This window comes from Squalius cephalus (genome assembly GCF_949319135.1).
Source record: "Squalius cephalus genome assembly, chromosome: 8".
NCBI classification, from domain to species: domain Eukaryota; kingdom Metazoa; phylum Chordata; class Actinopteri; order Cypriniformes; family Leuciscidae; genus Squalius; species Squalius cephalus.
In genome coordinates, this window is record NC_137129.1 from 29901300 (window position 1) to 30045478 (window position 144179).

General features: G+C 37.4%; 6 protein-coding genes across 12 annotated transcripts; 5 read left to right on the forward strand and 1 right to left on the reverse strand.

Moving 5' to 3' along the window:
- The first annotated feature begins 5354 nt into the window (after nucleotides 1-5354).
- LOC307162541 (MARVEL domain-containing protein 1-like) lies at nucleotides 5355-8323 on the forward strand. Its single transcript, XM_079877930.1, has 4 exons — nucleotides 5355-5709; nucleotides 7300-7467; nucleotides 7692-7811; nucleotides 8050-8323. Exons 1-4 carry the CDS (start codon nucleotides 5566-5568, stop codon nucleotides 8128-8130), a joined length of 513 nt encoding a protein of 170 aa, XP_079734056.1. The 5' UTR covers nucleotides 5355-5565; the 3' UTR covers nucleotides 8131-8323.
- Nucleotides 8324-10180: 1857 nt separating this feature from the next.
- LOC307162542 (CKLF-like MARVEL transmembrane domain-containing protein 7) lies at nucleotides 10181-11869 on the forward strand. Its single transcript, XM_079877931.1, has 5 exons — nucleotides 10181-10324; nucleotides 10485-10658; nucleotides 11275-11373; nucleotides 11550-11631; nucleotides 11773-11869. Exons 1-5 carry the CDS (start codon nucleotides 10259-10261, stop codon nucleotides 11784-11786), a joined length of 435 nt encoding a protein of 144 aa, XP_079734057.1. The 5' UTR covers nucleotides 10181-10258; the 3' UTR covers nucleotides 11787-11869.
- Nucleotides 11870-15012: 3143 nt separating this feature from the next.
- Nucleotides 15013-32559, reverse strand: dync1li1 (dynein, cytoplasmic 1, light intermediate chain 1). Of its 6 annotated transcripts, none has more exons than XM_079877924.1 (14): nucleotides 32366-32559; nucleotides 32074-32147; nucleotides 30374-30490; nucleotides 29689-29919; nucleotides 29319-29479; nucleotides 28261-28354; nucleotides 26457-26592; nucleotides 26091-26202; nucleotides 25935-25994; nucleotides 25146-25190; nucleotides 24789-24879; nucleotides 23983-24114; nucleotides 20385-20403; nucleotides 15013-15347 (listed from the first exon to the last, which is right to left on the reverse strand). In XM_079877924.1, the coding sequence occupies exons 1-13, from the start codon at nucleotides 32467-32469 to the stop codon at nucleotides 20396-20398; spliced, it is 1365 nt and encodes a 454-aa protein (XP_079734050.1). In that variant the 5' UTR covers nucleotides 32470-32559; the 3' UTR covers nucleotides 15013-15347; nucleotides 20385-20395. The 6 variants fall into 6 exon arrangements, with proteins under 6 accessions (XP_079734050.1, XP_079734049.1, XP_079734048.1 ...); XM_079877923.1 differs by having other exon boundaries at nucleotides 24759-24879; XM_079877922.1 differs by lacking the exon at nucleotides 20385-20403.
- A 4683-nt stretch (nucleotides 32560-37242) lies between these two features.
- Nucleotides 37243-93852, forward strand: cpne4b (copine IVb). Its single transcript, XM_079877920.1, has 17 exons — nucleotides 37243-37456; nucleotides 40404-40594; nucleotides 48860-49039; nucleotides 50107-50178; nucleotides 50266-50340; nucleotides 50831-50914; nucleotides 51023-51112; nucleotides 71163-71261; nucleotides 75397-75438; nucleotides 75750-75836; nucleotides 77146-77205; nucleotides 78459-78592; nucleotides 79039-79093; nucleotides 80236-80287; nucleotides 87834-87967; nucleotides 88844-89080; nucleotides 90819-93852. The coding sequence occupies exons 2-17, from the start codon at nucleotides 40424-40426 to the stop codon at nucleotides 90948-90950; spliced, it is 1704 nt and encodes a 567-aa protein (XP_079734046.1). The 5' UTR covers nucleotides 37243-37456; nucleotides 40404-40423; the 3' UTR covers nucleotides 90951-93852.
- Nucleotides 93853-97703: 3851 nt separating this feature from the next.
- mrpl3 (mitochondrial ribosomal protein L3) lies at nucleotides 97704-118364 on the forward strand. 2 transcript variants are annotated; one of them, XM_079877928.1, is made up of 10 exons: nucleotides 97704-97946; nucleotides 98256-98437; nucleotides 98826-98917; nucleotides 105389-105487; nucleotides 106118-106217; nucleotides 108242-108302; nucleotides 114974-115085; nucleotides 117012-117089; nucleotides 117268-117345; nucleotides 117827-118263. In XM_079877928.1, exons 1-10 carry the CDS (start codon nucleotides 97852-97854, stop codon nucleotides 117968-117970), a joined length of 1041 nt encoding a protein of 346 aa, XP_079734054.1. In that variant the 5' UTR covers nucleotides 97704-97851; the 3' UTR covers nucleotides 117971-118263. The 2 variants fall into 2 exon arrangements, with proteins under 2 accessions (XP_079734054.1, XP_079734055.1); XM_079877929.1 differs by having other exon boundaries at nucleotides 97716-97946; nucleotides 98259-98437; nucleotides 117827-118364.
- A 17012-nt stretch (nucleotides 118365-135376) lies between these two features.
- On the forward strand, nucleotides 135377-143803 carry ptpn23b (protein tyrosine phosphatase, non-receptor type 23, b). The gene is made up of 20 exons (XM_079877907.1): nucleotides 135377-135631; nucleotides 136371-136445; nucleotides 136553-136680; nucleotides 136792-136868; nucleotides 136967-137016; nucleotides 137127-137258; nucleotides 137364-137444; nucleotides 137540-137665; nucleotides 138385-138432; nucleotides 138651-138707; nucleotides 138786-138844; nucleotides 138994-139073; nucleotides 139163-139277; nucleotides 139370-139435; nucleotides 139649-139788; nucleotides 140086-140391; nucleotides 140493-140647; nucleotides 140758-140909; nucleotides 141013-141192; nucleotides 141492-143803. Exons 1-20 carry the CDS (start codon nucleotides 135548-135550, stop codon nucleotides 143074-143076), a joined length of 3696 nt encoding a protein of 1231 aa, XP_079734033.1. The 5' UTR covers nucleotides 135377-135547; the 3' UTR covers nucleotides 143077-143803.
- The last annotated feature ends 376 nt before the right edge of the window (nucleotides 143804-144179 follow it).

Below are 144179 nucleotides of genomic sequence, written 5' to 3' on the forward strand. Positions count from 1 at the left end.
TGTGCTTTATATTAGTGACACATTTGGGGAGAAGATTTTGTTTTTTTAATAACCACGCATAAACATTATTCTCTCAAAAATACAAACATGTACATACATGTTGCTCACATATTATGGTAGCCCTGTTTTGTGCTATATAGTGCATTTACACCTTTGCCATTAATATGTGTATAAGCAACTGAAAAAAGCACAAATGTCAGGGCATTTCAAAACATCCCAAGGGCCCAAAAAACACCTCAGACCCCAGAGGGTTAACATTGTTTAGAAAGGTAAGTGTGTTATTAAATTATTATTTTAAAGAGGCAAGTTTTTTTATTATTATGCTTGCATAAAAAAGTGAAAGATAGGATGGTCAATTTACCCCCAGATGGCTCAATTTACCCACTGACTGGGATCAACTTACACCTAGCCTGGGGTAAGTTGAGTCACATGAACACTTTTTTTTCTGAGGTCATATTTTCAAGGCTCTTTGTCATAGGTGCATTTTTTAATTTTCAGTTTATAGGCAACATCCCAAATTAACAGTGGATGTCTTCATTGTACTTCTGTCTCAATTTCCCTTGCCTTGAGATCCACATAAGTAAAAACTGGCTCATCTTACCCCACTCTCCCCTATATTCAAAATATAAAAATACGCAATGAAGGAGACACGACAACTATCTACGTCTCTATCGACTCGAGGCTAATGCTTACCGGTGTTCATACACATCATTTGTGATATGACAAAGAACAAGGAAACAAGTGTTTAAAAAGCATTGAAAGACACTCACTGTTGTGTTTTTGTGTGAAAGAAAAAACTGTCTCTGAAAATAAAAGTGCTGTCAGCAATAATTTCTTATGTGTGTTTTTTCGCATAACACTATGACTACCGCTGCAAAACACATGAGTTAACGTTATATTCTCGATGCTGTAGTTTATTTTATCAGTCACAGTATATCATTAATCAAGCTTAATTTGACTTTTCAACTACAATCAGGCAGGGTGAACTGAAAGCTTTTACAATCTTTTAGCTATATCATTGACAAAAGTATGTGGTGCATTTTCTTCCAAAAAGGATTTTCTTTCTCAAATTCATGCTTCAAGTTGACAAAGCACAATAAACGAAAATCACACAACTGTTTAACCAGACATAGCCTTAATTTGCATCTAAATAACTTTCATTGATTGTCTTTCATAATGCACTTACCATAATATTTATTAGGGGGGTAACGGATCACAAAAATCGCGGTTCAGAACATAGCCTAATATTTATTAGTGGGGCAACGGATCATAAAACTCGCGGTTCAGACAATATTATGTTTTTTGAGTTACAGATAGGATAGTTTTTCAGATCAGAAAAAAAAAAAAACTTTAAGTAGCCATCGATACCACAGCCAGCAGACGTATTTATGCTTCGTAATGTTCGACACATTTAACTGGGAGTGGGGCCGTCCACACTGTCTTTGTAGGCACCGCTCACGTTGTGTTTTCGGCTTTGGGAATGGAAAGAACACAACTCCTCCAGACAATCTCTAGTGTCCGATTTACAAACAACGTGGGCGCACAGCTTCACTATCTTGCTTGGAGTCAATGCTTGTCGGACCTGCTCACATAGTAACGGTTGCTATGATGTGTGATTGGACAATGGCCGTTTTGGGGGAGGGGGGATAACACTACGACCAATCACAACAATAAACCCCATACGCTTAGCTACCAGCGGCATATCCGGTCGGCAAACAAACAGCAAAAATGCCCTTCTTGCAAAGGAACTCTAAAGGAATCACTCACTCACATGGCTGGGCACTTGTAATGACACATCAAGGATGTTAAGAGGCTAAAAGCAGGTTTAAAACTTGCCCCATTGAAGTCAACAGGGTGCAAATTTTAAAAAGAGGATAACACGGTGTAGGCAACACCGATTTTTGTCGTTGTTCTCTGTACTGACAACACTCCAAATTTACAAAAAAATTAGCTCAATGTTAAAATTGACCGGAGTTCTCCTTTAATGTTTTACAGAAAGAGTGATTTATTCGACAGATTGGTTTAGGCTATTGAGAATTTGGTTCAGAGAATGGGGTTTAGTGTTTTAGCAATTCAGAAATGGAACTGTAAATGGAATGCACTAAGCCCTTGATTACTTGGAATACACAATGGATAGGGATAGCTGGAGGATGAAATTTTTTTTTTGTTGTGTTCACTGCATACACTATATTGTATATATTGTATATATTGTATATTGGGAGGAGAGGAATTATAAGTTAGAGCGGGTATGCTGTCTAGGGGTAGGGTGGAGGTGCACCGTCCTTCACCCAGGATGTGCACATAGCCATATTAATCATAAAGTCATAAACTTGATTATTATTGTTATTGTTTGGAGGATTGGGAGGAGAGAGAGAGCGGGGGATGAGAGAAAGGGTAAAAGATGTTAAATTATTGAATACCTTAAAACACTCAACACCCCCAAAGGATATATATTTTAAATGATAAGTTCTTTCTTTTCTTTTCTTTTCTTTTCTTTTCTTTTCTTTTCTTTCTTTATCCTTATTTTTTTCCCGCGTCTGTTCTTATATTGTTGTTTATCTGTATTTTGTTTTTGTTTGTTTTTTGGTCGATGTGTGTATTTTGTAGAGTTTCTGTATGTATTTCTGCAATGATGATAATTTTAAAAAAGGAATACGCAATGAAGCAGATTTATTATATACAATTATTTTCCTTATGAATTTGTTACATACCATTTTATAGGCCTGTATGTGTGGGCTGTTGGGAGAAAATATAAAAACTTGCACAAACAAAAATAAAAACAATACAATAAACTATAACAGTCAGCTTAGCATTATGCGGATAAATGTCAAAATAACTCCAATATCATACACTAGAGTTGTGCAGCTCTCCCTGTTCAGTTCCTTCACTTGTAGGTTCTCTTATGTTGCTTTGGTTGTTTATCAATAATTATTAATCCTACGATCTCCTGCATGTTAGTCTGTTCTTAAATAAAGTATGTTTTGTTTAGGACTCTCCTTCATTGTGCGCTCACTATAGCATAACAATTGACTTGTTATGGCTAAATCAGTTTTTGAGGCAACTTAAGAATTCATTATTGAGCTTGCTTACGTCAAGTATGACCTTAATGCAGTAATGAGTAATAATCAGACCAGCTTTTCATTCTTTCTTCAGCTTTGAATGTCAAGACCAGTTCTGATGTGTTTATTCTTTCACTGAGGGCCTTCTGTGCAATATGTTTCACATGGGAGTGTGTTTAGACATGTTTGTGTTAGACCCTCTCTCTCTCTCTCTCTATTTTATATCATAGAGAAAGACAAATTTTCTTACTCTCAGATCCACTCAAAGACGCTAAATCTTTTTCTTTAAATCTTTTCTTCTTTGTTGTCTGAGCACAGGTGGGAGAGGGGCCTGTAAGGACATGACTCTCTGTTTTATGTGGGTAACCTCACACAAACACAGGCTTACTGCACACGGCACATGATTTTTAGTTGTTCTAAACTATTCCTTTGGTGTTCTTTAAACATATAGAGCTTTTCATGCTCGTTGGAGTGAAAAATATCAATGCAGTCTTTGTTAACGTCATCCATGCGCCCACTTGCTTTGTATAAATTGGTTTCATCTGTGAATGTTTCGGTACAGAAGCCTCCAAACCAGATAGGCGGCTTCAAAAACTGAATCTCCTATAACTTTTTCTCTTTCCTCTGTACTCCTCTTTCTCTCTCCATGTCTTCCATACTCATTCCCCCTGTTAAACGCGCATTCAGCAGCAGCTCCATCACACACATCCACTTAAAGAAAAAAAAAACAGATTAAAATTTCCTCTATGCAAATTTGCGACAGCCACTTATCAATCCAATTTCAGCCAATTAGACTTCTTCTCATTAATCTGCCTTCAAGGCAGCGAAGAGCGCGCAAAAAGGAATATTAAATTTGATACAACAAACACGCACAGAGTATTTGACTGAGTAATGAGTGTGTGTCAGAATAATATGGCTTATGAATCTGAACATTAATGGATTAATACTTTATCTGTGACAGAAGAGAAAAGATATTTTCTGAAAACGATGTCAATCATTAAAACTGCAGATATGCACATGCAGAGAAACTATGTTTGAATGGAGATGTTAAGATCGTTCATAGAACCGTGTGCATTTATTGGGTCCATATTTAAAGTAAAATAACAACACAAAAGGATCTCATTTTGCTAGATTTGGATTTTCCTCTCATTGTTTAGACACCAACCTAAGAGGAACCTTAACACAGCTCTAAACATTAAAAATTATCAAATTTTCAATTGCATCAAAAACATCAAAGCCATGTAAGCAATAGTATATTATTATTATCTCTCATAATACATTATACAGACCATCATTTAAATGTTTAAAGTAAGATTTTTTTCTTGTTTTCTTATATTTCTCTTTTTTCTCTTAAGTCTCATACTCACCAAGGCTGCATTTACTTGATCAAAATACAGTAACAGTAATATTGTGAGAAATAACTGTTTTCTATTAAATATCATTCCAAATGTAATTTATTTCTGTGATGGCAAAGCTGAATTTTCAGCATTCTTACTCCAGTCTTCGGTGTCACATTCTTCAGAAATCATTATAATATGCTCAATATTTCTAATAATTATCAATGTTGAAAACAGTTGAGCTGCTTAATATTTTTGTGGAAACTGTGATACCTTTTTTCAGACTACAATATAGTTTTTTAACACTATAAATGTCTTTACGTTCACTTTCGATCAATTAAATGCATCCTTGCTGAATAAAACTATTAATTTCTTTAAAATAATCTGATCCTCAACTCTTGAAAGGTAGTGTATGCATTATATTTTATATTATGTATATATTGTCTTTTAAAAATATTGTTTTAAAAATTGCACCAGAGCTTTTAGACTCTTTAAAATCCTCTCTTTTTTATTTATTTATTTATTTATTTATGATTTTGTGTCTGTTTCTGTTGGATAGCCTAGCTATTCATTTTGCAGTAGAGCTGTGTCTAAAAAGGTTTCATTTGACCGTGGCTCCATCTAGTGAAAACCCTTATATTGCCCTTATAATTTTCTGCATTAATTATTATGCGAGTCATTATTAATGAATGCACGCGTGCCATTCATTATGACTCACATCAAATATTTTATTTCTAATGGCAGCGGAAAATGATAACTCTGCGCCCCTTTCTCTTTCTTTTAATAATTTATAATTTCATCAAAATATTGACTTTATTCTTTTGCTGCATCGAACGGTCTGGTTTTTCCTTCAGGAAATGCAATATCTAACCTGGTCAGGTGTATTTCTGGAGGAAGTCAACTGTGGTTGTTAAAGATTGGGGTGGTCGGTGGGAGGAGTCTTTTCTGCTGCAACCTCAGAATGCAAATAAACATTTTTGATGGTTTTAAGTGGAGCTACTATTTATGAAAAGTATATGGACTCGTCATCCTCTGTACCTGGTACTGGCATTAAAAAAACAGACTACAAATTTATCGGATGTTCCGCGACTTTGGCTCGTATACACCTGTACGCAGAAGAATAAAAATACTTTTTTTGTAGTGGAGCAGAAAGATTTTGGGTCGCATTCATGGCGGAGGATCCAAACTCTCGACCTGTAATAACCACCGCGAGCAGTCCTTACCTGGAATGCGGGAATTCAAGCACAGAGACCCCGTGGTACGACAAAGAGTCAATGCTGCGCGTGCCTAAGTACCTCATCCTTGTTGAAGTTGTGAGTAAACTTTACTATCATGGCTTTAAAACTCGACTCGAACTTTATTAAAACGACTAAAATGGGCAATTGATGAACAAATCCAACAGACTTGTCGGAAAGAATTTGTGCCAGTTTTGAGAGAAACTTATACGGGTTGTCTGTTCTGTTCTCTTACCTTTTTGCTTTTTCACTGGAATCTGCGTGAGCAGAATAGAGCCATTAATTACGTGCGCTGGACGGCGTGGTTGCTAAGCAACCGAATGTAGGCTATTCTCCTATCCAAAACGAAGTTATGCCGCAGTTATCATAGCCGTTCATTCAAAGTCGTTCGTGATTTTAGAAATTTTAATATGTTAAACTTTATTATTTTCACGGTGTAATTCACTCACCTTAAAGTGATAGTTCACCCAAAAATGACAATTTTGTCATCATTGACTCATGTTGTTCCACACCTGTATGAGTTTCTTTCTTCCGTTGAACACAAAATAAGATATTTTGAAGAATGTTGGTAACCAGACGTATTTTTTTCCTACAATGGAAATCAATGGGTGCCGTCATATGTCTGGTTAACAACATTCTTTAAAATATCTTCTTTTGTGTTCAACAAAAGAGGTTTGGAACAACATGAGGGTGAGTAAATGATTTTTGGGTGAACAACCTAAGGTTCAGGTTGTCAACAATTGGTTGCGTGTTGATTTTAGATTATCACATTAAAGGCAAATGTGCACTGTAAAACGCCTGCCTTTGTATTCAGGAGGAAATAGTAATGACTGAAGGGCTTCTAGCCTACACTGCATGGCTGGCTGTGTAATCTTGTTTAGTTTTTAAAGATATGGACAGCTACTTTGTATGTAGGCCTATAGCCTTGCATATGTGAGCTGCAAAATCCCCATAACAACTTATATGGAGAAATTTTGGGATTTATGTACGTGATCTTTAAGGAGAAGAAGCCTAACCTACATCTTAATTACAGCCTTCTCTCATTGTGTGTGTGTGTGTGTGTGCGTGTGTGTCGCGGTCGGTGTGAATGTTCCTCTTTCTGTCTCAATGTAGGTAAGATAAGGCCGTTGCTGAGGAAGTGAGATTGTGATAGAGCTATGTATTTAAATGGAATGTGCTAATGGCTGGTTGATTTAAATGACCCAATAACTCAGTTTTGAAAAAGAAGTGGCTTCTGCTTTTAAAGTTTAAATTTAATATAGGTTTGCCACAGCTCATCGAAATATAGGCTTTCTCGTTAGCATACACATTTTTGTTTTAAATATGTGAAGAGATATATTTAATGACATAATGACATTTTTTTTCTGTCTATTTATTTACTTGTTTGTGTTTCTGTTCATCTGAACAGAAACTACGACAAATTGAGATATTTGACAACAATTAAAATCAAGATATGTCTTATTTTAATTCACACCCTAAACAACAAGGACAACAACAAAAAACTTAATCCTTATCCAGTAAATCACAAATTACTGGAAAATCATGGGGCATTCAAATACAGTTATGGACACTGGGGGTTTAAAAAGGTTGAGAACCACTGTCCCACAACCTTTTGTTTTTCCAGAGGATTAAGTAATTCAAAGCAACAGGAATTCTTCTGTTCTTCAGATTTTGGGCCTGCTGGTATGGGCACTGATTGCAAGCACAGAGTATTTCCACTTTTCCCCATTTGGATGGGTGATGTTTGTGACTGTCTTCTATTGGCTTCTCACCCTCTTCCTCTTCATCATCAACCTGGCCAATGGAAAAATACATCACATTCCTTGGACTAGAGTGGTGGGTGCACTTCTATACAGTTAGTTGATTCATCTCTACAAAGTTGTGATTAAAAAGGATGCCATGGTGGTATGTGAAAATAGTTCTACATTTAGATTTAGAAAAAAACAAGTCTAAATTTATTATTTTAATGGCTTCCAAAAACAACATGGTTTAATGGTTTTGAAGGAACAAAATTGTGCTAATTGTCTCAAATAATTGTAGTTCCGTCCCTGCTCTCTTAGGTTCTCATTTTTAACTGCAGTGCGGCTTTATTGTACACTTCGGCTGCTATTGTTGAGGCAGCTCTGGTCAATCGGGGGGTCAAAGGTCATCATGATTTTAACTGCTGGGCAGCATCAACGGTAATAATCATTTTATTGTTAGATGTGTGCGAGGCTGTAACCAACATAACATTGAGGGGAATATATCAGTGTTCGGCTGGTTTTCAGTAGTTTTAAATTCTTAAGCGATTACACTTGGTCTCCACAGCCCAGAATATGTGGTTACATTCTTGATCGTGTGAAATACATGTTTTTCATTTACTTTGCATAAAATTGTTACAAGTTTTAATGCTTGCCTCTCTTTTTTTCTCTGTTCTAGTTTTTTGCATTCCTAGTATCTCTGAGTTACGCTGGTAGTGCGTTCTTCAGTTACAAATCCTGGCACAGAGGAGATGAATAAAATGTGATGGGTAGATTGTAGTTTTTAATCACACTTTTAAAAACATGGCTCATCCTTATATTGTTCAGGAATTGAATAAACTTGGAAAAAAAATAATATTGATGATTGTCTTTTTTATTAAAAATTAAGAAATTAACCTTTTGCTCTGTATGTATTTGCAATCAAAATCTAAATACACAGATTTGTCTAATGCACAATAGATGTTTTGATATCTTTTTTTAATAACTTATATGGATATTACTTTATATTTTATTAACTTTATTGAATATTGACTGGTTGTGAATGAATAGACATTTAGGCCTGGTTTCACAAACAGGGCTTAGATTAAACCAGGATTAGGCCTCACGCCTTGGTTCAATTTGGACATTTAAGTAGCTTATACAAATGTGCGTCAGAAAGAAAAAAAAGATTACTGATAGGCAGCTTGAGACAAAAAAATGACATTTTAAGATATGTCAGTGCAAGTTGCTTTCAGGTAAAACAGCTCAAACATGCATTTTAGTCTGAGACTAGGTTTAAGCCTTGTCTGTGAAACCGGGGGTAGATGTTTTACCTATGTGAATGTTGATTCTTATTTGCATGATCTGAAAGTATGTTGAAAAACCTCATGTTTGGACTTACCTGACTGACTTTTTATGAGAGCCTCATTGTATTTTAAGAAGCATAATGCCTACAACTCTATTTTCACAACATTTTCCTTTTCCGTTTTTCAAACCAAGCTGTTGTCATTACATTTGTCCTTTGAAACAGGATCTAAGTCATTTACTTAACTTTTATATTTTCAAATGTCAAACTATAGGCTATTACGGTTACACACAATAAAGCAGCTCATATTTGGCAAAGCAGAAAAGGAAGTTCACAAAAGTGAATCCATACAGCCCCCACCACACAGATATGTATTATTCACTATAACAGAAATGTGATGAGATAGGCTAGACTGTGTACAGTTGAGACATGTGTACAGTTGAGACACCTTAAATAACTTGCGCGCGCAGCATGCACAAGTTGTGATTTTTGCTGTGCACATGCGTATTAGTGTCCTCTTTTATCCTGCAAAATCTGAAGACTGGACGCGTCTCCGATCAGAAGATATCTGCAAAAGTTTTTTTTCTAAGGTTAGGCTTGCATCGTTTTTTGCGCACTCAACTATGAATAACTTATTATCCTTATGTGACTGTTAAACGTAACTGGTACCATTACAAACGTTATTCTGTGCCCTAAAAATTGGCATATTTCATGGTATTGAGTCATGCAAGCTCAATGCAAAATCTAGAGAAATGTGCGAAGTGGCCAGCGGGGGATAGTTGAGACACAAGTGTCTCAACCGTACCCCAATAGAGTTATATTGCAAAACACGCTGTTTATTTGTTCAGTGTTATGATAACAGGTTAAACGTCATAATTGGCCAGCATAGGATGCAATTAAAAATACAATTTCATATTTATTATATTTAAACTGTAGCCTATATTATTAATGAATATTGTTAAATATCTTGTTCATGTTTTATACATTTTAACGGTGCTAATTTACATCAAATTAATGAATTTAGAAAGGATGAATAAACAGACATGTTGCCCAATTGTTATTTTCTTCATTTGTCTTTATTTATTATATTTGCAATGAACATTTAGTTACATTTCCCTCATTAAAAATGGGTGTCTCAACTGTACCATAGTACTGTCTCAACTGTCCCGTACATAGGTACAGTTGAGACAGAGTTGACACAAAAAGCACCTTATTTTTATTCGCTAATTGTGGAAAATATAAACTACTTATGGGTATTATTGATTGATAATATATTAGTCTACAAGCTAATGTAATGTCATGTGGCATTTCATGTGAAAATTCAATTCTTTTCAGTATGTATTTTTGTGTGAAAAATCAAAACTCAAAAAGTGTCTCAACTGTACACAGTCTACCCTACTTATTGAGCTCATATATTATGTCATTACTGTGTTCCAATGAATTGTGTTTCATGTTCTCAGATATTACGAGCATGTATGACTTGTGAATCATGATGTGAAATTGAGCAACGCGAGTTAACCGCGTCAGATGCGGTTTCCTGGCCACTTGACTACACGCGCGCTTTGTTCGTTTAAAGTGTAAGTGATACATCAACCACCGAACGATGATGGAGTTTTTATTTTTGGACTACTTGCTATCAAAACAAGGAATTCTGAAGATAGCTCAGCTCGTAAGTATTTCAAACCGACACCCATGTAACATGACAGCATAAAACTTTGTCGCGTTTCATTTTTGTGAATTATAAAATCTGTCAACAATTATAATGTCCATTTAATCGTGACTGTGAATCTTTATAGTGTGAGAGGAAACAGTATTGCTTGTGTGTGCAGGTGATTCTCCTGGTAGCGTTCGCGTGCGTTCGCTCGACGTGGTACAACCGCTTTTACGCGTACGGTTTCTATGAAGGGGTCACGCTGGGTTACTCCGTCACAATTGTCCTTTACCTGTTCCTGACTGTCTTTGGGCTTCAAAAAAAGGCATCATGTGTAAACTGGCTCATAGCCGTGAGTATTGCTCCACATAATATGTGCTGCTACTCTATTTCATATCACTATTCTTACCTAAAGCTCACATTTACCTTATAGTGAATTGTCTATATATGTTCACGTATAACGTCCATCGGCTAAATTATGTTAGATTAGGCTGGTGTAATTTTTTAACGCGTTCCAACAAACAAGCAAAGTTGACTAGATGGTTTTTTTTTTGTGTGTGTGTGAAAAGGTTAGCTGTTACTAGCTACCTTTATTTGATTTCCCTGTATTTCCCAACCAGGGAAATCAAGATTTTAGTTGAGCATGTATATAAATGTGTATATAAAAGAAAAAGTAAAAAATGTTAAGACCTTTTTGTCATAACCTGTTATATTATGTGCGACCAATTAATGTCAGATCATAAAACTTTGATGTGTAATAATTATACTAGAAGATAATCATCAAAGGTGCAGTTTAAAATTATTAATATGGAGTATATCATGTCAAACTATGTTATACATGTCAACTTTCCATAGTTCTCCCCACATTTTCATGTCAAGTGCTACCCACATTATAATCATATTAGTATAGTATATGTATATGATTATGGATGTTCTGTTGAAGAATGTTTCTCCATTTGTTCTTCAAGGAGTTTGTGCTCGATACACTGGGATTCATCTTCATCTCCACTGGATCCATTATAGCTGCTTTGAAGTCTTTTGAAGTCCCCGTTCTGGTTGCCGCCTCAGTAAGGGCTTCATCACAATGAATGTTCATCAGTTTTATTACATCTAATCAATCAAACTTGTGATGAAGGAAAAGTCCTTCTTTTGTGAAATAAAAATGTATGTAAAAGACAGTTGTCTGGATGTTTGCAGGATTGGACTGATAATATTATAAGCTTTTCTGATGTTTGTTTTTCAGGTATGTGGTCTTCTGGCCTCATATCTCTTAGTTGGTAGTGTGATACTGTCGTTTGTTGCCACTCAACGCCCACAACCTGCGGGTAAGTTAAGAGCTGTGTGCATTTTCTGTTCTTTCTGTATTACAGCATATTAAGATAAACTGAACATAGCTGGATCTGTAAACTGTTCATGTGCTTCTGGATCCTGAACTGTTTATCTAAAATAATGTATTTCTATTCCAGATCCACCAGTATAAAAACAGTGTTTTGATATTTGTAGTGCTCCTTCTGAAATATCTAACTGCTCTCAACACTTGACAGCACGGATGGGGAATTGAAAAAGGGTATGGTTGTTTCAGTAAATTTACATGGAATATAAAAGACTATCAAAATATCACTTATTGCACTCATTTTTTATTAGCCAGATAATTAGGGGCCAAGCACCGAAGGTAATCGGTGGCGTTAGTTCTTCCACTCTGGTAGTCAATAGTAGCCCATAGAACCGCTTGCGGGAAAGTTATGAAATTTGCCACACATATAGAGGACAGTTGGATCTATCACCATAGCAAATTTGGAGTCTCTAACTCAATCCCTCTAGTGCCACCAACTGTCCAAAATTTCACTTAGTTTATGGGCTAGAAACAAAATTATCAAGCCGATACGATTTTCTGTCATGTAAACTTTTCCGCCATTTTGAATTTTCAGAAAAAAACAAAAAAAATTCGAACTCCTAGGCCGTTGCTCCGATTTTCACGAAAATTGAACCAGATCATCTTCAGACCATGTCAACAAAAAGTTATGGAATTCAAGCTGATTAGTTCTCGAATAACGCGCAAACGAATTTGACGAAGAGCATGCCTAAATGAGCGTGAGGCTATATCTCTGCAACGCTTTAATGTATTCTGACCAAACTTGGTGTAGCCTATATTATGACAACCATGACTTGAGGGTACCTGCACAGTTTCAGTGCAGTTCCGCCTGGTCAGGAGCTTTTTTGCTTAAAACTTCTGAGCGGTTTGGCCAAAAATCACAAAACTGGTCTCTTTAGATTCGGTGCAGCATGCTTAATCGAACAATATCCAATTTTCCCATATCAACCATATTAGCCGTCGGGCCATCGGCCATTTAGAATTTTGTCATAAAATGCTTTATTTTACGAATGCCTTGGCATATCAATACTAATCTTGGTATGTGTCTTCAGCACCATGCTCTGACAGTACTCAAAAAGTTTTGGGGCAGCGCCATCTTGTGGTTAAAAGTTATAATGAAAATTCCAAAAATGCTAATGACTTTTGATTAAATGAACCTATTGTAATGAAACTGGTGTTAATACATTCCTTGGGGAATGCGAGAACATAGATACCAATCTTTTCATAGTCGTCCGTACTTCCTGTCTGCCATTTAGATTTTCTTTAAAAAACTACTTTTTCTGGCTCCTCCTAGACCGCTTGTCCGATTTTCCCCAAAATCGAATCATCTCACTGCAGGTAAAAAGTTATGGATTTCGTGTCAATAGATGAAACCGTTTTTGTATACCGCATCAACAAATTTGATGGGATGATGCCAAAACGACTCTGAGGCTATATCTCTGCAATGCTTTGGCACATTGACACCAAACTTTGCAGGTGTCATTGTCACCTTACTCTGACCACACCACATCAGTTTTGTAACAGCACCACCTATTAGTCAAAAGTGATAAATCATTAAATCACATTACCAGTCACATTACTTTCAGGCATTTTGCCTAAAAACATCTTAATATGCTTTTAATTGTTCATTGTTGCAGTTGGTGTAATGCTCTTTATATGATGCATTTAATATTATAAAAAGCTATTATATAATACCCTGCTAATAATTTACATTAATTTAATAAAGATTTATAATTTTAATCTTAAATAGGGCCTTTATTTTGATCAAATTAAGTCTCAACATTGTTTTGTTAATCACTTCTTTACTAATTTATTTTTAGTATTTCTTTGACCACTTTTGTTTATTTTTGTTGGTTTGGGGCCAAATCTAGAGTTTGTCCAATGCTTTTTTTTTTGGAAAAAAACAACAAACTTGTAAATATGTTAATCTCATTTCAGCATTGAATAAACTGTTCCAAATAAGAACTTCTTTTTTTTTTTGTGCTGAGATCACAGACTTCCTGTGTCGAAATGCAGGTTCCTATCTCTCTCCACCCACACAAAAGAACAAAGACAGCAACCATTCCCAATAAATACAACTTTAATTGAATGATTACAGACCTGATCCAGAGAAACATCACTACATCTTGTGAAATTACAGGACCATAATAGCGTATGTTTATCCACCCCGCCCCCCCTCCCTCTCGTAAGAAGTTCGGCTGATGACTGTACATGCAGGTGAGCGTGTTCTGAGATCTCACCTGCCCTGCCACCTCTGCCTCGCCCTTCCCTTCCCACTACTAATTTCTAGCTGTTAAAGTCTCTAAACAGACAAATCCGGCTGAATTTTGCTCAACTCCCGCACACACACTCAGACACACACCAATGTAAAGACAGTAATACTGATCTTGTTTGCATGATCTCTAGTGCATCCAGTAATAAACAGTGCCATAACTGGCTGTAGTTGAGAGATGAAAACAGACATACACAGAAACATCCAATTTTCAGGCTCTTAAGAACATAGAAAACAACAAACAAATTTTTTTTTTTTACAAATGGACATAGTTGTCAGTCCCATCAACAGTCTTGCTCAGCAGTTACACAGACGACTTCATAAACCATGTCTAAGCTAAAAACTCTCTCGCTCTCCAGTTAAGTCTACTATTTTGCTACAATCAGCATTGTAAGTGATTATTTTCAGTGTCATAGCCTAATATTGTGTAGTAGTGCAATATTTAGAAACTTTTTGTATGCAACAGATCACAGGTGACGAATCAGACTTGGTGACTCTGTTGACAGTTTCTCAGCAGCAAAAAAAGGGGTTATGAATATTCTAAAGCATTGAAATCATGTCAGTATGTTTGTTCTGGTCCTGTGATCGATACACTTTAGATTAGGGCAGATATTAAGAGTGCTAAAGATGACCATTTAATGAAAACACCAACACAAGGTGACCATATCTAATGAATCATTTGATTGAATTGTCACTCTGACTGAAATGTGCTGCTTCCCTTTGTTTTTATTAAATTTTTTTTGTTCGGACTAGACAAGGAAAAACGTTTTTTTGCGTTTTTTTAAACAGAAGCTGACTGATTTTTACTCTAGATGAACAGGATCCTTCATATAAGTTAATTCACTACCAAAAGCCAAAGAAAAGTCTAACTTGCATACAGATACACCTAAGTTCACAAACCCCCTTCATTTTCAAATGCAGACTTGGCTCTACATCTCCATTTCATCTCTAAGCCTCTCCTTTAGTGTCCAACGCTGATCTAGTGTCCTTCTTTTTATGACAACCCTGCCTCTGTGTTTATTTACGGACCTGTCCGCTGTACATGTGTGCGTGTGTGTGGAGACAGACATAGCAATCGCAATTTGTCCGACATGCAGCTTCAAGTCACTGGCCTTACAAGTAATAAACAGGAATAAATCCCCCTTCTGAACAAGATCAAGAGAAAGAGTGAGGGAGAAGAAGGGAGGAGAGGTGGCAGAAGGGAGGCAGGTTCAGGGGGGGCAGAGATAGCAGTGTAAAGGGGGAGGGGCTTGCCCGTGAGTAATCCCCGCCTCTCGTTCAGGATTCGTCATTTTCGGCAGGGGGTGTGGTGGCGTTAGGGGCTGAGGAGTCCAGGTCTGATTTATTGGAGATCCGGTCTAGCTCAGCCTGGACATCTGTCAACCCCAACTTGGAGCCTGCGAACAAACAAGATAAAATCAGATGGAATTAATACGAGTACGCTGACCACATTTCATATCACGTTATTTGGAAACAGTATTAACCAAAGCTTTAAAAGAAGATTCTGGGTTCAATACAAGTTAAGCTCAATCTGCAGCATCTGTAGCATAATGCTAATTACAACAAAAAATAAACACACACAAATATATATATATTTTGTAATTGAATCCCTTTTTTTAAAAATTTTTTTAACATTTTTGGTAACAATCATGGTTACGGTGATGATCTTATAATGGAAGTAAATGGGGCCAATTCTTGGAGAATTTAAAGGCAGAAATGATGTTTATAAATATAATGATGATTATAAAAAACATTTATTCTTCTGTTAAACTTTTTATTTTAGCCATAAAGCTGTTTAAATAAATTGTATGGTTTTAGGCATTACATTGTTATGGCAAAAAAAAAGTTGTAAAATTGGACATAGTTTAGCAAGATCAGAAAAGCTTAGTAAGATTTTTTTTTCCCCCATGTTTTTATGTTAATATACATATTGTTTACGTCTTTTGATTATACTACACATCGCCCCCATTAACTTCCATTGTGAGTGCCTCAGTGTATCCCAGATTTTGGCTTGAAGAGGGGACAATTTTTTGTGGAAATAAACATTATGCCACAAGTGCTGCCAATTGAGATTAACTTGTATTGTACCCAGAATATTCCTAAATCAGTGACAAGGGATGGCAATACACTTAAAACCTATTGCGTGTCAGTGTTTATGAGTCTGTGAGCCATTGCTTTCCAATTGATCAATGTTAATCAGAAAGATCAGAAATAAGATTTTGGAATTAAAAAGTTTTTTGGAGCTTGAAAGAGAAAAGTAAATACATAAAGATGGAATGAATGGAGATGAAAGACTGTCAATGAACCTTCACACAGACTCACACACGCATTCAGCCTGAAAGCTGAAATGAAAAAAAAAAATTAAGGAACATTCAGCCAACACAATAACATTAAGCATGCAATGAAAACATTTACAAACAGACTTATTTTGAATAGAAATTGATCTGTGAATGAGAACCATCTGTGTATCTAAGGCTTTAAAAGGTACAATTCACAATGCTGAGATCTTCAGTTGTTATCACTCTTTGAAGGCTTATTGTATCTTAAGCCTAAAGTATACATCGGCCTTTATATGTACACGAGGGTCTGCATACAGAGTGCGTGACGCATATTTTGTCACCATAATAGTACGCACGAAACCCAATTTTTGTAACTGTGCATACTTCTGCACATGCGAATTGAATTTGTTTTGCACTATCAGTTGTTCCACAAGGTGGCAAAACTGATCCGGGCCGCAGTGTTGCCCAATTGGCCAATTAGTTCCTGCCCAACTGGGCTTCTTTCGATCGGGTTGGACCAGAGAAAAAGACATTGGGCGGGTGGACAAAATTTGGGCTGCTTTTTTAAATAAAAACCAGCCTGAGCAGCTGCGTTTTTTGATTTTTTTATTCATTATTGTGTCTTATGTGTAGTCATTTTATTTTAATACGTTTGAACACGTGAATAATAAAGTATCACTGAAAAATAATGCATAGTGCAGTCATCAACTCATTTTCCTTGTTGGTTCAGTTTAAACAATCAGGGCCAGGTAAGGGAGACCTGTCAATCAATTTACTGTCTTATGTTGGTGAGATGTGATGACAGGGTTTTGGCGCAACAAGTAACCAGATTTTTAACGTGTAGCTGTATATTCAAGCAATCGCAAAGCAAAAGTGGCCTAAATATAAGTTGCACGGTAGAGTGGGAAAGTGACTTGACTCAAAATGTGAATTGCACTTATGGTGCGAGAAGACTCGAAGGCTCGTTGTAAATAATTGAATGATTTAATCAAAATCTGTCCAGCATCAGGATATCTTTTAAACCATCCAGGCTGTACTCGTATACTCAGTTTTGATTGTGCAAAGTTCTCCATTATGCTCTCCATTATGTACTTCACGTACTTCAGACGTACTGTAGTTCTGTCTGAACACAAAGGTAAGCGCATTCTTGTTGTTGTTAATTTTTTGTTGTTGCATTTTCTTGGAGTGGGCGGGTTTTGGTAATCTTTTGGGCTGGAAATCGTCGACTCAATATGGCAACACTGCTAGGCCATTGTTTCAAGTACAAATCGAGACTAAAGAGACGGAACAACAACAGATGCCTGCATTGACAGGCGCTTGTGTGAGGGGGTTATGAGATAGCCACCACTTTAGTTTAAAAGAATTAAAAAACATTTTTAGCAGTCATAACTTCTGGAGAAAAATAGCGCAGTCACTGGACAAAGATGAAACTTTCTAGAGCACGTGTCGACGGCCTGCGTTCTCGCACAATATCAAACATGAAAGGCTATGTGTTTGACTATACGCATACACTAGCGTGCACGTAAAAAAACAAAGTATACTTTGTGCTTGAAGTTTGCTAATTATGTGCTAGCAATTAGCCCTGCAGCAATTGTGGATGGTACCTTACAGGATTTAATTTGCTTGATCTTAGTTTTGACATAATTCTTCACCTTTACAGTGCCGGAACGCAACATTTACTTATTGTCATCTACATTTACACATTTGGCAAAGTCCAAAGTGACTTGCATTGCATTCCATTTTTATCAGTTTATGCATTCTCTGGGAATCAAACCCATGACTGATTCCCTGGGAATCAAAGTGCCATGCTCTACTGTTTGAGCAACAGTTTTCTGCTTCAATATATAGTGCAACTAAGAAAAAGTGTGGTCACACTAGTCTTTGTGTCATTCACTATTCATATGCATGTGAATGCAAGCAACCAGAAATGCAAGAATATACAAATACGTTTGAATTTTTTAACCTTTCTGAACCAAACTGATGTCTGAAGCATAACTAAAGACATTTGACCAACAGACCATCTTAATGTCACAGACTGACCGGTTGGATGAACACAAACTTAAAAGCTGCATGGTTTGCAGTGTTGCGGGTCAGAAGTAATTTTGCATGCACAAAGCCTAGTGTGACCTCGTCTAAAGACAAACTTAACCGCGGGTAAAATTAGCTAACGAAAATATACACTACCATTCAAAAGTGTGGGCCAGTAAGATTTTTTTTTTTTTTTTACAGAAATGAATACTTTAATTCCACAAGAATGCAATATATTGATCAAAAGTGACAAAGTACATTTATAATATTATTTCAACTAAATGCTGTTCTTTTAAACTTTAAACTATTAATCAAAGGATCCTTAAAAAAATATCATGGTTTCCACAAAAATATTAAGTAGCACAACTGTTTTCAATATTGATAATAATAAGACTTGTTTCTTTAGCAGCAAATCAGCAAATGATTTCTGAAGGACCATCTGACACTGAAAACTCAGCTTTTGTTTCACAATATTACTGTATTTTTTGATCAAATAAATGCAGCCTTGGTAAGCGTAAGAGATTTCTTTTAAAAACTATTATTATTTTTGCATATAATTTACATGGTAACACTACAATAAGGTTTAATTTGTTAACATTAGTTAATGTATTAACTAACAAACTAACCATAAGCAATACATTTGTTACTGTATTTGTTAATCTTTGTTAATGTTAGTACAATAGTTGGTCATTGTTTGTTCATGTTAGTTCACAGTGCATTAACTAATGTTAACAAAAGTTGAATTTGAAATTGTGTTGAAATTAACATTGCACTTATACAGCATTTATTCATTTTAGTTAGTTCATGTTAACTAATGTAGTTAACTAACGTTAACAAATAAAACCTTATTGTAAAGTGTTACCATTTACTTTTCAATTAGATACACTGAGTAGTAGTAGCAGAAAATGCCAGGACCTTGTAATCAGAAAAACATGCCAAATTTAAAGATAACCTATGGACTTAATGAAGCTTCATGCAGTGACAATTAGGAGGCCTTACATTGTGCAATTTGAAACTAAGTGTTAATAAGTGTTGACGGACAGTGTTAATAACAAAGGAGCAAGCCGAGGGGCCCGAAACAAGAAGGACAGTGATGTATAACATGCCAAAGTTAAACATGCTCAAGTGTGTAAAAGTGCTAAAAGAAATTCATAGCTGTCATAAAAAGGGAGATGCAGCAATAGTTAAAGCAAAAGGAAGTGAGGGAAAGTAGCCTAACACACACCTTAGCGTGGCCAACATCCCCTGGCTAACACACATGATGAAAGACAGTTTGAAGGGGTTAAATTTCATGACTGGTGAACATAGTGCACACGAATGTTGGTGCTCACTCATTCATACATACGTACGAAAGGGAAAAAAGGGTCAAAAAACTATAACAGATAGACTTACACATAGTAACAGAAAGAAAATCAGGGCAGAGATGATGATGGGGTCACTGTCACCAAAGACGTACTTTACCTTTAATACACTCCCATAAAACCAAGCTGCATTATGGGTTCAAAGACAAACCAAGATGCAGAAGCATAATATGAAAGAACACAATAGCGTGTGCCGTAAAATGACTGTGTTAGCTGTGTTCGTTTTAAAGCCTGAAAGTTGAATGCTAAATCTGTACAAACCCTTAGTGAGCATGTTAAACATATGCGTTTACTGTCAATAATTCAGCCCAAACTATTGTCATTTAATTGTTTTACTCGTATTATTAAGCTCTTGTTCCATTTTAACGTTCAAAAGTAATGTCCTTCTTCCTTGGGACACTAAATAAGATATTTTTGAAGAGTGTTTTAACTGTTTTTGTCCATATAATGAAAGCCCTAAACAACAATGAACCCTCTTAACTTTAATTGTATGGACAAAAAAAGTCATTTTCAAAGTATCTTCTGTATGTTCCACAAAAGAAAGTATATCATACAGGTTTGGAACAACATGAGGGTGAGTAAGAGATGACAATTTCATCCATTTAAGGAGGTTGCATGTACGCTAATTTGCTCTGTTGCATTTTGGGATAGATTACTGGGTTATTAGTAATCTGATGAACAAAGAGGTTAACATTTTAGCTTGAATGATTAGCTGGGTTTTTAGCTGCACATGCAGAGGAGATTTTATCAAATATATTTATTTTACCGTCGCTGATGTCAGAGATCTGGGATGGGAGGATAAAGGTACAGGAGAGGAGGGTGATGAGGACAATATAATGACAAACAAACAAAAAGGGAGAACGGGACAAACTTAAGTGACCTCACACGTGTACAACATGAACAAGACAAGATTTGAAGTGATTTGAAGATAATCTGACAGACCTGTTCCTTCATTTGCAATTTCAAGATTCTATCATCTACTGTGTCAACATAACTCTTTCTGAGGGCTGTGTTTCATATGAGGTGGGTCTTTAGGGAGATATTTCTCATTTTGAAGCCATGACTCGCAATCTTTAAAGACTAAAACACTCCAAGGCTCTTAGTCCACAGAAACAGTAAATCTGTAAGTTGACATGGTCATAATACTGCTTTTATAAAATGAATGTTGAAAAATGGCAGAGATTCTCAAAAACAGGCCGAAGTACAATTTGTAATTTTGTATCATCTTTTTGAGTGAAATTCATCAAATTAAGTAGTTGTAAAGGTCATTTTACAAGGTATGTGATTAGATTGTCTGTGAGGGATTGTTGAATGTCTCAACGCCTGCACAACGATGCACACTATTGCTTCAGCTGAATCCTTGAATTAGGTGATTTCTGTATATACCGTATTCTGTGTTGCATGTAAGTTAAAGTCAATAAGAAAAATAGGACTAACGAAAAAAAAACACAATTTTATTCTCCATATAATATATTCTTTATGTTCCCCTCCCTGTTCCAATGTTCATGACCATATTCAGTCTTATGGTACAGTCACATTTTCAGTTGTTCTGTGATTTTTTTGTAAACAAAATCCAGTCATTTCCATAAAATAAAAAAATCATGCAATCTGGAATTGTGAGAGCACGAAAGACTTCCCCATGCAGATTTAACAACAGTTTCATCCCTTGATTTGCCGCATTGACCAACAGAAAACTGGTTGGTTTGAAAGTGACTTCTGTGTGAGCTGTGCTTCATACATCGCTACAATATTGGAAACAGACATTGGGCCTTTTTTCCCTGCAAAATTTAACCAAAATGTGACCTCACCTTTACACTCGTCAACAAAATTACTTACAATAAAGTTCATTATGGATTCTGATTTTGCAAACAATAAAGAAGACAAGAAAAAAAAAAAGTGCATCATGGCGATAATTATAATTTTAAAATGTCATTTGATTTGTAGTACATAAGAAGTAGTTCAAAAGTTTGGGGTCAGCAAGATTTTTTTGGAAAGAAATTAACAAGGTCATTCAGTGTCATGTTAACCAGAGGACCCTGACTTATATATATATATTAGGGCTGAACGATATTCTGTTTTAACATCGACATCGCGATGTGCGAATGAGCGATAGTCACATCGCCGGAACATGCGATGTGAAGGGTAACGTTAGTAGTACCCATAAGAGAACGGTAGCACACAGTAAACACGAGTTTGTTGTATGGCTTTTTGCTGGGGTGACATATGCGTTCTGCGTGCCTGCACAGTGATTGGTTCGCTGTGCCGCAGCTCACCGCGCTCACAGCCTGAGCCAACATTCAAAAATGCGCGACGAAGAGGATCCGCCGCAAAAAAAAGTCAAAATCAGCTATTACTAGCCTATTTCGTCTACAAAAAGGAGGATGTTGACCAAAAAGAGGTAGGCTACTTTGCTGGAGTGTTATAAAGTTGTGGATGGTTGTCTTTTTTAAACATTCGTTTATTTTTCGTGTTCGCATTTATGAGGAAAAAACAATGTTACGTGATATTACGGACGCGACCGTTATGAAAGCGACACTAAAAGACTGCTTTAAAACTTTCACAGAGACCTCAAACAGAAAGCACAAAGCCTTTCTTTAAAACGAATTTCGTTTTGTATTAATTGTATCTTAATTTTAATCAGTATTTCATTATCCAATTTCCTGGATTTAATAATGATTAGCCTAATAATAATTAAATATAGCAGCCAGCGCCTGAACCCGAGATTAAGCTATGATCCATGAACCGAAACTCAGCGTAAAAGGTAGCCTACTCGCCTCACACACCTAAAAAAAAAGAAAAAAAAAAAAGAAAGAAATATATCTATTATCTACAGAAATCTCTACTTTTAAACAGAACCATTAAAAAAAATATAGCTATATTTAATCTGTATGAAAAGTGCATTTCTCCCGATCACTGCTGCGAAGATCGCGAGTCAGTATATTGTCAACTTCATCTTTACAGAAAACACTTGTTTATTAATAAACAATTAAATGTCTCATTGTAATATTTTACATATTATTAATCATTACTTTTGCTGGGTCTAGGTGCCGTTTACATGAACACGTCACTGAATCAGCACAGAAAACATAATTTTTCAGGTCCTAGAACCCGAAGAAGGTTAGGTCCTGCGTAGAACGTTCACCGAATTCTGAGAGAAATATGTTTCTGGAATAAAATATTAAGTGGCCTTTTTGTTACTTGTAATGAAGCTTGCTTATTAGTGAAATTATTAATAACATGGAATGGTAATTATTGACTTTAGCCTGGATTGATGGCTCGCAATATCGCGATATATATCGTTGGGAAAAAAATATCGCAATGTAATTTTTTTTCCAGTATCGTGCAGCCCTAATATATATATATATATATTTTATCATTTCTTTTCTGGTGAAAGAAATACAAAAATGAAGAAAGCCAAAATATTAAATGTCATGGATAAACATTTACCAAGTAATCCAGTATTTTGCAGAGGTTGTGAAAATGACCTTTTAAAAAATTGGAAAAGCACTTTTTGTGTTAGGCCCTATATGGTTAATTTCCAGAGAAATGGGGATTTCAATGTATCTTCAAAAACCAAAAGTGTGCCACTTTGCATATACTGTAGCTGATCATTTTTTTCTTTTAGAGGAATGTCTGAAGAAAAAAATCGTGTTCAAACTACAAATGTGTCTTGTTTCCAAAAACAATTGCATAAAACATACCAGTCTGAGTACTATAAATATTATTTTTCCAAAGTTTGTGTGCTGTAACTCAAGATATATTAAAAATATCTTAATATCCTTTTAGATTTTTGTTCCTAATAAACTTCTCTTTTGGAATCTTAATTTTTAAGGCCATACGGTTCAATCCCAGAGATATGGGGCTCCCAATATGATCATATTCAAATTGTTGAACTTTACCCATTTTCAATGGTTGAAAACCAAATATGTGTCACTTTGCATTGCATATAGCCAAAATGTATTGTATTACAAGAAGAATCTCTGAAGAACCAATAATATTGAAAGTAGAATATATTTTGTTTCCCTTTATCAAAACAATTGCATATAACATACCTGCCTGAGTGGGAATTGTTTTTTTTTTGTTTTTTTTTACAAAGTTTGCCTGCCTGTAACTAAAGAAGTATTGAAGATGTCTTAATATGATTTTAGATTCTGTTTCCTACGAAATGGTTCTTTTGGAATCTTTGGTGGTAACGCTAGGAACCATGCACGACAACACGTCCCGCTGCGTACCATGCAAAACAGGTTTTATCCACAATTTTCTGTTGTTGAAATACAAAAAGTCAAAACACTTCAAATATATACCATGATAGTGGACATTTATATGAATGTGTGAGTGATATAGTGTCAAGAAGGATCCCTCACCTGACTTGCGGACTGTTCCTGGTGTGTTGCTCCCTCCTCCTGTAGGTTGGCCGCCTGGGCCGGGTGAGCCTGCTTTCTTAGTCAACAGACTGTTGAAGAAGTTAGCCAGCACGCCCTCACTTGTCTGACCTCCTGTCATGAAAAATGACAATAATTAGCACAATCATACAAGCCTAAACTAGTTTCAGATCAGTGCAAAACAGTAATATGTACCGACCCTAAGTTGGAATTAAAAATGTGTTTAAAGGAGGTGAAGTCAAAATGAAAGTCTTAGAGAAATTCAGCAAGGAAACAAGCTTTAATCCCAACAAGCTTTTCTAATCCTCTCCAAACATGGCAGCAATGTTCCTATGATCTAAAACCATGAGAGTAGAGTCCTCCTTATCTGCATACAGGAAGAGATCCTGAAACACAATCTCTGGAGACACTGAAAGTGTATTCATGATCACTGCGGACCAAAACAAACTAACGTTTTTCCCATAAAGCTAAATAAATAAGCTTTGCCACAAAAAAAAGAGAATGGGATCTCGTTGAAGGTCAAATGTTACTTTTTTTCCCAAGATGAGAGGGTGATGAAAACCAGGAAACCAGATCCAAGGACTTGAAAAAATAAATGCCCAGGAAGTAGAAAGGTGTGACTCCAAAAGCTCTTGCTCCCAAAGTTGGAAAGATGCAGCCGAGGAGAGAAAATAGAGAGCGGGATACAGAAGGAAAGAGAGAGAAAGGTGGAGAGAAGACGGAGGCATGCATCCTGAATACAGTGTTCTTATACACACCTTTCATGTTGGGATCAATCTTCTTGGTACCTGATTGCATGGGCATGACGTTTGCCACATTAGCCGCCGCTGAACGGTTGGTCGTCCTTGGTGAGCCGGTGGGAGCTCTGTTTGTTGGGTCCTATTACACACACACATACAGAAATCTTTTAGGATTATAAAACTTTATAATAAGAAAAATTAACTAAAGGAGTAATTCTGTAGTCACATGCAAACATTGTGCAATAATTAGTATGGATCTTAACTTAAATTGCTTTGGATAAAAGTGTCTGCGAAATTAATACATGTAAATGTCTTGCAGCAGAAAAGGTCTCCACCCAAAGCATGATTCAACATTGAGTAACACTGTGGGCTGAAATGTAAATGAAGCACATGTAAAACACTCACCACTGGTCTTCCGGCACTGACTGGAGGCTGTTTAGATAACAGAGACTGAGAACAGAACAAAGACAGGAAAATCATTCAGAGAATATTTCTGTCCTGTTTGGTAATGATTTGTTTGACAAACAAGTTTCATGCATCACTAACAAAACTTCTCAGTTTACTAGACTTATAAATAGTGAGCTACAGTCTCACTGAATCTCACTTTATGCCACATTTCATCTAAATTAAATTTGGGTAATGTTTCTGTCTGTGTGTGTTCCTACTTAACTATATTTTGAGGACAAATTTGTACCCAGAAGTGACCAAAACCTGACAAAATCTCCAAAAACCTCCCTTTAGGGACGTCCTCATTTGTAAATCTGGGATAAAAATAGTAATTAAAAATATAAAATGTTATTAAAGGTTTTTTAAAAATGTAAAAATGCAGAAAGTTTTGTGTGATGAGAACAATTAAGTCTATGGAATGTCCCCATTTATATAGCTAAGTAAACATGCTTGTGTGTGTGTGTGAGAGAGAGAGAGAGTATATATATATTTTACTTTCTATTCATTTTGTATACATTCAGCTTTGCCATCACAGGAGTAAATTAATATATATTTTTAAATTATTTTAAATTTAATGTTATTTTAAATTGAAATAATAATTCACAATATTACTATTAAAAAAAAAAATACAATTGCAAGTTTAAGAATAAAACATCACACCACCCAGGCACTTTGGAGAATAAATCAAGATTTCTTTTATGATGATGATGATGATGATGATGATATTATAAAATATTTAGCAATTACCTGCAACTTTAGTAGAAAAACTTGGTCATCTTCAGCTTGAACTTCCTTCTCATGTACAAACTAGAAAGACATGTCAGAAATGAGCAGTCGGAAAGAGAGACTCTATAGCTAATTGCTCAAACACTGGCAAAGATCTAATTAGGGCCGAGCCTTTACCTTTCTAATTGGAGGTTTCACTATTACATCTTCAAAGTTGTCGTCAGCTTTTACTGACTGGAAGTTTTCATGCAGAATGGCGATCTTTTTTTCATTGTCCCATCCTGACGGACTGAAAGTGAGACACAGATAATAATACATTTACCATTTAAAGAAACATTTGAATGACAGCCAATTTTACACTAATAATCTGATATATTCCAGGTGAACGAAAATATATATTAATAAAAAAATTAATAAAACACTTATTACATTGTTTTTTACATAACAAAGATTATAAAACAATTTGCAATTGATTTTGATTCCATGTGCAGACTTTAGTAGTAAAATAAAAATCTACATGTTTCTTGACATCCAACTACTTACATAAACACAGAGTCTTTCTCTACCACCTGAGCTGGGATGTTGAAGGGAAAGCCGTATAACCTGTGAACAAGGTATTTGTATAACAAATCTAGATTTTTGTTCTCCTTCATAGATGTGTAGAGTAGTGCTGCCCCATCTGAAAGGTCACTTGTGAAGGAGAAAAACAAGATGAGGTTACATTTAAGCAGAAACAAGACTCTCCCTATTTGTACAGATTTTTTGGAAAGCAGCCATTATGGCAGGTCAGCTGATCATGTTACCATCCTCTACTGTTAAAAAAAGACATTAAAGTCGACATGAAACGGAAGTTGTCATACTCTGTTCTTCCCTATTGTGACGTATATCTGAGTGAAACGACTTCTGGAATGAGAAAAATGTAGGGCGCGATTTGATTTCGTCCTTCGAGAATTGATTGGATCGTAGGAAGTTGGGTGTTGCTAACTAAATTGAGGCAGATCTGAATGTCAGTTTGCAGTCAGTTGTGGAGGATATATAGACGTTTTTATTTGGCATTTCTTTTCTTTTTTGTGTTTAAATGATATAGATGTTTTTGATTAAAGATTACAAAGGCATATGAATTTTTAAAAAATAATGATGTGCATGGATAAATCATTTATAATAAGCACAAAAAAATAAGAATTGTAAATGTTGATTTTATGGCGAATTTAAGAAGCAGAACATCTAAATGTGCAGCCCCTGTTGTTGTATTTAGATGCACACAAATGTACACTTCTGACGAGGAATGGTTAATTATGGCAAAAATCATAACAAAAAGTAGTTTTGGTCAATATTGAAATCACGATTATTTAACACGATTATTGGTGGGCGATATGATCCAAGTCTTATTTCACGATATCAGTCATTTTAAATATCAGTGAAATTTCAAATTGATCGATACTTCAGCAAAAAATAATACTAGGTTAACTAATGCAAGTAAAAGGTCCTCAAAATAATTACATAAGACAAGTAAACAGTCAGCAATACAATAAGAACAAAAACTAATTCCAAACAAAACAGACAAATAAACACAATAGAACAAAAATACAAATTAAATAAACAGTGTTTTTCAGGAAAATTTACTAACAGTATTCAGATAATAGACTACGACAAAAAAACACTGTATAGTCTTACTGTACACATTAAATACAGATTAATCCTTATACTTAAGTTATTCAGTCAAGATTAGTGAGTGATTTTCCTTTGGCGATTATTAATGACATACTGCAGTAGGTATTTTAGGCTGCTGTCACTTTAAGAGCTAATGCACGGATCCAATATACTGTTACACATGCGTTTTCTTTCTCAACTGTGTACGTTTACTAGTAAAGACGTGAATACTCTCCAAAAAGGCATTTTGACATTTTTGTGTACACATTTAGGCTCATATCCAAAGCCCTTTTACTTATCAGTGTTCGGCAGAAAGCCGTCTGTGGGCCAGCGTCTCTTTTTGCTTTTAATAACACTGTTTAATATCAAACACATCCAGTAGTTTAGCAACAGTAGACTGCATTTTACAACGCTAACTTATTTGGCTGATTTGGATGTCATGTTTGAGGTTTTAGGGAGGAACGAAAGCGCACCACTGTGAAGGAAAGGAAGGTGCGTTGGATAGAATGTGGCACAAAATAGTTTTAATTATTTAATTATAGTTTGATTAATACGATTAATCACACTGCCCTACTCCTGACATTTAAAGATAAAACTGAACATGGAAATAGCCTGGCCATCAGATGACTAAGATGTGCAGAGTGAAATATAATTGTCATTACATCTTTGGTTTAGATGTGCTGATGTGTAAGGATACACTGCAAGCAGAAACGTCGAATGTGAGACTGGATGAAGTCTAAGTGCTCGTCTTTATAATCGTGCTCCTTCTCCAAAGTGCTGATCGCATCACACTACAGAGAAAGAAAGAGAGAGAGAGAAAGAATTATGAAAGGGATTCTCCATTAATATTTTAGTCCATCCTTGTTTTGTAACTTGATATATTTGGGGCTTATAGTGAAGGTAAAAGCAAAATCATCTTGGTAAACAACGGACAGTAATGGCAAGATGATCAAATTCTTTGAAATACGTGGGGTCCAATAGTCTGAGAGCACATTGGCAAAATCCAAAGTAATAAACTAAAGGCTTTAAGATTCCGGAAATATTTAAAATAATGAAAAAGCAAAAGAATTAGAAATATACAGAATTCTGCACCCTTTCTAGTTTACCAATGGCATTTGTGACATTGAACATGTACAAAAGGTCAAATGTTAACTTTTCACTCAAACTGTTATGCTAATAATATAAATACAATAGTGTTCAAAAGTCTGGGGTCAGTTTTTTTTTTTTTTTTTTTTTGTAAGAAATTCATATTTTTATTCAGCAAGGATGCATTAAATTCACAAAAAGTGACATTAAAGACATTTATAAGGATGTTATAAATGCTGTTCTTTTAACATTTATATTAATTAAATCCTGAAAAAAATATATATCAAGATCCACAAAAGTATTAAGCAGCACAACTGTTTTAAACATCAATATTAATAAAAAATGTTTCTTGAGCACCAAATCAAATCAGCATATTAGAATGATTTCCGATGACAATGAAGACTAGAGTAATGCTTGCTGAAAATTCAGCTAGTTTAAAATATATTTTCAAATATATAACATTTTAAATTCTAATAATATTTCACAATATTACGTTTTTTACTGTATTTTAATCAAATAAGCATAAGAGGCTTCTTTTAAAGCCATTTTTAAAAATGTTACTGCCCCCAAACTTTTGAATGATAGTGTATGAATGCATCCGGTGTTGTAGCTGCTCTTTTAAATACAATCTAATTACATGTCAGGAGTAGTTTGAGGCAGCAGGTGTACCTTAGTGCAGACCACCACTATAGGCAGGCCCAGGTTGTGTGTGAGTGTGTTATCTCCCAGCGGTAGAAGGACGCTCTCTTCCTCTGACTCAGGATTCCTTCTCTGGGGCACAGCCTCCATGTCACTTCCTGGTTCCACATACTCCTGGAACTGCTTTGTCACTGCATGCACACACAGTCACATTCTAACTGCATTTACTATAGGTTATTTACTAACTGGAAACTCAGTCATGCAAGTATAAGAAATGCCTGCAGCGATCTATAAGGACCATCACAGATCAAAATGCATCACCACACTAGATCATTCTTACAGGGTACTTGGCATGCGAACACGCTCACAATCTCAACGCACACACAAAGAAGCTACTCACATCTGAGCTCCAGCTCTCTCATGGTTTCAGGGGGAACTCTGAGCTTGTCCACAAAATCCCTCACCACGCTGCCCCATTTCTGCAGCGAATCGATGGCCAGCCAGGGCCGGGACAGATCCACCACAAACACAACCAGCGAGTTCTCCAGGTTCTCCGTCGATACGGCGAACTTCTGCAGGCCTTTGTGGTACAGGTCCCCATCCAGCACCCATGCATTACACCGTGCATGATCTGCCAAAAAGAGTTTCGTTAGCTTTAGCATGCCTGTTTTGAATGTCCTAATGTTGGTCATTAGGGTGCCTCTATACTCACAGATTACAGATAATGTCTAAGTTGGCAAAACAGTAACAGTATTTATACTTTAGATTGACTTAAACAAACCATGCATAATGGTGCATCAAAATTAATAAATAAAAAATTACACAATAAATTTGGGATCTCAGAGCTCAATTAGGGCATTTATTATTGTTTACAACCAACACTTTCCCATTTCAATAGAGGACATGACTAAATACTTACTAACTAACTGCTAAAACATTTGCCTCAAAATACTGCAGTGTTAGAAGCTATTGATTGTTTGTAGTGGATCACAACCAGCTTTCTTTAATTCAGTGTCATTTAAGATTACACATCAAAAACTGTCTATATACTGGCAATATCAAACTGTAGACTGTCTAATCCTTACCATCAATATCATCATCGTGTACATTGAAATACAGGTACTCTAAACCCCGGCCCTTCATATACTCTTCTACACCTTGTAGTTTGGCCACCAGGGTGGTCTTACCGGACCCCACTTCACCTGTAAAACAAGTCAGATTAACACGCAGGCAATTATATCAAACATTTAGGAGCTTAGATACTTTTGGATTCTGAAAAACATATGTAAGCATGCTGCATTAATCTTAACTGTTGTTATAATAACATGCAGAGAAATGCAAATGAAAAAAACAAGTGAATTGAAAATTGTACATATGGCTGCAGTGCTTTTATAATGGCTGATTTAATTTTACAGCTTTTGTTACAAAGTCAAAACAGAGACATATAACTCTGGATTGCTAATAAAATATTTAACAGATTAACTCCTTAAGTAAATCATAAAAAAACATACAACAAGGGTCTGAAATTAACCAGAAATTTAGGCAAACATTATGATTTCCTGTTTTTTTATCATTTGAACAGCTGGTACTATATTACTTAAATACATGTCTTAGTATATTTTTTATTATATTTAGATGGAGAATTTATGGAATAATGCTAAAATTTTCTATATGTCATAATCATTTGTTAGCAAACATATATTCATTACTTCAATGAGCATTATTTCTGCCTTAAATTATTACATTGCTTAAATTAATAAATTTAGCTAACTGTGTGATTTGTATGTACATTTCTGTTAAATTGTACTGTGAACTCATGCATTTTCTGTAAAGCTGCTATGAAACAATGTGTATTGTGAAAAGCGCTATACAAATAAATGTGAATTAAATTTAATAAAATCTGAATTCAGGTATTTATCAAAGACAACAAAGTGTGATTATATATGGTAAGAAAAACAAAAAAGGAAGATTGCTCTCCGCACACTGGAATTACAACAACAAAAGTTCACAAATAAAACATTATTATTATCTTAAGATGGTAAGAAAAAAAAAACATGCCCAGAGCATAGTTAAAACAGTCCTTAAAATAATAATTAATTATACTAACAAAAATATATATTTAAGAAGATATTCAACAGAGATGACAGTATCATGTCTGGCGCCCTATGAGTAAAGAGCACCCACTGAGGCAGCAAATATGAGCCATTCACTAGCTGCGTCTCAAAAACTAGTGAGCTGCCTACCTAGACATCATTTTTAGCCATCATAGATGCCTAGACAGCACTTTATGTGCATCATTTACACCCATACAGCCTTTTTAGTATCTCATACGGTTCGAGTGCAGCATTTTGTTCATCGGAACACACCTATGATTCTGTCTAGGTAGGCTGCACGATAGGGTTTGAGACACAGCCCGTGTCTGAGAGTGCGGATTATCTCTATTCACCAAAACCGACAGTCTGTAACGCATGTAACCCGTTGAGACGGAATAAATGTCTGTTTATTTATATAAAATTCACGCGACAGACACTATTGTCTTTTGTGCGTGCGGTGTCTGACAGCGATGAGTGGAGTGGAGACAATGCCGTGCGCTCATTAACAATAACAGCACACTGACTTACAATAACATCAGTGCCATTAGAGCGAGCGAGCGAGCGGCAGCGTCAATTCAGTCAGCATTGTATGTTTTTTAATAATAATGAATGAACCATTGGATGCAGGTCAATAGGATACACAGCAGACATGAAACAGCATTTATGTGTGACAAGAAGAAAAAAACACCCACCCATAACCACCACATTCTTTCCTGACGGCAATTTTGATCGAGATCGCGTCGACACCTCACTCAATATCGATGACCTGAACGTAAAGGAACACAGAGTTTAAATCACGTTGCTTTATTAATTTTGCATCCCTGCGATCATTGATTCAGACTGGCCTGTGTGTACCTGCCCGGCTGGGGCAATTTGCAAGTTAGCGGCTAACAACTGTCACATGCGGCTCTGGGCCACCTAAAGCCGCGTTCTGCACATAACATCCGAGATTGAATGGGGGATAAAAGAACTAGCTAGGCCTACCATAAATTCTGTCCGTCATCCTCCTCAGGGTTTTGGCTTTCGGATATGCTGTTATTTACATTTGAGCTAACCGATAGGAGTGTATTTCTGCCTGTCGTCGCCATCTTCGCAGGCTTGAGTGACACCCCTGAATGAGCCCCGGATGTGTCGCGCAGAGCCGAGCTTTGCTTTTCTGCTGGGCGTGGACCACTGCGAGCCGCAATCACAGACCCAAAGCTCCTCAGATTCATAGAATACAATCAAATCATTTCAAAAACGGTACCTTATTAGCAGCCATGGCTACATTAAGAACATTTAACATCCGTGGATCATTTCAATTGCACAAAAGGTGGAATTAACCCTTTCATGCATGAATTATGATAACCTCAGTCAGGATTTTTTTTCCTATGTGTTTTTATTGCTCTTAGGGCATGAAAAACAAGAATTGATTTTTATTTTTTATTTTTTTACAAATTTTTCAAAGAGATCTTCAGATGTCCACTTGAGTGGACAGCATGCGGTTATGGTTTAAACTTAATATATACTATATTAAATATAAGACAATAATCAAACAGATAAAGTATGTGAATTTAACAAACTAATCAATACAATTATATCAAATCATGTGAAAACTATAAAATATATACAAAAAATATAAATGCAAAATATTGCAAAGGCTTCATACAACTTCATACAAGTTGCACTTCGTGTATCTTTGATATCAGAACATGAGGACGTGATTCCATCTGAATTTTCTACAGCCTGTCAAGGTACAACTGTGGAAACCACTCAGATGCTCCCTCCAGTGCACCAGAGTATGGAGATTTACCCTTATTAGCTGATAATTCTGATTATGTTCAAGATGGACATGCACATTTCTGTCATAGCCCTCCTCTGAGAAAACCTAGCGATACGTTTTTTCAATCTCATCTGAAATGATCAGTGTTGGGTGTAACGCATTACAAGTAACATGCATAACGCATTTAGATTACTTTTTTGATGTTACAAGTAAAGTAATGTGTTACAAGTAAAACATGCATTACCTAATCAGATTACTTTTTGATCTAACAAGTAATTAACTACAAGTAACATGCATTACCTAATCAGATTACTTTTTGATGTTATGAGTAAAGAAACGCATTAAAAGTAGCATGCATTACGTAATCAGATTACTTTTTGATGTTATGAGTAAGGAAACGCATTACAATAATGTGCATTATGAAATCAGATTACTTTTTGATCTAACAAGTAAAGTAATGCATTACAAGTGTCATACATTATGTAATCACATGACTTTTTTTGATGTCAATGAAAATTAAATTCTAATAATACAAATACATTTATTTACAGTAAAAAAAATCACTGCAGATTAAGTTTTTAAGTTTTAAGTTTCAAAAACAATATTCACATTATAATTATGAATTGTAGCTGAAATATAGCAATTGATGCATGACGTCCACTACAGTGGACATGTGATTAATCAGAGTTTTCTCTCAATCTAAAATCAAAACTTGGAAAATTTTACTGTGATATGACTCATTAGATATTGCTTGATGCTGCAATATTTTTTTTACCTACAAGAGTCTCCTAGGATAGAAGGAATGGGTGGATATTCCGGAGCAACTTGGCATGTCTGACTGACCCTTGGCCATCTTGGTTTGGAGGGGGAACACAACGGCTTGCCACTTGGTTGCAATTTATAGGATGATGCACCAGGGTCCAATGAAGTGCAAAGATGTGCAACTTTGCCATAAAAACCCATGCAAATTCAAGAAAATGCTTTTTTAATAGCTGTCCACTGTAGTGACCACTATGCGTGAAAGGGTTAAAATAGTGGAAAAAAAGGTTGCTAGAAAAATAAAGAAAAATATTCTTCATACTAAGAAATAAATGGGTCTTTTATAAACTTTACACAGAAAGGTTCTTTGGGGAACCCAAAAGGATTCTTCTATGGCATGCTTTGGAATCGTTATTTTGAAGAGTGTTGAATAGAATAGAATAGAATAGAATAGAATAGAATAGAATAGAATAGAATAGAATAGAATAGAATGATTATAGGCCTACTATTATTATAGGCTATATAGCTACTTAAGAATGTAATTGAATGTGGTTATTAAATAGAACAGAAATGAAAATAATGAAATACAATAAAGTTTTTGAGAAATTATTATATAAGCCTCTCAATTAATTTAATTTCAAACAACGCATGGGATAAATAGAACAACAAACTCAGAATAGTTTTGTGTGCAAGGAAATGAGAGGACATTAGATAGCCTGTATCAAATCATCAAAGGTAATATTTTACAATAAGGTCTCATTTTTTAGTTAATGCAATACAACTAACAATTAACAATATAGTCTTACAGCATTTATTAGCATTTGTTAATGCTATAGTTATTAAAAATGTTCATGTTAGTTCACAGTGCATTAACTAATATTAACAAATACAACTTTTGATCTTACAGTTTTTCTCGATTGCTTAAACACTATAACCAGGCTTTTGAACTAAAATTTCAAAACCATAATGCCATTTATCAAAAAGCACACCCATTTCACTAAACTATAAACACTATTCCCTGTTTTGACACATGAGTCAGATTTGTTGAACTGTCACTGCAAAACTCTACACACAAATCCCTTCATTTCTCATTGCTTAGACCATGTTGTCATTTAGAAAGCACTAGCATTCAAAATTGTTCACTCAAGTCAGCACAGCTTCAGCTCAGTTAGCACACAATTACCCAAGTGGAAACACTAAGAGTCAAAATTTAACACACATCAATCAGAACCTTCAATAGATATATAAAAGGGCCCAAATCAGTTTATTGCGTTTTGGAACAATGGATCCAGAAAGATATGAAGGAAGAGGGATAAGAATGAGGAGGAGGAAGGGCAAGGACAAGAAGACAAGCAGTCTCAGATGAAATTCAAGCCACTCTAGTTGACCATGTCTTTATCAATGGTATGACTATGAGGGAGGCTCGGCTACGAGTAAGGCCAAATTTGAGTCGCTTTACCGTCGCCTCGAGAACCTTCAGGGAGGAGTGGTGGCAAACAAAATTCTATCACTGAATAAGAGACAAACATTTCCAATAGTCTTTGATGAGGTTTATTTTCTTGCAAGAAAATGCCAGCAGTCATACAGTCACACAGAGCGGCACAGAGTGTGACAGTGAAGGCATCCTTTCTCCTTTATAGTCTTGACTCCCAGAATGTTATCTTTCTAGGCAAATGATGGTATTTCAACCATATGTGGAACATTCTTAGACGTGTCCATCATATTGTATCCTTGAGTGGAGGCTCTCCTGTCACGTCCAAACACTCTTTACCATTCCAATACAATTCCATATTAGAATAAGGTTTGTGTGTGCTCTTTTACTGTCATATGATGGTCACACACATCTTACTGTAAGTAAATATTTAAAAAAAATTAGAGGAGAGAGTAAAAAAAAAAAGTAAAAAAAAAAGAGTAAAACAGGAAAAAAAAAAAAGTGTGTGTGTGTTTTCTGTGTATGAATAAAAATGTGCCAGTGTATCCATTGTCTTTTGTGTTCACCATGTGAAAAGGTTTGTGATGGGGGAACCACAAGCAACATAACTTACCAGTTTGGGAAATGTTGTTTTGAATTTATTGCACCAGTGTGTTAGACTATGTTGTAGTGTGTGTGATTTTGAGGGCTTGTGTGTCCTGTTTGAGGGCAAAGTTTGGTTTTTCAGCAAGAGTGAATGGTTTTGAGTGTAGAGCTTCATTTTGACCTGAAAATAGGATGTTTGGGGAATTGGGTGAGACGTTATGGATTTGTGTTTATAGTTTTGAGAATACGAGGCATAGTTTCAAGAAATGTGTTTAAGCAATCGAGAAAAACTGTAATAGTGTATAAGTAAACGTTAAAATGAACATTTACTAAGATTAATAAATGCTTTACATGCATTTAGTTAGTTGATGTTAACTAATGTAGTTATCTAATATTAACAAATTAAACCTTATTTTAAAGTGAAACCAAGAAAGAAATGAGTGTGGACCACTATGAGCCTCAATTGCCTGAATCAAAGCTCAAATTCAATCACCTGAATCAAAGACTAGAACATAATTTTTTTTTAAATAAAGCCATTGAAAAGAATGTGTTTATAATTAAAATTAATTTTAAATAACTCAGAATAAAGAAATAAACTCAGAATAGAACTATTATATTGAATGGATGAACAGAGGACACATAGACATGTCAAAACATCACAACAAGAAAGAAAGAAAGAAAGAAAGAAAGAAAGAAAGAAAGAAAGAAAGAAAGAAAGAAAGAAAGAAAGAAAGAAAGAAAGAAAGAAAGAAAGAAAAAGACAGAGTGCCGAGTAACCTCAATCACAGCCTCGATTCAAGCTTAGACATGATATTGAATAGAATAGAATAGAATAGAATAGAATAGAATAGAATAGAATAGAATAGAATAGAATAGAATAGAATAGAATGTCATTGATGACTATTTTTATGTTCATCTCATCCTGGGCCGTATCTGAGCCCCTTCACTCTGGATCCCTTATCTTTTATTTAAATATATTTAACACAGGAAAACAGACTGATGTGTTGGCAATTGTTTTGTTTCATTAAAAAAAGTTGAAAAAGAAACGAATCATGTAGGCCTACTCGTGCTCATGTGGGCAGACATGTTTAAGACATAAGACATGGGACTTGGGCCCCGAATCATTCCAACATTTCACAGCATTGATTAGCTAAGGCCCTGCTTGTATTCATCAAGATACTGTACTTTTCGCAAGATCTCACACCAATTGTAATTTACTGAACTAACCGCCAGAGTGCAGGATTTCACTGTTCGCACCCTGCACTTCCTCTCCACCTCTCACAGTGTGGAGGCTTAAACAGTGAGTGCGTGCGCCTGCCCTGCTCTTATGTTGAGAGAGGAGACTGCGGGTCGGACTATCCATCACCTTTTTTAACGCTCAACCCGATGGAAATGCTTTTATTTTTCTCCGTAGACAATCTGGACATGGAATCGGATGGAAAATGAGTCCAGTGCGCTAACTGCACTCAGACCGATCTTAATACTGAGGAACTTTTTCTGGCATCCCTTGGAATTTGTTCTTATACTTAAACAGTGGGTAAGTTTTATCCATTTTATATCAAAACGCGCAAGAATTTGGTGATGTTTTACACATTGATGGAATTTACCTCACAGTTTAAATCATATGGCCAAATATATTGATGTATGGACACATTTTGCATTTTATGTATAGCCTACATAAGAAATATTAGTCTGTCAGTAGTGATTTTGTAAAAAAAACAAAAAAAACAAGTGCAGTTCAGACTTGTACTGTTCAAATCCCATTGAGGTTGAAAGAAGGCGCACTGAAAGGCTGAAATTCTTGAAAAAAAGAAATGATGGCATAAGTAGTTCGGAATACCATTTTATTATTATTTAAAAAAAATTAAAAAAAAAAAAGATAATGAGGGAATCAGTTTTTTATATTGCACTAATATATGGGAAACTTTTGCCTGCCAAATCAAAAGTTTGGCGTAATACTCTATGCTACACTATATGCTACTGTATTTATTTAGATATTTATGTGTATATATATATATATATATATATATATATATATATATATATATATAGTGCTGTCAAATCGATTGATATCGATTGAATCGATGTTATGTATATTATATACACATACATATACACACATTTATATTTTATAAACACAAACTTTTATGTTAGATGCGATTAATCATTTTGACAGCCCTAACACACAAACACACACACACACACACACACACACACACACACACACACACACACACACACACACACACACACACACACACACACACACACACACACACATCATTTATTCCTAATCCAAATAAAAACAGAGCACTTGGAGGCTTTGTCTGTTTATTTTGATCTCTACATTTTAGTAGTTGCGCAAGTTTTCCTGTCACTGCAGACAGAGATGAATCAATTCTTGTATTCCTCATTTGTAAGTCGCTTTGAATAAAATCATCTGCTAAATGAATAAATGTAAATATTTACATACTATATAGCAAATCTGCAGCTGTTGTCCATTCACCTTTATAGCACAAATTAACAATATGAAAACTAGACCACTGGTGCACGTAAGGCTGTCCAGCAGCACAGCTCATATGAGTGCTTGATTATTCATCATATTTCAGGAAACCCCATGCTTTCCAGGATTATTTCAATATATGCAATGCAAACAGGCTACACGGGAGCATAACAGTGCCCGAACACCTGCACGGGGGCTATTCACACGCAGTCACCTCAATTCATCTGGCCAGGTGCATTCAAATACTGCATCAAAGTGGGACACGCTTAGGATTGCTTACTGTAAGAACTGCTAGAGGTTGCTAGCAATGGTTTTGTCCATCTTGCAGGGCTAGAAGGCTCAGGAGGGTTTCAGCAGCCCGTGAAGGCACGTCGGCCTCTTTTATCTAAAAATAACAATAATGATAACAAAAATGTTGCTCTCAAAGGAAGCAGAGGGCATGAATAATTAAGTAACACACAGAGATACACGTTCTCTGTGGTGTGGTCTCAGAGTATTGGGGTCAGCTCCTCACTCTGTGTTCCAGGGAATCTCTCCCACGGGGACGACGCTGAGCTCATTCCACACGATGCCTGACTTAAGAACAATTTTCTTATAAAGCAGCATTATCGGAGTCTCTGACTTAACAAGTCACCCGTTTTCTGTTTTAATCAAAACACTTATCATGCTCGAACTTGTCCATTGTGTAGAACTTGTCCAAGTGTAACATGATTAATTCAAATTATTTCAAGGACTGCCTTCCTCTAGAGACTACAGTGTAGCTAAAAATGTTTTGTCAGCTAACCTATAAAACATGCTTCATCTTAACATGACTGTATTTATCTGAGTTCAAAACTTTTATTTCATGTGATTGAATCAACCTGACTACATGAGGTTACACCGATGAAAGTATTTTTTAAGTGTCAGGTCAGATAGATATGGCTTCTTAAGTTAAGTGTATGGTGAGTGAACGAAAAGTGGGGCAGTTTTGGTAGATTCAAAATGGTGCACTGATAAACAAGAAAAGAAGAAAAAAAACACTCTCTTGCTCTCAGTTTTTTGTGATTCAACCATCGAAATAAATGTAAATATATTAAAAGTTTAATAATAATATTAAAATAATATTTCATGTAATTCCTGTTTGGTAATTATAGACCTTTGAACACTGCATTAAGCATTAAAATGCTTAAAATGCAAAAAAAAAAAAAAACAGCATTAATTATTATTTTTTTTCATTTATGAAGTATGTTTGCTGCAATTTAAGAACTACAGAAAATATTCTGCTGGAAAAGCATGTCACCTTCTCTTAATGTGGTCAAGGTGGCTTTTCGAAATTTGTAGCTGGTTCATTTTGATCAAAGTGCCAGATCAGTCTTTGCATCACTGAGATGATTCATTATCTTGGTCTAGCTAGAAACTGTGTAAACCAGCTACTACCAGAAGGATGACACACACTGTAGGCTACAATATGTACACTATAAAGTTTGGGGTCGGTAAATTAAAATTAAATTGAAAGATGTCTCATGCTCATCAAAACTGCATTTGATAAAAAAAAAATACAATAAAATCTATAGTATTGTGAACAATTATCATGATTTTGAAATAACAGTTTCATTTTTATTATGCTAAGTTTTAATTTATTTCTGTGATGGAAAAGCTGAATTACTCCAGTCTTCAGTGTCACAACACTGAACACTTCATTTTAATATGCCGATTTGCTGTGTTGCTTAATATTTGTATTAAAACCATGAGAGATTTTTTTTTTTGATTATTTGATGAATAGAAAGTAAAAAAAAACAGCTTCATTTAAAAAATTTTTTTTTGTTTTTATTAGTTTAATGCATCCTTGCTGAATAAACAAATAATAATGAATAAAAAATGTATAAAATGTATTTAAAAACACTATAAACACACAGGTGATTATTATTATTATTATTATTATTTAAAGAGATTTATATGTATCCACTAACGTTTTAGCTGAAAATGATATTTTCTTTCACAGCTTGAAAACAGGAACGGAAAATGAGTAACATCTATGAGTCCGCTGCCACCACGCTGGGCCTCTTCAACAGCCCATGTCTGACAAAAGTGGAGCTCCGTGTGGCCTGTAAAGGAATATCTGACCGGGATGCTCTGTCCAAGCCTGACCCCTGCGTCGTCCTCAAGATGCAGTCCCACGGACAGTGGTTTGAGGTGTGTTATTTTTTTTAGGTTTTGTATGCTCTAGCACAAACAGTATGATGTTTTTCATGAAGGAACATCTCATTTTCACCTACACAAAAACACAATCTAGAGTGTGATTGTCATATGTCTGTTTGAATACCTTTTTTAACAGTTTACAATGACTTTTTTCATATATCATTGAACTGTTTGTGTGTCAGGCAATCACACACTCCCTGTCTTCACATTGAAACCGTGTAGTGAAATATTTCAAAAAACTTCTGGTGTTATTGTAAAAGTTGCATACTTCAGTAACAGTCATTTCACAAACACTAATCTGGACTGAACAGAAGCTACTTTATACAGTGCATGAGAACCAGCTCTTTATGGAACCGTATGCATGTGTGTATGACTGTTAAAGGCTGATTAGTGTTCTGAGGCTGTAGTCTATGCTGTGATGTGAAAGTAATATTAAACAGCGCCGTTAGAGCACAGAGAGTGTTCTAACTGTCACGCTGTCTTGTGCCTTGCTAACAAAAAGCAAAGGCGAGGTTGTGCACTTCTGCAGTAACTCAAGTGAATTGGCATGTTATTTTTTTGCTAGGTGTCTGCTAAAGGTTTCAGTTGCAGCACAAAACAGGTGTTTCTGGCACATGGGGGTTTTGCTTGGTACAGTTAAGGGTATGATCCATAATTAATAAGGCAAAGCCATTTTATCTCCAGCTGTGAGCACTGAAGTTAAAAACAAAGTGATGTGTTTGAAAATATTTGAAGGCACAGTGGTCTCATGTAGAATGAGAATCTCATGTAACCTGTCAATAAAATGTTTGGCTCATTCATAATCAAGTTTTTAGGACCATTACGGTTGTTTTCATTGTGACGTTACTTTTCGGGACAATTGAGCATTCCCCTGCATTCATTCCCACTACTGTGAAGCTGTCAGAGATATATTCTGTTTTGGTCATGTTTCTTTGTGTTTTTGGTTCTGTCAATGTTTCCCTGCGTGCCTGTTAATTTGACACAGTTTCCTAGAGTGTCTGATTATTGTATTCAATTCATCTGTTGTCTAGTTAATTATCTCATTAGTTCCTATGTATTTATACTCCTTGCATTCCTGCAGTCTTTGTCCTGTCTATGTCAATGTCGAGGTCTTTTTTGAAGTCCTTTTCTCTGAGTGATTCAATTAAAGACTGTTTCCTGATATATTCATCTTCATGCGCTACTTGTGTACAATAACCCGTGACAGAAGCAACATTGAATCTTGTTTTCATATTCTCATTGCCATAATGTGACTAAAAATATATATTATTTAAAGAGATTCACAAAAATGAAAATTCTGTCATTTACTCACCCTCATGTTGATCCAAACATGTATATGGCTCTTTCTTCTGTAGAACAAAAAGAGGATATTTTGAAGAATGTCTTTGTGTAATTTTTTTGTCCATAAAATAAAAGTCAATAGTAACCAAAACTGTTTGGTTACAAACATTCTTCAAAATATCTTCTTTTGTGTTCCGAAGAAGAAAGAAAGTCTTACAGGACATATAGAACAACATGAAGGTGAGTAATTGAAATTATACTATCCCTTAAATTGAAAAATGCATATATCATGGTAGTGGGACACGTATCCAAAGACGCAAAGATTTTGAAAAAAAAAAAAAAAAAAAAATCACTTCCATTTATTAAATGTTCTTTATTAGTTCATAGGTGCAAGTAAATGCGAAACTTAGCATGGTACAATAAGTCCCCACAGACCTTCTTCAGTGTTAATCTTGCATCATTTAGTCTAATACAAGTAATATTTGTAGGCTTTACTAAAAACCAACACATGTGTAATCAATTGGTCTAATACAAACAGGTTAATCAGTTAATTTGGAAAGCAGTCTACACATTAGCAGTTCCGTATAATCCATTTTATGTTTTTTTTTATGTTCTGAAAAGCAAAGCAAAGACCAGTTACAAGAAACAGTAAGTTGGAAAGTGGTAATAATAAGTTAAAGGGGACATATTATGCCCCTTTTAACAAGATGTAAAAGAAGTCTCTGATGTCCCAGAGTCAGATTGTGTATGTGAAGTTTTAGCTCAAAATACCCCACAGATCATTTTTCATAGCATGTTAAAATTGCCAGTTTTTACGGGTTAGCAAAAATGCGCAGATTTTGTATATGTCCCTTTAAATACAAATGAGCTGGTGCTCCCGGCCCCCTTTCAAGAAGTGTGCTGATCTTCAAAAGCTCATGCAACAACATAAAAGGAGAATTTCACACACTGAAAAAATGTCAGAAACTGTCAGTAGTGGTGTTCAGCCTTATATGTTTGAACTGGAGTCGGACAATGATGCTTACAGAGCCAGAGAAAATATGCTGCATGGAGATTGAACAGGTATAGTTTAGTTTAATTATGGTTATCATCTTGCTTTTATCCACTATTAGTAAAAGCCTGTTGTAGCAGACCCCATCCGAATGATGGCCAAAACTTTGCTGATGAGTTTTATGAAGTTTATTGCACATAACACAAAAGATGAAGAGTCTGTTTTCACTCCAGAAAACCACTGAAGAGCTGAATAAAACACTGTACAAGAAGTGCGCATTAAAGTCTTATCCATAAACTCTCTTTCTCCCTTGTATTATCATCAACATACAAAGGGAATTACACAAAACACTCGTTACAACTAACAGTAAACAAATATATACAGTCCGTGTGCCTTTTCGGGGGGTGCTTAATAAACTGGTAAACTTTATATCCGCAAAACAACTCCGATGAACTGTAATAAAGTGTGTGCGTGCTCTCCCTTTCATTACTGCTGTAACCATTATCGCTCCGGATTCTGTAAGCTGGATCACGAACAGTTGCTACTGATCCATCCTCGAGTAACCACTTTTAGCAAGTGAGTCCGTCAGCAGTCGTGGGCGGGCCCTGTTGTACAAAGTGACGTCGCTTTGCCCAGAATCTACGAACGGCTTGTTCTGAGACACTGCTTATGATTTATGGGGATTAAAAAAAAGAATGGGTGGATTTTTATCATTATAGGGTGGTGGTGTACACACACTGGCAACACACATTTATGTTCAAAAACACCATGTAAAAGTGAATTTTGTTAGAAGAACACTAAATAATCACTGAGACCGAAACATCTTTTTTGCACCATTCATAAAGTGCTTTATTTCCATATATTTGCCCCTGTGAACTAAGGAAGAATGTTTGGAAATCTTTGTTTATAATTCTCTTTTTTATACAGATAAATGTAAGTAAGTTGCAATTTGAGTATTTGTTATACTGCCTTCAATTTATGCTTATTTTAATTTAAGAAAGCTGTACAATACAATGAAAAAAATAATGAATATAATGGGAGTAGTCAAAGAGAAATGGACGGATGCATTACAGTAATGAGAACTGATTGAAAGATACATGTGCTTAATTGTCCAGGAAATAGTATCACAATGCATCAGCAAAAAAATCTTAATGTAGGTTTTTGTCATATTCTGAGTTTGTTTTATTCATGTTTGTATTCTGTTTGATTTCCTGTTCAGTTCTTGTTTTGTTGTCATTGCTAATTGGTTCTGTTTGTTCTCTTCCCTTCTGATCTGTTGCGCTATGGTTACTCATTGATTGTAGTACTCTATTTAGGTATTTATACCCTCTGTCTTAGTTTACCCCTTGTCTGGTGTTAGTCAGATTTAGTTGTTGTGTGTTAGTATTTCTTGTACAATTTCAGTTTTTGGGTCTAATAAAGACATTTGGGTTGTTACTCCTTTGTCCTCGTGTCGTGAGTATTCCACACAGCATCCTGACAGTTTTATTGTCTTTATGTAAAATGTATTTATTTATATTTTAGAATTAAATATCATTAGGGCAAATCCTACTATTCAAAAGTTTAGTTGGGGGAAAGAAAGAAGTCAGAAATGCTGCATTTATTTGATCAGAAATACAGCAAAACAGTATTGTGTACTGTAGTAATATTGTGAAATAGTATTATAATCTACAATAACCATTTTCTTTTGGCAAAAGAACCATCTTCACCATCTTAATGGCAAAGCTGAATTTTTAGCCTCATTACTCCAGTCTTTAGTGTCAAATTATCCTTCAGAAATCAATATAATGTGTCGATTTGTTTTGCAAGAAACAATTCTTATTATTATCAATGTTGAAAACAGTTGTGCTACTTAATATTTTTGTGAAAAGGAAGATTTTTTCAGGATTATTAGACGAATAGAATGTTCAAAAGATCAGCACTTTTAAAAAATATTTTTTAACAAAATAAAAGTCTATATTGTCACTTTTGATCAATGTGTCCTTGAATAAATGTATTAATGTCTTTCAAAAATGTATTGACCCCAAACTTTTGATGTCACGGGTGCTGTGTATATAATCCAGGATTAAGAGGATGTTTGACTCTAAATGAAGTCACTGGGCCCTATTTTAATGATCTGAAACGCAAGTATCAAGCGCAAAACGCAAGTAACTTTGTGGGCGGGTCTTGGGCGCTGTTGCTATTATACCGGCGGGATAAATGAATCTTGCGCCTGACGCAAATCTAAAATGGGTTGGTCTGAAGTAGCTTCATTATTCATAAGTGTGGTTTGGGCGTAACATGAAATAAACCAATCAGAGCGACATCTCACATTCCCTTTAAGAGCAGACGCGCTTTTTCCATGGCGGATTGGTATTGTAACGGCGGATTTGCCAGGTGCGCGCCAGGAGCGGTTCACAGCCGAGGAGAGCAACATTCTCGTCAGGGCCGTAAAACACAGAGAAGTGACATTGGGGATGGAGAAACACACCCAAATTAACTTCGGTTAAACAGGCGTATGATAATTTGGGTAAATGTGTAAGCTAGATGTATGCTTTTATAATACATTGTCTGTCTATCTATCTATCTATCTATCTATCTATCTATCTATCTATTGTAATAATGTATGATTTGCAAAAATGAAAACTGCTGCTTCTGTGTAGATTAGAGAATCAAAGTGTATGCGCGTTGTGCACACGCTACATTGATTATGGGCAAGCATGCGCTCTTAAAATAGCATATGAATAACATGCGCAACGCGCCATTGACTTTAAAGGGGACATATCATGCTAAATCCACTTTTTTAGCCCTTAAATGCATTTTGTTGTATATTTGGAGTGTTTATAAGTACAGAAAAGTTGAAATTATTCTCTTCAGGTGCTTCGTTGATATCTTTATATTCTGTTTTGGCCTTATTTTTCAACCTGTTCAGATTTTTCTGTTATCTATGATGTTTTGTGAACTATTACGTCACAGTATTTGCAGCGGAACTGCCAAATAAGGACATTGACTTCCAGCCCAACACTTCGAGCAATCCGCCATTTTTATTTCTCGCTGCAATTTTGTAGTCCAAGCTAAAAGATGCAGAAGTTACGAGAGGGTAAGTTAAAATGTTCGGTTGTTGGATGTAGTAACCCACACGCTTCATTACACCATCTAATGTAGATGAACTGCCGCGCTTGTGACAGGGCCATAGACTGTGGACAGGGCGCATGTTTAACTGAAAGAACGAGCAGAGAGAGAGAGACCCGGTTGCGCGCACGCACTCTCTCTCTCTTCGGAGCCAGGCGAAAGTGTAAACAAGACACCGTCTCCAAACTAGACGCTGTCTTGCTCTCTCTCCCTCGCACATATTAATCAAAATAAATCGACACGGTGGTAAAAGGTCGGAAGACCAAAGTTTCATGTGTAAATACAGTAACACACCATTGCGATACATCCATATGAAGACGTTGTTCTGCAGGTTCGTCGTCTTCATTTTCATCTCGCTCCGGCTCCGACTCTGGCTCGAACATGTAAGGCTGGCTGGACAAGTCTTCCGTTGTTGACATTTTGTTAATAACGTGTGAATAAAAAGTTTCTGTGCCGCTATAATCGTATCTCTGCCATCAAACTACAAAAATGGCCGAACGGGGTGGAGTTGAACCTCTGCAAACTGGAGAGGGGGCGGGGTATGAAGTGTCTCAATTGTATTTAAAGAGACCGCACCAAAACGAGTTGCTCTCAGACGCACATCAGAAAAGGGGTAGAAAAGGGGCCTGTGGAGCTATAATAATGAGGAATTCAGACCCAAGCATTGCAGTTCCGCTTTATATATGATTTATATGTTAAAAGGAACGATTTAAAAGCATGATATGTCTCCTTTAAACTAGTTTTTTCCGGTCAGTGGCGGAATTGTTTTCTAAACCTGCAAAATAGCATGAGGGAACGTTTGCGCCGGAACACGCCTCCTCTTTGCACTGAACCGCCCCGGGGAGCGCAAGTTCATTCCCTAGTTTACCGACGTGCATCTGTGGAGGGAAAAGTCTGCTGTGCGTCGGGTGCAAAATAGGAATGATACATGCGTCGGTGTACAAAGTCAATTGCGCTGGGTGCAAGATAGGGCCCACTAAGTCTAAATGACCATGGTGGAGCCAGAGGGACAAGGGAGCACGGCGGAGCCTGAGAGATGACAGACCATTGTGGAGCTGAGGGAGAGTTGTTTCAAGGTGGAGCCGATGGGTCAAAAGCCCCTGGTAGATCCGTGCAGCTGGGCGGAATCCGCCACAGAGTCTTGGAGCTGGACAGAGCCAGTGGCGAAAAATGAGACTTGGTGCTGGATGACAAAGAAGACTTGGTGCTTGATGACGAAAAGAGACTTAACCAGTGGCGCAAAGATGACTTGGGACTGGACTGAACCAGCAGAGACAAAAATAACTTGGGACTGGGTTGAACCAGCAGAGATGAAGACGTCTTGGAACTGGACTGAACCAGCGGCGTGAAAGACAACTTGAAACTGGATTGAACCAGCAGAGACGAAGACGACTTGGGACTAGACAGAACCAGCAGAGACAAAGATGACTTGGGACTGGACTGAACCACCAGAGATGAAGACGACTTGGAACTGGCCTGAACCAGAGGAAACAAAGATGACTTGGAACTGGAGCGGAGAAGGTAGACCAGGATACACTATCTCCTTAAATAATTTTTATCATCTGATCACTATATCATCCATCTCCTTAAATATAAGCAACAGGAGTGTGGACAGGGCTCCAATCCATTCCGACGATATATGCCCTCGACGACAGATGCTGATGCCGGCTCATACCCCTGGACAGACTCTGCATTGGGCTCTGACTCCGGGATATCACTCTGGCTCTTGCTTTGTGGTGGGCTCGGGCTCTGAGTCTGCAGTGCGCTCTGGCTTATGCTCCGTCCTGGGCCTTGCTGAAGGCTGGCTGGGCTCTGGGTCTGAAGTGGGGCTGGTGTTGTCCTCATCCGCAATGCAAACAGTGTACAGAGAACCACACTTTACCAGCTCCGACTCCACAAATTGCAAAACTTCCTTGAGGACCTTCCATGGGCAGGTGTGACTTTAAATGCTTGTTGAGACCAGTCTTATAGAATACGTACAGCGAGCAGTCAGGATAGTGGATGAGGTGTGCCAGATCTAGAAAATCCCATGTCTGATCCTTGAGGGAGCGATCCCCCTGCTCCAGCAGGAGGAGGAGAACAGCAGTTATATCCATAGTTTTAAATACTTTTGCTGTTATAATCCAGTATGTGATCTTGGATTCTGTCAGTGGTGCTGTGCATACAGTATAATCCACAAAGAGAATGCATGATGCAGAATTAATGACAAAAGGTAGCCTACTTTTAATGAACACCAAGAACTAGAATACAACACAGCAAACCATTAACATTAACGCAATACAATGAACAGAAGAAACAGAGGGCTTAAATACACAGAGGAAGATCATTAACGAAATAGGTGAGCACTAATTAGAAACCATGACAACAAATGAATAAACGAAAACAGTGACAAGGAAAAGACTAAAGGACTAGAATGTAAACAGAACAAGATAATGAAACTATACACACAAAAAAAAAACACTTCATTATTGATGGCACATACATAGGATTAAGTATAATACTATTTTAAGCAGTTTGTTATAGTCGTAATGCCACCTGTCATAATACCCTGTAACAAATTCAATTAGGACTTTAAGTACAATAAGCTATTTTGCACTTTAAGTACAAAAAGTCGTTCTGTGGCCCTGTTCAGCTAACATCCATTGACATTGACTTTAGATATGAATGAATGCGGACTGAATCAATTAAGGATATGAACCAGATTAAGTAAAATCCTTTTCATCATTCAAACATCCAAACAATCAGCCTGTAGGACTTCATTGATCCCAGAGCAGAATATTTTTTGTAAAAAGCTTTGAACTAAATTCCTGAAATCTGTATTAAATCAAAACACCAGAGCTGGAATATGACATTTGCCATGTTCTGATTGGTTCCAGGTGGATCGGACAGAGGTTATTCGCAGCAGCATCAGTCCGGTTTTCTCCAAAGTCTTCACAGTGGACTACTATTTTGAGGAAGTGCAGCGCCTCCGTTTTGAGCTCCATGACATCAGTAGCAACCATAATGGACTCAAAGAGGCTGACTTCCTGGGTGCCATGGAGTGTACGCTTGGACAGGTGAATGCATGAAGGAGCGTCAGAGTGCACACTTAACTGAAGCACAGTAGGGAAGATGAAAGCTTGTGAATGGAACGAGTGCGTGAGAGAGAGGATGAGTACATGAGAGGGATTGTGTGTATTCAAAAGGATAGCAGAGAGCTGACGAGCGCATGAAGGTGCCTGGTGGGCAGATGGATTATTACTCCAAACTCTTTTTATCTAGTCTATTATAAAACAAGACTACAACCAGTGGTATATAAAGGAACATAAGAGGGTAAAGAGGACTTGAGTAAAGAAGAGTTCATGTGAGGACAAGAAACTACTGGATTTGGATGGTAATAACAGACGCTTCTTTCGTTTCTCGCTGTTAAAAGTGATATGCTATATATTGTAAAATAATTTTCAGTTGAAATCACTTACAGTTGACAAATAGTATATATTAAATGGTTTGAAAATACTTTTTTGTGAGTTTAACATGCTAAACAGGTACATTTTAGGAGAATTTTTGGTCCCACTTTATATTAAGTGGCTTTAAGTACTATGTACTTACATTGAAATTAATAATTTGATACAGTGTACTTATTGTGTAACTACATGTTTTTACATTGTACTTACATTTTAAAAATTCCTGCATGTAATTACAGCTGTAATTAATTTATGTAATTACATTTGTAATTACACAGTTGACCCTTCCCTTACACCTTAACTCACCCTTAAACCTACCCAATCCACCACACCTGTCCCTAACCTTACCCGTATCACACCTCAATAGCAGCAAAAGTGTTTTACAATACAACATGAACACAATAAGTACATTGTACTTATTTTTTTGATGTAAGTACATAGTACTTAACGCCACTTAATATAAAGTGGGACCGGATAAATAGCCTTGTTGGTGATTGTGGTGTAAATGTGTAATTCAAAATACAGTTAAAGCACCTGTGAATGGAAAATTACCTCAGGTTTTTGGCCCTTATTTTTTACAGACGTTTCTTAGAGTAAGTTCATAATTTGTTCGAGTTTACGGTCTGGTTTTCTGTATAAGTGTATCTGCTTGCTTCATGACCTCTCCTTTTCCTTCATAGATTGTATCACAGAGAAAACTATCCAAAGCTTTACTGAAGCAAGGAAATACATCTGGCAAATCATCTATTACAGTAAGATAGACATTTCACCCCCAATTATTTCACACTGCAAATTTTTGCTCTTTCGTAATCTGAACTATGACTTCTTTGAAATCACAGGTCACAGCTGAAGAGCTGTCTGGGAATGATGACTACGTGGAGCTCGCCTTCAGTGCCAAGAAACTGGATGACAAGGTGTGATCTCTGTAATAGCTCAACAGGCACTTTACAACAATATTGAGAAACAATCAGATAATGTTGGTCTTCATACTGTCCTTTACGGTTTTATCCCAATGGTTTATGAAAAGCCAAAATTCAAATGGAGCAATGCATTTGCTAATTTATTAAAATATACTGCTCTTTTTAATGTGCCTTTACAAAATGGCGAAAAGTCTAAATACACAGTGGACCATTCAAAAACAAGAAAGTTTGTGCAATCTAATATAAACTCTGAATAGGAGAAAGTTATTACACAATAAATGTGCCTGGGATTGATGTATGAATCAATCAAAAATTCATTAAAGCTCAAGTGTCATTTCTGTGCTACTTGTGGCACCGAATAAAATTGCAAAAATAATGATTATAATTTAGATTTTCAGAAAGGCTTCTAGAACATGTATTTAATATTTGCAGATGTTACATTAACCTTAAAAATAGGAATGAGTTTGATTCTTTGTTTGTTTAGGACTTTTTTAGCAAGTCGGATCCATTTCTGGAAATCTTCAGAGTGAATGATGATGGAACAGAATCACTGGTGCACAGAACAGAAGTGAGATTGATAGAAAGACACATGCATCTGCAAACATGCATATTAAATAATTATTTAAGATATATAGTGTACATGTATTAACTGATCTCGTTTTTTTTCTATTCGCAGACAATTATGAACAATCTAAGTCCTGTCTGGAAATCCTTCAAAGTTTCTTTAAACACACTCTGCAGTGGAGACCAAGAGCGGGAGTTAAAGGTAGGACAGCTATTTCGACTAGATCCACTAATAATTTATTACATTATTATACATACTGTTATGATAACTAGTCATGCTATTTGAGATATTTCTGACATAAAGCAGTGAATCATCTAATCGAAAGACAAAAACACACTCTATACAAGGCTTTTATGTCAGTGTAGCTTTTAATTTTTTTTTTTTTTTTTTGCTCTTTATTCTGGTCTCAGCGTGACCATTTGGTCACGTTAGATTAGAATCATCTTGGCAGATTTATGTAATGGCAGTCCTATCCATTCTTCCTCACCATTGCAGCTGACATCTTTCATAGTGAGCTAATTATTGAGCGGGTAAATGGAGCCCGGCTGTTCGGAGGGTCCTGACAGTTGGCTGAGAGGAGCAGACATAGTGGAACCAGTGACAGAAATTGATGTTAATGCCCTTTAGTCCATTCAAGCCCATACTGTCCTTCTGGGTTTGAGAACTTTCTGTCCCTGGGTCCAGTTGTATAAAAGAACATAGGGCTCTATGGAGAGCAAGAAGCTGTGTTATTCACCAGACAAGATTGATTTGGGATCAGAAAGTGAGATTAGACTCAAAGTCAGCCATGGCTCATCTGTAAGGGCAGGTGGTGCAGTGCCCTGCCAAAATACTCATCCAAAACATAGACCTCAATATGAATTGAATCAATAATAAATTGTAAATGTGTTCAGCATTCTGTAACATATATTTTTGGATTTTCTAGACTAATTTAAGTCATAAAGTGAGCAGGATATATTAAAATTAGGCACATGTATTATGATACTTAGCGTGGCAGAGGGTTCCTATCCACCCCAGCTCTACAGTGCCCCACAATTTTCCAATGTAAATCTGTGGTGAAAAATGAGAGCCATGGGGCAGATTTTAGACATTTTACACTTTACCTTAAGTAAACCTTGCTCCAGACCAAGATGATATTAATCTGCTTCAGAAGTGTATATTAGTCTGCATCAAGTCAGTAACTAGTTGGTATGTCTGTTCTTCTTATCAAATTAATTAAAATTTAAACATGCTAATGTCGGTTGTGTTTGTTTTATGTTTGTTCTGAGCATGTCTAAATTAATGGTAATATTTCTGTTAATAAGTATATTTATTGTTCAAAAGTTTGGAGTAATTTTTTTTTTTTAACTGAACGATCATGTGACCCAAAGACTGGATTATAGCTACTGAAAATCCAGCTTTGCCATCACAGGAATAGATTACATTTTAAAATATATTAAAATAGAAAACATTTATTTTAAATTGTATCATTAGTTCACAATATTAATTTAAAGTGTTTTTTAGATGGCAGCTATCACCCTGGATAGGAGACCTCCTGGGAAAACTAGGTTGCAGCTGGAAGAGGTGTTAGTGAGCAGCAGGGGATGCTCTCCTTGTGGTCTGTGTGGGTCCTAATCCCCCAGTTTAGTGATGGGGACACTATACTGTCAAAAAGCACAGTCCTTCGGATGAGATGTTAAACCGAGGTCCTTACTGTGGTCATTAAAAATCCCAGAATGTCCTTTCGAAAAAGAATAGGGGTTTAACCCCGGCATCCTGGCCAAATTTGCCTCCTGATCATCCCCATATATACTGATTGGCTTCATGACGTCTCCTTTCCACCAATAAGCCAGTGTGTGTTGGGCGTTCTGGCACAATATGGCTACCGTCGTATGATCTGTTGGATGCCGCAGATTGGTGGTGGTTGAGGAGATTCCCTCTTCCATATGTAAAGTGCTTTGAGTACCCTGAAAAGCACCATATAAATGTAACAAATTATTATTATAATTAATTATTATTATTATCAAATAAATGCAGCCGTGGTGAGCATAAAAGACTTTAAAAAACATTTATTAAAAAACGTACCTACCCCATACTTTTAAACAGTAGTGTAATTGTGAGATTAAATATTAAAAAAAAATATATATATATATATATATAAAAAAATATATATATATTTTTTTATGTTCATATATACATACATTTATATATCAAATATTTATTAAATATTTATTACAATTAAAACACAACTTCTGTACTGAAAGCACACTTTTATTAGCCTGTGTGGGAATCCAGATTTATTAAAATGTTTAATTTAGGTTTACATTGAATTTAGCATGTTAAGGTTAGGTATAAATTATGATTATCAGAGTTTTCTAGCAAAAGACTCTGGTCAGTCCTGTTTTACTGAAACTCTTGGAGTTTGTGTTTTAGCAAGAAAGTCCAGCCAGTCCTGTACTCGGGTCTCAGTGTTCGAATAGATATGCTGAGTGGATTAGGGTGGGCAATGCTCTGTCTAAAACCGGTTCCTAAACCTGTCTTTTTCGGTTCCTGCCCCTAAATGTATATAAACTGTAAGAGAACATTTCACGTCAGACTTGGTGACTGCAGCTACCGACAGCTCGTGTTCTCAATAAAGAATCCTGCTGAAGAAACAACCAAGTCTCCTGGTCTTTCGATTCTAAGTTCACAACACCTGGTAATACCAAACTCTGCTACTTCGCTTTGCTTCGTAGACAGAGTCTGGCATGGCATAATTGAAAAGCGTTTTCTTTCTCGCGGGGGGCGCTTGTCTGAATTTTAAAATCACTGGTTACCCCTAAGCCAATCACATAACGTTTGGTTATGGCGTGTGTTATGGGCATGCTCAGCCGCATCTAACTACATTCCACTGTAAACACATGTATGATGAGAAAACAAAACCATCGAGCGAAATACCGGAGTGAACATGGCTGTGAGCGACTTTTGCAGATTATGTGAAGTAAATCTGCGCATCCACGGTACAATCAGCGTCTACGTCACAGCTCTCAGCCCGCCCTCTGTTCGTTGCTTGGCCGGCTGTTTTTAGGCCGGAGGAAAACGGGGAAAACGGTCGCTATCTCAGACTGAGTACAGAAGCGAAATGAAATTGAGCGGAAGTACGAAGTCTGACGTAGTCAGGCTACACTTTTATAGTAATACTGCAAAATTTTATTGAACAAACCTAACGTGTCAAGCTCTAGGTTTTTATAATGTATGAAAAGGGGATTGAAAGGTTCAAACCACAGCATTACAGTTTTTCTGAATTGCTAAAACACATTTCTTGGAACCATCACCCACTTTCTCAAAACCTTAAACACAAAACAAAATCTTGAAGCTACATTCAGAGAACCTCTGACTCTTCTGGCAAAATCAAACAATTGACTCAAAGTCATTTTATCTGTGCTCAAAATCAAACAATGCTTTCAGATCATACACACATCAGTCAATATATAAACACTACAGATCATTCATTAGAAACTACATAAAAAAAGGAGAACACAGAATCCAAAGCATGCAGTTACAGAAAAAAAGGTAGGCCTATATTGGAACAAAGTAAACAAATCCTGCAATTACTTAAAAAAGTATAGTAATGACCAACTTACAGTATAAGGTGAATATATCGTATACTGTATGCACTGCAAATATAGTATTGTACTGAATTTTTTATATTGAATGTCTGTATATTCAGCTCTTGCATACTGTGAAAATACAGTGACCCAACTGCAAAAGTCCAAAACGTTACAGTAAAAAACTCGAAAATGAAAAGCATGTTACAGTACACTCAGAAGAGTTGTGTAACTGCAAAATCAAGGTCAGTGAGAGAGATTCATTCTGTTTCTGCATCATGTCTTCATGTTGAGTCCGGCCTGAGGACTTTGTCCACATTACAGACAATGTCATCTCTGCAGGCAAAGGAAAAAACCCTAAAGCAGATCCAGCCTTGACAACATTCTTGCTCTTTCTCGTCCTCATCCGCTTCCTCCTCGTCCACCTCCTCTTACTCATACTCTTCCTCCTCTCCCTTTTATATTGTTTCCATCCATTGTTAGTATCAACATTCAGTGCAACAATTTGAGTCAGTTTTGGATCTCTGAACTGACTTGTATTATGTACAGTTGGATTGGTCACATCATTAGAAAATGTGAACAATTTTGAGTCGTTGCGTGTAAACGATGACAACTGTGTTGTAGTTATGTTTAACTTTTGCCTGCCTGTGTTTAGTGTTTTGAAACATAAGTGTATCACAGTGTGAAATGTGTTTTAGTGAGTGAGAATGTGTTTAGAGTTTTGCAAAAAGAGTGCATGAGATTTGCAAACAGTGTTTTAACTACCTTGAACTTGTTTAAAGGGGGGGTGAAACACTCAGTTTCAGTCAATCTCATGTTAATCTTGAGTACCTATAGAGTAGTATTGCATCCTTCATATCTCCAAAAAGTCTTTAGTTTTATTATATTTATAAAAGAAAGATAGGCTGTACCGAGTCTTTCCGGAAAAAAACGAGCGGCTGGAGGCGTGCCGTGTGGGCGGAGCTAAAGAATCACAAGCATATATGAAGAGTTCGGTTGCAAAACGCGATAAACGCCATTTTTTGACATTTGGATTTTATTATTGGAAATCACTGTTCAGATGTACCTTAATCTATGTGTGAATTGCTGCCATTAATAAGATTTAAAAATGTACATTTTAAGCCTACTACAAAATGTATTTTTTCACAAAACGCGATATCCGCCAGCCCAGTTTCTTTACAAAGTGCGATATAACGGTTAGGCTATAGAACGTTCAGGATGCTGCGCGAGCTCAGGATGTCAAGCGAGGAGAGAGTCACCGCCGGTGAAGTGCTCCGAGTTTGCTCAGTGATTTAACGATAATATCAAAACATAAAACATATGTTTTTAAAAAGAGGATTCAATAGGCTAACTAAAACACGTTTACCATTTAATTGTTTATACTGTAGGCGGCGAGCTGTCAGTCACGTCTGATCAACAGCTGTCTGTCAAGCGGGTCGCACACCGGACGCGCAGCTCAGCGCCGCGCCGCGCAGCGCCACGTCTTTTAAATTCGAACACATTATTCGAGAGTACACACACCGGCGGCGTCTGTCCGCGGCGCCCAGCAACGGCTCAGGACCGTGTTCAAAATCCTGCCGCGGCACAGCGCCATTTACATAGTTTTATATTAATTTTACATTTGTGTCTCAAATCGTAGTTAATGTAGGCCTATACGGACTTAACCCCATGCTGCAATATACATTTAGTTTTAAATTTATTTACAGAAATCAGAAAATTGCTGATGCTAACGGATTTCAGGTGAGAGTTGTCCTAGACGTGGCGCGGCGCGGCGCTGAGCTGCGCGTCCGGTGTTGCGACCCACTTCAGAGTCAAGCTAACGTTATGGATCTGATCATACAGGTTTGGTTTTCAGCAGCGGTGTGGAAGGAGCCTCCACTCTTTCTGTAACAAGCTACAAGTCGTTTATCTAACTAACTTAATCTTACTTATCTAAATTGTAACTAATCACAAATAGTCCGAAGCTGTTTAAGGATGGTTAAAACGATAAACATCCTGCAGTTTGTCTGCTCTGACAGCTCAGCTAGCCAGGCAGCGCAACGGGGTTTTATTTTTATTTTTTTATTTTTTTTTAATGCCCACTGTCCCTATGTGAAGCACAAGCACACAGACGTCCGTAGGCTACGTTGTTATCCAACTTTTTCATTCAGGGACTGCCCTGGATTACTGGCACATGCCATAGTCACATTATGTTTATTATGGCATTATGTTTTTGAATATTATTTACGATTAATTGATAAATTATTGTTACTTTTCCCACTGATGATCCAAAAGATTTCTTCAATGGTATTACAGTAGTAGAGCCTATGGTGGATATATAGCGTTTTGCAAAAAAAAAAAAAAAAAAAAAAAAGTTATGTTGTGTTGTGTATGTTCTGGCCAAAACTAACTCAGAATCTTATTATTATTAATCAATCTTTGTATATACTATTCCATATATTTATGATGTATTTTTTTAAACCAATTTAAGATGTTAAGATAAATATGTTGCATTTTGGCATGGTTTTTGACTTATTTATGAACTATTTATGGACATAAAATTAAATAGAAAATATAGTGGATTTGAAGAATATTGTGTCCCTGGCCTTCACTGAGCTCAAGAAATAGTTTAATGTACAAAAAATGTGAATGAACTTGACTGTTGATGTCTTAAATAATAATGTCAAATAACCAACATTTCTCAAAATGGATATATCTCGTTTTGCAACGAAACTCTTCATATACAGAACGTGTTTTTGCTTAGAAAAAACGTGAGATGGGCAGTGAAATGGGGGAAAAACACGAGGTCTCGAGAGTTTTTTAAAAGTAGAAATGATTTTAACTTGAGCGCAGTGTTTTTAGAACACCATGTCATGCGCGAGTTTTACAACATTTGTGTGTGTTTACTCGTGGTTTATGAGGACATGAATTGGTTTATGGATTATTGTATGTGACTTAGCAGTAGCAAGCGGAACAGTTTTGCACATCAGACTAGTATTTTCATAGAAAAACAATGGAATAGTAGCGCATTTCAATGAAGAAGCGCGCTTTGTGTGAACGGCCCCTAGGTTTATTATGAAATAATTAATTTATTTCAACATATTTTCACACTCTTTGTGTATTGTTGTTTGGAGTGGTTTTACAATAAACAAACAGACACCTACAGTGGCCAGCTAAACAAATGTATTTAAACACACACACACCATACATCGCATGCTCCATAGATACATTAACTATACGTGATCATGTTGTTTACTTGCTGTGCTTACGCGCCGATAGCTAACAACACACAGACATTTGAAGCAGTTTTACTCACCGCCTGCGGTTCCAACGCACGACCGTGAACCTTTATCGTTGGGACTGCTCCATCCTTAAGCATTAGATCTGCAAATCCGGCAAATACTTCCCTAAAGCCGAGCACAGCGCTTTGATGGGCGTACTGCTTTCGCTCTCTCGCTCTGGTCTACGGGTGCGCGCGCGCCCTTCCGGGAGAAGTGCCCTTAGGACCCGTATAAGGAAATTCTGCCCCATCTGACATCACACAGGCCCATACTCGAAAAAAACTTTCCGAAACTTGTGACAAACCGGAAGGAGAATTTTTGGCACAGAAATACTCCATCAAACGTACAACTTAATTTTTGAAACTTTGTCCATGTTTAGCATGGGAATCCAACTCTTTAACAGTGTAAAAAACTCAGTATGCATGAAATAGCATTTCCCCCCCCCCTCCTTTTATGTTTTACAGAAAGAGTGATTTATTAGGCAAATTGGTTTAGGCTATCGAGAATTTGGTTCAGAGAATGGAATTTAGAGTTTCAGCAATTCAGAAAACCTGTAAAATCAGTGTGCAGATTTTTACAGTTTTTTCCCCTTAAATATATAGTGGTATATATATCGTTACATGTATTTAGGGTTTCATTGTTGGGAACGCCTCTGCGTGATTGCTTCTGAAACGTGTGTCAACTAGTCCAACGGGGAGACGGAACGTCACGGGTGGGTGACATCACGACCAGGAAAGGATAAAAGCACATCCAGAATGACCGGCACTAGCTTCTGTGCCTCAGCAAGCGCTCTGTGTCAAACTGTGTGTTTTTTTTATTGTTGTCTGTCCCGATTTAGTGCAGTACACAAAAATCACACTTATTATAGCGAACCAAACATTCGAGCCTTGTGCTTCTCCCTGCCCGTGCTTCCTAATAGGTGGGGATTCACATAACTTGTGTGTTATGTGTTTGGAAGCGGATCATGCTCTGTTAGCCTTCGAGGGGGCTGACTGCGAACATTGTTTGTCAGAGGCTGCCACTTCGCACACTCCGCTCCCGACTGTCACTTTTCGAGGAAAGTGTTCAGGTTCATGTTCCTGATGGTTCTGGCCCCTCTGTTGCCAAGGCAGCACTAAGCTGAAATCATGGGGTTGGCAAATGGATCTATCGGAGGGGTTAGCAAACTTTGTTGCAATATTTTCCTGTTATCACTGTAAAGCTGCTTTGAAACAATCTGTATTGTAAAAAGCGCTATATAAATAAAGGTGACTTGACTTGACTTGACTATGATCAAGATCACGCGGCGGTGTCTCCGTGCCTTGGTTATATGGAGGAAGCCTTGGTTCCTGTCCCAGGGTCCTGTGTTAGGAGCTTATTGTCATCGAGTCACTTTCACGACAGACGCTTCTCTCACAGGCTTTGGAAGCAGTAATGGATGGCCGCTCAGCTCAGGGTCTCGAGTCCTTATCTTCCGTCACACATAAATTGCCTGGAGATGATGGCGGTCTTAATGGCATTGAAGCACTTCCTCCCAGACTTAAGAGGCCATCATGTGCTTGTCTGCACAGACAACACATTGGTGGTCTCTTACATAAATCACTAGGGGGGTCTGCGTTTGCATTCACTTTGCAAACTGGCGGACCAGGTCCTCCTGTGGTCCCTAGGGAAGATGCTCTCCTTGAGAGCAGTGTACATCCTGGGGTACCTAAACATAGGAGCAGACATCCTGTCGAGGCAGGGGCTGAGTCCAGGGGATGGAGACTTCACTCTGAGGTGGAGGTGAAGCATATATAGGAGTTTTACGGCCAAGCGGAAGTGGATCTGTTTGCGTCTCAGGATACGACGCCCTGTCCACTTTGTTGTAGAGACTCAACTGAGGTTGTAGAGACCATACTTCCCTCCAGAGGTTCGTCCATGAGGAAACTTTACACCCTGAAGTGGAAAGTTTTCACTTCTTGGTACAGAATGCGACAGTGGGATCCAGTTAACTGCCCGGTGGGTTCAGATCTAGAGTTTCTACAAGATCGCTTCCAAATTAAAGGTTTACGTGGTGGCCATAGCGGCTTACCATGTCCCTTTGGGTGGTGCATCTTTGGGGAGGAACCCTCTAATAACATGTTTCCTTCGTGGCACTCTGAGGCTGAGGTCTGCAATTCGTACCAGGGATCCTGCTTGGGACCTGGCTATTGTTTTAGAAGGTTTATCTGCAGCTCCCTTTGAGCCCCTTGATATGGTTTCAGAAAATTTTCTGACTTTAAAAACAGTTTTCCTTCTAGCCATTTCTTCTCTTAAAAGAGTAGGAGATCTTCAGGCCTTATTGGTATCCCCCACTTGCCTTGAGTTTGCACCGGGGATGGTCAAGGCATTCCTTTACCCTAAAACGGGCTATGTCCCTAAGGTGCCGACCAACGTACCACAGCCTATTGTTGTGCAAGCCTTCTGTCCTCCTCATTTCAGAGATCAGGACCAGGAAAACTGAACCTTCTCTGTCCAGTAAGAGCACTGGATACATATGTCCACAGAGCTGTCCTGTGGAGGAAATCTGATCAGCTGTTTGTCTGTTTTGGATTGCCTAAAGAAGGTCTTCCTGCTTCAAAGCAGACAGTCAGCAAGTCGAGGCTATCTCTCTTGCTTATGAGGTCTCTGGTTAGCCTTCACCTTTGGCTATCAGAGCTCACTCTACCAGAAAGTATGGTGGCCTACAAGGCCTTAATTTCAGGTGTATCCCTTCAAGAGTTTTGTGTTGCGGTGGGTTGGTCTTTCCCACTCACATTCATAAGGTTCTATAGCCTGGACTTGGAAGCTGCCCCAGGTGCTCAGGTCTTAGTTGTGCCACAGTTTCACACGGACAGGCGCTTGTAAGTATGGCGTTTGGGCATTATCGATCCCAAAATGCCATCAACGCAGCGCAAGTTCCCTCGAAAGGGAACATCTCAGCTCACGACTGTAACCATAGTTCCCTGAAAAGGGAACGAGAAGCTGTGTCGCCCTGCCATACTTCCTACATCCCTGTGATCGACTTGCTTCGGGTAATTGAAGGTAGCGCCGGTTGTTCCGGATGTGCTTGTCATTAGGATACGTACCAAAAACTTTTAAGCTGGCTATAATTAAACCACTTGTTAAAAAAACGCAACTTGATCCTACAGAATTAGAGGCCGATCTCGAATCTACCTTTTCTGTCAAAGATACTAGAAAAGGCAGTATCCTCACAACTATGTTCCTTTTTAGAAAGAAATGGTATCTGCAAGGATTTCCAGTCAGGATTTAGATTGTACCATAGTACTGAGACAGCTTTCATTAGAGTCACAAATGATTTGCTCTGATCATCCGATCGTGGTTGTATCTCTCTATTAGTGTTACTCGATCTTAGTGCTGCATTTGATACTATTGACCACAATATTCTTTTAAATAGACTCGAAAATTATGTTGGCATTAGTTGAATTGCATTAGCATGGTTTAAATCATACTTATCTGACCGTTATCAGTTTGTAGCAGTAAATGAAGAGATGTCTCATCGATCACAAGTTCAGTATGGAGTACCACAAGGCTCAGTACTAGACCATTGCTGTTCACTCTGTACATGCTACCTTTGGGAGATATCATTAGGAAGCATGGAATTAGTTTTCACTGTTATGCTGATGATACTCAGCTCTATATTTCTTCAAGCCCTGACAAAACTTACCAATTCACAAAATTAACAGAATGCATAGCTGATAGAAAAAACTGTATGACTAGTAATTTCCTACTACTTACAGATGTGGCCTTTAAAAATGCGCGTCTCAGAGAGAAGAATGCTGCGAGCACTTCCGAAATTCTGCGGGATCGTGCAGAAGGGGGATTAGATGTTGGACGCAGGAAATAATAAAACCTGTAGATGGCAGTCGTGTTTCATGTGGCCATACTGAGTTGACGAAGTATGACGAATACAATGTTTTCTTTTGCCAGTTACATAAACAATCACATATTCTTCATAAAAATCTGACTCAAACGCGCATCATTTGTCTTATTTTTTTTTCTGTGTACTTACAGTAGAAGAGACGTGATGTAGGCTATGATAACTGAGTCTTATAACACAATAATTTGCGAAGACCTTTGAAGAGACCGAGATCATTTGCGCATTATCATTATCTAATTTTACATTCAGTTCATTTTTGCATCTTAACGTTTTAAATAGTTTTAACATGGTTGTAATGCGCTTTTCTGCATTACACACAGTACTTTTTATATTATCATGTTTCCCTTATAGGAGTCGATTTCGGTGGGGACGGTGGGTATGCACCTACCAGATTTCGTCATGAGACATTTTGTACCCACCACTTTTAACTTCAGTCCATAATAATTTGACTTTGGGTTCTATTGACCGTTTTCAGTGGTTATGAGGAGCTTAATTAATTTAACCTGAGATGTGCGTTATATCGCCTTTTGATCATTCGTGTTGTCGATTTTTGACACAGTTTCATTATATGTTCATAATAATTTGATTCATAATTATGTCCTTTTTTTCTAAAAGTAAAAAAAAACTTTTCTAAAAGCAATATTCTAAAGAGATACAAAGACAGTGTACGCCACCAGATTTCGTCATGAGTCATTTTGTACCCACTACTTTTAACTTCCGTTGACCGTTTTCAGTGGTTATGAGGAGCAATATGAGAGAGAATTTTTTGTAATCATTGTCTGACACAACAAAAAAAATAATTATAATATTCATTTTATTTTAATTTTCGTGTTCGCATTTATGAGGGGAAAAAACAACGTGTCAGTTTACGGTTATGGACGTGAGCGCTCTAAAAGCGGCACTAAAAGACTGCTTTAAAACTTTCACAGAGACCTCAAACAGAACAGCTGCCTTTCTTTAAATTGAATTTCGTTTTGTATTAATTATATCTTAATTTTAATCAGTGTTTCGTGAACCATTTGCCTGGATTTAAGAAGTAAATATAGCAGACAATCACGACATTGGAGGCCCCGGCGATATCTCATAAATGAACCGAAACTCAGCGTGTAATGAACATTCACATTTACAGTGTATTTAGACACATTTAGACGCATTCATAATCATTACTTTTACCGGTTCTTTGTGGCAAGCTTTATGCGTGCGGTCGTGCGCAGTGCGGCTATATTACGTAAACACTCATGATCCATATAAGTAGGCTAATTAAATTAATATAAAGGGGCGATTTGTCCATGAATTACTAGCCTAGTATACTAGTCGACTAGAAAAAAAAAAAAAAAATAAAAAAACCTTTTAGTCGAAAGCAGCCCTTATTCCACATATTTTCGAACCAGGCAACATGACATCTGTGTTGAGCGAGCGACCGGAATGAATAGCGGAGCGGAATATTCAGAAATGCGCTCTCCACTCACGAGCTCTGATCGGAACAAACCCGAACCTCACTGTCTGCTGAACTTGCAGAATCATCAAAATATAATATTTTCTAATGAAGAATTTTAAAACTTTATTGGTGGTAGTTGAGAAGAATTCCTCTTTCCATATCCATATTTCCATATTTCCATAATATAAATGTACATTACTGTTATTCTTATTATATAAGAATAATACGTATTTTTTACAACATTTTTAACATAATAGAGAATATAAGTTTAGCGTGTTGTGTGTATTTCCTAATTATAAGCTTTTGGTGAAATTGCAACAAAACTAAAAGAGTAAAAGTGCATAAAAACATAAAAACATGGCGTCGTCTCAAGAAATATCTGCGTACACACGAAACCACTGAAACCGATTTTAAAACGATGTAGCCTAGTAGGCTATACATACCAGACCAGGCACTGTAATTCTGCCACAGTATACTAAAAACGGAGAAGACTTAAAGCATGCGCATAAACCTTGCGCGCTATACAACAATAATATTAGGCACAGTAGCTTCTTTTTTTCTTTTCTTTTTTTATCAAGAACTTTGTTGAACAATATGAACAACCATAAATGGTCTGGTACAAAATATGAGTCACGATATTCGATAGTTAACGGATGCATAAAGCTTGCCACAAAGAACTGGCAAAAGTAATCATGTGTCAAGTATAGCAAGGAGACATTTTAATTGTTTACTAATAATCTAGTGTTTTATGTGTCAGTCAAAGATGTTGACAATGCTGACTCGTCATCTTCGCAGATATTGTGAACGTGCCTATAGAGAGAAATGCACACTTACATAAGAGAGTTGTCTGTTTCTTTTCGTTTTGAATTGTTTTGTTTAAAAGTGGACATTTCAAGCTTTCTAGATACATTTCTGAGTTTCGGTTCATTTGTGAGACGAGCTCAGTTCACGAGCAATGCAAGTTATATCGCGCCGGTGCCTCCATTTCCTGATTAAATAGTCTTAAATGCGTTTTCGTGGACAGAAACCAATATAATCTTCCTGATTTAATCACGTAAAACATAAGTCTAAACACAAGCACCACTCTTCTGAATGATGGTAACCACAAACCTCCAAGAGTTTGTAAAACATATTTAATACTTACAAATTCAAAAAAAAAAAAAAAATTTTTTGCAGTGTATAGGCTAAATAAAACGACATTAAGAAAGTTATTTCCAAAATGTAATTAATTGCACAGTCTTTGTTTTAGCTGCTTGTTTTAGCTGCTAACAATTGCACAGATTCAAGAAAGTACAACCACCCACCCCCCAGGTCTGCCGATTCAACCCCAGATGCTAATCGATCTCCTCTCAGGGAATCAAAAGAAAACCGGTTTTTCCAGTTTTCACCAGCGTGGGGGCGGGGTTTTAATCCCTTGCAGTTCCTTTGTTTAAATGCTATTTAAGCAAATCTACTATACATACGCTTTAAGTTATTTCAAATTAATGTTTATAGCTTAATTTGTTGATATCGCTTAACTTAATTTGACATATGTTGATATAACCAACTGACATTGTAGATTCCATTGCATGCCAGGAAGAGGCTTATGCTTTGTTTTAAGTAATGAGCATTTACTATAATATAGCCGCACTCAAGCGCACGACCGCACGCATAAAGCTTGCCACAAAGAACCGGTAAAAGTAATGATTATGAATGCGTCTAAATGTGTCTAAATACACTGTAAATGTTAATGTTCATTACACGCTGAGTTTCGGTTCATTTATGAGATATCGCCGGGGCCTCCAATGTCGTGATTGTCTGCTATATTTACTTCTTAAATCCAGGCAATTGGTTCACGAAACACTGATTAAAATTAAGACATAATTAATACAAAACGAAATTCGATTTAAAGAAAGGCAGCTGTTCTGTTTGAGGTCTCTGTGAAAGTTTTAAAGCAGTCTTTTAGTGCCGCTTTAGAGCGCTCACGTCCATAACCGTAAACTGACACGTTGTTTTTTCCCTCATAAATGCGAACACGAAAACTAAAATAAAATGAATATTATATATATATATATATTTTTTTTTTGTGTGTGTCAGACAATGATTACAAAATTTTTCTCTCATATTGCTCCTCATAACCAAAACGGTCAACGGAAGTTAAAAGTAGTGGGTACAAAATGACTCATGACGAAATCTGGTGGGTACACGTACACTGTCTTTGTATCTCTTTAGAATATTGCTTTTAGAAAAACTTTTAGTTTTTTTACTTTTAGAAATAAATAATTATGAATCAAATTATTATGAACAAGTAATGAAACCGTGTCAAAATTCGACAACACAAAGAATGATCCAAAAGCGATATAACGCACATCTCAGGTTAAATTAATTATAAAAAACAGGGAACATTTTGTAAAAGCAAAACTGAACAAAATGCATAATTAAAATAATTGTATTAGGCTATGTGTTACCGAATATTTAATACCACTTCCCCATAATGTTGTAATTCTTTTTTTAAAACAACATCTGTCAAACTGTCAATCATATACCTCTTATCTGGTCATTTTTATTTTATTTTAGAAGTCATAACTGTTGATCACCCTTTATATGGATTTTGTGAATATGAATATTTAGAATATTTACAAACTGTCGGCAAGACCTCAAGCCAACCCCGGACATTCTGAGACTAACGTGGAAAAATCTTTATGCTTAATGCATTAAGACAGTTTAATTAAAATATTTATTAATAATTTAATGGCAAATCAGATGCGCCCAACGTATGCTACGCGTTGTGCTGCGACATTACCTCACAAGAAATATCTGCCCAAGAACAATCACACAAGAAATATCTGTACGAATTAAGAATCTGGGTAAGTCGCATTATTTAAGCCTTGCATTATGTTAGGATGATTTTGTGTATATATATAAAAAAAATACTGGGTTTTTACAGGCAGAGCCACGTGCATTATGCTCACACTAAATTCTCTGTTGCGCTTAGTATAAATGCGCATTGCATGCACAATCATCTTAATAGTTGTACAAAAAAGTTATGCGCTGGCAAGAACGTCACTTTGCTGTTTTAATAAAAGCAATGTTAAATATTCTGCATGCACTCATCTCCTGGAAACCACAGCAATGACAAAGCATATAAAAATTCGTAAACGTTGTCAAATACCCCTTCTTGTCTTAATGAACCTTTTGCATTTACAAATATTTTCAAATGTTTGTATAATACAGTAGCCTACTGTAAATATTTGTGTCTATTACTATTTATAATTTATATTTTATTGTGGATGTTTTCTCACAATCATGACGTAATGTGAAGTAAAATAAAAAATCTAATGTAAAGTTGTTTTTTATGCGCCACCTGGTGGATATTCTGTGAAGCGAAACACATTGAGGGATTTTTTTAAGTAGGCCCCCCCGAAGCACTTGCAGAATTCTGCGAGACTCTACGAGACGAATTGCCGAATGCCGCGGGAGAAAACGCGCGTTTTTAAAGGCCAGATCTGTAACTGAAAAAACAGAGATTCTAATTATTGGACAAAAAACTTCCTCACGTAATAACTTAGAATACTGTCTAACACTTGATGGCTGCTCTGTCAAACCTTTGTCGTCAGTTAGGAACCTGGGTGTGCTCTTTGATACCAATCTTTCATTTGAAAGTCAGGTTTCTACTATCTGTAAAAACGCATTTTTCCATCTTAAAAATATATCTAAATTACGTCATATGCTCTCAATGACAAATGCGGAACAATTAGTTAATGCGTTCATGACATCAAGGCTAGATTATTGTAATGCTCTTATGGGTGGTTGCCCTGCACGCTTAATAAACAAACTACAGCTGGTCCAAAACGCAGCAGCTCGAATTCTTACCAGAACCAGGAAGTATGACCATATTAGCCCTGTTCTGTCAACACTGCATTAGCTCCCTATTAAACATTGTATAAATTTTAAAATATTGCTTATTACTTACAAAGCACTAAATGCTTTAGTTCCCCAGTACTTGAGCAAGCTCTTAACGCATTATAGTCCTTCACGTCTATTGCGATCACAAAAAATCTGGCCAGTTGATAATACCTAGAATATCAAAATTGACTGCTGGTGGTAGATCCTTTTCCTATTTAGCACTAAAACTCTAATCTTCCTAGTATTGTCCGGGAAGCAGACACACTCTGTCAGTTCAAATCTAGACTAAAAACACATCTCATTGGCCTAGCATACACATAACACATAATAAATTTCTATAATTTAATGTTAGGCTGCATAGATTAGGTCAGACGGAACCGGGAACACTCCCCATAAATCCTGATGTACTTGTTACATCATAAGAAGAATGCCGTCTACGCTAATATTAGTCTCTCTGTTTATCCTGAGGTTTACCGCAGTCCACCGGATCCAGGCCCCCATCTCCTTCCCTTTACCTCTGTATAGATAAAACGTTGTCAAAATAGTTCCGGTTCACATGGCTACTCGGAAGCGATAAATAATTCTGTATTATACATTTTTAAGTAATTTGTTTAGGTCAATTTGTATAGAAAGACTACACGCCTGCGCACATATATATTCAAACGTGCATACCTATAGACTAAACACGTAATACGCATGGCGTCAGCGTTTTCACAGGTTTGCGTTTTTAAAGCTTGCGCAGAGATGAAAAAAAAATATATATATATATTATATAAAATATATATATATTATATAAAATATATACAGTATATATATTTTTTTTTTCTTCAAGGCTTGCACCTTGGAACCTATTTCAAGGTTTGCGTTCTCGAGCCACTGGGCACTGTTGTTGTGTGAGTGAGCGGGCCGGAACCCGTTTAAGGTTTTCTGTTCGAATGGTTTCGTGTAAGCGGCCCCTAAGTTAATAACTAATGATCTTTGCAACGGAAGTGAATCGATCAAAACTAACTTTAGCTGGACAATAACTTTATTCTAGAGCTGCTGTTAAGCCAAAACAATCTCTGTTACTTTAATTTCCTATTATCACTGTAAAGCTGCTTTGAAACAGCCCATATTGTTAAAAGCGCTATATTAATGAAGGTGACTTGACTTAACTTGACTTTTATTCTTTCCTGGTCGTGACGTCACCCGCCCGTGACATTTCCTCTCACCATTGGACTAGTTGACACACGTGCTTAAGACGCAATCACACAGAGGTGTTCCCAAAGCAGCATTGACGCAGCATCTTGTTCCCTTCTCAGGGAACTATGGTTACAGTCGTAACCTGATACGTTTTGCTTATTAACTCATGAATGCTCCAAACTGGGGAGTTTTCATGAGTAAATAAGCAAACATTCCCTCTCTTCTCTTTCTCTCTCTGTCACATACACTTATTCAGACCTCAGAGTCAGCACTGCAGGTGTAAGATACTCATTGGTATGCCGATGCAGAAGTGGGGTTAGGAGAGCTGTATTGTAATAATCTGGCTCTAAAGATGCTTCTCTTTTTTATTCTCATAACGGAGTTTAGATGAGATTTAGTCTGCCGCACCACACTGAGATTCTGCACAAAATCTGTTTGGAACTAAAGCCTTTCTAAAATGTTCACATACTGCACAGGAGACATTTTAGAGAAAGTGAAAGACAAGAAAAAGACAAAGAGAGCAAAATTAAGAGCTGATGTCTCAATATGTTTATTTGAGAACTGAATCCCTTGATCAGCTCCACGTTGGCACATTACATTGCTGCTGTCAGCTTTACATGAAAATAACCACCACTTACAGCAAATTAACTAATACTTTAAATGCTTGGAAACAAGCCACTTTGAATTAAGTCTTTGGCAATTATATGAAGTGGCTGAATGAGCAGTTGTGCAACATGTTCACTTAAAGTTGGTTAAAATAAATGTTCAATATATAATACTCAAACATTGTTGATTTGAGTCCAAAAATTTGTAGGTGATATTGAACAGTCAAGGACATGTATTCAGACAGATGGGAAAACAGTTATTTTAGGTGACATGTCCCTGAATAAACATTAACTGGTTTGTTTAATATTCATGCCTCTGCAGTGAAAACACATTTTGAATTCAGATTCACTGAGTTACGGAGCCACTGCAGTTACATTTTATTCATGTAATGAGACTTATCAATAGATTTATAAGACAGTGCAGTTAATGCGTCATGTTATATTGAAACAAGCTCACAATCACTCTGCTGTTTGCCCTTTTTTGTGCAGATTTTGACACAGTAATTTATCATTTAAGCACTTTATTAAATCTTTGACAAATATTGATGTAACGGCCTAAAGGCAACAACATTTTTCAATAATAATTTAAAATCTAGTCTGTATCCGTTTTCCTCACTGTAGAGTGTTACTGTATTATGTTGTTAGAGCTGTGATCGATTAAAAAAATGTGTTTTACTTGCACATTTATATGTAGTTACTATAGTAATAACAGTAAATTATGCATAATTAAATGCAACTAAACCTTAACCAAACCTTAATCCTACCCTAACCCTGAGTACATGTTGTTAATTAATATTACTCAGTACTTAAATATATAATTACACTGTAACAATGACACCTTAAAATAATAGTGTAACCTCAATTAATATTATGCTCTAAGAAAAACATTTTATTTTAGACTAATATTGCAGATTATTGCAGACTAATATGGTATTTTATTAACATTATATACAAATATTTCATTTTCAACTCAGTTTAGTTTAGTTTAGTTTAGTTTAGTTTAGTTTAGTTTAGTTTAGTTTAGTTTAGTTTAGTCTAGTCTGGAGCCCAGGGTAAATGAAACACACCATTGCTTCATCTGTCTTTTGGGGATGTTTTCAAACTTTATTTTGAGAAGAGATGCAGGTGTTTTGTCAGATTGCATGTTGTGGTATTGCTGGTTCTCGCTTCTTCAGCTGAAAAGTCAACCACAGCATCTCTGTATTAATATTTTAAATGGCCTTCAAATTTTGATTACCACCCGCTTATGTCCCGGCATCAATGATTCATTAACAGCAATGCTACAGTGTGCTGTCTTCCTGCCACTCCTGCCACACACCAACACTCACAATGACACATATACACAACGTACAGGCATGGCTGTTATACTGTATTTTTAAACCAACAACATGACAAATGATATTAAAATTCAAGAAGTGTTATGAGAACAAGATGACCTGTTGCAGTTTGTCTGTACATATGTCTGTACACTATCGCAATCCTTTATTATAGATCTTGAAACTTTAGAGTCCTCAGCTTTTTCCAGATTCTGCACCGACTAGATAAAAGATCTTCTAAATGAACTGTGACATTTCAGTCTCACTATAGCAAGAAAAGCTGATGCTGTTTTCATTTTGGCTGCATTTGTGATGTTATTAATTATCTCAGCATTTAGTTCTTGGACACACTGTTTACTTCGTGTGCATATTTACACTCTGTACAATCTATCATTTCTGAGACAATACTATTTTTGCTCCTTGAAGCAACTCTAGAATTAAAACAAATGTTTCCAAATGAATGCAGGTTTGTGGAGGTTAAAAGTTGAAATCCTCATAGTTAGTATTGTTTAGCTGAACTGTGTTTTACTTTGATTCCTTCATAATCCTAGTAGATTAGATCTTCAGATATAATTTAACCCTTGTGCATCTGATGACTTTCCATATCCCCATAATGTCTGTTTTTTTCTTACTCAAACACTACACAACCATTTTTTCCCACAGTATTTCTTTCAATAAAATATCTAGAAAAAAAAAAAAAATGGATAGTAAGACTTAAGTAAGACTGAACAAACGTAGGCTCAATATCGCAGGTGCATCATAAGAAGAATATTGTATATGTTTTTGTGCGTGTATGTGTGTGTGTGTGTGTGCGTGCGTGTGTGACCTTTAGTACTGTTATAGGAAACTACTCAGCACAGGATATTTATCACAGTTCTCTAGGGACTGACGTTGCACACATTCATGCACAAAGTTAAAATATTCATATTTTTATTTACCCCATAAAACATGTGGATCAGCATCTTATAAATGTAGGATAATGGTGGTTTCTGTGTTTCAAAAACAGTTATATTTGAATAAACTCAGCTCAGCTGCATCATAAACATCATGTTTATCATAAACATGATGTATATTGTCAATTCTATGTGATTAGCTTTTTTACACTTTTGTTTCTTGTTGTAGTGTACAGTATGGGACTGGGATTCTAATGGAAAACATGACTTCATAGGAGAATTTCAAACCACCTTCAAGGAGATGAAGTCAGCCATGGATGGGAAGCAGGTAAAATAAACATACACACACAGTCACAAAATGATCCTTCTTCCAAAATTCTCTTATCAACACAATAATTCAATAATTAAACGCAATACAATTGTTCAACAAGTCAAGTCAAGTTACCCTTATTTATATAGCGCATTTTACAATACAGATTGTATCAAAGCAGCTTCAAAGTGATAACATGAAAATAATACAACAAAGTTTTTTTCTAGAATAAAATTGCATCATCGTAAGGCAGATCAATAAAATTGTTGAATATTAAACATATACAAATAACATGACTTTTTAACGGTTTCATATAATTATTTAGAATTATGAATTATACCTGTTTAAAGGAGTATCCCCATTGTATTAGCAGGGAAACACTACTAGGATTCAAGACACCTGGGGGGGGGGGGGTACATGTACAAGGATATTATACATTTTTTAAAGCACTGAATATACCCTGAAGCACATGGAACTGAGTAAGAGCAATAGCATGCATTCTTCATAACTCCAGCTTATGGATATGTGCAAAGAAGAAAGCCTTTATTAATAAAAACTCATATCACATCATCTAGACTGGAGCTTGCCCATGGGTATGTGAAAGGCTGTAGAATTTCAAAGAACCAGACCAGATTCTGTGGTCTCATGAAGCCGAAATTGAACCTTTGAGCCTCAATGCTAAGCACCCTAGAACACACTAGCAACTGCATATCTACAGGCTACCACTCTGAACACTTAGCAAAACGTTGACAACCATCCTTATACCCTCTGAACACCTTAACAACCACATAGCAACACTCTGGCAATCAATAAAAACTTGGCAACTGTATAGCAATGGGCTAACAACCACTCTGAACACCATAGCAACCACATAGCAACACTCTGGCAACCAACCAGAACACACTAGCAACTGCATAGCAATAGGGTAAGTAACAACCACATAGCAACATTCTGGCAACCAACCAGAACACCTAGCAACAGCATAGCAACAGGCTAACAACAACTTTGAACACCGTAGCAACATCCTGGCAACCAACCAGGGGTGCATTTCCCATACAACATTGTAACTCACTGATTAACCATAGTACGATGGATTGTTGGAGAAACTAACCAATTAGTCACGAGTCACGACTGTTTCCCGAAACTGTGGTAACATGGTCACACCTCTGTCATTTGAACCACACTGGTTCAACAAGGAGTGTTGTTAATGATGTCACGCGCAGGTGGAGAAGTATTATCTTCTGCTAATGTATCCATTCAAGATCTCTGAGATGTTGCTGAAACGTTTTTGTTCCATGTCATTTTGCTTTATTTGATGTTTGAGTCATTGCGGGTTCCCTCATACGTCATACTCCGGAAAACGGCACGATTGTTATTAACACGCTAAAATAAATAGATTAAAATATACGGTATATTTGAACAGAATGAAAGATAGAATGTACTGAATGTTAGGTTGGTTATTGTGCCCAAGAGCATGATCTAATTAAGTCCATATTCCATTTAACAAGAAACTGTGCTTCTAACCACAGCTCGAGAGTGTGTACAGTTCCAACCACGTAAGTTTGCAATGCTGTTTGCAAATGTTGGTTGGAAGTATGATTTCAGGAAACGCCAAATCATTGAACTATGTTGGTAACGACGGAACTTGCGACCATAGTTGGCTAACTATGCTTTCGGGAAACACACCCCAGAATAGCTAAGCAACTGCATAGCAATGGGCTAACAACAACATAGCAACACACTGGCAACCAACCATAACACCCTAGTAACTGCATAGCAACAGACCACTCTGAACATCTTAGCAACACCCTGGCATGACAGCAAGTTTTGCACAGGCAAGCACCACTCACATTTGTATGAGAAAATAAAAAACGATTTATCTTTTTGTTCTCTATTAGAATAATTAAGCAACATATCAGTTTTTCCCCCGTTTGACTCAACCTTGGTGAGCAAAAGAGACTTCTTTCAAAAACTTTTTTTTTTAATGTTTCCAGACTTTTTAACAAGTACTATATATATATAATTAAATACAACCACCATAACTAGATAATTCTATACTGGAGTCAATCCACTATACCACCTGATCGTATGTATACTCAACACACACACACACACACACACACACACACACACACACACACACACACACACACACACACACACACACACACACACACACTTACTCTGCTCCGTTGCTTCTCTCATTTGAAATCTATTACCGGCTGTGCTGATTAGTAGTTAATGTGTGGCTTTAAATTCCATTAACTACATATTCACAGTCATCCCCTTGAATGCTCAGAGGAGCAAAGTCGACAGGCTTCAACATACGCTTCTCGTTGAATTTGTTAATCAGTGGAATACCTCTTCCGCCAGCGTGTGCTGATTGCACTGCTAGCGGGTTTCACAAATAGGTGCTTCGTTTTCAGTGGGAAACTCTGATGCTTTCAGTCTCCAGGGGTGGAAGAAAACGTCTTGCATGCTCTTCAGTGAGAATACCTGATTTACAGTTTTTACCAACTGCTTACACACAAAATCTTTTCATGTCACACGATTTTTGAAACCTCTCACTCAAAGTGCAAAACTACATGCCAAATCTTCAAAACCATAAGCTATTTCTCAGCCTTTGACTCAGTTTTCAATTGCATAAAACACTTTTTTCAAAACACTACACACAATTCTCTACCTAAAACACAAAGATCTATCAGGAAGTGACTTGCTTTCCTTTTCCAAACACAACCAATCAAAATGCTACACTTATTCACCAGGTCACACAGACACACTCGTCACATATGCAAACACTAATTACTTAACTGATCACTAACCAATCACTGCTTTGCTGTAGTATAGATAGGCCTATAAATAGGTCAAAGGTCAGATTACCTGTTATGGAGAAGAGATGAAGCTTAGCACTGGGGACTGCAAACCCCCCCCCCCCCCCCCCCCATTTTTTTACAATTAGCAATCAGAGCTTTAGCATAAAAGGGCAACAGGTGAGCTCTTCAATGGAGCAATGGATGCCAACATTGGATTTTTTTTTTTTTTACTGTAACTGTATACAGTCAATTCTTCTGTTGTTTTGTATGTAGACCACTGTATGTACAACTTTGTGTTGGTTGGGATGTACACTGTGTACATTGTTTTGTTTGTGGGAAAAATAACATATATTTGTTACAGTGTATTTGTGTGTTTTGAGTATAAAAACAATATTCTCAAATATTTTACAACACACTTGTATTACTATGTACTGTCTGTAGTAAGTGTAACACTGAACCAAAAAAAAGGCCTAAGTCATTATGATGAATGGAGAAGAAGTGTTTTGCATTCATCATAGTGTTTCACATTGAGCACATCAGTGTTCAACTGGTTCTTATAAATGTCTATTCATATGATGGTTTGTGTATGTCATAAACAAAATACCATTTTGAGAAGAAATAACATTGTTTTGAATGTAAAGTTTCATTTTACAGGAGAATTGAGGGGTTTTGCCCATTGTGTGTGTTTTTTTTTTTCTGATTTGTGTGTAGAGTTCTGAGAATATGAGGCATGCTTTTGGAAAATGTGTGTAAACAATCGAGTAAAACAAAGAAAAAATATTTTTTGTTTCTACATTGCATTGGCGTTTCCGGTTTACTTGTTACCTCTCTCAGCAGATTACTTTCACTGTAGAACATTGTATTGAAATGTAGATATAAGCCTATGAAAGACCAAAGAGCTTTAGATTTAGAACAGCAGTGTTTACATGGTATATCCAAAAATTTATTATTATGAAAAAAGTGTTTGCCATTTGATGCAAATGCTTCATTCTGACATGTGTTTATAGCATTTTGAATGCAGTGTTGCATTTTGAAGGAGATGTGAGGCATTTTGCATTTTGTGTGTGCAGTTTTGAGAATTGTGTGTAGAGTTTTGAAAAAAGGAGACTTAGTTTTGAAAACGTGTGTAAGCAATTGGTAAAAACTGTAAGATCTTTAGATCAGGCTGAGATAATTGTGCTTGGATCGGTCATTTTAAATAACTCATGGATTCGAGACCGAGATCTTTGGATTGTTTGCATCACTAGGTTTCACTGAGCTATTGTATGCACACTAGAAATGTAAATTAAATGAAGAACTGTTTGGCTGGGATAGAAATATCTCTTTTTTTGTCCTGACAGGCATTATCACAAGAGAAACTACCAACTGATCTTGGCCCAAAGGTGACTTATTAACACTGACATGCTTGTGAAAGTCTTGCCAGCACTGCTAGCTTACAGCCAATCACTCTCATACTTTCTGAAAGCTCAACTGCAGACACTATGTTATACTGAGTCTTTAAGACATCCATCTGTCAATGTGTCTCTCAGGCTTTGGGCATCTTCCTCTCATATAGATATATCACATACAAACATCAGACCAGATGAAAGACTTGCAAGCCCAGGATAGATTCATGTGGAGTTGGAGTTCACTGCAGAGTTGAATGAGTGGCATAGTGCTGTAATGTTATTTTACTGTAACATGTTTCTGACAGATCCAGTGGGAGTGTATTAATCCTAAGTACCAAGTGAAGAAGAAGAACTACAGAAATTCTGGAATGGTAATTCTTACCCTGTGCAAGGTGAGTCATTTTCACACTCTTTTTCTAGCACTAAATAAATTAATGAAGGATTTTAGATCTGGGTTAAATAGGAAGTCTAAATCAATCCTTCTGTACCACCATTATGACTGTCCTTGTAATCACTGCACTATAAGTAATTTGGGGTAGAAAATATATAATAAATATTTTTACCATTTTTATTACAATATCTGGTCCATTCAGTTGGTTGTAAATGCTTTGTATGTCGATCTGTGTAGAACACATTGCATAAATCAAATATTACAAAGATTTTTTGTAACCGTCTTTGTTTTTATTTAGCAATGTAATTTTTCGTTTGATAAAGGAGTTTTTAACAGACAATTATTCTTGGATCTAAAACAAATTTTGTGAAAAAAAAAATTAAATATTTTGTTTACATTTTAAAAAGCAAAGCTAAAGTTCAGCTAATTGTACAAGTATATGATGAATTTTAATAGCTTATTAGAAAACATATGTGTGAGCTGGGTCAAAAAATGAACACTCGCCAAGCGCCAACTGCGAGTAAAAATCGGTGTTGGTGAGTATATGAAACGGTATCGAATGCCAGTTGGCCGGTAATATTTTAATGAATTCTAAAAATGCAATTTTGTGAACATTAACAAACATGAATGACGCTCGGGACAGTTGACAGGCCAGCGCTACATCGTCACAAGAGTTTAAACCTTGGCAATTTAAATATTTAGACGAAAGATGCAAAAAGGAGCTCAATTCTTTATTTGCAGGCTGTGTGGAAAGTTTTGTGTGCACAAACATCCGAAGTGCACGCCCAGAAAGCTGCGTCTCAGACAACGGACAAATTCACACAAAATAAAAATGTCTGTCTCTATTCTAAACATAGTTGGTTATGGCTTAAGTGAATATAAAAAGTAGAGAAAGATGTGTATCAGTGTATTGGATCTATGCATTCAGTCTTAAAGTGACAGCAGCCTACTATTTCTGCTGCTCTCTGTGTTTTTTAAAGGACAAAGCAAAAAAAATGAACTGCTTTTGACTGAATAACTTTTGTAACTTTAATAAGGATTACTCTGTTTAATTCATAAAGTGAAGACTATCCAGTGTTATTTTACTTTTGATCATTTTTTTCAATGTCTCTACCTGAAAACTAGCTGTCACTTGTCTTTAAAAATGTTTTAAATTTATATTAGTTAGGCTAGCTGTGGTATCAAAATTGGAATAAAGAACTTTTTGGTCCCCATGAGGAAAACAGCTTTTATGTACAACTGGAATGATCTGTTAACCGATCAGAATACAGGACCAGAACTATCAGTTTATTATTTTATCTCTGTTTCAGATCATAAAGATGCACTCTTTCCTGGATTATATCATGGGAGGTTGTCAGATTCAGTTCACAGTAAGTGGTTTTGCATGGCTTTTGGAAGGATTTCCACCCACTTTTTTATCTTAATGTCATCTTAAGCTTAAACCAAACTCCACTCATATATACACTGCAAAAAATGCTTTTCTTACTTAGTTTTTTTGTCTTGTTTCCAGTCCAAGTATCAAAAAATTCTTAAATCAAGAAGCATTTACTAAAGTAGTAAAATGCCATAAGATATTATGTCTTGTTTTCTGTTTTTGCTTTTAAAAAAAGCAAAATTATCTGCCAATGGGGTAAGAAAAATAATCTTGTTTCTGTTTGAATTAAGATAACTTTGCTTTTTTTAAGCAACTACTCACTTAATTTTAATTAATTCCCCCGGAAAAGAAGACATAATATCTTATGTTATTTTTACTCATCTAGTAAATGCATCTTGATTTAAGAATATTTAGATATTTGGACTGGAAACAAGACAAAAATACTTAGTAAGAAAAGCATTTTTGCAGTGTAGTCAATATATGTGTAAGGATCATACCTAGTTTTCATGTTTGTTTCGTTCTCATTCAGTTCACCTGTTGTTAATTAATTATCTCATTTAGCTTCCTCATTTGTTCTAGTATATATACTGCCTGTGTCTTTCAGTTCTTTGTCCTTGTCTATTTGTTTTACGTCAACGTTAAGTGGATGTATTTGCCTGTTTCTTCTCTTTCCCCTGTGTGAACTTATTAAAGACTGTGATTCTGATTTCTCCTTCGCCGTGCGCTACTTACACTCATGTTACGTGACGTGACAATAGGCTGGATCTTGTAATGTAAATCATTGACTCCATTGTTGTCACAATTTTCCATGCAATTGCGTGAATAGATGCAATGTCCTATTCATGAACAAATTCTATTCATGAACAAATTCTTTTGACTTCAATTAATTGTAGTCAGTTTACAAAACCATCCTGAATGATTTGTTCACAAATCAGACTTGTTTGGTTCTTGAGTTCAAATTAAAGTTCTGGAGGGTTATCAGTGAAGAATTAAATTTAAGTCTGTTCATTACACAAAGCTATTGTATGACTTGAATAGTAATGAATTATAGTGCACAGGTCCTATATACACAATTTATTTATTGTGTTTATGCATCTATTTTTGAGGCTTTGGTCATTGTAATTGTATTGAAAAAAGCAACCAGTACAGTTCTCCAAAATGTTCTTTTTGTGAGAAGAAAGAATGGCCGCATTTTCATTTTTGGTGAACTATTCCTTTAAGTGGTGTTTAAGTGTTGTTGTTCTGCAGGTGGCAATTGATTTCACCGCCTCAAATGGTGACCCTCGAAACAGCTGCTCCCTCCACTACATCCACCCTTATCAGCCCAATGAGTACCTCAAAGCGCTGATCGCTGTTGGGGAGATCTGTCAGGACTACGATAGGTAACCCACCACTCAATCCCTCAATCAGTCCGTCAGTCAACCAATAAATCAGCTAATCAATCATGCAACCAGTCAGGCAAACAGCCAAACCTTGAATTTTACCAAATAAAATTTAACAGAGTCTACTATTACTCTACTCTCTCATGAAATGTTTACACTCAGTACAGGCCATTAACCAAACATTCAAACCATTAATCAATCAATTACACATTACATCAATCAATCAGGCATTTAGTCTTATGACTGCCAGCGCCTGTAGTATGCAGAGCTGTCATGTCAAGGATTGAGTTTCTACACTTCAATCACTCTCTCACCCAAGATGTCACTTAAGCTTGGAGTCAATTATATTTGACCCCTCACAATGTCACATCCTTGCTCACCTCATTGCTCATCTCTGGGGCTCAATGCACACTCATTAATCCTTCCTCCTTCTGATCTGTTTCCAGCGACAAAATGTTTCCCGCTTTTGGCTTTGGAGCCCAAATCCCACCTGACTTCAAAGTAAGTTCATTATTTTTATGTGTAAAAAATAGAAAAGAAAAATAAATAAAGAAGAGTTTTTTATGCTTTAAAGGGATATTTCACCAAGTTGTCCCAAACCTGTATGAATTTCTCTCTTCTGCTGAACACAAAACAAGGTATTTTGAAGAATATGGGTAACCTAAAAGTTGATGGGCCCCATTGACTTCCATTCCATACTATGTAAATATCATCTTTTGTGTTCAGCAGAAGAGAGAAAATCATACAGATTTTTCATTTTTTTTAAAAAAAATTTTCATTTTTGGCTGAACTATCCCTTTAAGTGTAAACCATTTTTACATGGGATTTTGGAGGACTTTTTGGTATTTTTAAATAACTTTGCTTTCTTACTGTGATTCTAGTTTTCATTTGACTGTTCACCTTGTTACATACTAAGAAGTCGAAAAGATTTTGTTTAATTTACATTTCAGATCAAATTATATTTAATTTAGTAATGCCCTTCAAAAAGTATTTGAGCTAAATCATTTTAAAAACAAATTTATTTATTAATTTAATGGAGTGAATTTGTAACCTGATTTTAAGACTGCAAGGAGATTCCCATACAATACAATACATCGCTGGGGAAACCAGAGTGCTCTGAATCCCTCGCTGTTACCTGACCAGAGATTTCTGAATAATTCATGAACTGCTGATGCCCTTTTACAATAATCACCTCATCATTCCTGCTAATCTATGCCAATCACTCAAAATCAGGTCATCTGATTGGTTGCCATGTTACAATCAGAGGTCATGGCCGCAGCGTGGTTGGATGTGACTCTAAGAATGCATTTTATTTGACCGCAGTTTGAGCCACAGGGAAGCTCCATGTTTTATGCATGGCCTTATCCCATTCGTTGACTGCAAAGACACTGAATATAAATGAACCTAGAAAACTTATGAATAAAATAAAGAAATTAAATATTGTAGTTCTTCCAGTACATCAAATGGACTCTAATATCATAATCTAATATCGGCAGGGTTCAAAGTTTAAATCGATTGAGTCTTTTTCTCTATGCCTTTTGAACGAAGCGTTTTGTTTCTAAAAGCAGTAACTCTGCCATCACTGTCACTGATCATTGAGGATTTGGCAGTAAACTAGGTTTTTCTTTTTCTACTCTCTTTAGGTTTCTCATGATTTTGCTGTGAATTTTGATGAGGATAACCCAGAATGTGCCGGTGAGTCATTAAAGTGTAAACAACATAATTTCATGCCTCTACAAACATGTTTTTTTTTTTCTCCAAGTTCAGTGAACTCCAATGCTTGCTTAATGTATGAGTCAAACATCTCCCACACACACTCAATGGCAATTGTCACAACTTCCTTGCCGGAACATCAGAACTCTATTGCATGTCTGCAAAATGTAACTCACCCAAAATATTTAATTCATGCTTCAAAATGCCTCGGTTACAACTGTACCTCGGTTTCCTGAAGAGGGAACAAGATGCTGCGTCGACTGATGCTGAGGGAATGCTTCGCGTGATGACGTCTTGAAGCACATGTGAAATCAGTCCAATGGTGTGGCAGAATGTCAGAGGCGGGTGATCTCACGAACCAGGAAACTATTAAGCCTGCCCAAAACAAAGCAGCTAGCTTCGTAAAAGTCTGAAGTAAGTCGCTGACAGGCACGTAGGAGATATGGCAAGGTGACACAGCGTCTCGTTCCATCTTCAGGGAACTGAGGTTACAGTCGGAACCGAGGCGATTGACACTGAGGGAACGTCTATACCAACACCACCATAGCGAGAAGTTTCTGTCCTGTGTGAAATCGCGAGGAGCAGCTTTAGGACGAGAGCACCTGGGACCCTGGTGTAGAGTCCAGGTCCAAAGAGTAGAACCTTACAAATGTGTGCAGTGAGGACCATCCTGCCACATCACATCTTTGAGAGCAACTCCTGACATAAGGGCCTTAGAGGCCGCCATACTCCTAGTAGAGTGGGAATGGACAGCCATAGGTGAAGGCTGCCCGACCGACTCATAAGCAAGTGAGATAGCCTCGACCACCCACTTGCTCATTCTCTGCTTAGATGCAGGGGACCCTTTGTTAGGGGGCCTGAAACATACGAACAACTGTTCAGATTTATGCCACAGGGCAGCTCTGTGGACATAGGCATCTAGCGCCCTGACTGGGCATAGCAGGTTATTCTTTTCCTGGTCTGAGTATTGGAAAGGAGGAGGACAAAAGGCCTACAGCACAATAGATCTAGCCACATTAGTGGGGACCTTAGGAATGTATCCTGGCCTAGGATGAAGGAATGCTTTAACCATACCAGGTGCAAATTCCAAGCAGATCATCAGACTGGAATGAGAGGTAGAGTTGTGTGTCATCAGCATAGCAGTGATAGGAAAAGCCATGTTTCTGAATCACAGATCCTAGTGATGTCATGTAGATAAAGAAGAGAAGTGGTCCAAGCACTGAGCCCTGAGGCACCCCAGTAGCTAGATGTTGGGTCTTAGACACCTCAGTTTGGAGACTTCTGCCTCTGTAAGCAGAGAGAAGGAGGGTAGAATGTGTGTGTTAGCTGGTAAAATGTGTGACTCAGTTTGTGGTTTGGTAAATTGGTATGGTGGTTGTTTTATTTATGAAGAATGTGTCAGCTGTTAGGGTTGATGAAGGAGGAGGAGGGTTGAGAAGAGAGGAGAAGGTTTTGAAAAGCATGCGAGAGTCAGAAGAATTGTTAATTTTGTTGTGATAGTAAGTCATTTTAGCAGTAGAGATAGTAGCAGAGAAGGAAGAGATTGATAAAGATCAAGGTCAGTAGGATCTTTCGATTTGCGCCACTTCCTCTCTGCACCCCTGAGTTTAGAACGACGTTCGCGGAGAACATCAGATAACCAGGGGGCAGAGGGTGTGGCGCGGGCTGGCCTGGAGGAAATGGGGCAGAAGTTGTCCAAGCAGGATGTTAAAGTGGAGAAAAGAGTATCAGTTGCACTGTTAGTATCTAGTGTTGAGAGCTGATCAGGTGGAGGAAGTGTGGGTGAGACCAAAGAGGATAGGTTCTGAGACATGCTTTGACATTTGTGCTTATTTCTGTTACTTATATTTCCATGGCTAAAGTCTGATTACACTGTATTCAGCACAAACTCTGCTAAAATATGTGAGCAGCATGTATGTAAAAGTTTGTAGTTTTGAGAAAATCACGTTTATGCATGGTTTGTGAAAAAACAAAAAAAATTGTCACTGAAATAGGGTCATAAAACCCATACTGATTATTTCTTCACAAGACTTTTAAAAATTATATCACGTAGCCTAGAATATTTTCTTCAAACTATGTGAAAATCATCCTGCATTCTCATTCAGATTAAACAATATTTTGATTGAAAATTTGTAAGACATGTTTTGTGTAAGAAAGCTGTATGCGAGGAGGGCGTGAATCATCATGAATATTGAGGGAAGACAAAGACCCTCCCCTAATGGCCCTATCAGATGGGACTGTGAGGGAACTTGAACAAAGAATGAGGAGAGATTTAAAAAAGAATGGCTTTTTGATTGTTTGGATTTATTTACAACACAACATAATTCAAAGGCACATAACGAAGGACAAAAAAGCAAATTATTGAACACACTGATCTAAAGACAGAGACTTGAGCAGTCACACACCTTTGTGCCATTCCTGAAACAGTTCTTATTTAACATACCTGTCATTTCCAAGGTGTTTGCTTTTTCATTTTACCAGGTTCATGTACAGAGACTCATGTGAATGTTTAAGTCAGCAGGACTCATCAGTGGCATCTGGTCCCTGTAAAAACAACAACAAAACAACTGTGAACATGCTGATATCAAGAGAAACTTATAGGGCTGTGTGATTTTGGGAAGACAATTTAGATTTTTTTCTGGTTAGAATTGCTATTTAAATTTCACAAAATATATAAATAATGAACACTAGGTTTGTTGTGCATATACTTGTAGGGCTGCATACAATAATAATAACTATAATAATAATTTTTACTTTACAGATGTAAGCCCGTCTAAATCGGTCCAATGGTTGTATCTGATAGAACGGGTGAAGGTCTCTGCGCGTTACTGTCTTTTCCAATTAAACTTATCTGACTCCATTTTATCACAACCTCAAATTTAGGTTAGAATGCCAATTGGTTAATGGTCATATATATAATAGTTTAGCAGCACATTTGATTATTTTTTTTCAACTCTTTACTTATATTTTACCTGTTCATATTAGGAAGCTATGTCGCTTTGAGGTCCTCACGCCTTCTGTTTAACGCGGATCTCACAATCACAAACTTGCCAGCTTCGGTCACTAAACAGAGGTAATTGCCTATATACCTGAGATGGTCGCATTCACGCTTACACAATCAAAGATACTTTGGTATAGCCCCTGTGGTTTTTGTAAACACTTGAATTTAAAGTAACGTTTACTTCAGGCAGAGGTATGGCCACTACTACAGATATAAGTCGACCAACATTACTTCTCTTATAATAGCTTTGGATTGGCCATGCCGTGGTTTCCTACATACACTTATCTAAAGTAACTATTTTTAATTTTAATTTAATTAAATTAAAACAGAGGTAAGACACACCCAAATTTAGGTTGGTCAAGCAGCATTTTGCTGTCCTAAACGGAAATTCACTTCTTGTCTTTACAAGACCACGTACACTTGAATTAGTGCCAAAAATTAGTCGTCACTAATCTGACGCAGATTTTGCGGTAGCATACGAATCCGTTTAATACACTTGGGAATACAATTTCAGAGCAAGTAAGAATAAAATCAAATGTACCAATTTATTATGTCAGGTAAATGTATCATGTCAATTTCATAATCAGTTCAAAGATAATAAATACAAAACATCAAATGCTCTGGAATAAAGAGAAAAGACATTAGAAACCTGACATTAGAAAATTCATGATGCTGAGTGTCTTGCCCACACTCCGCATCACAGGCTAATTTGAGCTACAAATCGCCCTGAGCCTCTTGTTGCATTTTTTTATATAGACGGAAACTTCTACATGGAAACATTTGCTAACAATGGGAATTTGCATTCAGAGTTTAGGTGGCTGGATGTGTGAAGGAGAACCATAGTGGACAGTGAGTCGTCTCTCATGACGCAAACAGATCCACTTCCACCTGGCTGAACACCCTCCATATCTGCTTCACCACCTTGGGGTGGAGCCTCCATTCCCTGGGCCGCAATCCCTGTCACGGCAGGATGTCTGCTCCTATATTCTGGGACCACAGGAGGATTTGGTGCGCCAGTTTGCAGAGTGGATGCAAGCTCAAACCCCCCTGATGATTTATGTAGGCGACCACCGATGTATTGTCTATGCGGACAAGCACATAATGGCCCCTGAGGTCTGTGAGGAAATTCTTCAGGGCAAAAAATATGGCCAACATCTCCAGGCGGTTGATGTGTGCCATGAGAGATGATGGTCCCTCCACAGACCCTGAGTCGAGTGTCTTTCCAGGACCACTCCCCAACCCGTCGACAGGATGGACTCTATGCGTACCGGTGAGAGGCATGCCTGCATCGACATTAAGTCCCAAACCACGGCTAGAAAAGTGGTCCTCTGTAGTGGAGAAATCACACTCTATTTGCCGTTTAGCTGCAGGCGCTGAGGTGCCAGAGCTGCATCTACACATTTTGTGAAAGCACGGGGTGATAGTGTAGGCCGAATGGAAGAACTCGATATTGGTATGCTTTGCCCACGAAAGCAAACCTCAGGAACTTCCTGTGATATGGAAGGATGGATATATGGAATATGCGTCCTTGAGATCTATTGCGACAAACCAGTCCTCGGATCTGATCTGTGGAATGATTTGTCTCAACGTTAACATTTTGAACTTTAACTGCATGACTGACTCGTTCAGAACTCGCATATCCAAAATGGGACGCAGCCCCCCACCCTTCTTTGGAATTATGAAATACCGACTGTAAAACCCGGTTTCCCTGCTGTAAGGGGGGAAATGTTCTATGGCCCCTTTCTCCAAAAGGATTTTCACTTCTTGTTCCATTACCAGAACCCCTGCTCAGGGCCCACCACAGTAGAAAGGACCCCCATAAACCTGGGCGGGCGAGACCCGAACTGTATTTGATAACCCTTTTCTATGATCTGCAGGACCCAACGAGAAAAATTTGGCAGTAGCTTCCACGCTGGCAAAAATTCTACTAGAGGTTCCAGCCTCTTAAGACTGGCTTCTGGTTTTTGTTGCACAATCAGCCCAACATGTGTATGTGCTCGCCAGAGACCGCCGCGCCCCAAAACACACAAGGTGGCGGGGTTGGCATATAAGCGGGCTCCGTATAAAGAAGTGTTAACCGCTTTACTTCAGGGGGGACTGCCCTCTTTGGCCTGACCCCTCGGGCGTCAGGACCTTTTCCTCGCAGCCTTCTTGGAAATAATGGTGGTCCTCAGATCCGTCTTACCCCTTGAAGGCTGCAGTTGAGAACGCTTTCTCTGTCCCCAGTCTTTTTGAGGGGGAGCCAGAGAAGCTAGCTTTCGATGTTTGGGGCTGCTCCCGCTTCGCAAACTGGAGCGTCTCTTCCACCTTTGGCATCTCCCCATAACTGAGCTCTTTATAGTTTGATATAGAAGAGTAGGTAGATGTTTGTGCACTATACACTCTATAAGAAACTGTTTTTTCCCACAATCTCGACACCTCGGTGTGAAGATCGGGGAAAACGTAAAGCCCTGGCTTTGAGGTTGTGAACGAGATGGCAGGAAGCGTTCATCTAATTTACTTTTTGTACGAACGTCCTGCTTATCAGCTGGTCAATCGATGCTTAATCTTTCCACATCTCCTGTCACAACCTCAACTAGCTCCTCATTGCATGAGACTGAGGTGGCGAATCCTCAGTATCTCCTGCTTCGACACTGACAACATCTAGTTCCTCAGAACTATATAGCTGCAGTGTCGGTGCCTCAATCAGGGAGGAAGTACCCGCAACACATGCTTCCAAACCCTGAGAGAAGGCACTGGATCGATCAGGTGAAGGCAGAGATAAGGCTGGGCCCATCTCTAACCCTGTTGATAGATCCATTTGCGAACCCCAGGACTGAAGTTGCCGCTGTGCCTCGGCAGCAGCGGGACCAGAGCCCTGGGTAAAGCGAGCCTGAGCGTCCTAGCGAAAGAACGCCAGGTGGGATCGAAGCGTCCGCATAGGAAGGTGTCCCCATCCGTTAAATAACGTGGCCAGGGGTGCTCAGACACTCTAAACTGCTGCTTGCTCATCATAATCTTTGATATATAGTGGATGTATAGACAATACAACACCAAATAGACAGAGACAGTTTCACACTGAGCGCTTACTGAAGACACAGAAGCTAGAGACTTCAAGACTTCATCACGCAAAGCGTTCCCTCAGTGTCAATCGACGCAGCGCGAGTTCCCTTGAAAAGGAACCTAGTTATTGTGTCAGTAAATTGCCAATGACACCAAAATAAAAAGTGTTTTTGTCATTGTGTGAGCCACACTGGTCAAAATGTTTAAATGTTGGAAATATTTGTTGTATACAAATTTCATGTTTTTTTCAACTTTTTTGTTGACACTGACTGCTTTCTGTACTATACAAGATTGTCAGTTTTGTCTGTGTATCACACTGAGCTTTTTGAATACAGATTTCAACAGTAAGTAAAAATATACTTGGAAAAGTCAATACTATAGTACATTTTTATTTATACAGTACATTTATTTTTGTAAAAATGTGTTACATGTAATGTAAACTGAAAATTCTCAGTTGCTTGTTTATTTTTTTACTCGCTTTATCATGTCTTCCCCTTAAGGTGATGATACACAGGGCAACTTTTGCCGAGCGATTGTTGCTTGGGCACTTTCCCATTGAAAATGGGCAATCAATTTCTATCTGGATAATTTAGATCGGTCGTGAGCCCTGTTTCTCATCTGGTTGCCCGTTGACGCCAACATTGCCCAGCAACATTGCCCAGCAACACTGCCCAGCAACATTGCCTAAAATGTTGCCCTGTGTATCATCACCTTAACACTACCACCACCACACATTCTTACATTATCTTCCTACTGTAACTGTGAATCTTCAGTTTACATTCGGTAACATATTTCTATAAAATAAATGTACTGTATAAATACAAATGTATTTATACAGTACTGCTGTAGCTGCTGCTGTTTTGGGTTGTGACATTCATCCATGATCAAAAATAGTAGTGATTGAGCTGGGCAGTCCATATATTTGCTTCCCAATTTGAATGGTAAGATAGTGATTCCTCTTTCATTACCAATTTAGCAAACATTACATTCCTATTTCATTTGCCAATTTAGCAAACATTACAAACATTCCATATCAGATATTTATGGAATATACATGCATGTCTGGCAGATAGTTATTGTGCAAATTGCAGGCAATTTTACTTAATGTTTTGCACACAAGTCTGAGGTCAAAGGTTATGTTCTTTATTTTCACATAGTCAATAGTTGTGGAATTTAAATGAAAACCAATGTAAAAGAAATGGGCAATATGACATCCATTCAGTGTGTCACGTTACAAAACTGATAGTTCCGCTCCTGGGCGATAATTGGTCATTGCAGCAGCCTGACTGTGCTAAGCTCAGCTAAAATAAAATAAAATGTAAATAATTTAGTTTGTTTCTTATACCATTGAAAATTTGATAAATTTGTCATAAATTGGCATAAAAATCATTACAAAATTTAGTGAGTTTTATGCTTAATTCAAGATATTTAACAACAAGTGTGTGTATTTTGGAGATGACCTGACTGGTTATGTGTGTTTTACAGGTATTCAAGGTGTTGTTGAGGCTTATCAGAACTGCCTCCCAAAAATCCAGTTGTATGGTCCAACTAATATTGCTCCCATCATCCAAAAAGTTGCCGACTCAGCCTCCGAGGAGATGCACACCAAAGAGGCCATGGTTAGTGGAAGAGAGAGAGACTTTAACTTTTAAAGGTCTATTTATTTACAAAAAGTAAAAAAAATATATATATAAAAAAGAAATGCATTGATTTACTTTGTATTTAAAATTTTCCATTTAACTCAATTTTAATACAAGATGTTAATAATCCCTTTCAAATAGACACCACATCATTTGACACGACACCACAGATTTTTCCGTGACAACCATATAGCCAGTTTTGCCTGCCCAAATGAAAAGTTAATTAAAACATGAGCTTCCCTCCTACTTCTGCTGTATTTTGGCCCATAAATGAAATAAACCGGTGTAAACACTTCCACCAGTCTTGTACCTCTCTTCCGAGAGAGAGAGAGAGAGAGAGAAAGAGAGAGACACATTTAATTAGACTGAAGAGCTTAATTTCTGCTCAGCACCATATTGACACCATCTGCTTTACTGCTGTTGCCTTTTTATAAAAATAACCAAAGTTGCTGATATATATGTGTGTGTGTGTGTGTGTGTGTGTGTGTGTGTGTGTGTGTGCATAAATTCATAAAAGAGCATAGAAACATTATTACTTTATCAGAATTTTTGTCTCACTTTCATGTAAAAATTTAAAACATCCTTGTACTGTATCTATATAAATGTTCTTGAATCAAACTGCATAAGATGTCAGGGCTTGTTCTCAGAAGATACTTATTGATTTATTTACTTTTATTATTAATGAAATAATGCCCCACTGGCAAATTTAGTGCCGTATACAGTATGCTGAAAATAAGATAAGAAACAATTTGTTGGTTCTGAGTGCAAGACACCTGGTGATCATATTTGTAAAAAATGTTAATGTTCTCTCACATTTTTTTTTTAATCACTTTCCTCATTTGTGCCGTTCATTAGGAATACTTTATACTGCTAATCCTGACGGATGGAGTAATCACAGACATGGCAGATACACGAGAGGCCATCGTTCACGCCTCCCACCTGCCCATGTCCGTCATCATCGTCGGCATTGGCAGTGCAGATTTCAGCGACATGCAGATGCTGGACGGTGATGATGGAATCCTCCGCTCTCCTAAAGGAGAACCCGTCCTTAGGGACATTGTGCAATTTGTGCCATTCCGCAACTTCAAACATGTGAGTATAAAACAGCAGTATCCAAAATGTATACTTCATTCAATAAATTCTGTCATTATTTACTCACACTCATGTTGTTTCTACACAAATCTGTTTATGAATTGAATTCACTTTAATAGAATCCTGTCAGGATATGGTGTAACCATAAAGATAGAAAGCAAAGCCTAAAAGTTTTACTGGATGCCTTATAAATCAAAGCGTAATGAACAGATGTGTCTTATGAAAAGAAATGCTTCATGCCAGGTTTTCTTATTTAAGAAACTGTATGGTACCTCCGGTCAGGGCATAGTCAGGAAACCAAACTACAAGAGGATGCCGTACATCTGAAGGCATCCTGGTTTCTTTTCATCTCTCTCTTCTCTCAGGTCAGTGCGTTGCTCTCACAGCTGTCTGTCTGAGCTCCAATAACAAGCATCTCGACGCTGGAACACAGGGAAGGAAAACTTCAAAGCTCTTAGATTTTACAGCCCTGTTTAGTTTAATTAAGGAGTGAGAAATCGTTCATGTAGAACAGTCTTCATTATGAAAGCATTTCTTTAAGTGACGTTAGGCGTATTCTGTCCTGCTTTGACCCAGCACTATCTTTGCCTCTGAAGTTTGGTTCATGCAAAGTTCAGGGTTTTTTTTTTTTATGCCATTCAATACATATTTTTTTTATTTATATAAAGCCTATGTGAGTTAAAATTAGACAAAATGATCTCAAAAGTCTAGTATATCATTAATGAAGGTGTAATTTTATTTATTTCATAAATAAATATTAATGTAGTGTTTTTTTTTTGTGTGACAGCTGTGAGATGAACTTGAATTATATTCGTTATATTTGATCCTAAAATGGATCGCATTGGCTGCAACACGAGACACGGTTCAGAATTCATTTCAATACAGTAACATGGCACACACAGATAATCCATTTTCACAACACTTAACTGCTTTTTTTTATTATTGTTTGAATTGCAAAATTTCTCTCATATAGTCCATGCTTTTCTAGGATTAATGTTGATTTGGGTTCATTTTTGGGTTATTTGTTTTATTTTAAATTATTATTTTTATTTTACATAATTATTTTAAATTTTACATTGAAGATATATTGATGCCTTTATATTGTAGGGAGTGTGGGTGTCTGTGGCATCAAAAAGTTGGGATTTTGCTCCAATATTTCCAGTTGTCCCTCCCACAACCTTGCAGTGTGGCCAATGGCAAGTTTTTGGCAAAAATCTCTGCGTTCATTTCTTCAGATTATTTCATGATTATGCTGTATTTTCTCAGTTGTTATGTGACTGGAGGTGTAGTTGTGCTTTTTAAATCTTCAGGTAGGTTTTTCATTTGATTTATTGAACCTTTCGTACAAGGTGTGCATTTCTTGTGCACTAAACTCCAGAGAAGGGTTTTGTTTTGCTTTTCTCCACAGTCAAGAGAACTGCTGTGAGGAAACTTGCTACCTCAGGTCAACTTCTGCAATATCACACAATTCATAAATATAGCGCAGCTCTGGAGGTGTGAAGTTGGCTGTCCGATACGAATGCTTCGGCGAGAAGCAGAGTGTGTGTGTGCGTGCGTTTATTTTTAGTTCTGTCCTGCTGTGTTTTCACCGGTCTGTCTCCACCTGTTTTGCAGACAGAGAGAAATAGGAGTGACACCTTTCCTGTATCAGGAAAGGTGTACTCAAGCACAATAAAGTGTGAGATTTCATCTATATTCGTTTCTCTCATCCTTGCCTCTTGTCTTTTCTTCCACACAGGCCTCTCCTACAGCGCTGGCTAAAAGTGTGCTGGCTGAGGTTCCCAATCAAGTGGTGGATTACTACAATGGAAAAGGCATCAAGCCCAAATGCCTGTCGGACTATGAGTCTTCCAGGGCGTTCAGTCCCTGAGCTACGCACAGCCATATAAGCAGCTACAGAGTCTCAGCTTCAAGATATCTTCATTGATCATTTCAGAGCTTGCTGCATTAGTATAGGTATCCACAAGCAGGTCCATCCTTGTTGTTGTTGTTGTTGTTGTTGTTGTTGTTGGTGGTGTTGTTGTTGGTTATTTCACTCAGGTTTTCAATAGCATTGGGCAAAAATGTCCACTACTGTTCACATTTTCTTCTTACGCAGATGTTAGTGATATTAAAGGTGCATTCAGTCTTTTTTTCTTTGGTTTGCCTGGCTAATATGGCAGTCGTCTAGGACTTAAAGTCACCATGAAATCAAAATCGACAGTTCTTGTTTTGTTTTTTGTTATGGAACATTGTCATGTTGATTCTAAATGATTTATTTGTGCACATCATTAACTTCCTTTAATGATGTGCCCGCTTAACTTCCCTTCCCTATCGCCAAAACATCTCTTCTCTGAATCCCTCTCTTCCAGCAAACTTTCACTCACATGTGATCGCAGCAATTAGCAAACTCCGATTCAATCAATTCCCAATGAACAAAATTAAGTCCTGACACACGTGTTATCTAGGGGTGTTCGATTCCAGGTTTCTCAGAGTCGACTCCATTTACTTTACACCAAAACAGGGTCAGGAATAATACAAGATTAAAGTTGTTATTACAAAAACAAAAATTCTCCCAACAAAAAGCCCTATATTCCCTTTAATGCACTTTTGGCATGACTCTCCAAATTTGTTGAATTTAGCAATTATCCTACATTATCTTGAGTGTATAGCTATCAACATTGTTACCTAGTTGGTGCCAATATTATAGAGGTAAAAGTCACAAGAAACAGCCATGTTCGACTTTTATGTCCGAATTAAATAAACAAGAAAGAGGGTAATGTATTCTTTAATGAATTCGTCTCATTATAATGTTTGGGGATGGCGCTAAACGCACATGATCATGTTTAGGCACAAAAAGCTGTTTGGGCGGAGAGTTAAGATAGATGCTGAAAATAATAAATAGAATACATACACTACATACAGTAATGTACACTATTCATGCGCTTTGATGTGAGTTTTTTATGATTTATGGTTAGTTTAATAAATGTGAACAACTTAGGTTAACACGGGAAACCAAATTTATATTTTTTACATTGATAACATCAAATACTCTACAAAACTGAGGTATGTATAATTACAATTACATATTAGGCCTATGACTTTTCTAAGATTTATTTCTGAAATAAACTACATGTAGGATAAAAGTATGCATGGTATAATATGTGTGTGTGACTGTCTGTTTCTTTGCAGTGCGATAAAAATATTTTTTACATAGCACTGATAGCATGCATATGTTCATGTCAGTCTGAACAGACATATTAACATTGAAATTAAAAGGCTTATCAAATCTTCTTACCAAACGTTCATCCTGGTGTAAACAGGCCTTTATTCTTACACTTATTGGTGTGAATATAGCATTGCACAAAAGCAAAGGTTTGCACTGCAGTCACTGATGCCAATTTAGAAACAATCTATTTGCAGTCAGCCATGATTATTTTGTTCCATAAGTGAAAGTGTCTAATAACAGGGGAGTCACCAATATAAAATGAGTATAGTATTCAGCTGAGGCGTAGTATTCATGAGGCGACCCACTCTCCTGTGAGATGATTTTAAACATTTGTTTAAATTACGATTAATTATGTGTAAAACTTTTTAATGGGGTAGAAATCGCTGAGTGCACCTTTAACAGTGGGATAGATTGCTTTCACTGCAACCAAACCAATCTGCAAGCACCTTTTGATCTGCTGTAACCTACTCTGTGTAAATGGAAGAAAAGCCGAAAACTGTGGACAGTGTTCCTTTAGATTCAGTTGCCAGACTGATTCCAATTTGCATTCGTTCATTAGTGCTGGCTTTTTTTTCTCTTTTTTTTTTTGCTAGATATCATTACTTTATATTTGGTGGACCTGCTATACAAGGGCTATATGGTCCAATATAGCATAATATTCCAATACGTAATAGTTTAGGAGGCAAGTGATTATCAGTTTTTGGCCAGTGCATGACCAATGCTCAGTACTGTTAGTCCTCTATAATCCGAAGTGCAACCATTTAATTGCTTTATTTAATTTACCTACAAAAAGTTTGGAGTCGGTAGATTTTAGGGGTTTTTTTTTAATGTTTTTTTATTTTATTTTTCTTAAATGTTATGTATTCCTGTGATAGCAAAGCTGAATTTTCTGCAGCAATTACTTCAATCTTCAGTGTCACATGATCCTTCAGAAATCATTCTAATATTCGGATTTGGTGAATAGAAATTTCAAAAGAGCAGTATTAAATTGAAATGGAAATCTTTTGTAATATTTTGAATGTCTATACTGTAACTTTTGATCTATTTAATAGATCCTTGCTGAATAAAAGTAAAAAAACTAAATAAAAATCTCACCGACCCCAAACTTTTGAACAGTAGTGTATTTATTTATTTTTTAACTTATTTTTGATGTGAGGCCTTTACGACTTACAAATGTTACATACAATTAAGTGTATTGTATATAGCTCTATAAATGAATGAATATTTATTGAAAAGCATGTGGAATGGACTCAATTCTGTGAATACAGTATTTAGGGATTATTTGTTTTTGTTCTTTTCTACAGGTTTCTTGACATTGGTTTTACAGAGTTTCTTAATCTATAATAATAAAGTCCCTTTCAGATGTAGGTGTGTATTTATGGTGTTGTATTAGACACATTTCTCTTTTCCTTTCACGCATTTCTTTCTTTTCTTCTTCCTTCTGTTCAGAGTGTGTGTGTGTGTGTGTGTGTGTGTGTGTGTGTGTGTGTGTGTGTGTATGCTTGCTTACTACAGCAACCAGGACTGTATTTTGCATGTTGCCAATAAAAAATGTTTTTCCCACTTTTTGTGTTTCAGCTTTTTTGTTTTGATACAGATGTTCACTGGATGCACTTGCTCATCATCACATTAAACACACACAGGTCTCTCACGTCCGCTCATATTGATCTAGAGTTTTTCTTAAATGCTACATTACTGTAATTCACTAAATGCACTAAATTGAATGTACAGGCTCTTATCAGAAGACCATGAGAAACTGGAGTCCTGGAGGTGTGATCGACTCTTTATGAGTCAGATGAATCTTTGAAGTCTAAACACACAAACATGCACACACTCCTCTTCACACACACAGACTCTCAGCTCACTCCATCATAATTAAACACTCAGATCATCAGGACAAGACTATAGGGGATATCAGGAGAAAGAGAGGTCATCTTCTTTATCATATCCATTAATCAAGAGATTCAGATAATTATTTCTTGTTAGTAATATTGCAGATGCTTTCTTTTTCAAAACAACTCTCAGCATTAACCACAGAGGTTGAATGGGCACAAGGGCACAGTTTTGCTGGGAGACCCCCAATTTCATGAATATTCACTAAGGTGATATTGTAATGATTTAGTCCACTGGAGGCAAGTTGAAGTGAGAACCCAAATGCAATTTATTAAAGGGGTGGTATAATGCCCTTTTCACAAGATGTAAAATAAGTCTCTGATGTCCCCAGAGTGTGTATGTGAAGTTTTAGCTCAAAATACCCCACAGATATTTTTATATAGCCTGTTAAAGTTGTCACTTTTTGAGGGTTGACGCACTGTTTTTGTGTCTGTCCCTTTAAATGCAAATGAGCTGCTGCTCCCAGCACAGAGGGCGGAGCTTCTACAGCTTGTGTCCTTTTACCTCACATAGACATGCACTGAACATTTCAAAAACTTTTAGCCTTTTATGTTCAAACCGGAGTCAGACAAAGATGGAGAGACTCAAGAAGAAGTGACAACATGTAGAATGCAACAGAACATTTCTGAATGGTTAGTTGATGAATTTATGTAGCTTATATGTAGCTATCTTCTAGTCATTGATTAGCATATTCTGTCACAATAATCTATAAGTCACTTTCCTGGGGGGCGGGTTTATGTAAATTTTAGGGTTAGTGATGTTCACTAACCTGGGAGGAATGTCTTGTAGTCAGGGCCTGAAGTTAACTTTTTTGACCACCAGCCACTGTGGCAGGTGGATTTAAAAATCCACCCGCCACAGTGACTTTTTACCAGCCAGTTTTTTTTTTTTTTTTTTTTTTTTTTTGGCCTCATAAAAGGTGAAAAAAAGGAATTGCACAAACATTTGTTCTTTGACTCGTAAGAATACACATTTAAGTGCTGTCAAGTTATTAACGAGATCCAAGTATTAACTCTTAGAATACAGATATAGACCTAGTGCAGCTCGTATGTAAACAAATCACACGAGGCTGTGTTGATGGCTGGGCAGCTGTTAGTTACAGCATTCAGGGACCGTTAAGCAGAACTAAATTAATATTGTTATTACTGGTAAAGTTACCGGGTGGGCTACCGGACATTTTCTCACCGGTTCCCAACTCCCAACATCTGTGCAACTGTCATTGTACTGTAGCCTATGTCAGCGTTGCATTATCTCATCTCATCTCACCAACAGTTTAATACTTTACTCACACATTCAAACGTAGTCAGAGAAGGGCCTCATCTTTCTCTCCGATCACATACGTTCCGAAACACTCAAACTGCGCTGCTTTCACAGATGCTCCAGTAATGTGCCGCCACATTTTTAGCTAAAATCCAACGAAATGGCTGACTTTGTTTAAATGTCAAAGAACAACAGACTCATTAAAGCCCTGCCATTCGGTTCTATTTATTTAATGAATCATAATCTGATCGTATTATTCAACGCACTATTATTATGTTTGAGACATCAACCACTAGCCTGGTAATACCAGACTCTGCTACTTCACTTTGCTTCGTAGACAGAGTCTGGAATGGCATAACAGAGAAGTGTTTTCTCTCTTGCTAGGGGGCGCTTGTCTGAAGTTTAAAATCATTGGTTACCCGTAAGCCAATCACATAACGTTTGGTTATGGCGTGTGTTATGCGCATGCTCGGCCGCATTTAACTTTCACTGTAAACACATGTATGATGCGAAAACAAAAGTGAACATGGCTGTGAACGACTTTTGCAGGTTAAGTTAAGTAAATCTACGCATCCACGGTACAATCAGCGTGTACGTCACGGCTCTCAGCCCGCCCTCTGTTCGTTGATTGGCCCGGCTGTTTCCAGACCGGTGGCAAACAGAAAGCTCTGAAGCTGTCTCAGACTGAGTACAGAAGCGAAATGAAATTGAGCGGAAGTACGAAGTCTGACGTAGTCAGGCTAATCAACCACTGGTCGATGACCATAATGTTTGTATAAACTGTAGGTAACAACTGGTAACAAATGAAGCTCGCTTGACTTGACTTGTCATCAGGCATCTGAGGCTGTGTAACTCAACAACTTAGGAGTTTATCTACTTTTAAGTCTACTCTTAAGACTCATTTATTTTCTTTGGCATTTAATATATCTTGTCTTGCTGTTGTATAACTTTACTTTCGTGTGTTACACCTATTTTACAGCTTGTGTTTTATTCTTAGATTATTATCATTACTATTTTTTTACTATTTTACTATTTATTAATTTTTTTGCTCCTCCAGCAGCTGGTTGGTCTTTTCTCCATCTCAGTTTATAATTGGAAGTTCACAAGGTTTTAAATTAGACTAATTCTCCTAAAAAAAAGGACTACTAAACAAATAACACTGGATAAATGGCAGAAAAAGAGTTGTCTTGCTCCAACTGCAAGTGGACAGGATGCATTTGGGCCTGGTTTAACTTTGATCAAGCTTGTGAAGGACAAACAATGAGATTCTCCAAATGCATTTTACATAGGCCTATTAAAGGGATAGTTCGTCCAAAAATTAAAATGTTGTCATCATTTTACTCACCCTCAAGTTGTCCTCAAAAGAAGATATTTCGAATAATCTTCTCCAGAAACGAACCATTATCTTCGGTGACGTGTTCATCCCACCATGTGTTCGCCCGATGCGTCCTTACACAATAAATGACAGGAGTTCTGCTGAGATATATATATTAAAAAAACAGTGGCATGAGAAGTTTCTTTCTTCTGCTGAACACAAAAGAAGATATTATAAAGAATGTCAGTAACCAGACAGTTTACTTAGTAGGGGAAAAAATACTATGGAAGTCAATGGCCACCGTCAACTGTCTGGTTACTGACATTCTTTATAATATCTTCTTTTGTGTTCAGCAGAAGAAAGAAACTTATTCAGGTTTGGAACAACTTAACGGTGAGTAAATGATGACAATTTTTTATTTATTTATTTTTAATTAGTTTTGAGAGTGCATGGAAATGCAATTGTAAAATGTAAAATGAAAAAATTGGTTTATTTTATGGCAGTATAGTAACCAGAGTTACTGTTCAGGGACTAAGAAAGCTGGTCCAATTTCTAGGATGTAACAACTGCTAGTCTAACAATGTTTATTCATGTGAGCAGATTAATAAATTATATTTTTCATTGTAAGAAACAATTTATTTTATTATACAATTTAAAATAATATCACATGATTAGCCTACTTCTTTATTGTATGTTATTAGGAAGTTTGGTTGGTGTTGCAGAATCTAGCCTATATTAACCACATTTTATTGTTTTAAATCAACAGATCATACTGAGAGACCAACAAACACGTTTAGGCTGGTAAGTACTAAGAAATTACAACAGACCTGTAAATGATAAACCCAATTATTATTTTGCTTTCAACAACAGCAAAAAATAACACTCTACTGAGTGCTCAGGGAACTAATAATTTAGAGGAACAATATTTTGAAGCAGGAGAAACCAGCGACTGTATTTCCGTGTAACACCGGAAGTTGAAGGAATGACATTCTACTGCAGGACAAACACGAGACTGTCATTTTGAGTACAATGATGGGATCGGGCTGAATAATTTGAGCTGTTGTGTGTTGTATGATAATTTTGTAAATAATAAAAATGACAGCGTTGACGTGTAGATTTATTAGTCTTGCTGATGGTTTGCTAAGAGGAGCGCCAGTATTCGTTTGCCGAACTGGAGCAGCGCTGCAGAGGTATTTGATTACAGTTATTAACGGAAAAAAACCCAGAATGTTATCATAAAATAATATAATCCCTAAATCAAGATCGTGTAAATCACACATATGTCATATACTCGTTTAATAATTTGATATCAATAATTTTGAGTTTGAATTAGTGTGCATAAAGCAAATCTTATTATTTAAGTGTATTGGTAAGTAGGATCATATTTAACAATTTTATGTAGTCTCACTGTCAGTTGTATCACTTTTTAACGTGATATTTACGTAAAAAGCGTGACAGTTACCATCATGCCACTTTTTTTTATTTTGTTTATGTCTCAGCAGAACTCCTGTCATTCATTGTGTAAGGACGCATCGGACGAACACATGGTGGGATGAACACCTCACAGAAGATAATGCTTCGTTTCTGAAGAAGATTATTACAGATGAATACCAACAACTGACCGCAGACAAACTCAACCCCCTCAAGGATGAACCCTGGCCCAGACATGAGTGGGTGGAAGGTGGGTCAGGTCACATCGCACAAACTTTTAAGGACTTATGTATAGATCCAGAAATTTTTAGCACAAGCACATTTAAAGATTATTTTATAGAATTGTACTCGCATTGTACATTTTGGTTTGGGTTTTTTTTTTTCAAGTTGAATTTTATAAAATGTTTGTTTTCATTATATTGTATTTGTGATATTATGATGTTAAATATGTATCTGCCATGTAATAGCCGTGATGCTGATATGGCAATAAACTCAAATACTTGACTTGGGCCACAACACAAGAAGTCTTATGTGGTTGTCAGTTCCTCTCTGGTCCTAGAGGATGCAGCCTGCAGGATTGTTTACACTGATGCTTCAGTTTTTGTGGTTGTATTGATTTGTAATCTGCATCTCCTTAGGGAGTCGGAGAGTCGGTCTTGTGGCCGTCAAACTCGGAATGATGCCTGTGTGGACCAAATCTGGAGAGAGACATGTGGTTACCATGCTACAGGTAAACAGGATCAAGTTCATAACTTTATTAAATAGGAGGAGATGACATCACTGCTATAGATCTTGTATGTATAAGATGTAAAAAAAAAAAAAAAGAAAAGTAAATTATACAGAGAAGCACAAAAGTTTTCCCTCAGTTTTCAGGTTTAAAAGCCAATGCATTGCTAAGTGAAAGGGAAGAAATTAAATTGTATTATTGTAAAATGAATGCACTTATATTTCTTATATTAATCTATTCACGAATAAATAGATTAATAATATCCACAAAAAAATGTAAAGTGTTTCACAAAAATTAATAAAATTCACAAATTAATAAAATGAGATTTGCAAACAAAAAAATATTCACAAACTATTGTAATGCTCTCCTAGCAAGTCTTCCAGCTTGCACTGTCAAACCTCTGCAAATGATCCAGAACGCCGCAGCTAGAGTGGTCTTTAACGAGCCGAAGAGAGCACACGTCACTCCTCTCCTCACAAAATTGTGCGACGTTTGCCTACAGAACAACCACTGGGTCTGCTCCCTTTTACCTAAACTCATTACTTCAGACCTCTGTGACCATTTTCAAGTAACGGTTGAAGACGCATCTTTTTCGGCAACACTTGATCCATTAATACTAACACTTTATCTTCTATTCTATATCTATTATCTTTATATATATATAAAAAAAGTACACGTACTGCGTTAGATTAAACTGGGAAGAGTCATAGCACTTGCATATTGTTGTCCTGTTTTGGTTTAACTGCTTCTATTGTTCTCATTTGTAAGTCGCTTTGGATAAAAGCATCTGCTAAATGAATAAATGTAAATGTAAATATGTTTTATGTCACAAACACTACTCTGCCTGGCATTCATTTGTATTCATTGTTTCTTGTGCATTTGTAGATTTTGAAACACTTCTAGTGTCAAGACATGCAGACAAATCCACAAATAAGTGGACTCCACCCACTGTCTACTTAAGCCAATCCGATAACGGCCCCATTGCTCTGACCAATCATTGCCCGCTCTCGCTCCAACCAATCACGATTTGCAAAATTTGCTTTTGCGGTCTTGCCCTGAAATAACTTTGATCAGAAGTTTAAAAAAAATTGTGTATCAAGCCAAGCTACAGTATTATATTTTATGAGCCTTTGAAAAGGCCAGAGAAACAGCACTTGACATCTCTGTTATGGGAACGTCACGTTATTCAAGATAGAACAGAAAAGCATTAATAAGTAGCTGACTAATGAATAACTCATTCAACCTCGTGATAAACATGTTTGTTTGTGTTGCTTGGTTTTTATTTTTATTGTGTATATGTAACTCTTGTATTTTTATAATTCAGTTTTTGCCATGAAGATGCCACAGATGCTGACATGGCATAAAACTATAAACCAATAAAACTATACTGATACTCTGAGTTTGTGTATTAGGTGAAATTACTGTCACACAACATACATTATAAGTATTATAAGTACAGCTGCAGGATCTGTGAATGATCATAATTTGTGTATAATCCTGAGTTTATCCTGATTGTCTGATTCTGATGGAAATATAAAGAAGCCTTAAACTCCAATAATCTTTTGGAAACGGGGTCTTTTAACCACACAAATAGCACTTCAGCTCAGTTTGAACAAAGCACCCATATAATACAGTTCCTTTCAGTGGTGCAAAATGAATCTGTTCCTGCACAGAGTGTAAAGCCAAACGTGATTGGTTGTAGCGAGAGCGTGCTATGATTGGTCAGCGCAATGGGGCGTTATCTTATTGGCTTGAGTAAACAGTGGGTGGAGTCCACTTATTTGTGTATTTGTCTGCACGTCTTGATGCTAGAAGTGTTTCAAAATCAACATAAGTGTGCGGGATCTACAAATGCACAGAAAGCGATTCACAAATGAATTCCAGGCAGAGTTTTGTTTGTGACACAAAACACATTTGTAAAAAAAAATGATTTGCAAATCTCATTTTATCTATTTGTGAATTTTATTTATTATTGTGACATGTTTTACATTTATTTGTGGATCTTAATCTATTTATTTGGAATAATGCTACAATTCTAACCTCATATTCCTCAATTAAAACAGTAAGTCAAATATGTATGCATGTGTGTTTTAATATAAACATTACTGTGCAGAAGACTTGGGCATGTTAGTTGTTAATTTTTTTTTGTACATATTTTGCTGTAATGTTCCAATAGAAAACATCAGTTTACATTTCCAGACTTGCTTTTTGACATTAATTGTAATAGTCCAGTGAGATTTTTGTTTGCACAAGCTGATATGTTCCACTCAGAGATCTAAACTCACCATCATTGAGTCCGTCTGTGATTACATGAAGAAACTGAGACAGACTAAATCCAAAAGAACTGCGGCAACGTTGAAGAAACCTAGTTGCAAAGCTACAGTACTGTGAAAAGTTTTAGGCACTTGTGTAGTGCTGTAGTATGCTGTGAAGTGTGAATGCTTTCAAAAAATAATGCCATAAATAGAATTTATTTATGAATGAACTTCTATTAACTAAATCAAATCAGTATTTGGTCTGGCCACCCTTGCGCATAGTTTTTCAAGTAGCTTTGCAGGTCGTTTTCTTCAAGAGTCGTTGCTGCAGTTCTTGTTTGCAAATGTAAACTGATATTTCCTACTGACACTCTGCAGCAAAAGGTATAAATAAAAGGCTTAACCATTTTTTGGTGGGTGAAAATACTAACGTGCATAAGACTTTTGCACAGTACTATATATATATCTAGAATCGCATAGACCAATCATATATATATATATATATATATATATATATATATATATATACATACAGTGAGGAAAATAAGTATTTGAACACCCTGCTATTTTGCAAGTTCTCCCACTTAGAAATCATGGAGGGGTCTAAAATTGTCATCGTAGGTGCATGTCCACTGTGAGAGACATAATCTAAAAAAAAAAATCCAGAAATCACAATGTATGATTTTTTTACTATTTATTTGTATGATACAGCTGCAAATAAGTATTTGAACACCTGAGAAAATCAGTGTTAATATTTGGTACAGTAGCAATTGTTTGCAATTACAGAGGTCAAACGTTTCCTGTAGTTTTTCACCAGGTTTGCACACACTGCAGGAGGGATTTTGGCCCACTCCTCCACACAGATCTTCTCTAGATCAGTCTGGTTTCTGGGCTGTCGCTGAGAAACACGGAGTTTGAGCTCCCTCCAAAGATTCTCTATTGGGTTTAGGTCTGGAGACTGGCTAGGCCACGCCAGAACCTTGATATGCTTCTTACAGAGCCACTCCTTGGTTATCCTGGCTGTGTGCTTCGGGTCATTGTCATGTTGGAAGACCCAGCCTCGACCCATCTTCAATGCTCTAACTGAGGGAAGGAGGTTGTTCCCCAAAATCTCGCAATACATGGCCCCGGTCATCCTCTCCTTAACCCTCTGGGGTCTAAGGTGTTTTTGGGGTCCTTGAGATGTTCTGACATGCCCTGATATTTTTGCTTTTTTCAGTTGCTTATAAACATATTAATGGCAAAGGTGTAAATTCACTCTATATAGCACAAACAGGGCTACCATCATATGTGAGCACCATGCATGTACATGTTTGTATTTTTGAGAGAATAATGTTTATGCATGGTTATTGAAAAAACTAAAAACTAAAGTTTCTGAAATAAGGCCATAAAACACATTCTAAATATGTGTCAATAAGACTTTTGACTAATGGATGTCATCGCCTAGAGTTTTTTCTTCAAAATGATGTGAAAATTATCCTGCCTAATCATTCACATAACACAATGCATTGATTTAAATTTTGCAAAACACTTTCTGTCTGGAAAGGCAATATGCGGAGTGGGCGTCTTTGGACAGCTCTTTGGTCTTGGCCATGTTAGTAGTTGGATTCTTACTGATTGTATGGGGTGGACAGGTGTCTTTATGCAGCTAACGACCTCAAACAGGTGCATCTAATTTAGGATAATAAATGGAGTGGAGGTGGACATTTTAACCCCCTGAGGTCGGCTATCGCGCCGGCGCGATAGGCTCGTTTTTTTCCGTATGAGTGCAAAAAAAAAAAAAAATTAATTTTTATCTTATATGCTTGTGTTATACATCAATCGATCCTGTTTAGTGTGTATTTTTTTTGTGTATGCTCATAATAAAAACAAAGTGTTGTGCTTTTTGCCAAATAAAGAAAAATAAACATGATGCGAGTTCTGCCTACTCTCTGTCAGTGAAGTCAATTCTGAAACGCGTCCGAAAATGAACTGTAACTCAGCGAATACTCAGTCAAACAGGCATACAGTCACACAGGCATGAAGCTTGAATTTTCTTCTTTTAAATGAAGTCATTTTTATAAAAAACAAATATTCACAGTTTATGTAATATGTATGCAAAGAGAGAGATGTCAGTCGTTCTCATCTCAGCTAATTAAGTTTTAATGTGCTCCGCCCACGGAGAGCGCGCGCTATTCAAACACAAATGTGAGGCGATCCAAACAAACCTGTGAAACGCCCACATCAGCTGGATAACACACACCGCGAGTTCACTTTCAGACTTATGTACTTTACGATGCTGTGAGGAATAATACTATCTTGATAATCCTGCAAAAATTTACCTCAGAAGTTCTGGAAGTATCATTTCGAGGAGCAAACGGATCCCGCTATTAGGTCAGTTCTGTTTGCTTTGTTCTAATCGGAATGAATGAACGCAAAGATGCGTGCTGTTGTGGAGCTACTACAGTTGGCAAAAATACGGTTTAAATATTGATCGCGTTTCTGTGTATGAATAAATGAACGAACGAACGCACAGATGCGTGTTGTTGTGGAGCTACTACAGCTGGCAAAAATACTGTTTAAATATGAATTGCGTTTCTGTGTATGAATGAATGAACGAACGAACGCACAGATGCGCGCTGTTGTGGAGCTACTACAGCTGGCAAAAATACTGTTTAAATATGAATTGCGTTTCTGTGTATGAATGAATGAACGAACGAACGCACAGATGCGTGCTGTTGTGGAGCTACTACAGCTGGCAAAAATACTGTTTAAATAATATGAATCGCGTTTGAATGAATGAACGCACAGATGCGCGCTGTTGTGGAACTACTAGCTGGCAAAAATACTGTTTTAATATGAATCGCGAATACAAAGAAAGATTACACTGGAAATATTGTTACAATTTTAAATGTAGTTGTAATTGTATAACCTTAAAAAAAAAATATATATATATATATAAGGATAGATGTAAACAAAATCTTAAAAGGTCATTATAAGCCTTCTCTTTAAATAATTTTATTATGCTTTATTAGTGACACATTTGGGAAGAGAATATATTCCAAATCTGAAAATACAGTATGAGAACAATTAACTGCACAATTACTAGAAATGTTTACCTTGGATATTGTACAATTTGCAAGCAAAATTTGTGGAAAAAAACAACAAACCAGTTATATATTGTCCTTGCATTTTTGTGGCTCATTCACACACCTGAATGAAAGGCTCATTACGTATGCAGCCTCATTATGCGGGCCCCATTGACTCCACAGGTGTGAATCACGCCCACCCGCATATGGCCTTTCCAAACAAAAAGTGTTTTACAAGATTTAAATCAATGTATTGTGTTATGTGAATGATTAGGCAGGATGATTTTCACATAATTTTGAAGAAAAAATTCTAGGCAACGTCATCCATTAGTCAAAAGTCTTATTTACATATATTTAGAATGTTTTATGGCCTTATTTCAGAAACTTTAGTTTTTTGTTTTTGAAAAAAACATGCATAAACATTATTCTCTCAAAAATACAAACATGTACATGCAAGTTGTTCACATATTATGGTAGCCCTGTTTGTGCTAAATAGAGTGAATTTACACCTTTGCCATTAATATGTTTATAAGCAACTGAAAAAAGCACAAATGTCAGGGCATGTCAGAACATCTCAAGGACCCCAAAAACCCCTCAGACCCCAGAGGGTTAAAGGCAGACTAACAGGTCATTGAGGGTCAGAATTCTAGGTGATATAGAGGTGTTCAAATACTTATTTGCAGCTGTATCATACAAATAAATAGTTAAAAAATCATATATTGTGATTTCTGGATTTTTTTTTTTAGATTATGTCTCTCACAGTGGACATGCACCTACGATGACAATTTCAGACCCCTCCATGATTTCCAAGTGGGAGAACTTGCAAAATAGCAGGGTGTTCAAATACTTATTTTCCTCACTGTATATATATATATATATATATATATATATATATATATATGTACAAATTAATAACAAATCTAATAAAAAATTCAAATAATTTGAAACATAAAAAGACTTTACATAGTATGGTTAATTAAGATTCAAAAACTCTCATCAGAAGTTTCTCTGGCATTCATGCTGTGTAGTGTCTTAAAATTCAGCTGAAAGTTTATTGATTGTTATGAGATTAACTATCAAATTACATTTTTAAACTTGATTTTTCTTTTACCTTGATACTAGTCTGTTTATATTTTTTATCTCTCTCTCAGGTGCAGGACTGTCATGTGGTGAAATATCTATCAAAGGAAGAGTATAATGGGAAGACAGCAGCTCTGATCGTGGGTGGAAAAAACGTTTCTCCGTTTCACGTGAGTTAGAAATGTCTTTAACGTTTTTCAATAAGACTGATCTTATCCACACACTCATAACGAACTCTTGTTTCTTCACCTTTCTGGCGATCCTCGTCCTCTCTGGGGTGGAACATGATAATAGACTAGAGCCGTTCTGTTTCTGTGGAGAGGAAGTATAATAAGACCTGAAGAGCTCCTGGAGAGAAATTACTGAGTAGTAGATACAGAGGTCACCTTTATTTGTGTGTGTGTGTGTGTGTGTGTGTGTGTGTGTGTGTGTGTGTGTGTGCGCACATGTTAGGGGAAAGAAACATCTAAAATATAATTCTATGGAGATTGTAATGAAAAAAAAAAAACCTTTGCTCTGTGTCCCTTTTTTTATTTTTTTGTCAGTAAGCTAGTGTGTGTCTGTGTGTCATCTGTCTATATTTGACATCTGCCACCAAGTGCTGCTTGAAGTGTAATTGTCAATTGTCCTGACCTTTAGTCTGAGCTTTCAGTCTCTTTGCAGTCAGTCATCTCCAAAAACACAGTAGAGCAGTTTAGGTTTAATGTATTCTCTTTTTCTTCACCTTTTCTCCTTTTTAAGGATTATGTAAGTTAGTAAATCACTTGAAGCAACTGAAAGTCAATCTGTCTTTCCCTCAGAGGCCAGAGGGATATTTAGAAATTTTCCGGAATGCAGGAGTTCCTCCCAAACAGAAACTCACCACATTTTGTGTGTCAGACAACAGCATCATCAAACCAGGTAAAATCAAGTCAAGTCACCTTCTTTATATAGCGCTTTTAATAATGTAGATTGTTTCAAAGCAGCTTTACAGTAATAATAGGAAATGAAAGTAACAGAGATTGTTTTGGATTTACAGCAGCTCTAGAATAAAGTTATTGTCCAGCTAAAGTTAGTTTTGATCGATTTACTTCCGTTGCAAAGATCATTAGTTATTAACTTTTGGGCCGCTTACACAACATCGTTTTTACAGAAAACCCTTAACACGCTTCGGCCCGCTCACTTGCACAACAACAGTGCCTGGTGGCTCGAGAACGCAAACCGTGAAATAGTTTCCAAGGTACAAGCCTTGAAACATTATGAAAAAAATAAAGTTATCTCTGCGCAAACTTCAAAAACGTGAACCTGTGAAAACGCTGACAGCGTGCACATGCGTATTACGTGTTTAGTCTGTAGGTATGCACATTTGAATATATACAGTGAGAAGAACAAGTATTTGATACACTGCCGATTTTGCAGGTTTTCCCACTTACAAAGCATGTAGAAGTCTGTAATTTTTATCATAGGTACTCTTCAACTGTGAGTGACGGAATCTAAAACAAAAATCCAGGAAATCACATTGTATGATTTTTAAGTAATTAATTTGCATTTTATTGCATGACATAAGTATTTGATACATCAGAAAAGCAGAACTTAATATGTGGTACAGAAACCTTTGTTTGCAATTACAGAGATCATACGTTTCCTGTAGTTCTTGACCAGGTTTGCCCACACTGCAGCAGGGATTTTGGCCCACTCCTCCATACAGACCTTCTCCAGATCCTTCAGGTTTCGGGGCTGTCGCTGGGCAATACGGACTTTCAGCTCCCTCCAAAGATTTTCTATTGGGTTCAGGTCTGGAGACTGGCTAGGCCACTCCAGGACCTTGAGATGCTTCTTACGGAGTCACTCCTTAGTTGCCCTGGCTGTGTGTTTCGGGTTGTTGTCATGCTGGAAGACCCAGCCACGACCCATCTTCAATGCTCTTACTGAGGGAAGGAGGTTGTTGGCCAAGATCTCACAATACATGGCCCCATCCATCCTCCCCTCAATACGGTGTAGTCGTCCTGTCCCCATTGCAGAAAAGCATCCCCAAAGAATGATGTTTCCACCTCCATGCTTCACGGTTGGGATGGTGTTCTTGGGGTTGTACTCATCTTTCTTCTTCCTCCAAACATGGCGGGTGGAGTTTAGACCAAAAAGCTCTATTTTTGTCTCATCAGACCACATGACCTTCTCCCATTCCTCCTCTGGATCATCCAGATGGTCATTGGCAAACTTCAGATGAGCCTGGACATGCGCTGGCTTGAGTAGGGGGACCTTGCGTGCGCTGCAGGATTTTAATCCATGACGGCGTAGTGTGTTACTAATGGTTTTCTTTGAGACTGTGGTCCCATCTCTCTTCAGATCATTGACCAGGTCCTGCCGTGTAGTTCTGGGCTGATCCCTCACCTTCCTCATGATCATTGATGCCCCACGAGGTGAGATCTTGCATGGTGCCCCAGACCGAGGGAGATTGACCGTCATCTTGAACTTCTTCCATTTTCTAATAATTGCGCCAACAGTTGTTGCCTTCTAACCAAGCTGCTTGCCTATTGTCCTGTAGCCCATCCCAGCCTTGTGCAGGTCTACAATTTTATCTCTGATGTCCTTACACAGCTCTCTGGTCTTGGCCATTGTGGAGAGGTTGGAGTCTGTTTGATTGAGTGTGTGGACAGGTGTCTTTTATACAGGTAACGAGTTCAAACAGGTGCAGTTAATACAGGTAATGAGTGGAGAACAGGAGGGCTTCTTAAAGAAAAACTAACAGGTCTGTGAGAGCCGGAATTCTTACTGGTTGGTAGGTGATCAAATACTTATGTCATGCAATAAAATGCAAATTAATTATTTAAAAATCATACAATGTGATTTTCTGGATTTTTGTTTTAGATTCCGTTTGCGTTTTAAACCATATGACATTATGTGTTCGTGTTTTTATGTTTTGTATTTTGTTTCGTTTTATCTAGGCACTCCTCTCTATGCAGCTCACTTCCGTCCAGGACAATATGTGGACGTCACAGCGAAAACGTGAGTCAAATATAAACGCGCACAGAGCACCTTTTAAGTTGTGATGTCATTTTGTCATATATTCCAGTTTAATATGTAGAGACTATAAAACTATAAATAATCCATTTGTAGATTCATCTGACCTTTAAACAATGTGGCTCGATCAAAAAATGACTGTTTGTTTGACCAGCCCAGCATTGTAACATTGATTCAACCAGTGGCGTGAGTTTGGGATAGGACTCTTTGTCTGCTTAACCAGTGGAAGATGGGAAATATTTCTGCCATTATTTTTTTGAATTTCCATTTAGTGATACTAACATGCATGATGTTTCATTGATGATTAAACCAACACCATGGGTCCTATCATACGCCCGGCGCAATGCGGCGCCAGCGGTGTTTTTTGCTAGTTTCAGCCCGACACAGTTATCATTTTCACGTCCTACGCAATGTTGTTTAAATGCCAAATTTATTTGCGCCCATTTGTTTGCCCATGGGCGTGCTGGTCTGAAAACGAGGTGTGTTCAGGCGCATTGTATGCGCATTGTTGGCATGTTGCTATTTTGAGGCAACTGAAATGGACTGCGCCATTGACCAACAAAATCCTGGTCTAAAGTCAATGGTGCAAATTTTTTTTTTGTTATTTAAAGAGCGCGTTATCTGTAATGTGAGTAATGTGCGCCTATAGGCGGGTCCACAATGCACGTACACTCTGCTTATTAGACACACAGGGATGCGCAGCAGCACACAGACATGCCAATTATTAAAAATAAAAGGATTACTATGTAAAAGTTTGTTATTGTGTACATAAAGATATGGTGGAATCCGGCTTGTTCCAGTAGATGGTCTGCTTGCATGCTTTAACCTTGTGCACAAGCTAATCCGTTTGCTCTCTGAAGGCGCGTTCAGTCTTTCCGCCATGTAAATAGCGAATCCACCATGGTGCAAGTGCAACTGACTTTTAAAGGGAATGGAAAATTACACTCTTGATTGTTTTTTTGCACGTTATGCCCAAAACACACCCATTACTCATTAAGAGAATAGGGACAACCGACCATTTTTCCCGTCGTTAAACTAGCAAAAGTGGATTCGGACACGCCCTAAGTGCACTTGCGCCGTGCGCTTAGATCGTTAAAATAGGTCCCCATATATTGTCCCCTCATTCTTAAGCCCTATTCGGACGGGACTAGTTTTCCAAACGACGTTTGAGTTACAATTCTTATCAACCTACGTCTGTGATTTCATGTACGGATTCGGACGGGACTAACATCTCCGTGTTTATTACCGAGGTAGGAGTGTCTGTGTTTTACATGTGGGCATTGCAGAAGATCACGTGTTCAGAATGCGTGGATTGCGTATGAAATTTGATCAAATGTATTTTGAAATTAAGTACTTTGAATTATAAAGTAAACCGTCCAAACGTATTTAGTGTTTTGTAAACATTTTATAAAAATTGTAGTATAAAAAACTAAACATACATTTATCATCATGATTTTATAGAACTGGGTTCTTATAATAAACCCACACTGGAATAAAAAGTTTTAACTTATATAATTTACACGTTATGTAATTAAGTGCAGAAATGAAAGTAATCTTACCTGAAACTGATATTACAGTTGCCAGTCTTAACAGTTTACGTGATTTGGCTCTTCTTGTTGATTTCATTTTTTTTTTTATTCGCAGTGTAACGTTACCGAACACATCTACATGTCTAACGTACATCCATTATCGGTGCGCAAAAAGCAGAAACTTGAATACCCGGCGCGATAGCGAGAGATTGTACGGTAGTTCACGGTGACCAAAAACACAAGAAAAAGCGTTTTGGAAAAAAACATTTTCGGCAATCACAGACATTCGCATTCGGACGGGATTAGATTTCTCTGAGGACCGCCGAGTTTGACGAAAAACAGTAGGTAATTTGCTCTGGAATTTTTACAGAGGTCGTGTGAGAAAAAGACAGACATGGCAGATTCGGACAGGATTAAAATCTCAAAGTACGTCTGTGAAACAGAAATTTCTCTAACGACCCCCTGTGAAACTAGTCCCGTCCGAATAGGGCTTTAGATTAATTTTTAATTCAAGTTTTGCAGCTGAACTGTTTTTACACTCTTGACTTAAATGATATGAAAGGGAGATGCGTTTTTCAAACCGTGACAAATCTTTAAGATTGACTGATATTTTAGTCTGTAGAAGCGTGCATCCTACTGTTCCAAATGGCCTGATCTCTCGCTCTCTCTCTCTCTCTTTCCCTTTTACCCCCTTCCTTCCTCCATCCATCTAATTTGAAGAGCTTCATCTTCTCATCAAATAATGAGTGTGTGAATCTCAGGGAGCGAGTGCCAGGGTCGGCTCGGCTGAGAGTCACTTCAGCTCTTTCTGCAGTAAATCAGCCAGAGATTTCCTTTCTACACAGATTTACACTTGATCACTTGATTATATCTGTGAGAAAGGCCTTTGAGAAACCACAGAGAGACTTTCTCCAGCCTGTAGGTCATTGATAAAACAGCAGTAACTATCCTCGGGAATTCACAGTAATTCATTGTCATTTTTCTATCTGAATAATAGAAAAAGAATCATACTGAAAAATACTTTACAATATGTGCAATTGTGCATTTTAAAGGGGACCTATTAGGTCCCCATAAAAATAATAATAATAAAAATCACCTGTGCTTGTGAAGTTTGTTCAAATTACCCCACAGATCATTTATTATACCATGCTGTAATTGCCCCTTTTTGGGTGGAAGCAAAACAAATGCTGTTTTCATGTGTATCTTTAAATGCAAATGAGCTGCTGCTCCCCACACCGCTTTCCAGAAGAGGGCGAAGCCTTTACAGATCGTAAAGGGCATCAACTAACAAAAAAAGTTTGTTTTTGATCATCTGTATTGTCGTTATGCGCACGTGACATTGCAGTTCTTTGTCATCATGAAAGTTATTTATTTGCTTGCGTTTTAAAGAAAATCAGGATAAACTTCAGGTATGTGGTTTTCTGAGCACACACATCTGAAGCGTGCACATATAAAGCCAGCTGTCACACCACGTGTAGTGGGAGCACTAAACAAAGTTCTCTTTCGTATTTTATTGCACTTAAACTATCAAATATACACAGTTCACATAAACACAGTTGGTTATGTCTGAACGTAAACAGCTGGGGCTCGTTCTTCGTACGTCGATAACTCAGTTAGCTGGATTTGATTGTTGACGATTTGGCATGATCTTGGATTGTTTGGTTCTTCGACGCTCATCCTGGACTTGCTGTCATAGCAACAGGTGCGCAAACTTAAACCTGCTCGGGAGCAGGCTTATTTCATGTAAACAGGATTAGATCGCGGCTTCATAAGCGGAGCTAATATGGGAAGTCCAGCGCAGCGCGGTAGTGCACTTTCTGAGATATATATTTTTTCTCGTGACTCGTGAGATTGCCGTTTACATTATTAATTTGTTGGAAATGCACATTTATTTTCAACTTGTCGGAGTCGGGCTTTAACTAGCACAAACTGTAGGCTACCCTAAGATTTTTTGCGAGTGCCTCTTTCCTTTACACTATTGGAGATGCGGAGAACCTCCAAGTTTACCTGGCACTTTTAGGTTTAAAATACAGTTTTAGTTTTTTTTTTTTTTTTTGTGGCATTTCCAAGCCACTGAAGACCCAATGTTGTAAAGCAGTTTTTTTTAAAGCAGGTTTTTTTTTTTAGGCTATCATAATTTTTTATGAGGATCATGCAATCATGACCATGCCGATTACAGTAGCCTATATGTCACTCAGGCTTAAAGGGATATACTCCACTTTAAAATGAAAATCATGTCATCATATACTCACCCTCATGTTGTTTCAAACCTGTATGAATTTCTTTCTTCTGCTGAACAGGAAGGAAGATATTTAGAAGAATATCAGTAACCAGACAGTTTCTGGTCTCATTGACTTCCATAGTAGGAAAAAAATATACTATGGAAGTCAATGAGACCAGAAACTGTCTGGTTACTGATATTCTTCTAAATATCTTCCTTTCTGTTCAGCAGAAGAAAGAAATTCATAAAGGATTGAAACAACATGAAGGTGAGTATATGATGACAGAATTTTCATTTTAAAGTTGAGGCTGCCATCAAGGCCTCAATGAAGGGGATTATGTGAACAGAAAGGGGGTTCACAATGTAAATGTGCAGCCCAGTTACTATTGTGATCCTTAATATTCCAGATTAGTAATCAAATAAAAAAAAAAAGGCAGTTAACTAAAATCTTCCATATCACAAATGTGAAAGAAAAATGGCCAGGATCTGTGCATGACTTAAGAATTTTCAGAGATTCACATTTATGCACATTATTTGAAAGTGGTAAGGAAAGTTCCACAATTAAATATCAAGCTCACTGTATTACATACGCTTATGCTGATCCTAACAGAACTGCATTTTTTCATATGACATGTTCCTGCCTACAGGTGTTTTATGACCCCATTCCCTGACCCAAACCAGTTACAATGCAGCTTTTGCCAGGACAAGGGCACACAATGAAATGAACTTTGGCTAACTAAAGGGAAGATTTCAGTGTCTGAAAAGTCTGAGGTTTGCACACCTGACAGGGCCTGTGACATTGTTGCATGTGCCATATTACACAACATTGCCAAAAAAAAAAAAATACCCAACACCTTTCATTAAATGTTTAATAAAAGACAAATATGCTTAGTTCCTTGAGTTTTATTTCAATTGTTCTTTGTAAAGAAAAGCCAGTGGTCAAGTGCCTGCAACAAGAGATATTAGTGCACATGCCTCATGCAACAAATAAAAAGGAAAAGTTGGCTATACACTGCCCACCTGTAGGCCTATGTCTCCTCTGTCTGTGCAGACTCTTCTGTAGGCCTTTCTGTAGATGTGGAATCCTGCAACTTATATTGCAGCCATAAAGCATACAAGTATAAATTAAGTAAAGTTATTTATGCACTTGCAGGTAGGCTAGTTCCTCCATATGACAGTTATCTGAGAGGGTTTATTCACTGTCCAGTGCAATGGAAACAAATGGACATTACAAAGTCTTATACTTTCTTTCCTTTGGAAAGTTAAAAAATGTCCACTTACTGCACATATTTCAGCCACCACTTTCTTGGGAACAGATACAAGTGTTGGTGTATTATGTAAAAGTGCACAAAAGAGGAAAACAGAATGTCATTACAATGAACTACACTTGGAAAAAATGTGATCAATAACTCATGGCAAAATATTATTACATTAACATAATTTTATCAGTTTTCACTTTCACAAGTCAAAGCAATTCATCATTACTCGAGATTTAACAGTTGAAATGACTATACGGCCTTAATTTAATGCAGCAAAAAATTATTTTACAGTGTAGGCTACTAAGATCTTTTCAAATTTTTTCCTCAGCCTTTTTCTTGGTTCCTTTTATAAACAGACAACCATTTATTTAACAGTGCCTTTTATAGAAGAGAAGAGACTATAATATAACTAAAAAGTACCATTATGTAGAATATTTTTGTTCTTCACTTTTATTTGTTCCCATGTTCTAGTGTGGCGACTCTGACATTACAATGAACAAAGTAATAATGCAATTATTAAAATACAAAAATATAGGCTAATAAGTGATAAAACCATCTAACATGGCCACTTCTAACGGATTTAAATTGTCTGCTACTTTTTGCCCTCTCTCCTGGCTTTTGCAGACTTTGAGGTGTTCCCTGGCGTTTTGATTAAACATTAAAACTCCGAATAAACTTCGACTATCTCGCTCTGCTGAGGAGAAAAACTGAGCGCGCTCTTTGGCCACGCTGAACAGCCAATAGCAGCGTTGCTGATCAATGTTTCTACTATCGATACATATCCCCTTTTAAACCAGCGCATGAACACGCAGTTATCTCAGATAACTCAATCCAGCGATACTAATCATAAACAACAGGTGTGTTCGAAGAACCCAATTAGCTGGATCATGATTAGCACAATGATATCATCTTGGATGTGTCATTTGATCTCGGATGTAATAAGCAACGTACGAAGAACGAGCCCCTGGGAAAGAAATCGCATGTGTATATTAGATCTGTGTATAAAGTGGCTGCCGCTGAATGTACAGTACCTGCTGCTCTATGCTGTTAATGTGAATCAAACAACAAAAGAAAAACAGAAAATCACTCACTGCTCTTAAATCACTCACTGCTCTTAATTGAAAAACTTTAGTAGCTTTAATAAGAATCAGTTTCTTACTTGAATGCTGCTGTTAAATGCTGTACCGAGGACATAAACATGGCTAAGCTAATAGGGCCGATTCCATCGCCAGTCGTGGCCAGGGCCTGTTATATTGTGACGTTTCAATGCTTAGCATTCCTGAACAGCTCATTTTGAGAGACTTTTTCTGATTTAAGGGGAAAAATAACAAACGGAGTGGATGGATTTTTAGCCAAATAGGGTGGTTACATAATTGACACGTAAAAAACAAGAAGAACTTCTGTTTATTTCTACATATTAAGCTGGAAAAGAATGAAGTATTTTGACACTTTTTTTAAAGAGAGCCTTGCTTCAAAGAACTCTTGATTAATCATAGCATCTGAGTTGTGTCAGCCCTATTTCACACCTGAGATCCTGCCTACCTGCAGCTCCATCCACATATCTCTTATGTTGTTACACAGCATATAATAACTGAACGTTCTTTTTACATCTTTACGGCATTACACTGTTGATCTTTTTAATTGTAGAATTGGCAAGGGTTTTCAGGGAGTAATGAAGCGTTGGGGGTTCAAAGGTCAGCCAGCTTCCCATGGACAAACTAAAACGCACAGGAGGCCAGGCGCTCTGGGGCCGGGAGGGGTGAGTGCTTCTATTTCTGAACTTGTAGTGTCACTTCATGCTAATAACTACATTCAAAAGTTTGGGGTCAGTAAGATATTTCTTTTAAAGAAATTACTTTTATTCGGCAAGTATGCATTAAATTGATCAAAAGTGATGGTAACAATGTTTACATAGTTACAAAAAACTTTTGAACTTTTCTATTCATCAAAGAATCCTCAAAAAAAGTATCCACAAAAATATTAAGCATTACATATTAATATTTTGTGGCATCAGCATATTAGAATGATTTCTGAATGATCATGTGACACTGAAGACTAGAGTAATGATGCTGAAACTTCAGCTTTGCCATCACAGGAATAAACTACATTTTTAAATATTTTAAAGTCCCCCTGTGATGAAAATCATGTTTTTAATGTTGTTTATATGTCTATGCTTTAAGACAAACCATGTGAAAATTCATAAGTCAACACCATTGCTGAAGATTTGCTCCATAAAACTGCAGTTTACCGAAGAGAGTCTTTGAAATTAGAAGTTTGAAATCGCCGTTCTCTTCGATGCAAACATGTTGTAAACAATCCCGTCAACGTGCAGGGTGGTATTTAGCAAAGCATTAACTATGCTGAGAGTGCGAAGCAGGGGGGTCTCAAAAGAAGCTAGGTTATCCCGGTATATTTTCCTGTTGATATGAAAAATCGGGTACATTTAGCAATATATATGATGTATATTACGATGTTATGGTGAACTTTATGCCTTTCTCCTCTGACGTTCTGAGTTGTTCAAAGCGTTTATAATGCTGATTTTTAGAAGGCAGCTGTCTGACATGGTTTTTGTGACATTAGCAACACATTTTTAGCTGTTTGATAACAGTCAAGCCAAAGGCTAATCATATTAATTACCGTTATGTGTCCGATGTAGAGAGCAGTACATAAAACACATTACCATTCACTCTTCCTCTTCTTATGAATCCGTTTCTGGTTCAACCATGTATGGCTGAATTAAGCCAGTATTTCCACTTGTTATTGTGTAGCACTTACTAAAATTCAGCCATACATGGTTAAGTGATAAAATGATTGATTACAGGGAGACTTCAAGATAGGAAACAGTTATTTTTAAATTGTGTGTATATATATATATACAATTTAAAAATAACTGTTTCCTATCTTGAAGTCTCCCTGTAGTCAATCATTTTATCACTTAAAACTAATCTTTGGATGGATATCTATCTATCTATCTATCTATCTGTCTGTCTGTCTGTCTGTCTGTCTGTCTGTCTGTCTGTCTGTCTGTCTGTCTGTCTGTCTGTCTGTATTATTGACTACATGGGGACTTCAAGATTGGAGTTATCTTGTAATAGGCCTATAACAGTTATAGAGTAATAAGTATAGATTTTTAAAAAGATTTCTTTAAGTTTTCTGCAGTTGTACCTGTTTTAAAATTAAAAGCAGTTTTCCACTGTATATGACCTTTGGTATCATTTAAAGAGCATAAAGATGTCATAAATTATCTTTTTTTGCAATCAAAATGTAGATCTATGTCTAATATTGGCCTGTATATTGCTTTCAAGATACTTGTATATGTAATTATGGATAATCAGTATCTGCGCTAACATTTACATAATGCATTTATCAATGTGCACTATTTTTCCCCTGTTGATCTTGGATGTTAATATCTAGGGTGGATCTGTTGCAACGGAAGCTGCCGTTCAATCCTGATTGGAAATTTTGTCACAGAGATACTAGGAACTGATTGAATTTTTTTGCTCAGGAACACAATATATCCCTCTTAAAAATTTTCAGATATTGAAGCACTTTCGCAAAGGTTTCATATCAGTCATTTCAGCTAGCCGTAACTGTCCTGTATGGTCTCTAGAGTGTTTAGCTTGACCTCAGTGTGCTCTTTGAATGGTTAATGGATGAGTTAAGTGACTTGTCTCCTCTCCATCAGGATCCAGCAAAGGTTTTCAAAGGAAAGAAGATGCCAGGCAGGATGGGAAACATATATGACACTGTTCATGGATTGAAGGTACATCGATGAGAATGCACAAAATGCCTTTTTATATCTTTTAGATATAGCACACACAATTTCAAAGCTCAGCTGTTGTATCATAATATCTTGTGCTTAGGAGGCATCTGATGTAAAGTCACCCGGTGTCACAGTGAAAAATGTGTGTGTAGTTTCACTAAGGTCTTTTCTCTGGCAGGTATGGAGGGTGAACACCAAGTATAACGTCCTCTATGTCAACGGTTCCGTACCGGGTCACCGCAACTGTATTGTTAAGGTAAAACGCGTCACACATACTCAAACTCCCAAGTATGCCAAGTAACAAGTACTTGTCCTCAGGTAGAATATATTTTCGTGAAGGACCTTCTCCATCTTTGCTTTTATCTTCTCTGCTGCGTCACTTTCAGCAGCTGAAAAGATTTAGCTAAAAAGATTTGTGTACTGTACTGTCCATGCCAACACTAGCACTGACCTTGGCATGCTAATACACACTCGTGCTGAATCATTTATCCATATCAATGCACAGAGGCGTTCGTGTGTGCAAAGTGAATCGATCATATGTAGTCAGCATTTTGTCTCGTAGAGTTTGCTTGCATACACACTCAACCGAAAGTTGAACTATCTCAAAGTGATCTCGACTTGTTCAACAAATGATGACATCGTAGTACTTAGTCGAGTGTAGTAAAAACGGCATTATAATCTTGAGGCAATGTTCTTGCCCAGTTGTCTAAACGTTGTGCTTGCATTCACTCGATCAGGTTAGAGACACGGTTCTGCCCACTCGGTTTGAGAAGAACAAGAGCCCGCCGTTCCCCACGTTCTTTGCTGATTTAGACGAAGAGCTCCCTGAAGACCTCTACGATGAGGACATGTTCCAGTTTGGGGAGCCCATGCCTGAATGAGGTTGTGATCCCACAAGTCTTCTTGCTTACGCTGGTTAAAAAGACACTGGCATGACGTGACCCTTGAATCAGAGTCTTTCATCTCTAGTGGATTCAGCCTTGCTGAGCTCAAAGACTTTTAAAGACGAGGTTTTGTCAAGTACAAACATAAGAGAGTAAATTCATACTTCTGTGTTACAACTGGATCATGCTAAAGTGTCAAGCGCAGTTGTGTATTAAAACAATAAAACCTGTTTGATAAAATCTCTGCATTTCTTGTATTTTCATATGTTGTAGCATTAAAAAACTGAATTAAACAAATACAAAAAGTTATACATTTGACAATCTATGGAAAGCTAGAAGATACTCAACATTAATACTTAAACTAAACTTAATATTAAACTAAACTGCATGCACACATTCATCTTATTTCAATTTGTGTGAGTTCAAAACATTTGATAAATGTGATAAATCTACTCCCCTAATATGATAGTTTTTCAGAAGCTCACCTGTAATTAAATGAGCTAAACCTTTTATTGATTACTTAACCTCATTATTATAAGTTGTTTATTTTTGTGACTGCGTATGTAAGAGTTGTCAGCATTTCTGGACTTATTTGACAATCTGCTTAATGGACATAAAGTTGCAAATACATCAAACTGACAGCAAAACTCTGTAAGGATACCCTGATGGGATACACTGTGCTGACCTCTGTGCATTAGAAAAGAGAGCGGGAGGAGGCGGCTCAGACGGAAGGATGAATAGATGCTGACAATGGTTGACATTTCTCCCTCTCTCTCTAAGTGAGGGGAATAAATCAAGGCATAAATGTTGCATGAGTTAAAGCTCACTGACTGATGAAGGGAACGAGTGTGTGTGGATGGAGTGGCTACATTAGTCCAAAGCCCTCAAACACTGTTTGTTACACAGCTATATACAGCATTGTAGAAAGGTCACGTAAACACTTTATATGTATGTTTTCTTCTCCCATATTTGTCTTTTTCTAAAGACACACCAGCATAGTAACGGATATAGCTAGTGGGCATTTTCTGGAAATACAGCAAACAAAACAAAAAGGTACTCAAACTAACAACCTTTTAAACATGTTATTTGACCGGAATTTTTATTTTAATGGAAAAAAGTAAAAAAAAGTATTCTACAGTAATAACCTGTTAATTGACTAACTAAGTAAAATTACTATAGATAGATATTGAGCACCAAATCAGCATATTAGAATGATTCAGCTTTGCCATCACAGGAACAAAACAAATTTTAAACCCTCAAAATAGAAAACATTGATTATTGACATAGAAAACGTTAATTTAGATAATATCTTAATAATAGTACTGCTTTTACTTGTATTTCTGATCATATTTTGACTGATAGTATATATTTACTTTTTTTTTCTATTTTTCCTTTATTTTAAAGTGTTTATGTAGCATGTTTTTAACAACAATGCATGAATTAAAAGTTTGCATTGAGATTAATTTGACCTATTTTCTTATTAAATTACATGTATTTATTGCCTTTTAAATATAATTCCAGATAAATTGGACCACATTCCAAAAAGAGCCGCAGCTTACTTGAAATTAGACTATATGTACAATACAATTACTAGGGTGCATGCATTATTATTATCCTTAAACAATATAAGCCTTTTATAAACTATAAAATATACAGTGACCAACATTACTTCATGCTATGACTTCACTGTAATGTGAAACATGGCCACTGTACTGTTACTGTATTGGTAAATAAAAAATGGTGGAAATCAGCTGCCAGTTTACCATAATTACAAGATTTTAATCGTTTCAATGTCATTAGCCCTGGAATGTCTGAGGGCAACAGATGTGCTTTCTTAAAGATAACAAGCTGCGACCCTCATGCATAATAACAGAGCTGTCGCATATTGTGTTCATGTATTATTCAGTCAGAAATGTTGGCTTGTTTGCACTACAGTTTGGAGACACCGTCATTACCGTCTGCACTGTGCATTACATGTTAAACCAAGTCTTAATTTCTGCTTAACTTCCCTTTTGCTCTGCTTTTACTTTTCCCCATCATGATTCACAACTGTCAGCGTGGATTTCTTAGATAAGATGTGAATGTTGGCCGTTTAGTTATGTGTCTATTTATAACAATTCATGTTTTATGAAATGCGACACATGATAGCGCTGCTTTGTTCAAGGGACCCGGTTTCTGTCAGAAAGACAATAGCACATCGAGGGTCTTCAGATGCCACACTGCTCTTATAATGCGATCCATCAAGATTTAACCCATATAAGTCCTAACAGACCCACATACGCATGTGTCAGATGCCTGACCTAGTAATATGTTTTTGGGCTTCCCGTAGACATGCATAATGCAAAGAGTTTTTTTTAAATCTCAGTACCATCATCGCTTGAGTGAATTCCCTGATGTCAGCACTGCACTAAAAACTGTCTTATCAAGCTTGAACGGCGCTCGGTTGGTTTCTGGCTCTGGCCCCCTAAGCATGGCACATCTGCGCCCTTGCAGAGTTTCTAGGGGTGTGCGTGGACCCCAGTGAGAGCATAATGCCAAACGCTTTGCCAATCTCCCAATCTAATCCTCTGAACATACACACATCCTGTCCCTCCAGATTTCCGCCCCAAATCGCTCTTGATCACTCCACTGAACCTCACAGCGGTCACACCCCCTCCTGTAACCACACCTGCTCAGCACAGCACGCCTCCTCTGCATACACACTCATACACACACATCTCTGCCAGATGTTGATGGAACGAGATATACAAGCCAAAGACGCACACCGGTGTCCATTTGTGTCAATGGTCAATGGAGTGCTAGAAACCACCGAGGAGGTCATCAAAAGTGAATGATGGCTCGTTAAAAAGGGATAGTTTAGCAAAAATGAAAATGTATTTAAAATAAATAAATAAAAACAGTCAAGTCAAGTCAAGTCATCTTCATTTATATAGCGCTTTTCAAAGCAGCTTTACAGAGATAAACGTATAATTTAGGGTAACAGAGAATGTTTTGGCTTTATAGCGGTTCTTTAATAAAGTTATTTTCCAGCTAAAGTTAGTTTTGATTGATTCGCTTCCGTCGCAACGATCATTTGTTATTAAATTAGGGGCCGCTAAGACGACACCATTCTCTCTACACAAACTTTAAACGCGATCCTGTGAGAAACGCTGATGGCGTTCACATGCGCATTAAGAATTGGTTCTATAGTTATGTGCGTTTGAATATATGTGTGCAGGTTTGTTATTCCCTACAAACCAAGCCTAAACAAATTACTGGTGTTTCCTTATAGTTTTGATTCAGAATTTTATTTTATTTTATCAATTCGGGGTAGATACGCAAATTGAGTTTTCCCGACGACGCTTTATCTGTAGAGTGGGACAGGGATCCTCCATAGAGAGAGACTAGTTGGCACTTCAGCACTGCGTTGACATCGGGTCCAGGTGAAGGGCCTTCGTCAGATCTGGATACGGCCTGGATCCGGCAGGCTGAGGGAAGACCTCGGGATAAACAAAGACACTAAAATTAGCGTAGATGCCATTCTTCTCATGATGTAACAAGTACATCAGGATTTATGGGAAGTGTTCCCGGTTCCAGCTGACCTAATCTATGCAGCCTAACACTGAATTATAGAAGTCTATAATGTATTATGTGAAAGCTAGGTCAAAGAGATGTGTCTTTAATCTAGCTTTGAACTGACAGTGTGTGTCTGCTTCCCGGACAATGTTAGGAAGATTGTTCCAAAGTTTTGGTGCTAAATAGGAAAAGGATCTACCGCCAGCAGGCGATTTTGATATTCTAGGTATTATCAACTGGCCGGAATTTTGAGATCGCAATAGACGTGAAGGACTATAATGTGTTAAGAGCTCGCTCAAGTACTGCGGAGCTAAACCATTTAGTGCTTTGTAAGTCATCAGCAATATTTTAAAATTGATGTGATGTTTAATAGGGAGCCAGTGCAGTTTTGACAGAACTGGGCTAATATGGTCATACTTCCTGGTTCTGGTAAGAACTCGAGCTGCTGCGTTTTGAACCAGCTGTAGTTTGTTTATTAAGCGTGCAGGGCAACCACCCAGTAGAGCATTACAATAATCTAGCCTTGATGTCATGAAAGCATGAACTAATTGTTACGCATTTGTCAATGAGAGCATATGGCGTAATTTAGATATATTTTTAAGATGGAAAAATGCGGTTTTACAGACACGTGACTTTCAAATGAAAGATTGGTATCAAACAACAAAAACAGTATTACTACTTCTTTTGTGGAACATAAAGAAGATATTCTGAGGAACTTTGAACTGTTTTGTCCAAACAATTTAAGTCAATGGGGTACAAAACAACATTGGCCCCCATATGTACTTTTATTGTATGGACAAAAAAAAAAAAAGTGACATGAGGATGTATAAGCAATGACAAAATATTCATTTTCATCCAATTCAAACCCATACCTCTCACTGTAACACTATAGCGTTCAAATGTTTTGTCGTCTTAATTTACGCTTCCAGTCAACTTGGCAACATTTCAGCAAATGTATATTCTCAGACTTAAAACAATTTATCAGAAGGTTAATGCTTAAATGTTTGAAATTATTTCTATAATAGATGATTTGGAGTAGATAATGAAGTAAAAAGCAACCATCAAGTGTGGTGGTTGAATAGTTTTTCTCTCTCAAATTTCAGACACCAGGTGATTTCATCAAGTTCAGCATCTTTGATGATCCTGGAGCGACATTCCAATCAGCCAATCAGATTTGAGGGAGAAGTTTACAGTTTATGGCCTGGTTTCATAGACAGGGCTTCGATTAAGCCAGTATTCTTTAATTAAATTAGGACATTTAAGTAGCTTTTATAAACGTGACTTAGAAAGAACATTACTGATGTGCATCTTGAGACAAAACAATGGCACTGACATATTTTAAGGTATATCAGTACAAGTTGCTTTCAGTTAAGACAGCTCAAACATGCATTTTAGTCTGGGTCTAGGCTTGAGACTTGTCTGTGAAAACCCGGGCATTAGGCTAGTTTAGGCTTACAACCAGGGTTAGGTGCATGTGCATCTACATCAGTGTTATTCTGCTATCATTTCCCTCTGATTTTAGAGATAACTTATAGGTTATGGTTTAGGGGTAGGGATAGGGATAGGGATTGGACACAATTTTCAGACAGAAATGTTGTTCCAGGATCAACAAAATATGTTGATAAAGGAACATATCTTACTTGGCAAAATCACACTTCTCTGGAGTTGACATTGTCATGGGTGTGTGTGAGTGGTTCATCTGAATGCTGTGTACACACACACACACACACACACACACACATTTTCATGTTTATGGGGACATTCCATAGACATAATGATCTTTATACTGTACAAACTATTCTATCCCCTTACCCATAATCCTAAACCTACCCATCACAGAAAACTTTCTCCATTTTACAATTTAAAAAAACATCACTTAGTATGATTTATAAGCTGTTTTCCTCATGGAGACCAAAAAAATGTCCCCACAAGGATTTCGGATTTCGGATATTGCCATCTTTGTGGAAACATTTTGTCCCCATTATGTAGTTTTTACCAGGCCGCGCGCACACAAATTCAGATCATTATATCCACCTTATTTTGCAATGTGGAAGTATGCCGTTTTCTGTGACACCGGAAGCCTTGCACGTTCAAGTTACAAATGGCCATGTCCGCTCATGTTAAAAATGAGGTGAAAGACACGTGAGATTATAGTCTACAACTTTCATAGCAAACCAAAATCCACATATTATTAAATAACAGGCTGTGTGAATGACTGGAAAGAAAGCTCTGGGAGAAACGGTGGGGGTTTAATCCAACGCTGCCTGCTACCTCAACCAGGAGAAGTCCTGTGGCCTGCGCGCTCTGTGTTACCCAGCATGCACTGCTCTCTGCGATTAGCATCTATTAATATTAAAGAATGTGTTTTTTTCCTTACAAACCAGCACACATCCAATCATCACGAGCGTTAGAAATGCCACCACCATTCCAGAGAAAACGAATCCTTTGATCTTCTCCGGTTATCACTCACACCCTCCGTCTTTCCATTATCCTCTTATGTAGCTGTCAAACACACACTCAAACTTTCTTGCTTTGTTAACCCATTCAAATCTTTTCTTTTCCTCTGTCTCTCTCTCTCTCTTTTTAAATTTATAATATATTCAAGCCATTCTAATTCTAGGAACTCTGATTCAGTTCAGTAAACTCCAATTAAAGTCTCCAAGTCTTGAGTCCATGAGAGACCACGTGTCACCATGGTTACGGTAGAGAGACTGCTGGCTGTCAGTCATTGGTTAGTCAGAAGCAGGACCCAGCTGGGCTTATGAGTGATGAGATATAAAATATTAACATCATATTAATTATTGGCAAATGATTTCAACTCATTAAAATACATACACTTTTTTTTGGATGGTCACCGCAGAGAATCCACTAAGCGTCTGAATATTTTACATCGAATATCCCTTGATATTTCTGTTCGAGAAGTGGTCTTTTTGCTCATGTCAGTTGTATTAAAGGTCTGTCTGATTTTGAGAAGATTGCATCATTAAACGATTCGCTTTACAAATGGATGTCATTCTTTCCCTTTGATTGTCTCATTTCACACTAATTAAAAATGCATCCCAAAGTAGACTTACAAACATGAAAAGTCTAACCTACCAATCAAAATAAAATAGTGCTAATGAACTAGTCGTGTCTCACACACGGGAGATGTAAATTAGTCATCAATATTTCACATAGTTAAACTCTAAAGTGACAGCATCTTTGTCTAGATTTGACTCTTTATAGATCTCTCTTTCGTTTTACTCACGCTCAGATGCATCTCTCTCTGCTCTCCTGCTCTCGTAGCAGAAGTCATTGCCTCTTTGATTAAGAGTTTATTATGTTCCCATAATTCCTGGGTAAATGTCATGGCCGCCCCATGCAGGCAGATTAGCACTCCACCCCGCAGAAGAGGGAGGAAAGGAGGTCTTGCGCTCAGGAAAGACTGTGGGATGTTAAACAATCAATACAGAGCGCCAGAGCTCTAGACACCTCTGGAGAAACAAGGACTTGAAGAGCGGGACATTGTTCTCCAAACAGATCTTTAGACGCATCATGTGTGCTGTGACCTTGCAGCAAGTTTCATTTTCAAGTCGTCACCAAGCATCAGGAAACTTTACTGCAGGCCACATAGCTGTTATTACCAAATAAACTAAATAAATTGCCTTAAGGTTAAATCTTGTTTTATAGCCTATCTACCAAAGCTCCCATGTGGTTAAGTATATCTGCTATATAAACCATCTATCATACAAACTGAAATATACGGTGCAGACACACATATTCTTACACGTACCGGGGACGAGAGAGAGAGAGAGAGAGAGAGAGAGAGAGAGAGAGAGAGAGAGAGAGAGAGAGAGAGAGAGAGAGAGAGAGATGAGAGGGAGACCTTCTCCCTCGCAGAGACGTCCCTCAGAGGATCATCAACACAATCAACGCGGAGATAGCTAACATCTGTGCTTCATGCCGAACGTTCACATAGCCAACCATCAGCGCATCACCCATGAGCATCTATATGACCGTGTCCACATCCACCGAGAGGGCATGAGACTGTTCGCAAAAACCATCAAGGAGTCAGCCCTGAAACCCCCTCAGATAACACACGCTGAGCATGAGGAGAGGGTCCGACAGACCGACAGCTACGCCGCTGTAGTGGCAGGATCAGGTAGAGCCGACACCACGGACCTGATCCAAATCAAACACATGCTGAAAATTTTATGTGACAATATGTTAGCTTAAGTACTGATCAAAAATGATCATTATTTCTTAACGACTTTTTTTTATTTTATTTTATTTTTTATTTTATTTTTATTTAACATGTAAATTGACCAACTCACTATACTTCTATATATCCTCTATATTACCGTTATAATTGATTAATCTATATTTTAAAACTTGATTGGGTCATGAATTTCATACATTTTTCTGGTGAATCCAATATTTGTCAATGTCATCGTTTAAAATAACATGCTATAACATTCAGGGGATGTTCTCTTCTGCTTTTGGAGAGAAAATTACTAACCCTGATCTTGTTAATATTGTATATAGTTCAGATATAATCATATTACTTGAGACATGGTGTCGTTTAGACTCCAAAATGTGCACTCCTCCAAACTACAGAGAGCTACGAATCCCTTCAATCAAACAGCCTAGCATTAAAAACGGAAGAGATTCAGGGGGAATCATAGTTTTGTTCAAAGATCATCTGTGGCATTATATTCAGCCTGTGAAAAAAGGGAAAACACATATTTGGTTAAAACTTAAAAAAGAGCTGTTGTGTTTAGATGAGGACATGTACCTGTGTGCCACATATATCCCCCCATACGAGTCTCCTTACTATAATGAAGACATCTTCTCAACCCTACAGTCAGAGATTGTTTACTTTCAATCTCTAGGATCGGTTCTGTTAATGGGGGATCTGAACGCTAGAACAGGGAAGGAAGCGGATTACATTACCTCAGATGGAGACAAATATATTAACAATTCACATATATTTCAACGGACACACTTTACAAAGGCACGTCAGAATTATGACAACACCATAAACAGGCACGGAAAACAAGTCCTGCAGCTCTGCAAAAGCCTGGGTCTGTACATAGCTAACGGCAGAACTAAGGGAGATTCTCTGGGTCGCTTCTCCTACTGCTCATGTCTCGGCAGCAGCACTGTAGATTACGCCATCACTGATATAGACAACAAGAACATCAACTATTTCACAGTGATGCCACAGCTGCCGTTATCAGACCACAGTCACACAGTCCTCAGCCTGAACAGATCCGGGAATCTCCGGCCTTATTCAGATCAGAAGGTTAAACTGCACCCCCTCCCCGCCAGATTTATGTGGAGTAAAGACAGTCCTGCCCAGTATGAAGCCCAGCTCCACAGCACTCGTGTTCAGAACATGATAGACTCATTCCTATCTACTTCATTTAGCGAAGAGAAGAAAACTATCAATTTAGCAACTCATCAATTAAATGAAATATTTTCTACAGTGGTCAGAAAAGCCCTGAGAAAAAAAACAAAATATAGATGTAAGAAAGAAATTGCTAAAGATGGTTGGTTTGATAAGGAATGCCAAAAATTAAGAAAAGATTTACGATCATTATCAAATACAAAACACAGAGACCCTGCAAACCAACAAACACGAGACAAATATCAGCAAACCCTCAAAACATATAAGTCACTTCTAATACAGAAAAAAGCTGATCACATGAAAGCAAAGCTTAATAAGATTGAGGAGGCAGTCGATCAGAACTATTTTTGGGAATTATGGAATAATTTAGATAAATCAAAAGAACCCAAACACATTCCCATCTATGACCCAAACATCTGGACAGAACATTTTGGAAAACTCTACTCACAAAACGAACCAACCCTCACCCAAAAACATCTGACCTCCCAACTATACACCCTGGAACGCACTGTAAAAGACCAGCTAACCCAGTTAGACCAGCCCATATTACTACACGAACTGACAGACAAGATCAAATCCCTAAAAAATAAAAAATCCTGTGGTGTGGATTTAATATCTAATGAGATGCTGAAACACAGCAGCCCCAAACTGAAAGAGGCAATTCTAAAATTATTCAATCTTTTATTAAAATCAGGACACTTTCCTGAGATCTGGAAAGAAAACTTGATTACACCAATTCATAAACAAGGAGAGAAGTACGACCCAAATAATTATAGGGGCATCACAGTGAGCAGCAACCTGGGCAAACTCTTCTGCTCCATCATCAACGACAGACTAGTCCAGTTCATCCAAGAGCACAAGATCCTCAACAGCTCTCAGATCGGCTTTATGCCTAAACAGAGAACATCAAATCACATCTACACACTCCACACACTCATACAAAAACACGTCCAACAAACAAAACAAGGGAAAATATTCGGCTGCTTCATTGACTTTAAAAAAGCCTTCGATTCGGTTTGGCATAATGGACTTTTCCTAAAACTAATTCAAAGTGGAATAGGCGGAAGGACATATGACATCATAAAGGACATTTACAATGGGAACAAATGCGGCGTCAAGATTAATGACAAACGCACTGATTATTTCAGTCAAACGAAAGGAGTCCGTCAAGGCTGCAGCCTCAGCCCGACTCTATTCAATATCTATATTAATGAATTGGCATCAACACTTGAGAAGTCCTCTTGTCCTGGCCTGCCCCTCGAGGACAGAGAGATCAAAAGCCTCCTGTACGCGGACGATCTCCTGCTGCTGTCTCCTCATGAAGAGGGTCTGCACCAAAGCCTCTCGCTTCTGGAGGAGTTCAGCAGCGACTGGGCCTTACCCATAAACATGGAGAAGTCCAAAATCATGATCTTCCAGAAGAAACCTCGCCTCACTGACAACAAATACACATTTACACTTGGGGGAACCATTCTTAATCATGTCACCTGTTATAATTATTTGGGTCTGACAATCTCAGCTTCTGGAAAGTTTGACACTGCAATGAAAGATCTGACTGATAAAGCACGTAGGGCTTATTATAGAATAAGAAAACCCCTGTTCAAATTTAACCCACCCGTTAAACTGTGGCTGAAAATCTTTAACAGCATCATCAAACCCATCCTCCTATACGGCTGTGAAATCTGGGGCCCCAAATTTAAACTAAATTACGATTCCTGGGACAAAACCCCTGTTGAAACTTTCCACCTTGAGTTCTGCAAGAACATCCTGGGAACTCACAGAAACGCTCCGAGTCTGGGTTGCCGGGCAGAATTAGGCAGATTCCCTCTCCTATCTGAGATCCAGAAGAGAGCCGCAAAGTTCTGGTTCCATCTATCAGATGCGCAGTCAGAGAGTTACCATCACTGCGCTCTCAGACACAGGGCAGGACACCCCGAGAGCGACCCCATGACACATTTAGTGGAAAAACACCAACTTAATCCAACAATTCAGTTCAGACACGCAAAAGTAAAAGAAATAGGGAACATAACCAAAGAAGAATACATACAAGATTGGCAGATAAAGGTCACACAAGTAAATAAATTAAAATACTTCCACAAAATAAAGTCTGATTATAAATTGGCCCCATACCTGACCGAGATCAGTAATTATGGTCAGAGAAAGCTCCTGACGAGGTATCGCATTAGTGACCACAGTCTGTGTGTGGAGACGGGCCGACACAAGCCGAGCTGGAGAGCCAGAGAGCTCAGACTGTGTTCACACTGCACTGATGGAGTCGTAGAGGACGAGCTACACTTCCTCACCCAGTGCAGCAAGTACAAACACATCAGAGACTCTTATTTCACACGAATAGCTCAGATTTTACCCCAGTTCCAACAAGCGAGCCTCATAGACAAACTGTCTTATATTCTGGGAGAGAAAGAAGAGTGTGTTCTCCTGGCAGCGCAGTATGTGTCTTCCTGCCATCATATGAGGGACAAGGGCTGAACCCTCTTTTACATTAAACTGCTCTCTGGACTTTTTTTTTTTTTTTTTTTTTTTTTCATTGTGATATATTTATGCATAATATTGAAATGTATTTTTTATTTTTTATTATTATTATTATTGTTCACTTTTATGTATCAACATGTACGTATATGTTTGTATATGTCTATTGCTTTGGCAATATTGTGCTATTTTACACAGTCATGCCAATAAAGCTCATTTGAATTGAATTGAATTGAATTGAGAGAGAGAGAGAGAGAGAGAGAGAGAGAGAGAGAGAGAGAGAGAGAGAGAGAGAGAGAGAGAGAGAGAGAGAGAGAGAGAGAGAGAGAGAGAGAGAGAGAGAGAGAGATTATCCAACATATATCATAATATATCCGTCATATATCAGTCAAACCTTTACCTCTGTGCAGTCTATATTCCACCTCATGACTCTCCCTATTACGAAGAGCAAAGCTTCCCAATATTACAGACTGACATCTTACACTTTCAGTCCAGAGGAAACATCCTCATCTGCGGAGACTTAAACGCCAGAACAGGGCGAGAAATTGATTATGTAAATATTGTAGATAATGACCACATCCCCAATGACACCACGTTTCATCCCTCATCGAATATCACACCGAGAAACAGCTATGATACCTCAGTGAACAATAGTGGAAAACACATGTTGAAACTCTGTAAAGGTTTAGGATTATACATCATTAACGGCAGAACTCGTGGAGATACATTAGGTAGATTCACTTACTGCTCCAGATTAGGAACCAGTGTGGTTGATTATTCAGTAACAGATATTGATCAAAGCTTTATTAATGCCTTCACAGTCAGACCTCAGCTCCCGATGTCCGATCACTGCCAAACTGTGCTTTATCAGAAAGCCCCATGTCAAATAACCAAAACTGCTCCACCTGAATCTGAAAAACTGTTTCCTCTGAAACAGAAACTCAAGTGGAATCAATCCAACTCAGAACAATTCAGAGAAAATATGAACAGCCCTACTATATTAAAAATGCTAGGTGACTTTATGTCCACTGATTTCACCTTAGATATTAATGGAATAAATTTAGCAACAAAAAACTTTAATTACATATTCATAACATTGATAACTCTATCTAATATTAAACAGCAAACCAAACATAGAACCAGTCAACAGAGAAAGAGAAAGGATGTCTGGTTCGATGATGAATGTGCCGGTCTCAGAAAAGAACTCAGGAGACTTTCTAACAAAAAGCACAAAGATCCGTCCAGCCAGACATTACGGCTTTCTTACTCAGACTGTCTGCAAAAGTACAAAACACTTCTGTGGAAAAAAAGAGAAAAATATTTTCAAACTAAAATTGAAGAAATTGACGATTCAATAGATCAAAACACTTTCTGGACCTTATATAAAAAACTCGAAAAACCCAAATTAGAGATATCACTCCAGAATGGCACAATCTGGAAATCTTACTTCGAAAATCTGTATCAAAAAATTGAGCCGGCTGACCTCAACCAGCCTCAGAGTAAAATAAAGAAAACACTAGAAGACATGGAAAAAACTATTAAGAATTATCAAAATCCATTAGATAAATCAATAACAATATCTGCAATATTAGAACATATTAAAAATCTTAAATTAAAGAAAGCATGTGGACAAGATCACATTAATAACGAAATGCTTAAACTCAGCAGTCCCAGCATGATTCAAACAATAGCCAAATTATTTAATCTGGTGTTCTGGTCTGGACACTTCCCTGAGATCTGGTCTGAGGGACTCATCACCCCCATATTTAAGAGCGGTGATCGATTCGACCCCAATAACTACCGCGGGATCAGTGTGGGCAGTGTGTTGGGAAAACTGTTCTGCAGTATCATCAACACACGCATCGTCTCACACATCTCAGCACACAACATCTTAAATAAAGCTCAGATTGGCTTCTTACCAAAACACCGCACATCCGACCACATCTATTCTCTCCACACTCTAATCAACAAGAACATCAACGACAAACAAAGGAAAATATTTGCATGTTTTGTAGACTTTAAAAAAGCATTTGATTCAATTTGGCATGATGGTCTATTGTACAAAATCCTACAAATTGGCATCGGCGGAAAAACATTTGACATTATAAAATCTCTGTACACCAACAGCAAAAGTGCGGTGAAGATCGGTAACCACAGAACCGCGTTCTTCCAGCAGGGCCGTGGAGTGAGGCAGGGCTGCAGTCTGAGCCCGACTCTATTCAACATCTACATCAATGACCTGGCATCAGCGCTGGAGAGCTCTACTGCGCCCGGCCTCACTCTACAGGGGTCAGAGGTCAGATGTCTGCTGTACGCGGATGATCTGGTCCTGCTGTCCCGCACACCTGAGGGCCTTCAGCAGAGCCTGTCCCTGCTGGAACAATACTGTCACGACTGGGCCCTGACAGTCAATCTGGACAAAACCAGAGTCATGGTGTTCCAGAAGAAAGCCCGATCTCAGGCACACAAACACCTGTTCCTGTATAAAGGCCATGTCCTGCAGCACAGCTCTAGCTACAGATATCTGGGCATCGACATCAGCGCTTCGGGACGCTTCGGTCTGGCTGTGAAAACACTCGGTGAAAAGGCTCGGAGGGCTTTCTATGCTATAAAGTCACGATGTGGACACTTAAAATTACCCATTAAAACCTGGATAAAATTATATAATTCAATAATAAAACCAATAATTTTATATGGATGTGAAATTTGGGGACCAGTACTAAATTGTAAAAATTGGGATAAAACATCAGTAGAAAAATTACAATTGGAAATTGGCAAAAATATTCTCGGGGTTCACAGAAACACGTCCACTGCCGCCTGCAGGGCTGAGCTGGGCCTGTACCCGCTGAACATCGAGATCCAGAGGAGATGTGTTCAGTTCTGGCATCACCTCCATCAGTCTGACCCAGAGTCAGTGCAATATAAAGCCCTCCTCGCCAATGAAAGCTCAGCAGAACCTCATCCTCTGAACACACTCGCTCTCCAACTCGTCCATCAGACTATACTCCCCATCAACCCCAAACCTATCATTAACCAAATCCACAAACATCTAAAAGTCACTCATGATGAAGCACTAAAAGCACATTTTGCCCTCCAGAATAAACTCCAATGTTACTCGACCCTCAATAGAACCACTAAATTGGCCAGTTATCTATTTATTAAACATTTTAAAGAAAGACAAATCCTCTCCAAATACAGATTAAGTGACCATGATCTAGAGATAGAGAGAGGAAGACATAGACTAACATGGACAGAGAGAGAGCAGAGGATCTGTAGACACTGTGACCTACAGCACATCGAGGATGAGGAACACTTTCTGCTCTTCTGCTCTAAATACTCCAGTATAAGAGAAACCTTTCTGCCCAGATTTGAAATCTTGATTCCATCATTCTTTGAACTTAGTGACACTGAGAAAATGTTCTTCTTACTGGGAGAAGATGATAGAACAGCTGAACTAGCGGCTAAATATGTGTTAGCTATTCACAACGCCAGAGTCAGCTAATTCTCTAGAGAGACCCACTGTATTTATTCATTTATTAGGATAGATTGTGTTTATTTATCTATTTATTTATATTTACTATGCTACATATGACATGATATATACATATGTTTTATTTGTTTTATTATTTATATATAATATGTTGATGCTTTGGCAACATTGTGTTACACAGTCATGCTAATAAAGCTCATTTTGAATTGAATTGAATTGAGAGAGAGAGAGAGAGAGAGAGAGAGAGAGAGAGAGAGAGAGAGAGAGAGAGAGAGAGAGAGAGAGAGAGAGAGAGAGAGAGAGAGAGAGAGAGAGAGAGAGAGAGAGAGAGAGAGAGAGGTCAATTAAATTTTGCCAGCATTTAAATCAAACTGATAAAAATTCCATTGCATACAAAGCTCTCCTGAGCAACCAGCGGGGTTCAGATGTCCACCCCCTGGACCAGCTGGCTCAGAGGTACACGGAGATAAACACAGTCAGTAGTGGACAGACAGGCAGAGAGAGAGACAGGTACACTGAGCATCAGAGTCGCCACAGACACAATCCTCAGTCTTCAATCAAAAGATTTGAAACTAAATTAAAAGACGAGTATACAGAACAATGGCAAAATGAAAATAAAATACATCACAAACTCCTCTGTTATCAATCCCTGAACAGAGATATCCAATTGGCCGAATATCTCAAAACAAAAAATCCAAAAGAAATACGAATTTTAACAAAATACAGAGTCAGTGACCACGAGCTGGAAATTGAAAGAGGTAGACATTTAAAAGTGTGGAGACCAAGAGAGGAACGTGTCTGTACACACTGCCACCAGGGTATCGAAACAGAATTACATTTCCTATGTACATGTCCCAAATATGAAGACTTAAGAACCAAATATTTCCAAAACTTTGAAAAACATATACCAGGCTTCACTACCTACACTGAGGACAAAAAGCTTCCTTTTTTATTAGGGGAAGATAAAAGCACAGCATGGCTAGCAGCTAAATATGTCTTCTCCTGCCACAATACAAGGCTAAATTAATAGAAAATTGTTTAAGAGGTATTTATACAAGTTATGTATTATATATATGTATATATATATATATATATATATATATTTTTTTTTGTTATTATCTTGTTTGTCTGTATTCTCTTCTTTTTTATATGTACATATATATATGTGTATATGTATGTATGTATGTATGTGTATGTATATGTATATGTATGTGTATGTGTATGTGTGTATATATATATATATTTTTGTTTCAATGTACCCTTTGAGGGACATGCACAGAATGTGTTTAGTATCTGCATCTACATCATAATTATCCTGTTTTCTTGTATTACTATATCAGATGTATTAACTCCTTGTTGTTGTTTATATTTGTTCTTATGCTTTGGCAACACAGATGCATTTTTTTTTGTCATGCCAATAAAGCAACATGAAATTGAAATTGAAAAAAAATTGAGAGAGAGAGAGAGAGAGAGAGAGAGAGAGAGAGAGAGAGAGAGAGAGAGAGAGAGAGAGAGAGAGAGAGAGAGAGAGAGAGATGATCACCCTGTGGTCTTTCACTGTGTACTGTATGTATGTGTGTATGTATTTTGATCTTTAGAGCTTGCGATATTCTTTCATCATTATCTGCTGTTTGAGTTTTTATCTATGGAGAGACATAGTGACACAAACATGCTTATGAGAAAACATTTTAGAGAACTACATACAGTCTACATACCTTTTAAATGCTCTTACACCTAATACTTTTAAGGTAACTACATTTTCTATACCCCGTATTTCGGAGAGTTAATCAACAGATCATAACTTATATTACACACAGACATTTTAAATGCTGAGGCTATTTGTTTCTTAACTTAAAGAACTCTTTTTTTTTTTTTTTTTTTTTTTTTTTGGCTGATTATAATTCCTTATTCAAAACACTAAACTGATACGCTGCTGCCACCTAGTGCATACAAATCATGTGAATAGGTAAACACGAGAAAAAACAATAATAAATGTCATTAAAGTTCAACATTTCTGAGACATAAAGCAATAGGCCTACGTACATTCAATGTTCAAGATTGTTCAGAATAACATTAATGAACATTAATATAAAATGTCCTATAATATAGCCAACTCGTTTTCCTAAAATATAGTATGTTATATTATATGAAATATCACCTATTCTTTGAAACATTAAATATAAAAGATGAAGATTATTAAAAATTAGGTAAAAAAAAAAAAAGTTTGAAATTTGATACCTTTTGTTTGTGTATGAAACGTTGCCATAATGGATCAAATTACAACATTAATGTAACGTTATATCAAATGATTTCTTTGAGACTGAAGTAGGCTACTCAGAATATCATAAATCAAATTAGACTTTTTTTTTTATTTTGAGTATTTTTAATACAGTACAAATAGTTACATATTTGGAGACAAACAAGGTAATAAAGCTAACGTAAATCGCTTATGCTATGGATGTTGACGTACTTCCGGTGACGTAGTGTTTTGAAGACGAGTCAAAGGTTGGAGCGTCAGGCGGATCGGGGCGTCAAGTTTTCTGATCAAATCGAGACATTATAATTAGCTTCGTCTTTTTAGGTAATTAAAAACAAGTTGTACGAAACCGCTGAAAACTCGTGTTAAGTTGAAATAGTACTTCGTGGAGTCGAAATGGAGGCCGTTCCCAGGATGCCGATGATTTGGCTGGAGCTGAAGGAAGCTGGGGAGTTTGAGTTCAGTCCTCCTGTCAGACAGGTGAGAAAGAATCCGCGTCACATTAATCCAGCCTGTTACACAACAGTGATCAGCTCCAGAGAGGATCATTCCTGTTATGCACTTCCTTTTGATTTCCGTAACATAAACTCAGTAAGAAGGTATTTGCCTGTATTGTAATTTAGGGAAGTTTGCATAGATATGGGTAAAAGTATTTTTATGTATTTATTTTATTATTTTCACAAATTGGATGGAAAGCGATGAAAACATATACACTGATTACAAGTTAGGATAGTATTATTAAGAAAATGTTTTGTTTTAAATATTTTGATATGGATGTAGACATGAAAATGAAGAAACGCTTTGAATATTGCGCAATATTCCAACGTCAGTTTTTCATGTTTCACCAATTAATATTTGCCTCTTGAAACATATTCTTCTTCTAATCAGACTCAGATCTGCATCGTAATTTTATGCAAGGAGCTGTCTTTTTTAATGATTTCAAGGGCTATGTCACTCGTGGATCCATTTAACAGCAGTTGTTATGAAACTGATATTTTCACAGCCTTTGTGCTTGTAAGCATCTATGTCTTGTGTAACCTGGTCATTTGAAAACCAAATGATCTCCCTCGCTTTTGCTGGCCTTATTTTTTACACATTTGCATTAAGCCAACTAAAGGACCTTGCCTTATCAAGATTGTTTCATTTTGTGTATGACAGTAACATTGGATTGCAGTAGAATAAAAATATAACAGTATTCTTTCCCCCTCTTTTGTCCCAGTACATTCAAATAAACTATGGTGAGAACCCTGAGAACTACACTGAGTCACTGAAGAGGCTGGAGCAACTTAGACAGGTGGGCTAGATCAATGGGATAGTGGGAAGTGTAGTTGTACAGTTGTGTCTGTGGTTAACAAGCTTTAAAAAAGGTTCTTTATTCTCATTCTTTATTCTTATTCTCAGAGTGTGGTAAACATCCCGAGGGATTTTGAGGGCTGCAGCACTCTTCGAAAGTACTGTGGTCAGCTGCACTTTCTGCAGAGTCGTGTTCCCATGGCAGCTGGCCAGGAGGTTGCAGTGCCCGTGACTTGGTAAAATGATGTCGTTGGTGCTCACTTATTATATAAGACCATACTTGCTATGTCGATATGCAAGATAGTAGTCATGCCGTTTTAGCTTTCGTGCTTTCGTTCTGCTCGCAGGACGGACATCTTCTCAGGGAGGAATATCACACATGATGATATTAACTATGAGCAGGCTTGTGTCTTGTATAACCTGGGTGAGTTAAATGCAGTCAAAGCATCAGCACATATGGATTACTGCAAATTTGATTTGCTTAGTAATTCAACTATCAACAAACCCTCTAATGCATTTTAGGTGCACTGCACTCGCTGCTGGGAGCTGTGGATAACCGCCTGTCTGAGGAGGTGAACATGCACTCTTACATATATTTGCTAGTAAGAAATCTTAAGAAAAGTGAAATGATTCACTGAAATTTCGAACCTTTTGCTCCTTTTGTGTGCATGCGTGTGTTAAGGGGATGAAAGTGTCCTGTACGCATTTCCAGTGTTCTGCTGGGGCTTTCACTCACCTCAGAGACCACTACAATCACAGCTACAGCTCTGACATGAGCGGCCTGGCACTTTCAATCAAAATCAGCCTCATGCTGGTAAACACAGTCCATCACACAAATGCTACTTTTATTACCTGGGAAAATCCACTTTAATCTGACAACCTCTCGTCTCTTTTTCTGTTTCTATCGTTCTCTCTGAAGGCACAGGCTCAAGAGTGTCTCTTGGAGAAAACTCTACTAGACAACAGAAAGAGTCATTTAATAGCAAAGATTTGTGCTCGGGTATGAAGTTTTGGACATATGCTTATCTGTCAGCATCACAGCAGGTCTTTGATTCACAGAGCATTTGCCACTTCAACCCTAATGTCTGATTGCAGGTGTGTGACTATTATAAGGATTGCCTGAGGCTGCTGGATAATTCAGAATGTGTGCCAGGAAGGATTCAGAAAGAGTGGGGGAAACTCATCAGCATGAAGATCAGCTACTTCAGTGCCATCACACACGTGAGACTATCACACTCACCATGCGGTTTAGATTAAAGGGATAGTTCAGGCAAAAATGAAAATTCTGTCATCATTTACTCACCCTCAGGTTGTCCCAAACCTGTCAAGTCAAGTCAAGTCATCTTCATTTATATAGCGCTTTTAACAATGTAGATTGTTTCAAAGCAGCTTTACAGAGATAAACGTATAATTTAAAGGTATAGTGGAGGATCTTTCCGAATTTTAGATAAGACCCGCCCTCTCCACTTTTTGAATAAGTTTGATTGATTCACCAGAATGATTGACAATTAGGGGGACCAATAGTATAGGTGATCCACCCGGAAGTAAAAAATCCTCCATTATACCTTTAAGGTAACAGAGATTGTTTTGGCTTTATAGCGGGTCTTTAATAAAGTTATTTTCCAGCTAAAGTTAGTTTTAGTTTCTGTATGAATTTATTTCTTCTGCTGAACACAAAAGAAGAGATTTTGAGGAATATGGGTAACCAAACAGTTCATGGATCCCATTGACTTCCACCAAGTCAATGGGGTACATCAACTGTTTGGTTACGGATATTCTTCAAAATATCTTTTGTGTTCATTAATCATACAGGTTTTGAACAACCTGAAGGGGAGTAAATGATGACAGAATTAAAAGTTTTAGGTGAACTATCCCTTTAATGCATTTTCATAGACTTGTTGGTTATTTTCATAAACCATGCCTCATTTTATTTTCATTAGTTACACATGGGGAAGCAGTCAGAGGAACAGCAGAAATACGGAGAAGCAGTAAGTATGTGCTCATGTGCATTTGTTTTTAGCGAAGCATAATTTTTGAATTGAATGGGCTATTATTTTACTATTATATATTATTATTAATAGTAATATTTTTATTTATGTTTTGCTGGCTGATATTTGACATTACTTGGTGTACCTGAGTATCACTGCACAATATGGGCATAATATTCTCTGATGACAGTGTGAGGTCGCCTGCTGTTTCTCCACAGGTCGCATACTTTCAGTACTCTATCGACAAACTTAATGAGGCAATTAAGCAGAGCAAGGTAAAGATTCTCAAACACCCGCACACAACCCACCTGTTCATTAAGCACTTTTACATGTGTACTCATCAACCTTTTCAGGGTCAACCAGAACTTGTACAGGAAGCTTTGAAATTCACCATGGATGTGATTGGTGGAAAGTAAGATCTCACATTTATTACTATGATAATACCCAAATTACACCCTTAGTCTTAAAAGTTTTCAGTGTATGCTGTGGTGTTTAATCTCTCCAAAAGTCTTTTTAAAAATATTTGATTAATGTCATTTTATTACTTTTTGTCTGTTTCAGATATAACTCCGCTAAGAAGGACAATGACTTCATTTACCACGAGTCTGTGCCCAGTCTGGACACATTGGTGGCAGTAAAAGGTATACAAACAGCTCTCATATCTCTTTTAAAATGATCTTAAAGACCGTAGAAATTATTATTAAGTTCGCATTTGTGACATCTGACACAGGTGCATCATTGGTGAAACCCCTACCTGTGAGCCTAACTGATCAAAGTGTCACTGGCCCTGACCTCTTCTCTAAACTTGTTCCCATGGCAACTCATGAGGCATCATCCCTTTACAGGTCAGCTGGTACATTGGTAACATGCTTCACTGATGTGTTACTTTAAAAGTGTATGTAGAAAGTCTCTCTCTCTCTATCTCTCTCTCTCTCAGTGAGGAGAAGGCAAAGCTACTCCGGGACATTGTGGCTAAAATAGAGGACAAAAACCAAATCCTTGAGTAAGTTACTCATAAAAACAAATATTGACCTAAAAATATTCTGTCATAATTTACTCACCCTCAAAGAAGGTCATCCAGGATTCCAGGAACGATGAGCAAATAATGACAGAATTTCCATTTTTGGGGAAACTAACCCTTTAAAAGTGAATTTACTCTGTGTATCTATAGGCTTTTACAGTAGCTGAAATTTTTTCCTCTTCTCAATTTATGCAGAAAATTTATGGAGTCTCTAAGCAGTGACGCGGTGTATAAAATTGACATGTTTAAATCTCTGCCTGATGTTGTATTGGAAAAATGTGCATTTCTCAGTGTACGACCAGACACTGTTAAGAACCTCGTCCAGGCAATGCAAGGTGAGAATATACACATAGACAAACAAAAACTTAAAATGATGACAATTTTTTTTAAAATTTGTGATTATTAAATGTGCAGTCTGCCATTTTACTGTGTGTTAATTTTTTTTAGAAGTCTTTTCAACATTAAAACAAGGATTCTATGATCTGTTGTTCACAGGGATTCTATGATCTGTGAAATGTTATGTCTAGGATATTTCTGACTAATTACCAATACTATTCTAATTTAATTTATTATTTACTATTATTGTTTGATTTTTAATTTGATGCTTTTTATCATGTGTGTGTGTGTTGCAGCACTATCTAATGTTTACACTGATGTGGGTTCATCCCTGGATGAGGTCCGTAGTGCCCTTGAGGAAGATGAGGCCGGAGAGAAGAGTTTAATAGAGGTTGTGGGGCAGAAGGGATTGCCGGCCAGGTCTGCAGTCTTGCAGGAGATTCAGAAAGAGTTGAAGAAATATGAAGCTGCTCATCAGACAGCCAGCAACACCAACACCGAGCTCCACAGAGCCATGAACCAGCACATACCAAACCTACGTCTGTTACAGGGATCTGTTGAGGAACTCAGAAAGAGCCTGCCCCAGCCACAACTCAGTCAAGGTAAAAGTGTTTTTTACTGATGTACATTGAAAGACATAGAAGTTATCTGTTGTGAGTTTATTCATTATCCCTAAAAATGTAATGATCTCTTTTCTTTGTAGACGAAACATCGTCCTTGCAAAAATTTAAGGCTATTCTTGGCAAAGTTGATGAAATGCGAAAGCAGAGGATCTCATTGGAGAGTCAGCTCCGTGACCTTATTCATAAAGATGACATCACTGGAGTCCTGGTAACCACAGATCGTGCTGAGATCAAGGTTAATGACCAACTGAAACTGTACTGCCTTTTCTTTATCGCTTTGTGCTGTCGATTCAAATTGAACGAATGACCCGTCAAAAATGTCTTTCCCTCTATCCTCTCTTTCAGACATTGTTTGAGGAGCAGTTGAAGAAGTATGATCAGCTGAAGGGATATATAGAACAGAACTTGATTGCTCAGGATAACATCCTGAAAGCCCTGACAGAAGCAAATGTGCAGTACGCCCCTGTCCGCAAGACACTCATTCTCACAGAGCAACAGTATGTTTTTGTCTGTGTATTTTCATAGTCAAAAGACTCAGATTTCAAGTGTTAGTATCTGTTTCAGTGACATTGTATGCAATCCTCTCATTTTGTCCTGAAGATGGAATGGCACTGTGCAAGCCCTGATTGCCTCATTTGAGGCATATGAGGACTTGATGAAGAAGGCGGAGGAGGGCAGAGACTTCTACCAGGATCTGGACAAGAAGACCTCTGGCTTGTTGGACAAAACTAAGTCCTGTTGCCAAACCAGAGAGAAGGAGCGAGTTGCCATGCTGGAAAAGTAAGTTGTCTCAAGTAGAAGGGTATGATATTGTGCATATATTTTTTATTTCTGTACACTGTTTGAAGAGACAGTCACCTGGATGTACAGGATCAAGTACCTTGACTTACAGTAGACACAATTCAGATTTCAGTAAATTTTTAGATTGTGTTAGATTGAATCTGAAACATACTTATCATCAGTGTGAATTATGAACCAGTTGACTACTACCACTTAATACTAAAGGTATTCCTTTTCAAATGGCTGTTTTTCAACAATGTATCTCATTCCATGCTTGTCTGACATACTACTTTCTGCAGGGAGATTGAAAAAGGGCCGCCTCCTAGACCTGCTGCCCGAAAACCTGTAGTCGGCCAGAAAGTTGTTGGTTCTAGAACCGGCCCTTCCAGTCTTGAATCTGTAGGTCCTTCTGTTGCCTCTTTTGAAGATCTCCCACAAGAACTACAAAGCTTCCCTCCAAATCTGAATTTGCCCAGAGGTCCATTACTTCCCAATCCTGTTCCCCATGGTGGAACCCCTCTTAGCTGGCCACAAGGGGAAAGCCCATTTCCCCCAAATCGGTTTCCAAACCCCCAATTTCCAACTACAGATCCAAAGCAACAGTTGTCCCACAATCTCCCACAAAATCAGGCACCTTATGGCCAGCCCTTTGCTCCCATGCAAATCCCTGGGCTGCCACCACAGCAGTTCCAGGCAAGATCAGCTGGAAACATCACACATGTCCATCCGCAGGTTAATCAATCGAACACCGCACAGGTGCCTTCTCAGGGGTACAATCCAGCTCTCTGGCAGCAAGCTCATGGTGGGCCCATTGCTGTTACAGGAGGTTATTCTGTGCCTCCACAAATGGGTCAGATTCCTCAAAATTCCATTAGGCCTGGTTTACCTGGACAACCACAAGTATCCTTGCCAAACTCTTTTGGGCAGCACATGCCAGCTGTCATGACTCAGTCTTCCTCTGTCCAACAGATCATACAGGGAACACAGTGCCAAAGCTTTACCAGCCAGCCTAGACAAAGCATCCCCTCAACCGCACCAAGAAGTGCATTTCCTGGGCAAATCCTTCCCCCCTTCCCACCTGGACAGGTCCAATCTCCCATGCTAGGCCAAACACAGCAACAGTCTGGCCTCCCCTCAGGTTACCGACCCGCATTAGTTCCCCACATCCAACCCCAGCATGGTCTAACAGGCCAACAGACAGTGTCCCATCCTCAGGGAGCCCTCATTCCAGGACAAGCTCAAACTCAGCCTCAGTGCAGTCTTTCCAATCAGTTCCATCCTGGACAACTTCCACAAAACATGCCTCAGCCTTATATGGGGTATGCTGCCACATCTTTTCCATCTTTGCAACCTAGGCAAATCCCTGCACCCCAACAAGTACATCCAGGCTCTCAAATCTTTCCACAGGCACCCTTGAGCCAAAATTCCCAAATTCCTTATGGTGCTCGTCCACTTAATCAGCCTCAAATGCCACCAGGAGCTGTACCACCACAAAGTAATATGTATTCATTTGCACCAACACACATGGGTCAACAGACCATTCCACCCCAATTCAATACCATGTTTAATGGCCCAGGGGGGCAACCCATGTACACTCCTGGTCAAAGCCAAATACTTGGCCCTCAAAATGTGGCTCATCCATCATCAGGACAAGCAGCAGCCCCAATGATGGACAATCCAGTTCCACTATCACTTGCCAGCACCCTCATTCCTATACCATCACCTGTTCAGGTTTCATCCCAGAACCAGATTTCCACTCCTAGACCAGGTGTGCCATCCTCTTCCACATCAAGTGCTGCTCCAACTGATGAGATGAGGTCCGACTCCACTACTGTTCTGAATCTTATCCAGAACAAGGTGGATAATCTCAGCATTGAGTCCTAAACTGATTGCGGAGTGGATAAATGATCAAACTCAATCATAAAAGCAGTCTCTTGCTGTGTCCCATACCAACAACTGTACATAAGCCGTCAATGATAGTCAGGATACCACACAGTGCACAATCAAATATGATGGGGGTGTCAACAGAGGGTTGCTGAAAAAATAGATTTTTGGTGATTTGGATTCTTTGTAGTCACAACACAAGATCTAATGCCTGAACACACACTAACACCTGCCTTTTCTACATGTACAGTACTGACACAGAATTGCACTGTACTCTCTGAATCAGTAATTACAAACTTACCAAATGTGCTGCAAGAAAAAAAGGAAACTGCTTTTGCTCTGTAATTCTATGCAATACTCTAATATGTCAAGTATCACTCTTTGTATTTCTATTCCTAAATAGCACTTTAGTCTGCACTCTGAGAGTGATGACAACGATGATGGTGATGAGGAGATTGTGTTTTTCTTTTTTTTAATACCAAAACTATTCTAGTTCTTATAAATTGTGATAAATTGTAAACACTGCTTTCTTTTAACTCTGTATTATACCGTAACAAAACCGTAACATTTTCATTTTATAAAAAGGGAAATGCTTTTTGATTGACTTGCACCATTATTTTATGTGGAGATGTTGCTTCTGTATAAAATTCAATATTAAATAAACTAGCTTACTTGAAAATATGTTCACATGTCTACCTTTATAAAAAATTAGCAGCACTACGCACCTGGACTTGTGCAGTTGTTGTCTTCCTTATAGACCACTTCAAGCTTGCTCAAGCTGCATGGGGAGCATCTGTGAACAATCTTCAGGTCTTTCCCCCTTGCAGTGGCATCCAGGCCAATGCTTTGAAATTGTTCCCTATGTCCAGTGTTGTTTTAGGATCCTTATAGTGAAAGGTGAATTCTCACTAGTCTTATGCTATGTGTCCTCCCATCACTCCACACCACACCCCACTTTACGTACTAAGACCATTCTTAGACGTTTCACAGTATGCGTTCCTTATTAATACAGTATACAAAACAAAACCTACAGATTGTGGTGGATAATACAATAAACATACTGTTATGTGCTAATGCACCATTGTTGAAGGGTATTGTCGAAT

What these genes read in the sequence shown, in the direction of transcription:
- LOC307162541 (XM_079877930.1), top strand. Translation starts at nt 5,566, where the DNA reads ATGGCGGAGGATCCAAACTCTCGACCTGTAATAACCACCGCGAGCAGT. An exon ending in ACATTCCTTGGACTAGAGTG is followed by an intron (nt 7,468 to 7,691) that starts GTGGGTGCACTT and finishes CTGCTCTCTTAG; the next exon opens with GTTCTCATTTTTAACTGCAG. An exon ending in ACTGCTGGGCAGCATCAACG is followed by an intron (nt 7,812 to 8,049) that starts GTAATAATCATT and finishes TCTCTGTTCTAG; the next exon opens with TTTTTTGCATTCCTAGTATC.
- LOC307162542 (XM_079877931.1), top strand. Translation starts at nt 10,259, where the DNA reads ATGATGGAGTTTTTATTTTTGGACTACTTGCTATCAAAACAAGGAATT. An exon ending in TTCTGAAGATAGCTCAGCTC is followed by an intron (nt 10,325 to 10,484) that starts GTAAGTATTTCA and finishes TTGTGTGTGCAG; the next exon opens with GTGATTCTCCTGGTAGCGTT. An exon ending in CCGTTCTGGTTGCCGCCTCA is followed by an intron (nt 11,374 to 11,549) that starts GTAAGGGCTTCA and finishes TTTGTTTTTCAG; the next exon opens with GTATGTGGTCTTCTGGCCTC.
- dync1li1 (XM_079877921.1), bottom strand. Translation starts at nt 32,469, where the DNA reads ATGGCGACGACAGGCAGAAATACACTCCTATCGGTTAGCTCAAATGTA. An exon ending in TAGTGGTGGTCTGCACTAAG is followed by an intron (nt 28,355 to 29,318) that starts GTACACCTGCTG and finishes CTTTCTCTGTAG; the next exon opens with TGTGATGCGATCAGCACTTT. An exon ending in GAGAAAGACTCTGTGTTTAT is followed by an intron (nt 26,203 to 26,456) that starts GTAAGTAGTTGG and finishes TCTCACTTTCAG; the next exon opens with TCCGTCAGGATGGGACAATG.
- cpne4b (XM_079877920.1), top strand. Translation starts at nt 40,424, where the DNA reads ATGAGTAACATCTATGAGTCCGCTGCCACCACGCTGGGCCTCTTCAAC. An exon ending in CCAAGAAACTGGATGACAAG is followed by an intron (nt 50,341 to 50,830) that starts GTGTGATCTCTG and finishes TTGTTTGTTTAG; the next exon opens with GACTTTTTTAGCAAGTCGGA. An exon ending in CAGCCATGGATGGGAAGCAG is followed by an intron (nt 71,262 to 75,396) that starts GTAAAATAAACA and finishes TTGTCCTGACAG; the next exon opens with GCATTATCACAAGAGAAACT.
- mrpl3 (XM_079877928.1), top strand. Translation starts at nt 97,852, where the DNA reads ATGACAGCGTTGACGTGTAGATTTATTAGTCTTGCTGATGGTTTGCTA. An exon ending in ACACTGTTCATGGATTGAAG is followed by an intron (nt 117,090 to 117,267) that starts GTACATCGATGA and finishes TTTCTCTGGCAG; the next exon opens with GTATGGAGGGTGAACACCAA. An exon ending in ACCGCAACTGTATTGTTAAG is followed by an intron (nt 117,346 to 117,826) that starts GTAAAACGCGTC and finishes TCACTCGATCAG; the next exon opens with GTTAGAGACACGGTTCTGCC.
- ptpn23b (XM_079877907.1), top strand. Translation starts at nt 135,548, where the DNA reads ATGGAGGCCGTTCCCAGGATGCCGATGATTTGGCTGGAGCTGAAGGAA. An exon ending in CACATTGGTGGCAGTAAAAG is followed by an intron (nt 139,074 to 139,162) that starts GTATACAAACAG and finishes CATCTGACACAG; the next exon opens with GTGCATCATTGGTGAAACCC. An exon ending in CAGATCGTGCTGAGATCAAG is followed by an intron (nt 140,648 to 140,757) that starts GTTAATGACCAA and finishes CCTCTCTTTCAG; the next exon opens with ACATTGTTTGAGGAGCAGTT.